General features: G+C 44.3%; 1 protein-coding gene across 1 annotated transcript; it reads left to right on the top strand.

Annotated features, from left to right (window-relative positions):
* Positions 1-67587: 67587 nt before the first annotated feature.
* LOC126355618 (testis-specific serine/threonine-protein kinase 6-like) lies at positions 67588-127095 on the top strand. Its single transcript, XM_050005981.1, has 6 exons — positions 67588-67740; positions 67852-67980; positions 82104-82355; positions 86345-86647; positions 126817-126894; positions 127006-127095. Exons 1-6 carry the CDS (start codon positions 67588-67590, stop codon positions 127093-127095), a joined length of 1005 nt encoding a protein of 334 aa, XP_049861938.1.
* The last annotated feature ends 17084 nt before the right edge of the window (positions 127096-144179 follow it).

Genomic DNA, 144179 nt, shown 5'->3' with positions numbered 1-144179 from the left:
GGACCAGCGTTCGTGTTGGACGTGCAGACCGCGTGAGACGACGCTTCATCCAGTCCCAAACATGCTCAATGGGGGACAGATCGGGACATCTTGCTGGCCAGGGTAGTTGACTTACACCTTCTAGAGCACGTTGGGTGGCACGGAATACATGCGGACGTGCATTGTCCTGTTGGAACAGCAAGTTCCCTTGCCGGTCTAGGACTGGTAGAACGATGGGTTCGATGACGGTTTGGATGTACCGTGCACTATTCAGTGTCCCCTCGACGATCACCAGAAGTGTACGGCCAGTGTAGGAGATCGCTGCCCACACCATGATGCCGGGTCGTATGCAGTCCTGATTGTGGCGCTCACCTGCACGGCGCCAAACACGCATACGACCATCATTGGCACCAAGGCAGAAGCGACTCTCATCGCTGAAGATGACACGTCTCCATTCGTCCCTCCATTCACGCCTGTCGCGACACCACTGAGGCGGGCTGCACGATGTTGGGGCGTGAGTGGAAGACGGCCTAACGGTGTGCGGGACTGTAGCCCAGCTTCATGGAGACGGTTGCGAATGGTCCTCGCCGATACCCCAGGAGCAACAGTGTCCCTAATTTGCTGGGAAGTGGCGGTGCGGTACCCTACGGCACTGTGTAGGATCCTACGGTCTTGGCGTGCATCCGTGCGTCGCTGCGGTCCGGTCCCAGGTCGACGGGCACGTGCACCTTCCGCCGACCACTGGCGAGAACATCGATGTACTGTGGAGACCTCAAGCCCCACGTGTTGAGGAATTCGGCGGTACGTCCACCCGGCCTCCCGCATGCCCACTATACGCCCTCGCTCAAAGTCCGTCAACTGCTCATACGGTTCACGTCCACGCTGTCGCGGCATGCTACCAGTGTTAAAGACTGCGATGGAGCTCCGTATGCCACGGCAAACTGGCTGACACTGACGGTGGCGGTGCACAAATGTTGCGCAGCTAGCGCCATTCGACGGCCAACACCGCGGTTCCTGGTGTGTCCGCTGTGCCGTGCGTGTGATCATTGCTTGTACAGCCCTCTCGCAGTGTCCGGAGCAAGTATGGTGAGTCTGACACACCGGTGTCAATGTGTTCTTTTTTCCATTTCCAGGTGTGTATATTAGGAAAAACCACATTGTCTGTTTTTCATCTATTTAACAATATTGCTTGATGGTGGATATTATCAGGCGCTCTCTCATTCGAGAATAAAGTAAAATTTCGCACAATCACTGTCAGATATTTCTAACTGGGTCGTGTTATAGCGTTCTGCAAGCGCCGTCTGACGACCAGGCAGTAGGAAGTCGAGAGCTACCTAAAGGAAGAGTAAATATTTCATCGCAATAAAAAGGACTGGTTTTTGTTTCTCTTTGAACGATCCATATCAGCGGCACACCTGCAGTAAATTCTGCGACTGAAGTGGACAAGATAATCAGGACAACTCTATTTACCTACTGATAGCATCAGCCAAATATTCCCTGTTTGCTTGTTGTCGCCAGATGGCCTGTTATCTCCAGCAGTGCTAACGAATGTTAACATCAGTCATCATGAGCCCAGCTCAAGATATTTCTCGCAGTTTCTACAGAGCCATATGGTGCAATGACTAAGGCACAGAATTCACATTGCACTATTGGTTGGAGAGGATAGTGGGAGGGGAACGTGGGGAAGGGACTGAATTCAGATTTTCTTTGCAGCGACTTTCTAACAAAGTAGGTGAATGTTGAGAAAGGTCAATGAGCGATATCACATTCTAAGCAGGAGACGACGTCCATTAATTACTTGAGCTCAAAACAGGGGTGGGGGAAGTAATCTAGCAAACTCTCACCAAATGAAAATACACTATGTGATCAAAAGTATCCGGACACCTGGCTGAAAATGACTTACAAGTTCGTGGCTCCCTCCATCGGTAATGCTGGAATTCAGTATGGTGTTGGCCCACCCTTAGCCTTGATGACAGATTCCACTCTCGCAGGCATACGTTCAGTCAAGCGCTGGAAGGTTTCTTGGGGAATGGCAGTCCATTCTCCACGGAGTGTTGCACTCAGGAGAGGTATCGATGTCGGTCAGTGAGGCCTGGCACGAAGTTGGCGATCCAAAACATCCCAAAGATGTTCTATAAGACTCTGTGTAGGTCAGTCCATTACAGGGATGTTACTGTGTGTAACCATTCCACCACAGGCCGTAAATATGAACAAGTGCTCGATCGTGTTGAATGATGCTATCGCCACCTCCGAATTGCTCTTCAACAGTGGTAAGCAAGAAGGTGGTTAAAACATCAATGTAGGACTGTGCTGTGATATTGCCACGCAAAACAACAAGGGGTGCAAGCCCCCTCCACGAAAAAAATGACCACACCCTAACACCATCGCCTCCGAATTTTACTGTTGGCACGACACACGGTAGCAAATGACATTCACCGGGCATTCGCCATACCCACACCCTGCCATCGGATCGCCACATTGTGTATCGTGATTCGTCACTCCACAACAACTTTTTTCCACCGTTTAATCGCCCAGTGTGTACGCCCCTTATATCAAGCGAGGCGTCGTTTGGCATTTACAGGTGTGATGTATGGCTTGTGAGCAGCCACTCGACCATGAAATCCAAGTTTTCTCACCTCCCACCTAACTGTCATAGTGCTTCCACTGGACCCTGGTGCAGTTTGGAATTGCTGTGTGATGGTCTGGATAGATGTCTGCCTATTACACATTACGACCCTCTTCAACTGCCAGGGGTCTCTGTCAGCCTGTACGCTTTTGTGCTGTACGTGTCCCTTCACGTTTCCACTTCACTATCACATCGGAAACAGTAGACGTAGCGATGTTTAGGAGTGTGGAAATCTCGCGTTAGACGTATGACATAAGTGACACCCAATCACCTGACCAAGTTCGAAGTCCGTGAGTTCCACGGAGCGCCCCATTCTGCTCTCTCGTGACATTACTGTGGTCGCTGATGTGGAGTACCTGGCAGTAGGTGGCAGCACAATGCACCTAATTATTTAAGACGTATGTTTTGGGGGGTGTCCGGATACTTTCGATCACATAGTGTATCATGTTAATTTTTCAATTCAGAGAATAAACATTATTAAAGGGCCCACCAGTCTTCATGGCCTCTCTGAACTGAACTGGAAGATTTACACGTGTGCATACCAGGGGTTCCTCGATCTGAAACAATTGCCGCAAAAATACTCTTCGCCAAGCCGCTTGAAATCACTGCAAAGCGTATGGAGACGATGTTATTGTGTTTAACATGAATTTTTATCAAAAGTTTTACAATGTATATGTCAAGCAGCATACGGACAAGTCGAGACACACGTGCGAGAAATAAGTTTACCGTTTGCGGAAGGTAGCTCAGCTAAAGCTCACTGTCAATAATTTTCTTAGTGAACATAGAAAATTACCCAACTACCAGGTTAATAAGTCACAGCTGCAAAATACTAACGCGAATTCTTTACAGACGAATGGAAAAACTGGTAGAAGCCGACCTCGGCGAAGATCAGTTTGGATTCCGCAGAAATATTGTAACACGTGAGGCAATACTGACCCTACGACTTATCTTAGAAAATAGATTAAGGAAAGGCAAACCTACATTTCTAGCATTTGTAGACCTACAGAAAGCTTTCGACAATGTTGACTGGAATACACTCTTTCAAATTCTCAAGGCGTCAGGGTAAAATACAGGGAACGAAAGAGTATTTACAATTTGTACAGAAACCAGATGGCAGTTATAAGAGTCGAGGGACATGAAAGGGAAGCAGTGGTGGGGAAGGGAGTGAGACAGGGCTGTAGCCTGTCCCCGATGTTATTCAATTTGTAAATTGAGCAAGCAGTAAAGGAAACAAAAGAAAAATTCGGAGTAGGTATTAAAGTCCATGGAGAAGAAATAAAAATGTTGAGGTTCGCCGATGACATTGTAATTCTGTCAGAGACAGCAAAGGACTTGGAAGAGCAGTTGAATGGAATTGACAGTGTCTTGAAAGGAGGATATAAGATGAACATCAACAAAAGCAAAACGAGGATAATGGAATGTAGTCGAATTAAATCGGGTGATGCTGAGGGAATTAGATTAGGAAATGAGACACTTAAAGTAGTAAAGGAGTTTTGCTATTTGGGGAGCAAAATAACTGATGATTGTCGAAGTAGACAGGATATAAAATGTAGACTGGCAATGGCAAGGAAAGCGTTTCTGAAGAAAAGAAATTTGTTAACATCGAGTATAGGTTTAAGTGTCAGGAAGTCGTTTCTGAAAGTATTTGTATAGAGTGTAGCCATGTATGGAAGTGAAACATGGACGATAAATAGTTTGGACAAGAAGAGAATAGAAGCTTTAGAAATGTGGTGTTACAGAAGAATGCTGAAGATTAGATGGGTAGATCATATAATTAATGAGGAGGTATTGAACAGAATTGGGGAGAAGAGGAGTTTGTGGCACAACTTGACAAGAAGAAGGGACCGTTTGGTAGGACACGTTCTGAGGCATCAAGGGATCATAAATTTAGCATTGGAGGGCAGCGTGGAGGGTAAAAATCGTAGAGGGAGACCAAGAGATGAATACACTAAGCAGATTCAGAAGGATGTAGGTTGCAGTAAGTACTGAGAGATGAAGAAGCTTGCACAGGATAGAGTAGCATGGAAAGCTGCATCAAACCAGTCTCAGGACTGAAGACACTAACAACAATCATACAGTTAAAAGAAAGGTGCAGACATTGATGTGTTTCGTCTGCAATGTAAGTGAAGGTTCAATGATATTTAATGGATATAATAAACCAGTAAATGATCAATTTTTTTAATGGATACATCACAACTGTTAAGACAACAAGTACTTTAGTGGAGCCTTATTATCTGTCTGTCTATCCTTGTGTATATTATTCAGGTTTTGGCTTTTTAAAAACACAGTAGTTTTAATCACGTGTTAAAAATACTGTTTAATACGATTTATAAATAAAACATTTTATTAAAGTGTTTTAATCCATGTTTCAAAATATTTCAATTTTTTTGCGTATTTTTAACGGAGTATTTCACCAAAGGTAGAGGGAGGTCCTGATTTTTAAGAAAACCCCTCACGTAATTAATGCATGTTCCTGAAGCAGTTGAAATCCGTTTGGCGATGAATTAATAGCGACAGTGGTTTCATCTTGCACAAGTCATGGAATCCGGCGTTTACTTTATTGACGTGCAAAGACGTGGCGACAGTACAACTCACAATGATACACCGATTTCCCACCGTGGATCGGCCTCGTAATCACAGATCCAGTTCATGCATATTACGTGTATTTCTTTGCCGCCAATCAAAGTCCCTGGCGTTTGTGTATCTGTGGGCGCAACGGCGCGATACGCGTGTGAAAGGAGAGAGTGTTGACTCTTAAGATGACCGAACGCTACTTGACCGAAATATTAGAGCAAGAAGAAAAAATGGAATTTATACGACTGCACTCACAAAATGTAATGGAGCAGTCACAGCGCAACAAAAATATGAAGACGGTTATCCAAGACTTTTATAGCACGAGGCGTGCTGCATCTCACGAAGTTAGATGCCTAAGAGACAACACGTTGCAGAGTAACGAGAGGAAAGTTTATTAAAAAAGCAACAGGACGCTAACAGAACAGAAACATTTTCTCACAAAAAATGATACAGAACTCTCTGTCTTATACCAGGCGTGTGCCTGGAAAACAATGAAGAAAATTAAGATGACGGAACGTAGAAACTAATCTAAAGAAGTTTCCCACGGGAAAAGAAGTAGAGCGTACTCGGTGTAAGATACTTATCCGGGACGATGTCGGAGAGGTCCGAAGTCCAGCTGCGATGGCCGCTACGTGGCTCAGATTGAAGCCCTGATAAGCAGGCTGGATATCCTTCGTGGATGGTCAAGGTGAAACTTTGTCTTTATTGCAATCTTGATAAGGGCACTTGGCTTTGTGCCCTTTGGCCGTTATGGCGTGTAGGTGAAAGTCGATGTGGAGGGGTCACTATTGGACTTGGATAATCGCTCAGTCATCCGGACCCTCTGTCAACACTCTGTGACCAAAAGTATCCTTGCACCTGGCTTAAAATGATACAAGTTCGTGGCGCCCTCAATCGGTAATGCTGGAATTCAGTACGCTGTTGGCCCACCCTTATCCTTGATGACAGATTCCACTCTCGCAGGCATAAGTTGAATCAGGTGCTGGAAGGGTTCTTGGGGAATAGCAGCCCATTCTTCACGGAGTGCTGGAGGATAAGTATAGATGTCGGTCAGTGAGGCCTGGCACGAAGTCGGCGGTCCAAAATATCCTAAAAGTGTTCTATAAAACTCTGTGCAGGCCAGTCCATTACAGGGATGTTATTGTCGTGAAACCATTCTACCACAGGCCGTCATTATGAACTGGTGCTCTATCGTGTTGAAAGATGCAATCACCATCCCCGAATTGCTCTTCAACAGTGGGAAGCCAGAAGGTGCGTAAAACATCAATGTAGGCCTGTGATGTGATAGTGCCACGCAAAACAACAAGGGATGCATGCCCCCTCCATGAAAAAAATGAGCACACCACAACACCATCGCCTCCGAATTTTACTGTTGGCACTACACATGCTGGCATTCGACATAACCACAGCCTACCATCGGATCGTTACATTGTGTACCGTGATTCGTCACTCCAGATAAAATTTTTTCACTGTCCAGTCGTCCAATATTTACACTCCTTACACAAAGTGTGGGGGGTGGGGGGGGGCTGGGGGGGGGGGTCGTTTGGTATTTACCGGCGTGATGTGTGGCTTATGAGCAGCCATGAGCAGCCGTGAAACCCAAGTTTTCTCACCTCTCGCCTCACTGTCGTAGTACTTTCAGTGAATACTGATGCAGTTTGGAATTCCTGCGTGATGGTCTGGATAGATGTCTGCCTTTTACACATCAAGACCCTCTTCAACTGTCGTCGGTCTCTGTCAGTCAACAGAAAAAAATCTCACATACTTACGTATGACATAAGTGACACCCAATAACCTGACCACGTTCGAAGTCCGTAAGTTTCACGAAGCGCCCCATTCTGCTCTCTCACGACGGCTAATGACTACTGAGGTCGCTGACGTGGGGTATGTGGCAGTAGATGGCAGCACAATACCCCTAATATGAAAACCGTATGTTTTTGGAGGTGTCCAGATACTTTTGAACACAGAGTAAATAAATGTAAATGTCGTGTGAATAGGGCCTCCCGTCGGGCAGACCGTCCGCCAGGTGCAAGTCTTCCAATTTCACGCTACTTCGGCGACTTGCGCGTCGATGGGGGTGAAATGATGATGGTGAGGACAACGCAACACCCAATCCCTGAGCGGAGAAAATCTCTCACCCAGCAGGGAATCAAACTCGGGCTCTTAGCATTGACATTCTATCACTCTGACCACTCATCTACCGGAGGTGGACGATCACACAGTGTATACTGGGAGACGTGACGTGATTCGTAAGACTTCTATTCTGTCTGGAACTTGCTTTTGTGTTGGATGCCAGTATCCTGGATCGTTGTTGATTAAGCTCTTAGTGCAGGTCGCGGAATCTTTCCCATCTGGGTGTCCCAAGCACAAGTCGAAGATATCGGTTGTTTCAAAGTCAAGATGGTTTACAAACTAGAGAGGCTGGGTGTCCTCCGAGTGTAACTACCATAGAATATAGCTGGGAGGACTGTTGGACTGTAAAGGCGAAGTTTCGCATTGACTTCCATCTGCGAGTTGGCCAGTGGCCAGCAGAGCACATAGTTGGCAGGGGAGGGGGATTATAAAATCTTGATCCTCTTATCCAGGATATCCTGACGATAATAATGTTTGGTTTGTGGGGCGCTCAACTGCGTGGTCAGCAGCGTCCTTTGCAATGTTCCAATTTGTACACAGTCCAATTTTTACGCACTACAATCTAGCCGCGGTCACGAATGACGATGCTGAAATGGATGAGGACAACACAAACACCCAGTCCCCGGGCAGAGAGAATCTTCGGCCAGGCCGGGAACCGAACTTGTGGCCTTCTGATCCAGAGGCAGCAACTCTAGCCGCAGACCCGGACTACAAAATTTTCTATCTATGAAATCGGGGTGGTGACGGATCAACATCACCGCTCTCGTTTGTTTGCGTGGCCATCCACCGCAGCAAGCATGAAATATTTGTTTTGTAAATAAGAAACGTTATCTCCTGCTGCGTTGTCCTTCATTCTCCCAGATGCTTTTCGCCTGTTTTCACTCAAAGGCATCATAACTAAGATCTATAATGATAGAGTTATGATATACTTTTTATATGAATTATTCGTAGTTTATAATACTGTACACTTCTCGTTTTTAATGTAAATATGTGATTACTTACAGTTCTTCGCGTTTTTAGTTGGCATCTGCGTTTTCTCTCATCTGGTCACATGCTGAAGGTCTCACCACAGCTCTGTTTACAAAACATAAGCATGATTTTGTGTTCGGAACATTTTTCTTCCCATTTTTCATTTTGTTTGCCCTTGTTGTTGTGATACACCATTAGTCTTCTGTCGGTGATATAGACATATGATTGAAAACTGTGACTTCAAGACGTAACTACATTGAATTTACGGTGTCTCTCATCCTGTTTGGTTTGTTTCGTTCATGTTGCCAACCTAATGCAGCATATTCTGAAAACTAACGGCTGTTCATTTCTTTTGTGTTTGTATCTGTGTGTGTGTTTTATATGTATGTGTGTGTGCGTGCGTGTGTGTGTGCGCGCGCGCCTGTGTGTGTGTGTGTGTGTGTGTGTGTGTGTGTGTGTGTGTGTGTGAGAGAGAGAGAGAGAGAGAGAGAGAGAGTGAGAGAGAGAGAGACAGAGTATATATGCATGGATTTTTTTTTTTTTTTGTTTACGTGTAGAATGTTGCATGTGAATGGCTGAAACTTGTGTTCAGTTGCTTTGAGTTTTGATTTAAATGTTTTGTAGAACGTTTCATGGACAAGTGATTGGAAAGAGGGCTTGGGCTATATTATTTTTATGATAATAGTCATCTGTTGTAGAGTTACTCTATTATTTTATCTATTAGTGCAAAACAGTGAGTTGTTGGATGCATGTATTTGGTCATTCAACATGGTTTTCTTTTCTGCTTTGGTTTTCTGTATGTTCTCTGATAGCTGTTATATGACGTTAGTTTTCAGCGTATACTTCGTTAAGTTGGCAATACACGAGCAAACAAACCAAACAGGATAAGATACACTGTGAACTCGATGTAGTTACGTTTAGAAGTCACACTTTTCGATCAAATGTCTAAATTAGCGGCAGAAGACTGATTGTGCATCACAACGACAAGGGCAAACAAAGGGTAAAGTGGGGTGAAAAATGTTCGAAATACAAAAAATGCTTATGTTTCGTAAACAGACCTGTAGTTGGACCTCTAGCATGGGTGACCAGATGAGAGGAATCGCAGATGCCAATTAAAATCGCAAAGAACTGTAAGTAATCACTTATCTAAATCTAAAGCGAGAAGTGATTTATAAACTACCAATATTACATATATACTGAAGCGCCAGAGAAACTGGTATAGGCATGCATGTTCAAATACAGGTATGTGCAGACTGGCAGATACGTCGCTGCGGTCGGCAAAGCCTATAAAGACAAGTGTGCGGCGCAGTTGTTAGATCGCTTACTGCTGCTACAATAGCAGGTTATCAACATATAAGTGAATTGAGCGTGGTGTTATAGTTGCCGCACGAGCGATTGGACACAGCTTATCCGAGGTAGCGGTGAAGTGGGGATTTTTCCGTATGACCATTTCACGAGTGTACCATGAATATCATGAATCCGGTAAAATATCGAATCTCCGACGTCGCTGCGGCCGGAAAATCAACCTGCAAGAACGGGACCGAAGAGAATCGTTTAACGTGACAGAAGTACATCCCTTCAGCAAATTGCTGGCGATATGTATGCTGGTCCATCAACACGTATCAGCGTACGAACCATTCAACGAAACATCATCGCTATGGGCATTCGGAGCCGAAGGCCGAGATATGTTCAGAATAGTGCTTAGCACTCTGAAGCAAAATTTTTCATAAGTTGTCAGTAGACATCAGACAGGAAATTGTAAATCTCCATAAATGGGATATTACAACCCCCCGTCTAACGTCCACCGACAACTTAATGAGAAACTACTTGAGAGCGCAAAGCATTATTCTGAGCACACACACACAGATATATATTAAAAGCAAAGACTCCAAGACCCACCGAGCGGGAAACTGCACGACACAAACCTTTACTCCTCGCCTAGGCCCGGCAACACCGACATTGGACTGTTGATGATTGGATACATGTTGCCTGGTCGGATGAGTCTCGTTTCAAATTGTATCGAGCTGATCGACGTGAACAGGTATGGGGACAACTTTATGAATCCATGAACCCTGCACATCAGCACTGGACTGCTCAAGCTGGTGGAGGCTCTGTGATGGTGTGGGGAATATGCAGCTGGAGTGATGTGGGACCCCTGGTACGACGCAAGCATCCTGTCTGATCACTTGCATCCATTCATGTCCATTGTGCCTTCCAGCAGCACAATGCGACACCACACACGTCCAGAATTGCTACAGAGTGTCTCCTGGAACACTCTTCAGATTTTAAACATTTCCGTTGGCCAACAAACCCCCAGACATGAACATTATTGAACATATCTAGGATGCCTTGCAACGTCCTGTTCAGAAGAGATTTCCATCCCATCATAGACTTTTATTTACAAAGCAAATACCACCGGTCGCTTATCTGCGTTGATAGTGATTGTATTTTTCATGGCCCAACGTTCTGCAATGCCGATGAGTGAAACTTTGCCGCTGTAGACTCGTTGTGTGGGGGTACACTTTTGGATCTATTTCGGCGCACAGGACTCGGCAGGGGGAAGTAGATCTCCAGGGAGGAGTATCAATAGCAGCGCTTGCCCAACCGTCTACCGGTTTCGATATGACTGTCGCCGGTGGGATGCGAGGCGACGCCTTGAAGGTATGTATGTGTGCGATATCTCTCTATTCGACGGGTTGCCGATCCTTCAGGCGTACTGCTAGTACTGTATATCACAAAGTGGAATGCCTATGGGGAATCCATCGACAGACATTTCGTCAGCTAGCCACATACCTTTTAATATCCCATTGATATACCTGATACCGGTTCCTTCCTTCAGTAGGCCTTGTTAGACGCCATATCCACCCACATCCCTATAAGACCCATCCATCCTAACCGCCCTACCCTCCGTCCACTAGCTCTACTGAACCTATGTGAGTCCCGCGGCTTATACCACTCGTTTCTACAGATTCAGGACCGGGATACACTCACACGTCATCGGCGGTTGCAGAGACGTACCAGCAACTTACTCAAGAAGAAAAAAAGACCAGCGAGGATGATGCAGTAACAATAAAGGGACAAAAGTGTAGAAGTCTGAGATAAAATTTTTGTTTTATCAAACGGTATTTCGCATTTATTTGTGAGGTTCTGTTGATGTTCCGCGTAGTAGTTGGAAACAGTGCGGACTGAATGACCTATATAGTCGTTCCGGAACTCATAGGGGATATTATAAATCCCAGAAATCAGGCAGATGAGGCGTTCTGCATCACGATGTGATTAACCCACAGCGTACGTTCCTAGAGTGGTCAACCAGTGTATTGCTTTCTCCTACGTACATCTAGTGAGAAGACCATGAAGATAAACTTAAGGGGGTAGGACGTCAAACGGGCCAACTTGGAGCAGGAGAGGCACCACAGGACATTTTAATTTCCACTGTCTATACTTTTACAAGTAAATTCATAAAACTTTGTCAGCATGACCAGGAAGGATTCAGGATTCACAATCGTAGCAACGGAAGTACAAAAACATAACAAAATAATTTTTTTACATGTGTAATTTCATCTTTTTTCACTTCTATTGGCTGCATTTATTGCTATAGGTACACTTTTCTTCATAAGTAAGAGAGACTGTTCCATGAATTTTACACAGCATAGAAACCACACTTACAGGTGTCTGAAACTCTAGAATCTATTTAATTTAGGAAAAAATGAGTGAGCTGTTTTTTTGTAGTTAATTATCTCAATTTTTACCACAGTTTTTAATAGGTTTGGAAAATTCTAGAGTTTCATACACGTGTAAGTATGGTTTGTATGCTGTGCAAAATTCATCAAAGAATCTCTCTTACTTGTGAAGAAAAATGTACCTATAGCAACAAATGCAGCCAACAGTAAGTGAAAAAATGATGAAATCTCATATCTAAAAAAAAATATTTTGTCATGTTTTTGCACTTCCACTGCTATGAGTGTGAATCCTGAATCCTTCCTGGTCATGCTGACAAAGTTTTATGAATTTATTTGTTAAAGTACAGATAGTAGAAAATAAAATGTCCTGTGGTGCCTCTCCTGCTCCAAGTCGGCCCGTTTGATGTCCTACCCTCCTTAAGAGATAAGAGTTCATACGGGGGCTTAACAATTACCGGTCATTCGCGTGACCCATTCATGACTGGAACAGGGGAGAGGGATGTGTCAGTGGTGCATGAAGTATCTTCCGCCACACACGCTAAAGTGACTTGCGGCCTAGAGATGTGCATGGTGACAGTTACTGAACTATATGAAAAAACGTCACTACATATATTCAGATTTAGGTTATGACATGTTCGATATGCCTGCCATCATTGGCGGTGATGTGACGCAGACGAATAGCGAAATTCTGCATGACGCACTCTGAAGTGTCGGAGCATCGATGCTGTCGATGACCTCCTGAATGACTATTTTCACCTCAGCAGTGGTTTTGGGGTTGTTGCTCTACCGTTGTCTTTAATATAGCCCATAAGAAGGAGTCGCATTTGTTCAGATCCGGAGAATATGGCGGCCAACCGAGGCCCATGCCAGTATCCTCTGGGTACCTCGGAGCCAGGATGCAGTCCCAAAAGTGGTTCTCCAGGACATCAGACGCTCTCCTGCTTCCATGGTGTCAAGCTCCGTCTTGCATGAACCACATCTAGTCGGAATCAGAGTATTTTGGATAATGTGGATGAAATCATCTTCCAAAATCCTCACGTACCGTTCGGCAGTCACCGTGCCATTGGACATTGCACACCACACAGTCACCCGTTGAGGGTAAAGAGACTTCTCGATCGCGAAATGCTGCTTCTCAGGCCCTCAAGTGCGCCAATTTTGCTCACTGACAAACCCATCCTAATGAAAGCGGGCTTCGTCGCTATACCAAACCATACTGATTTCCATCACGCCCCACGGCTAGTTTTCTCGATCGCGAAATGCTGCTTCTCAGGCCCTCAAGTGCGCCAATTTTGCTTACAGACAAACCCATTCTAATGAAAGCTGGCTTCGTCGCTATACTAAACCATACTAATTTCCATCACGCCCCGCGCCTAGTTTGAACATCCTATCGCTAACCGTTCAGATGTTACGATTTTTTTTCCATATAGTTCAATAGTTGTCACCCGGTATATGCAGTTGCAGATGCAGTTACCGATTTCGGCCAGCCATTGATCATCTTCAAGCTAAGAATAACTTCAGAATAAAATCATACCTAAAGACGGATGCTGCAAGCCGTTTCCGTTGCCTTTTTAAGAATGCTGGAAATAACAGTAGGTACGAATCGAACTTTTCGTCTAAATTCGCGAATATACGGAAGCAGATAATCGTTCCACGATCATGGAGAAAGATTAAACTTCATTCCGTCTGTCTATTGTTGGATGTAGCGTTGTGGATAACGCAACGGTTACCGCTCGCGCCATGTCCCTTGAGACTTATGCTCTCATTCTTCTTTCACGATTACAGAGATAATTACTTACAGATTTTACAATGATACTTCGTGTCCTCTTTATATCTATTGGCGGCCTGAAGGTGACCACCCGTAACGTTCATTTGAATGTGACGAAAAAATATAAAAATAGATTATGTTAAATCGATCAATTTGTTCTGTAAGACAGTATGCCATTTTCCAAAAGTTTCAAGAGATCTGGGAGCAGGTTGCTGGGGCCAGTAACTTGCCACCAGTAGACGACGGCTGACGGTTTTTACGCTGCAGGGTAGCGACCGCACAACAGTAAATCGCAAAGCAAGTGATCACATACCTTTGACGGAGCAGTCGGCGTACTGAGTGCCAACTGTTCTTACCCTTACGCCTTGCGTGCGAGATAATTCCCTTTAACGTCATTACAATTACTTATAGCTATTCTTCGCTACTGACGAACGTTTTTCTTCTGGAGAATCCTCTCCTTGCGCATCTGGAAGACAGTATATAGCTCCATCGTTTAGGGAAGAAGTAGCAAGAATTTTTTGACCTGTTGCACGAAACTTGGAGGATCTGGTTGTATACAGGGTGGGCCATTGATAGTGGCCGGGCCACATGTCTCACGAAATAAGCGTCAAACGAAAAAGCTACAGAGAACGAAAATTGTCTAGCTATTCTTCGCTACTGACGAACGTTTTTCTTCTGGAGGATCCTCTCCTTGCGCATCTAGAAGACAGTATATAGCTCCATCGTTTAGGGAAGAAGTAGCAAGAATTTTTTGACCTGTTGCACGAAACTTGGAGGATCTGGTTGCATACAGGGTGGGCCATTGATAGTGGCCGGGCCACATATCTCACGAAATAAGCGTCAAACGAAAAAGCTACAGAGAACGAAAATTGTCTAGCTTGAAAGGAGAAACCATATGGCGCTATGGTTGGCCTGCTAGATGGCGCTGCCATAGGTCAAACATATCAGCTGCGTTTTTTAAATAGAAACCCCCATTTTTATTACATATTCGTGTAGTACGTAAAGAAATATGTATGTTTTAGTTGGAGCACTTTTTTCGCTTTTTGATAGATGGCGCTATAATAGTCACAAACATATGGCTCACAATTTTAGACGAACAGTTGGTAACAGGCAGGTTTTTTAAATTAAAATACAGAACGTATGTACGTTTGAACATTTTATTTCGGTTATTGCAATGTGATACATGTACCTTTGTGAACCTATCATTCTTGAAAACGCATGGTGTTACAGCGTGATTACCTGTAAATACCACATTAATGCAATAAATGCTCAAAATGATGTCCGTCAACCTCAATGCATTTGGCAATACGTGTAACGACATTCCTCTCAACAGCGAGTAGTTCGCCTTCCCTAATGTTCGCACATGCATTGACAATGCGCTGACGCGTGTTCTCAGGCGTTGTTGGTGGATCACGATAGCAAATATCCTTCAAATTTCCCCACGGAAAGAAACCCTGGGACGTCAGATCCGGTGATAGTGCGCGGGTGCGTCGGCGAAAAATCCACCTGTCATGAAATATGCTATTCAGTATCGCTTCAACAGCACGCGAGCTATGTGCCGGACATCCATCATGTTGGAAGTACATCGCAATTCTGTCATGCAGTAAAACATCTTGTCGTTACATAGGTAGAAAATTACGTAGGAAATCAGCATACATTGCACCATTTAGATTGCCATCGATAAAATGGGGGCCAATTATCCTTCCTCCCATAATGCCGCACCATACATTAACCCGCCAAGGTCGCTGATGTTCCACTTGTCGCAGCCATCATCCATTTTCCGTTGCCCAATAGTGAATATTATGCCGGTGTACGCCACCGCTGTTGGTGAACGACGCTTCGTCGCTAAATAGAACGCGTGAAAAAAATCTGTAATCGTTCCGTAATTTCTCTTACGCCCAGTGGCAGAACTGTACCGACGTTCAAAGTCGTCGCTATGCAATTCCTGGTGCATAGCAATGTGGTACGGGTACAATCGATGTTGATGTAGCATTCTCAACACCGACGTTTTTGAGATTCCCGATTCTCGCGCAATTTTTCTGCTACTGATGTGCGGATTAGCCGCGACAGCTGCTAAAACACCTACTTGGGCATCATTATTTGTTGAAGGTCGTAGTTGACGTTTCACATGTGGCTGAACACAGCCTGTTTCCTTAAATAACGTAACTATCCAGTGAACAGTCCGGAAACTTGGATGATGTCGTCCAGGATACCGAGCAGCATACATAGCACGCGCCCGTTGGGCATTTTGATCACAATAGCCATACATCAAGACGATATCGACCTTTTCCGCAATTGGTAAACGGTCCATTTTAACACGGGTGATGTATCACGAATCAAATACCGTCCGCACTGGCGGAATCTTACGTTATTCCACGTACTTATACGTTTGTGACTATTACAGCGCCATCTATCACAAAGCGAAAAAAGTGATCCAACTAAAACATTCATATTTCTTTACGTACTACACGAATATGTAATAAAAATGGGGGTTCCTATTTTTTAAAAACACAGTTGATATCCGTTTCACCTATGGCAACGCCATCTAGTGGGCCAACCATAGCGCCATCTGGTTTCCCCCTTCAAGCTAGACGAATTTCGTTGTTTGTAGTTTTTTCGTTTGATTCTTATTTCGTGAGATATTTGATCATGTCTTGACTGACTGACTCACTGACCTCTCATCGCCCAGCCCTGACCACTATGGGCAGAAACTTGACATTTGCAGGAGGTGTGGATCTTATACGGGAGGCGTCGTTTCAGAAGGGCTTTTTCGGAATTGAAACCCTAGCGGGCCGAAACAGAGAATAAAGCCTTTCTTTATGTCTCTCTTAAGGGGATTTTGAAACAAGACACACGAACATTGGTATTTGGTTTCTCGGTCAGAAATAAAGAAATACGTGTTCCAGCATTTTTGGAAATTAAACCTATGGCTGTGAAAAAGTGGGTGAAAGCGGTTTTTGAAACTAGATCATTATTAAAGAGCTATTAAAGTATTTTTAAAGCTACACCTGTGAACATTGGTATTTGACTTCTCGAAATAAGAAAAATACTTGTTTCACTCTTTTAGGAAATTCATCTACAATGGAGATGAAATGGGGGGACGAAAGATTGTATGGATGTATTTCATTGTGGTACCATTTTTGAAGCTAAATCTGTGATAATTTCTATCTGGCTTTTCTGTCAGAAATAGAACACACATATGTCTCCGTTTTTGGAAATCCATCCTCTAAGGGGTGAAATGTTTAATGAAAATATTGCGAAAGCGTTTTTACAACTAAATCTTTAAAAAATTGTGTTTTGGCTTCTCGGCTGGAGATGAAAAAATACGTCTTTCACTGTTTCTGGAAATTTAACCCCTGAAAGGGTGAAATAGGATCAGACTGATTCACTGACTCATAACCGCAGAGCTCAGACCGGTAAGGATACAAACTTGAAGTTGGGAGTGAGTGTTTATCTTATAACGTAGGCATCGTTTAAGATGGGTTTGTCCGAAATTCCACTCTTACGAGAGTGAAATAGGGGATGAAAGGCTTTTAGAAAGTATGTCGCTCTTAAGGGAAGTTTGAAGCTAGAAGTAAGAAAACTGGTGTTTGGCTCCCTAGCATTTTTGGAAATTCAATCACTGAGGGGGTAAAATACCAGGTGAAAGTTTTTTTTAAAACAAGTAATTACTAAAGAACTACTAAAGGATTTTTAAGGCTATAACTATGACAAGTGGTATTTGATTTTTCGGTTAGAAATAAAAAAGAAAATACGTGTGTCTGTTTTTGGAAATTCAACCCCTAAGGGAGTGCAATAGGGGATAAAAATTTAAAAACAATATATTTCGTTAGATTAAAAATAATTTAAAGCGAAATGCGTGAAAATAGGTATTTCGCTTCTCAGTTTAGTATAAAGAAATAATTGTTAGCGGATGAAAGTTACTCTGAAAATATATCCATAAGAACGCAACAGATATAAGATATGATTAACGAAAACTTCGGCCTCCAGCTATCTGATTTCCTTTCTGGCCAGCAGTACATTCGGAAACCATGCTGATATAACCTTAATTAGCGTGAAAAGCTTAGAATATGGTGCAGTTTGTGAACAGCATAAAAATTAGATTAAATAAAACAAAAATATCTCTACTGGCCGCACAGTCCTTGCGAGCGAATCAGCGGCCACTAAGCTAGAGAGAGAGGGAGAGAGAGAGAGAGAGAGAGAGAGAGAGAGAGAGAGAGTAAGTGAGAGAGTAAGAGCCTTTACTTGCGTGTGTATTATCGTATATACAAACCTGGGAATGTGGACTGACAACCTAAATGTACTACCCAGCTCAAAGCAAAGTCACTTACATGAAACTGAAAAGAATCATGTGTGTGTGTGAAAACCGATAAGCAAATAATTAAACAAGCCAATAATTTCACGCTCAGTAGACTTAGTCGTTGCGAAACGTAACAATATAAAAACAAGCCAAACTGTAATGTCGACCTGTATAAGAATGTAATCTGAAACACACGAAAATTTCTGAACTAACATATGGCCCTGGTAAAATAAAGAAGCTGGCACAGCCTCCATTGCGCAAAGGAAACGAAACAATCACGTATTGTGCATCTCACTCGCAAAACGGAGTACTGGCAGAAACAGCAACACAAGACTCCGCAACAGCTAAAAAAGTAAATCTGCTTTACTTTAAGTCTATGGCCACAATCTTTTTGTATCAGACTACTGGTTTCGGTTTAGAATGACCATCTACAGATCTGTTTCATCAAAACATGTCCCGAAACAGATCTGAAGACACAGGTACTGTTGCCTAACAACTGTTTCTATTACCACAATTCTTCAGATATGTCATTTTCCTTTACAAATATTAACACATCCCATAACATCATCAAAGAATAGCTATCATATTAAAAACTTAAAAACAGATAGAAATAATGGTTAACCTACTTAGTTTATGAGTTTTTTATGTGGAGAAGCTGAAAAACTTAAATAACTTGTAACACAAATACACACAACACTATATTCTTCTACGTATAAAATAATTATTTCATTTTTTCTTATGGGCTATAAAATGACTGTCATTAATTTGTAATATTTATAGAATGTAATTGGTATAGTGAAGTTGTTTACATTGAGAAATGTAGTTGTGTGTTTGTTGTTGTCACTAGTACTTTGTCAGGCAAGACAGATCAGACTTGTGTTAGTGTTAGGGAAACGGAGTGGACAGATGGTGTAAGCACGGTCCTCAGGGGTTGACGGCAGGGCGCAGCGAGAAGTCAGGGTAAGACAAGCAAGACGGGTGGCAGCCCCTGAACTGAGTTTACGAGTGTGGCGGTCTCACAGTGCGCCTGAGTTTTATGAAATTAGTGGCATGATTCAGTATTTAAGCTCCACAGATGTGCGATCGTTGGAAGGATGAAGACACTATAAGGTCTCGTTGACGTTACAGTATCTATGTGTGGCTGCTTGGTGTAATAAATGAATTTGATACGTTTAGTCCAAAACCTAAATGTATTAAGTGTTTTTGTCACCTTTTAACATACCTGAAGCAGTTTAAAAAATAATTGAGGCACGTACCCTCTCCTGACTTTCCGTCCGGCTGAATTTAAGCGTCTTTTCCTGTACTTTTGCTATTCGAAATAATTAGCGTTGAATTAATATATTTTAGTGTTTATTTTGTTGTAGTTAATAGAACTCCGGTCACTAATGATACATCCACACAGTGTTTTCTACGCTCCAATTTTAATTACGTTGGTGAATCCTGTGGATGCCGTGGGCAGATGGAGGGAATATTTTGAAGAGTTGCTCAATGTAGGTGAAAATACGATCAGTAATGTTTCAGATTTCGAGGTAGAATGGGATAGGAATGATAATGGAAATAGGATCACATTTGAGGAAGTGGAGAAAATGGTCAATAGATTGCAGTGCAATAAAGCAGGTGGGGTGGATGAAATGAAGTCGGAACTCATCAAATACAGTGGAATGTCAGGTCTTAAATGGCTACACAGGGTAATTGATATGGCCTGGGAGTCGGGACAGGTTCCATCACACTGGACAAAAGCAGTAAACACACCAATCTTTAAACATGGAAACAGAAAAGATTGTAACAACTACAGAGGTATCTCTTTAATCAGGGTTGTGGGTAAAATCTTCTCAGGTATTTTTGAAAGGGAAGTGCGAGTATTAGTTGAGGACCTACTGGATGAAAATCAGTGTGGGTTTAGGCCTCTTAGAGGTTGTCAGGACCAGATCTCTAGCTTACGGCATATAATGAGGAAATATTATGACTGGAACAGGAAACCGTATGTATGCTTTATAGATCTAGAAAAGGCATATGATCGGGCTCCTAGGAGGAAGTTATTGTTTGTTCTACGAGATTATGGAAAAGGAGGCAAACTTTTGCAAGCAATTAAAGGTCTTTGCATGGATAGTCAGACAGCAGTTAGAGTTGACGGTAAATTGAGTTCATGGTTCAGAGTAGTTTAAGGGGTAAGACAAGGCTGCAACCTGTCTCCGCTGTTGTTCATATTATTTATGGATCATATGATGAAAACAATAGACTGGCTGGGTGAGATTAAGATATGTGAACACAAAATAAGTAGTCTTGCATATGCGGATGACTTAGTTGTGATGGCAGATTCGATTGAAAGTTTGCAAAGTAATATTTCAGAGCTAGATCAGAAATGAAAGGACTATGGTATGAAGATTAGCATCTCCATAACGAAAGTAATGTCAGTGGGAAAGAAATATAAACGGATTGAGTGCCAAATAGGAGGAACGAAGTTAGAACAGGTGGACGGTTTCAAGTACTTAGGATGCATATTCTTACAGGATGGCAACATAGTGAAAGAACTGGAAGCGAGGTGTAGCAAAGCTAATGCAGTGAGCGCTCAGCTACGATCTACTCTCTTCTGCAAGAAGGAAGTCAGTACCAAGACTAAGTTATCTGTGCACCGTTCAATCTTTCGACCAACTTTGTTGTATGGGAGCGAAAGCTGGGTGGATTCAGGTTACCTTATCAACAAGGCTGAGGTTACGGATATGAAAGTAACTAGGATGATTGCAGGTACTAGTAGATGGGAACAATGGCAGGAGGGTGTCCACAATGAGGAAATCAAAGAAAAACTGGGAATGAACTCTATAGATGTAGCAGTCATGGCAAACAGGCTTAGATGGTGGGGTCATGTTACACGCACGGGAGAAGCAAGGTTACCCAAGAGACTCATGGGTTCAGCAGTAGAGGGTAGGAGGAGTCGGGGCAGACCAAGGAGAAGGTACCTGGACTCGGTTAAGAATGATTTTGAAGTAATAGGTTTAACATCAGAAGAGGCACCAATGTTAGCACTGAATAGGGGAACATGGAGGAATTTTATAAGGGGGACTATGCTCCAGACTGAACGCCGAAAGGCATAATCAGTCTTAAATGATGATGATGATGATAGTGGGAAACAATTGGTTTGTTGACGTGTCGACTTGCATGCTATCCGAGTGCCATTATGTGCAGATTTGCACTATAAGAAATCGAACTTGCAGTCTAAGTTTCTTGTCATTACGTCAGTACAATGTTACTGTATAATGCAAATCATTCTATCTCATTATACTCCATTATTATCACTGTCCACCGTCATCAAACGTATCTCCTCCCCAGCAACGAATCTTTTCCATGACAGCTACGATATCAGGTAACCGGAGAGATTTGCTAGACCAGTAATAGGAAAATTTTATCAAAATTGAACTGATACTGTTGCATCTTTCCTTGTTCTGCTCCAGCTGTGTTCGCTCTCAAATACCTCACCTCCAAAAAAATTGGCTTCAGGAAGGGTGCAACATTAGCATTTCAGGCAATTACCTGTTTTCTCTTTTTTTACTGTATGAGATACAATGCAGTGGCAAATGCAAAAGACACACCTCAGCGACAGAGAAAACTTACGCCTGCCCGCCACGCCTAATCGCAGCCTAGGGTACTGGGGCTTTATTCGTCCTGTAAAAATAAGGAACAGTGACTCTTAATCTGTGGTAATATACTGATTAACTGAACTCTTGCAAATCAGTTTTAACTGTAATCTATTAACTTTATGAGGTCACTTATCAGGTCCTTAAATGGTCTGAGAATCTCTCTTCTTGGTGTTTCCGATGAAAGATACATGCACTATTGGCCATTAAAATTGCTGCACCAAGAAGAAAGGCAGATGATAAACGGGTATTCATTGGGCAAATATATTATACTAGAACTGACATGTGATTACATTTTCACGCAATTTAGGTGCATAGATCCTCAGAAATCAGTACCCAGAACAACTACCTCTGGTCGTAATAACGGAATTGATACGCCTGGGCGTTGAGTCAAACAGAGCTCGGATGGCGTGTACAGGTACAGCTGCCCATGCAGCTTCAACACGATACCACAGTTCATCAAGAGTAGTGACTGTCGTATTGTGACGAACCAGTTGCTCGGCCACCATTGACCAGATGATTTCAATTGGTGAGAGATCTGGAGAATGTGCTGGCAAGGGTAGCAGTCGAATAATTTCTGTATCCAGAGAGGCCCGTACAGGACCTGCAACATGCGGTCGTGCATTATGCTGATGAAATGTAGGGTTTCGTAGGGATCGAATGAAGGGTAGAGCCACGGGTCGTAACACATCCACTGTTCAAAGTGCCGTCAATGCGAACGAGAGGTGACAGAGACGTGTAACCAGTGGCACCCCATACCATCACGCCAGGTGATATGCCAGTATGGCGATGACGAATACACGCTTCCAATGTGCGTTCACCGCGATGTCGCCAAACACGGATGTGACCATCACGATGCTGTAAACAGAACCTGGATTTATCCGAAAAAATGACATTTGCCATTGGTGCACCCAGGTTCGTCGTTGAGTACACCATCCCAGGCGCTCCTGTCTCTGATGCAGCGTCAAGGGTAACCGCAACCACGGTCTCCGAGCTGATAGTCCATGCTGCTGCAAACGTCTTCGAACTGTTCGTGCAGACGGTTGTTGTCTTGCAAACGTCCCCATCTGTTGAGTCATTAATCGAGACGTGGCTGCAGGATCCGTTACAGCCAAGAGGATAAGATGCCTGTCATCTCGACTGCCAGTGATACGAGGCCGTTGCGATCCAGCACGGCCTACCGTATTACCCTCCTGAACCCACCAATTCCATATTCTGCTAACAGTCATTGGATCTCGACCAACACGAGCAGCAATGTCGCGATACGATAAACCGCAATCGCGGTAGGCTACAATCCGATCTTTATCAAAGTCGGAAACGTGATGGTACGCATTTCTCCTCCTTAAAGGAGGCATCACAACAACGTTTCACCAGGCAACGCCAGTCAGCTGCTGTTTGTGTATGAGTTATCGGTTGGAAACTTTCCTAATGTCAGCACGTTGTAGGTGTCGTTACCGGCGCCAAACTTGTGTGAATGCTCTGAAAAGCTAATCATTTGCATATCTAGCACCTTATTCTTGTCGGTTAAAATTCGCGTCCGTAGTACGTTATCTTCGTGGTGTAGCAATTTTAGTGGCCAGTAGTGTATTTCAGACAATTTCATAACAGTATTAATTGCTATGGTGTAATTCGAAATTCTGATAAATGAAATATAACATTTTCTATACGTAAATTTTAGTTTGTCACATTTTTCTAGTCTGGAGCGAAATGCCATTGCATCAACGTTGTTTAGTCTTGATATTATTCGTACTGAATAAATACAATTGTCGCTCGATGTGATTCGTGCAAATGGGAGTGAAGACTATTTTCAAACAGCGTAGGTTACCATGAGATGTCATTGAACTGATTACATAGTCAGTTTTGTAATAACGTTGAAATTATGAAATTATGTATTTATTCACAATAGGTAAAATAATACTTTGTTTCTCCCACAATTACTTTAATTTGTCAATATTGCAGTTTCAGTTTTTTATGAGAATTTACTAACACCAGAGTTGGCTGTAAAACAATTTTTCCTTACAGTATGGTAAAATAACAATAATTTCATAATCGCTATGAAAATTACTTGTCCGTTAGTTTGGACTGGCTGTCGAATATTCTACATTGTGATTGGTTTAAAAAAATATATTCCCGAGTCTATGTGTTGTTTAAGCTCGACTGCTGCTCTCGATCTTTATACTTGACTATAGCACAGATTTAGCCTTATCTTCAGGTAAAAATCATGATTAAATACCAACGCATTCACGTTGAACGGTAAGAGTGAGAAACATTACAAAATGATTCAAATGGCTCTAATCACTACGGGACTTAACATCTGAGGTCATCAGTCCCCTAGACTTAGAACTACTTAAACATAACTAACCTAAGGACATCACACACATCCATGCCCGAGGCAGGATTCGAACCTGCGACCGTAGCAGCCGCGTGGTTCCGGACTGAAGCGCCTAGATCCGCTCGTCCACAACGGCCGGCGAACATTACAAATTCTCAGCTTATCGAAAGTGATACAAAACTGTTTTCATCACCGTATTTGTACAATAAAATACACATCCAGCAGAAATTTACTTATGATATTTCGTTTTGAGCAGTACGAAAACTACACTCAAGCATGAATAACTCGAAAACTATGCAACACAATTTAGAGAAAAGCTCCTGTGGCACAACCTTTAAATATACTCTGCACCTTGGTATCAAAATGTACATAGATTGTGCCATGCTTCGTTTATTGGTGTGGTTTCGCATCACATCTCGCTGTCTGCTCAAGGTTACAAGTCAGCACATGCACACAAAATACGTGGCATATTCCCTGAGCAGTTCGCGGAAAACTTTAAGCAATCTCCCCTATATCGGGCACAATTTTCTTTCTACGGTGTCGCTTCCTATTACAGGAGATGTCATCACCAACAACATGCGTGTATGTCTGCATTTAATTCCATTAGCTCCAATAGTCTGCAACTAGTTTTGGTGTAAAGCGATATGTGAGTATTCTGTTTACTTGCGTGTGGTTTGCTGTTCCTGTTATAATCACAGACCTATGGACTTTGTGTAAGATTATCACCGTTGATTATCGGAAGATAATAGATCCTAGATAAAGATGTAAGGGCTTGTTTACCAAATGAAGCAGGTGGCGTCTTCGAGATGTTTGTTTCATTGTGTAGTTATCACTAAATAATGTATGACTCATTGATAGAAGTCTGAAATGGATAAACAATTGACAGGAAGGATAACACTGGACATACGGACGTCCACAAGGGCGGGTTGGAGGGGGGAGGGGGGGGGCGTGGTGGGTTGATACCTCTCCCTGGAATCCGCAGTGACCTGATAGTCAAGGGAAGGCAAGATTGGATTACGATTGTGGATGGGGCCGTAATCAGTTACTACTGGTTGCCTTTTACAGTTACACACGATTTATTTTAAACTAGTAATTCCGGACTCAGCAGTAAATAAAATACCACACGTTATTAACGAAGGAATAAACAACTGTGTAATAATAGTGTTTTCAGTGAGCTACAATTCAGCAAATCACCATTAAATACAGATACAACAGATAATGTTTTAAAAGCAAGCCACGGTGATCGGGGCAGAAGGCCTTACACGCCAGGAATGGCAATAAATTAAGAATTGTTTAAAACTCGCTGCAACTTACAAATTATAGGTATTGAAATATTAGGCAATCCGCCACAAACACAGCAGAAGGCATCAGACGTCAGGAATGGCACTAAGTAAGATTTTAAAGACTTGCTGCGTAAATACAAATACTACATTAGAATTTTAAGGCAAGTGACCAAAATCACGGCTGACAGCCTCAAACGCCACTAACGGCGATAATATATTTAAAAAATTAGAAACCTGCTGTAAAACAGCAAATACAATAGCATAGGTTAATTAAAAAAACAAGCAGCTGATCACCAAACGGGTAAAATAAGATGATAGGAAACTTTGTAGCACAAGGGGCCACAGACAGTGCTCCAGGAAACGACCTCTGAGCCAGCGTGGGTGGCCGAGCGGTTCTAGGCGCTACAATCTGGAACCACGCGATCGGTACGGTCGCAGGTTCGAATCCTGCCTCGGGCATGGATGTGTGTGTGTGATGTTCTTAGGTTAGTTAGGTTTAAGTAGTTCTAAGTTCTAGGGGACTGACCACCTAGAAGTTAAGTCCCTTAGTGTTCCGAGCCATTTGAACCATTTTTGACCTCTGAGAAGGTCCGGCAACAAACACTTTCGCGAGCGATGAGATACGCAGCCAAGAGTTGCATTCACCTCTCAAGATGGTAACTCAGACTAGTGGCAGTCTAACGAATGACTAATGATACTCTTGTTGAAGCTACCTGACGCCCGATAAACCACATGCAACGATGGAACAATACGCCAAAGACGGGTCAGCGGTACTACGTACACTTCTAGAAATTAGTGTCGATAATACTGCAAAACCGAAAGTTTAGACAGTACTAGCCTAACGTGAACAACAACAATGAGAAAGACTATGGCTTCAGCGATTACTGCGTAACGTAACAATGAGGTGACAGAAGTCATTGATACATCCTAATATCGTGTTGGACTGTCTTTTCCCCGGTATAGTGCAGCAAGTAGATGTGACACGGACTCAACAAATCATTGGAAGACCTCTATAGAAATACTGAGCCATGCTGCCTCTATAGCTATCCGTAATTGTGGAAGTGTCGCTCGTGCACGATTTTGTGCACTAACTAATCTCTCGATTATATACCACAAACGTTCGACGGGATTCATGTCGGGCGATCTGGGTGGCCAAATCACATGCACGAAATGCGCAGGATGTTCTTCAGACCAATGACAAACAATTGTGGCAGGGTAAGTATTCCGTCGTTTTTTACATCTACATCTACATACATACTCCGCAATCCACCATACGGTGCGTGGCGGAGGGTACCTCGTACCACCACTAGCATCTTCTCTCCCTGTTTCACTTCCAAACAGAACGAGGAAAAATGACTGCCTATATGCCTCTGTACGAGCCCTAATCTCTCTTATCTTATCTTTGTGCTCTTTCCGCGAAATGTAAGTTGGCGGCAGTAAAATTGTATTGCAGTCAGTCAAATGCTGGTTCTCTAAATTTCCTCATTAGCGATTAACGAGGAGAACGCCTCCTTTGTTCTAGAGACTCCCACCCGAGTTCCTGAAGCATTTCCGTAACACTCGCGTGATGATCAAACCTACCAGTACCAAATCTAGCAGCCCGCCTCTGAATTGCTTCTATGTCCTCCCTCAATCCGACCTGATAGGGATCCCAAACGCTCGAGCAGTACTCAAGAATAGGTCGTATTAGTGTTTTATAAGCGGTCTCCTTTACAGATGAACCACATCTTCCCAAAATACTGCCAATGAACCGAAGACGACTATCCGCCTTCCCCACAACTGCCATTACATGCTTGTCCCACTTCATATCGATCTGCAATGTTACGCCAAAATATTTAATCGACGTGACTGTGTCAAGCGCTACAGTACTAATGGAGTATTCAAACGTTACGGGATTCATTTTCCTTTTCATCTGCATTAATTTCTATTTATCTATATTTAGAGTTAGCTGCTATTCTTTACAACAATCACAAATCCTGTCCAAGTCATCTTGTATCCTCCTACAGTCACTCAACGACGACACCTTCCCGTACACCACAGCATCATCAGCAAACAGCCGCACATTGCTATGCACCCTATTCAAAAGATCATTTATGTAGATAGAAAACAACAGCGGACCTACCACACTTCCTTGGGGTACTCCAGATGATACCCTCACCGCCGATGAACACTCACCATCGAGGACAACGTACTGGATTCTATTACTTAAGAAGCCTTCGAGCCACTCACATACTTGGGAACCAATCCCAATATGCTCGTTCCTTAGTTAGGAGTCTGCAGTGCGGCACAGAGTCAAACAGTTTCCGGAAGTCAAGGAATATAGCATCTGTCTGATACCCTTCATCCTTGGTTCGCAAGATATCACGTGAAAAAAGGGCGAGTTGCGTTTCGCAGGAGCGATGCTTTCTAAAACCGTGCTGATGCATGGACAGCAACTTCTCTGTCTCAAGGAAATTCATTATATTCGAACTGAGAATATGTTCGAGAATCCTGCAACAAACCGATGTTAAGGATATTGGACTGTAATTTTGAGGATCCGTCCTACTACCCTTCTTATATACAGGCGTCACCTGCGCTTTTTTCCAGTCGCTCGGGACTTTGCGTTGGGCAAGAGATTCGCGATAAATGCAAGATACGTTTGGGAACATGAGTTCCATGAATGGCTGAAAATCGTCTCCAAGTAGGCGAACACCGAGCAAGGTGGCGCAGTGGTAGCACACTGGACTCGCATTCGCGAGGACGACGGTTCAATCCCGCATCCGGCCATCCTGATTTAGGTTTTCCGTGATTTCCGTAAATCGCTCCAGGCAAATTCTGGGATGGTTCCTTTGAAAGGGCACGGCCGACTTCCTTCCCCATCCTTCCGTAATCCGATGAGACCGATGACCTCGCTGTTTGGTCTCTTCCCCCAAACAGTCCAATCCAATAATATTCCTGAATTAGAGTGGACTAGCAAGATTTCCCCCCCCCCCCCCCCAAGTAGGCGAACATAACCAATGATAGCTTCGGTTGGACCAGAGGACCCAGTCTATTCCATGTAAACGCAGCCCACACCATTGTGGAGTCACGACCAGCTTGCACAGTGCCTTATTGTCAAGCTGGGTGCTCGGTGTGTTCCTCGCACGCCCTACATTGATTTCTGCGTTTATTTCACGCATTGTTACTTGTCTGTTAGCACCGACGACTCTACGCAAACGCCACGGCTCTCGGCCGTCGGCCACTGCGTTGTCCGTGGTGACAGGTAAAGCCCGAAACTTGGTATTGTCGGCACACTCTTGACACTGTGGATCTCGGAATACTGAGTTCCATAACTGTTTCCGAAATGGAAAGCCCTACGCATCTAGCTCCAGCTACCATTCCACGTTCAGAGACTGTTAATTCCTGCCGAGTGGCCATAATCAAGTCGGAAACCATTTAAATGACTCACTTGAGTACAAATGAGAGCCCTGCCAATGCACTGCCCTTTTATACCTAGTGTACACGCTACTGTCGCCATCTGCATGCGCGTATATCACTATCCTATGACTTTTGCCACCTCAATGTTGATTATTTGGTTGTCACACTTTTTAAGGGAAGCTACAACGCGGCCACGATATTATTGCAATTGGCCTGTCGCGATCGTTGTTAAAAAGAGACGGTGACGTTGCATTAGAACAAGTAGAGTGGCGAAGAAAAAAGCCCATCTCACTTAACATGATTTTAAGACAGTTATGCATACAACACGAAGTGGTGCAGCGTGTTCTTGTGAAAGATTACGATAAAAACTGGCGTAAGCCGCCCGAAGCACCCACACTCTGGAGATGCAATAATATTGTGGTCGACTAACGCACCGTTTCCTTCGGGCCCGTTGCGTCTTTGCGCTGAGCTAAACTCAAGACAGATACCAAACTTCGCGTAACACTGCCGAAACAGGGCCCCCAGTTGTTTCTCCTGCCGATTCATCATACCCACGATTAATAGGCTACAGACCCGGCGTGTAAAGGCTACTCACTTGTCAGTTTTACAGGGCAAATCGATGGGCTGGTACCGGAAGACCGCGGCCATGCTGTACAGCATGCTTTTCAAATTTAGGAAATAGTTTGTGCAGAATATTCATTTGTTTGAAAAGTGAGAGATATTTGCTTAAGCAGTAACTGACAACCACTGGCTCATACTGTATAGTATGTGACAGTTTTGCTGTATGTAAAATTCTGTATAATTTCAGAACTACTTACACAGCCTGTGGGCTGTTGAGGCATACTTCGTCGGTCGTGCATCACTACGTGTCTTGAAAAGGAAGAAAGTCTTCTACCATGCTAACATGTGTTATTTGCAAATAAACTGGGTTTCTTTAATGTCTTGACACTTTAACCTGTCTTGAAAGTAGAAAACTATGTTTTTTGCCAGTAGCTTCTGTTTCAAATTGTGTTTAAGTTATAACTGGTTTTTTATAATACTTCTTCTTAATTTGATTTCACCTACTGTTTATTGGTGTGCAATGGAATAATAACGTAACAAGTAGATGATTAAAAGCAATACTGAAAATATTTTTTCCGACTGCAACACTTTGGAATTTCAATTGAATATTGGTCCCTAGGTACATAGCCATGTTGTACCTTCGAACACGTTTTCATACTTGAAAAAAACAACCTTAATTTTCATATGCAATTTCTGTAATTTGAGAAAAAGACTGCAATACATAAAAAGTGAATGCCACAGTTAAAAAAAATATGGAGCTATGAAATATATTAATCTTCTGTTACAGGTCTTTTTAGAGGCGATAGACTGAGGAGTGTACCAAGTTGCAAGACTCTCACCTGTGTTGGTACAAGATTTCGATATATTTAACGTTAACAGGTCAACTTGACTACCAGCGCCAAAAGTATGTATGCACTGAAGCGCCAAATAAACTGGTAAGGGCATGCTCATTCAAATACAGAGATATGTAAACGGGCAGAATGCGGCGCTGAGGTCGGCAACGTCTATATAAGACAACAAGTGTGTGGCGCAGTTGTTAGATCGGTTATGGTTGCTTCAATGGTAGATTATCAACATTTAAGTCAGTTTGAACGTGGTGCTATAGTCGGAGAACGAGCGATGGGACACTGCATCTCCGAGGAAGAAATGAAGTGGAGATTTTCCCGTATGACCATTTCACGAGTGTACCGTGAATATTAGGAATTCGGTAAAACATCAAATCTCCGACATCGCTGCTGCAGTAAACAGATCCTGAAGAGAATCGTTCAACGAGACAGCTGTGCAACCCTTCCACAAACTGCTGCAGATTTCAGTGCTGGGCCATCAAAAAGTGTCAGCGTGCGAACCATTCGGAGCCGAAGGCCCACTCGTGTACCCTTAATGACAATTCGACGCAAAGCATTACGCCTCGTCTGAGTCCGTCAACACCGATATTGGACTGTTGCTGGCTGGAAACGTGTTGCCTGGTCGGACGAGTCTCGTTTCAAATTGTATAGAGCGGATGGACGTGTACGGGTATGGAGACATCGTCATCAATCCATGGACCCTGCATGTCAGCAGGGGACTATTCAAACTGGTGGAGGCTCTGTAATGGTGTGGGGCGTGTGCAGCTGGAGTAATATGGGACTCCTGATACATCTGACGGCTGACACGTATGTAAGTTCCTGTCTGCTCACCTGCACCCATTCATGTCCACTGCGCGTTCTGACGGACATGGGCAATTCCAGCAGGAAAGCGCGACACCCCACACGGCCAGAATTGCTGCAAAGTGGCCCTAGGAACACACTTCTATGTTTAAACTCATCCACTGGCCACCAAACTCCCCAGTCATGAACGTTATTGATAATATCTGGGATGCCTTGCAACGTGTTGCTCAGACGTGATCTCCACTTCTTCGTACTCTTACGGATTTATGGACAGCCCTACAGGAGTCATGGTTTCAGTTCCTTCCAGCACTACTTCAGCTATTAGTCGACTCCATTACACGTCGTGTCGTGGTTCCTCTGCGTGCTTGCGCGGTCCTACATGTTATTAGGCAGGTGTACCAGTTACTCTAGCTCTTCATTGTATTACTCTTCGACGAACGTGTCCCAGTCAACCGATGACGTGCTTCTCTCCTAATCTCTTTGGCTACAACAGTGGGTAGTTTTGAAAACACTTCATTCGACAGAGTTACAAAATCAGTGGCTGGTAAACCCTTGGGCGTCGTATTACAGCTAATTTGCTCATGGAACGTTTCGATGAATGTGGTTTGGAGCCGACGAAGTTGAAAGTACTTTGTTTTTCAGATATGTAGACGATATATTTGTTGTTTATCCTCATGAAGGTGAGAGTTTAAACGGCTATTTACGACGTTTGAGTTCAGTCTACAGAATATTCGCTTCACGATGGGTATGGGAAAGGATAGCTGTCGTCCGTTCCTTGATGTGCTGATCGTGAGAAAAACTGAGGGTACATTCTAACATGTCGTTTATAGGAAATCAACTCACACTGATTCATATCTACAGTCTAATAGTTGTCGTCATCCGGCTGAGACTGATGCAGTACTTCCTATTTTCGTTCTCAGGGCCCACGTCATCTCGGAACACGGCGGTTGCTTAGCAACGTATATTTGAACCTGAAAATGCCATAAAATTTTAGTAAAGAAGTTAAATCACTCGCATCTACGAGTGCTCAACGGAATGTCTTCTCGACGGAAAATACGGTTTCGCCCCGACACACGCCGTGGCGGACTTGTATCCTCGAGGTATGGTTTATGCAAGTAATATTATTTCCGTTATACTGGTACCGCACGTGCTTGCCACATTCTGCAGCTTTCATAATTGTATCTGTCGCCTGAAAGCAATAGCAAAGATGTAATTACAGTCTAACATTCGCATGACACGCCTTGATATTGCGATCATTGTCTTCTTGCTAGAGGTTTATTTGTGCGAGGGCCATTCAGAATTAGGTATCGTTTGGTCATATATGAATAAGTTTATTTAGTTGCTGACTATTCTTCCTTCTCTGTGTTCAGTGAGGTGTGGCGTCTTTCACAATAAATTTCATATCGCCGATGTATTAACGTTGTAAGACGCGATTCGTATTACCGATGTAGGAAATGTTACTCACAGTAAAGGCCGTCACAGGTGTAGTGTAGTGTGATGAAGTGGTTATGATTGTGGTTCTTGTCAAAGAGAGTACCTTGGTTTCCGAGAGTTTTTGCCCCGTTTTCGCCTCAGTAGCATCTTTCGTAAAGTGTGCTTTTGCCACCGTTTCTTGTGGAAATGAATTTTATATACAGAGCTGCACCAGAGACATTTATTCTTTCCAAGTTTTTATTCCTAAATGTATCTTCATGGATCTGAAATTACATAACAATTGTGGACAGATTTGTTATTATTTATTATAAGCTATTGGATACAGTTGTTAACATATTAGGGTCGAAACAGTTTATTTTGTTCGATAATTTGTGAAGATTGATACTTTCGATTTACGTCTACCAATTATTGCTCTTTCGTAAACAACTTGACTGTTCTTTTATATCGGAAATGATTTCAGTTACACCCCGCGCTTACATTTTCCGTGGTTTATATCGATATACGTGTACAACACGCATCAAAATACTCGTCGGAGCCTTGTGGGTTAGCTAACATACATTTCCTGAATTTACTTACAACTTTAGTTTTTATGAGGGAAAGTCTGTTAAGTGTGTTGAAATATGACATAAAGGTAAACGTTAGACTACGCTATAGTTCAAACTCTTAACACAACTTTTATTTGGCAATTACATTCGTTGGCTTCACAAATTTTCAACCAAATTATCATCTTTTAACGTATCCTAGACCTTGGGCTGCGCTTCAGAACTAAGATTTCGGGAAGGGAAACAAGTTTGCGCCCGCGTGTGTGTGGTGAGGGAGGGTGTCCAGTATCACACTCTAGCTTCGAAAACAGCAGTATTTTACTTATATCCATGCGCATGGTTCATATAGTGCAGCACAAATTTACCACACATTAATAGTAATGGTTTTGGTTTGCTTTATAAGGTGAGAGTCTCCACAGCACAGAGTACATCACATTTTACAATGTTATTCTTATGAAATTCATTACAGGATAATAAAATACGTTTCTGTGATTAATATATTTAGTGAATTTACACTTAGCGCTTTGTACTCCTTTTACTCTTGGTGATAAAAACTTATGAGACACATTTAGTTAAATAAATATGAACTAACAAAGCTTTTCGTCTACTGGACTCTTTGTTTCAACTCATATTCATAAAGATTTTGTACTTTTCTACATTGGTAATTTTCTAATCACGTGCACAGATCGCGACTTCCAGCAACTACGAGTATTGGAGCTCTGGAGCACTATTTAATCGAAGGGATGATATGAAATGACGATGACTCGAAGATAAAATCAGAAACACTCTTCACTATGCAACACAAAACCCGAAACTGATTAGAAGAACTAAAATTGCTGGCAAGCCATACTTAGAATCTACAGTCTTCTACCAATACGGTTACATATAAATTCCACATTCGTCCCATTTTAGTTTATAACAAGGTTGTCTTGCTCTTCGGCTTTCTTGGGTTATAGAATTCTTTGAATTTGCAGAAAGATAACGAGTTCGCCTCGCTTCCACAACTTCCTGCCTTCCCCGGTTCGCCTCTTATACTTATTAACCCATTACACACATTTTATTCTCTTCCTAGTGTGTTCTCGAGCCCATTAAACTAACCAGAATGCCCAGAACCTGCATTAAAATTCATATCTCCTATTCACCAACCTAGGTACCCTACTGAGCCACATTTTAACTTCCATATACCGTGATGTCTATGTCTAAAAACACACACACATTTTCAATCTCGAAATCCATCCTTATTTATACCCTTCCTATCATGTTTTATCGCACTATCCTGGCTGACAATTATAGCCACAAACCTTTTCCAAATGATGCATTTATCCATAATAAACTAATGTTGGAAAAAAACTTCACAAATGAACGGTTAAATTGCAAAACGACTGAAGTCCACATTTTTATGATTTTGAGTTATGGTTATAGCAACGTTCAGTTGTTCAATTCGTATCGTTTGGTACCAAAATTAATGTATTCCGCACCTTCTATATATTATTTCCAGTAACAGAATATTAGCGTTTTATGGCAAAACAGTCTTAGTCCAGAACTTAATTTGTTTTTCTTAAAAAATCCATACACGGCTTTAAGTTGGTAAAATGCCTATATTACTTTTTTGGTGAGGTAGACGGGCGCTATGAAAAGTTCAGAATGAATGGGGTCTAATTACACTGCTCTATGTACTGTAGTTGTTGAAAAAAGTATAACTGCAGCAAAGTTACTAGTTCACAAAGGCCACGGCAAAAAGTTCTACAAAACACTGGAAGATGCAGCTAAGTTATGCACTGAGAGAGGGGATTTTCTTACTGTAACGTTTGAATATATGCCAAATGTGTGCGTAAGATACCAGTACAAGGTACCTATTATTATCTGTGCATAATATCAAAACTGCTTCAGTGTTCATTTCTGACTACCCATAGATAATATTAAAAAAGTGCAAATGAGGTATGCAGTTTTCTCCCCCTTCCTGTGTTTCATCTAGGGTTAAATAACTCTGGTTGTTTTGTGATGCCAGTCCGGGCCAGAACAAGAACCACACTCTCATCAGGTTCATAACGGCTATAAATGCTCAGAGGCGTTTTTTGAACGTCAGACTTTTTTCCCATATCAGAGGACACTCCTTTCTACCTTCATATGAGTGCTCTACAGTAGTGAAAAGAAGACTGTGGCATATGGACAGATTCTGTATAATGGGGTACGTGAGTGAACACACAATCATTTAGCTGTAGTACCTAAGGAAATTTTACTGTTACTATAGCCAGGTGGCCAAATTATTACAAAAGAAATGACGGTTCCATGAGACTTCTGTTAAGGACGTTCCTAGACATAAAAATATCATCATCATCATCATCATTTAAGACTGATTATGCCTTTCTGCGTTAAGTCTGGAGCATAGCCCCCTTATAAAATTCCTCCATGATCCCCTATTGGTGCCTCTTCTGATGTTACACCTATAACTTCAAACCTATTACACGCTGATTTTCATCCAGTAGGTCCTCAACTAATACTCGCAATTTCCTTTCAACAATACCTGATTTTACCCACAACGCTGATTAAAGATCTACCTCTGTAGTTGTTACAATCTTTTCTGTTTCCATGTTTAAAGATTGATGTGATTACTGCTTTTGTCCAGTCTGATGGAACCTGTCCCGACTTCCAGGCCATTTCAATTATCCTGTGTAGCCACTTAAGACCTGACCTTCCACTGAATTTGATGAGTTTCGACTTAATTTCATCCACCCCAGCTGCTTTATTGCACTGCAATCTATTGACCATTTTCTCCACTTCCTCAAACGTGATCCTATTTCCATCGTCATTCCTATCCCATTCTACCTCAAAATCTGAAACATTACTGATCGTATTTTCACCTACATTGAGCAACTCTTCCAAATATTCCCTCCATCTGCCCAAGTCATCCACAGGATCCACCAGCAGTTTTCCTGACCTGTCCAAAGTACTTGTCATTTCCTTCTTACCTCCCTTTCGAAGACTGCTAGTTACACTCCAGAATGGTTTTCCAGCAGCTTGACCCAATTTCTCCAACCTGTTTTCAAAGTCTTCCCAAGTTTTCTTCTTGGATGCTGCAATTATCTGTTTGGCTTTGTTTCTTTCTTCAGCATAACTTTCTCTGTCTACCTGAGTTCTAGTATGTAGCCATTTTTGATACGCCTTCTTTTTCCTTTTACAGGCTGCCTTGACTGTGTCATTCCACCAAGCTGTTTGCTTCATCCTACTTTTACACACTACTGTTCCAAGACATTCTTTAGCCACTTCTAGCATTGTGTCCCTGTACCTTGTCCATTCCTTTTCCAATGACTGCAATTGACTACATTCAACTAACTGGTACCTTTCTGAGATCGCTGTTATGTACTTGTGCCTGATTTCCTTATCCTGAAGTTTCTCCGCTCTTATTCTCCTACATATGGACCTGACCTCCTGCACTTTCGGTCTCACAATCCCAGTTTCACTGCAGATTAAATAATGATCAGTGTCATCAAAGAATCCCCTGAATACACGTGTGTCCCTCACAGCCTTCCTGAATTCCTGATCTGTTATTATATAGTCAATGACAGATCTGGTTCCCCTGCCTTCCCAACTATACCGGTGAATGTTCATATGCTTAAAAAAGGAGTTTGTGATTACTAAGCCCATACTGGCACAGAAATCCAAGAGTTGTTTCCCGTTCCTGTTGGCCTCCATATCCTCTCCAAATTTACCCATTACCTTTTCATTCCCTTCTGTTCGATTTCCAATCCTGGCATTAAAAATCACTCATGATCAGAACACTATCCTTGTCCTTTACTCTAACAACTACATCACTGAGTGCCTCATAAAAACTATCCACCTTATTTTGATCTGTCCCTTCACAATGCGAATATACTGACACAATCCTAATTTTCTTGCTAGACACTGTCAAATCTGTCCACATCAGTCGTTAGTTTACATATCTTACTGCAACTACGCTGGGTTCCATTTCTTTCCTGATGTAAAGCCCTACACCCCATTGCGCTATTCCTGCTTTGACATAAAAATATATCGTTAAAAATTCCAATTTTTATAGAACGTCGCTTTTCTGAGGAACACACAGGAATAGTTATGGAAAACCGTACATAAGCGGAATAATTCAACGTTCTTTCATCCATGGAGCAACATATCCAGATATCATAGTACTTCGAATCGTGCTTATCCAAACGGTGTGCGTCTAACCATCGGAAACAAAATTAAAAGATATACACAAAATGATCAAGTCCGTTCCCGACTAAGATGAATCCAAAGCATGTTAACTAAAAAATTTCTGCTTGGGAAACAGTGATAAATAGGTAAAATTGCAATTTCATTTCGGAAAGTGTGTTTACTTCTCCCGATGATTTGCTTGTGTTGATTCAGAATGTGTTTTTTTAATAAACAAATATGTATTATGTATTTATTAGATAAAAAACTTAACTGAGGTCAATTTCAAAAACAGGATAAGTGCTGAGTTTTTGGAACAAAATTTAAACGTGATGAGGGTAAAAGGTGATTTTTTAATGACAGTTTTACGTAATTTACTTCATGTCATACAATAATGTAGTGCAATACTCGCTTCCGTAAGATAATAAACAGTTTTTTGTTGCTTCTGAAAATGTATCTGTAGGAACCTAGGTCATTTTGCAAATTTACGATTCAAATATTCAATCAGATCTTAAGAAATTTCAAAGTAATGGAACGACGTCCTATTACTCGTACTGTTACCACTGTTTGCTTGCTTGCTTTAAATGTTTCTAAAAATTAAATTGTGTGCTTTTCTAAACGGTAAGTGAATACAATATCAGTGAGTTATTGGTGGACTCACTCAACCCATACAAATAACTTAGTGTAACTGGTTTTAGGTATGTGAAATGAAATAACTACGTAGGCCGTAAGAAAGGCTGAGTCTGGCTCTGTTGGTAGGCTAGTCGGAAAATGCAAAGCACATTGCTCGCAAGACATCAACATCTACATTTGTACACATGCATGCAACCGGTCCTACAATAATGTTCAAGTGTTAGAGACACATAGCAAGTAGGACTAACATGAGATACTGAACGTATACAAAGAAGAACAGCACGAATGGCCAACGGATTGTTCGACACACGCGAGAATGACTTAGAGGGTGATAAACTCAAACTGCTGACGTCAGCAGTCCCACAGAAGCCTACTTACAAAGCTTCCAGAAACTGTCTTAAAAGAAGAATCTAGGAACACACTGCAACCACATGCGTATGGCTCCTTTGGGGACTGTAAAGGCAAGATTATTTTAACTACAACGGACACAGATGCATTCAAACAGCAATTCTTCTGGCGGCTCACACGTTATTGTAACACGAACCTTAATACAAGCTAAAACAGAAGTACTCTCTGCCATGCATTTCACAGTGGTTTCCAGAGTAAGAATGCAGATGTAGACTCCTAGGATCTTACGCGTCTATGCAGACAGTTTACGTGCGTAAATTCGACTCTGCAGCAGGACACGTCCAGAGGGGAAGCAGTTGCGTGGCAACGCACCAGTCATCCATTGTCGACGTTTACGGAAGTTTCGCTTACAGTTCGAACTGCTTGAGAGAACATTCCTTTCCACGAAAGAATCGTGAAACTGAAGCTCGTTGACGTCTTGACGGATCTCGCCCTGTCTTCATCTGCTCGGTAAAGACATACTCTTACAGCAACCGTAGTTTGTTTTGTTTTGGTAGCTAGCAGCACGTATCAGACATACTGACGAATTGAGCGGCTCCCACAAGGATTCTGTTTTTGGCACTCAGACGTGACACGAACTTCGCGAATGCCGGAGCCGTTTCTGGCAAGACGTACACGACAAATGAAAGGGTGTCTGTTTCTTTCCCAGTGTCGTAGATGTTTGGGAATTACTGAAGAATGGGATACAACCCGTCACCTTTGATCAATGACGTAGAAGTTACCACAGATTACGTATTGCACAGATTTAACAGTTAAGACGAATGTTGACAAACAAAAGACTGCAGAACAGCCAAAACAGATGTTAGACATATCACGTGCATTCATATTTCGAACATAATTTTAAGTATATCGCTTCTTTGAGTCCTAGTGCCATATTATTCAGTTGACGTATATAGCTCAGCTGAAGAATGGGTACTAGTGCAAAAAAGAAAGAAAGAAAAAAAGGGATTGTAGTAACGTTAGCATGGGGTACCTCAGTTGACATATATGAGTTGTATCCCGAACTTCAGCTGATCTTTATAGGGTAGCTGCAGTACGGGATACAAATTTAACTATGTTGTTAAATTCTTCAGTTGACCTTTGTAGGTTTTACAGCCGTTGCTTTTTTCACCTCCGCTACTACTAGCATCCTATTCTTCAGTTGATACTAGTACTAGCGAAAGCGAAAATACGGACATACGTAAAATTTGTGTGGTATACTTCAGTTGACCTATATATGTCAACTGAAGAATAGGGTACAAATGGCAGCGAAGACGAAAAATAGCGACGTACGTAAGAGTTTTGTCCTTTACTTCAGTTCACCTATACAACTCAACTGAAGAACAGAAGACTATCTTCGTAGTTCAACTGAGGTACAGAATACCATTGTTACGAATGTCACTATCTTCGTCTCTGCTAGTACAAGTATCTTATTTTTCAGTTGATCTATAAAGAAAATAAACAATTTTTTCAGCCTTCAGTTGCAAGGTAATTTTTACTCGTTTACCTAGGTTTCGATTCCAGTAATGGAATCTTCTTCAGAACCTATAAATTAAACCACATACGGACATATATTACTCAGTGAAATGCATCATCCGTCTAATGATTGAATAATAAATAAATCGTGATGCTTACAAAAAATTAAATTATTTTGAGAGCCAAACACTGGCCAAGTCACAGATTAAAAATTAAAACAATAAAGACGCATAATCATAAGCGAATACATCCGTAAAACGGAAATGTTTTTTGAGGAAAATGGCATCGTGGCAATCGAGGTGGACCCCACACCCGTGATCCAAAAAGAGATAAGGTCGGCTTTTAGCAGTACAAAAAAAGTTAATCGGCGAGCTTTATAAAAAATGCCTTATAAACATGAATCCGAAACCACCTATATTGAGAAGCAAGTTTAAGGTTCACAAAATTTCCCATCGTATCCGTCCGAACGTTGACAGTACCAAAAGTGCATACCACAAACTAGTTAAGTTCCTACACCGTAAATTGAAAGAGGATTTTGTGTTTGAAAAAAATTTCTCCGTCAAAAATTCGGTAGACGTGGCCAACAAACTTAAAACTGTAACCTGTTCTGACATCACAAAACTCGTATCATTTGATATTAAAATTTATATATTAATGTACCTGTTGAGCAGACGATGGACAGTATAGAAACCAATTTGCGATACCATAAAAAATTATCTACCCCTGAAATCTGGTACGCACCACCCTCAAATACAATTATTTCTCTTGCAATAACAAAATATATTCGCAACCATGTGGTCTAGCTATGGGCAGCCCGTTAGTTGGTATCATGTCAGATATTTTTATAAACTCAATGGAGCAGATGTATTTCGGAATTATCCAGATTTGGCAAATAATATAATATTCTTTGCGAGATATGTAGATGCCTTGCTGTTTGTGTTTGAAGGTTCCCATGAAGAGCTAGAACTGTTATTTACCACTTTCAATAACCTCCATGAAAAAATCAGTTTCACGCAAGAAAATCAGACAGCTGATAGGACCTTAGACTATCTCGATCTGACTCTATCCATTATTGGCAACAAAATAGATTTCAAAATTTTTCGGAAAGCAACCTATTCCGACATCATCATCCCAGGCCCATAAAATGGCCCTTTTTTCACTCGTGTATCCATCGAGCCCTTTCTATTCCGCTTTCGCCAGTCAACTTACAGAACGAATTAAAAGTCCTCGAAAACATCGCTCAGAATAATGGATATAATCCCAGTATAGTGAGACAGTTGTTCAACAAAAAAACAAGAAACAAGTCTACCACCCTTTCCAGTTCAGGTACCCACAATCAACACCAGGCAACGAAATACATATCATTTCCTTTTATAGATAACATATCCTATAAGGTAGGTCGTTTATTAAAAAACCTAGGGTGTAAAGTTTCATACTCTACCACCAACAACCTCAAAAAGAATTTAGTTCATTCTCTGGATAAAGGAAATGATAAACCATCGCTGTCAGGTGTGTATAAGATCACGTGTGCTGAATGTCCTTCTTATTACATTGGCCAGACAGGAAGGGCCCTGTCTGTTAGGTTTAAAGAGCATCTTCCGACAAAAAGCGGTGATGGAACACGAGGATCTGCATTTGCTGAACATCTGGTCCAAAAGGCGCATGCTCCCAAGCCTCTAACAGGCGCAGAGGTTTTGCATAATGAAGTCAAGGGATGTAGGCTAGGCACCCTCGAAGAAATGCAAATTTTTCAACATCTTATTATTGATAAAGACAACTTACTTAATGATCAGCTGCAACTAAAACGTAGAAGTTATTTCGAAGGATTTCAACCTTTACTCCAGTGGAGTTGACCCACGGTCCGCTTCGAATGGCCGATGCTGTTTCCCTATCTGCTTTGTCCCTTTATTATAGTGCGATTGTACATGTGAGTCTCTGTATTTCGTAATATGCTTGGTAATGACACATAGTTGCTAAGGCGTTTTTATGTTAAAAACATTTTATGCTTAGCACGCATGGTTTAGACACTAATTTTTTAGTTACTGTAGATGGGCTTCGCCCTCTTACTATAATATTTAAATGTAAAAAAAAATTCTTTTTATATCTTGACTTTGTAGTTTTTTCTCAGGTAAATTGTTTAATGTTGCTATACCAATGGATAGGTTTGTCCATTTGTAGGAAAGATTTCAGTCACATTTTGTTTATATTTATATTTGCTCTAAGTAATTTTGAGACAGTTTGTCTCTCGAGCCTGCGCTTGCGCTCGCACTCGCGCATGTGTTTGGCCGGGGCCGAGTCTCGCCGCGGAACTGCTCGCGACGCCTAGTTTCCGTGCCGCTCACGTGTCCTTATTTCTGGCCGACGTAGCTCCGTCTACGTTCGCCTTAATGGTTTTAATTTTGACAGACATAATCTTATGATTATGCGTCTTTATTGTTTTAATTTTTAATCTGTGACATGGCCAGTCTTTGGCTCTCAAAATAATTTAATTTTTTGTAAGTATCAAGATTTCGTTATTATTCAATCATTAGACGAATTATGCATTTCAGTGAGTAATTTATGTCCGTATGTGGTTTAATTTATAGGTTCTGAAGAACATTCCATTACTGGAATCGAAACCTAGGTAAACGAGGGAAAATTACCTTGCAACTGAAGGCTGAAAAAATTGTTTATTTTCTGTACATTTCACGGTTGCTGTACGCGCTGCATTATGTTAAAGTTTTGATCTATGAAGGTCGACTGAAGTACGGAATGCAAACTTTTCGTATGTCTGTCCTTTCGCCTTCGGTAGTACTAGTGTCGACTGAAAAATATCGTAGTGACAGTAGCGTTAGTGAAGGCGAAAAAGATCGACAACTGTAACATTTGCATTCTATGCTGCACTTGCTTCAAGACTTCCATACTCATAGGAACATATAAATCCATACCTGTAAACAAAAAACAAAAATAAAAATTGTCCATAATGAAAAACTATTCTTCCAAAATACACTCCTGGAAATGGAAAAAAGAACACATTGACACCGGTGTGTCAGACCCACCATAGTTGCTCCGGACACTGCGAGAGGGCTGTACAAGCAATGATCACACGCAAGGCACAGCGGACACACCAGGAACCGCGGTTTTGGCCGTCGAATGGCGCTAGCTGCGCAGCATTTGTGCACCGCCGCCGTCAGTGTCAGCCAGTTTGCCGTGGCATACGGAGCTCCATCGCAGTCTTTAACACTGGTAGCACGCCGCGACAGCGTGGACGTGAACCGTATGTGCAGTTGACGGACTTTGAGCGAGGGCGTATAGTGGGCATGCGGGAGGCCGGGTGGACGTACCGCCGAATTGCTCAACACGTGGGGCGTGAGGTCTTCACAGTACATCGATGTTGTCGCCAGTGGTCGGCGGAAGGTGCACGTGCCCGTCGACCTGGGACCGGACCGCAGCGACGCACGTATACACGCCAAGACCGTGGGATCCTACGCAGTGCCGCAGGGGACCACACCGCCACTTCCCAGCAAATTAGGGACACTGTTGCTCCTGGGGTATCGGCGAGGACCATTCGCAACCGTCTCCATGAAGCTGGGCTATGGTCCCGTACACCGTTAGGCCGTCTTCCGCTCACGCCCCAACATCGTGCAGCCCGCCTCCAGTGGTGTCGCGACAGGCGTGAATGGAGGGACGAATGGAGACGTGTCGTCTTCAGAGATGAGAGTCGCTTCTGCCTTGGTGCCAATGATAGTCGTATGCGTGTTTGGAGCCGTGCAGGTGAGCGCCACAATCAGGACTGCATACGACCGAGGCACACAGGGCCAACACCCGGCATCATGGTGTGGGGAGCGATCTCCTACACTGGCCGTACACCTCTGGTGATCGTCGAGGGGACACTGAATAGTGCACGGTACATCCAAACCGTCATCGAACCCATCGTTCTGCCATTCCTAGACCGACAATGCACGTCCGCATGTATCCCGTGCCACCCAACGTGCTCTATAAGGTGTAAGTCAACTACCCTGGCCAGCAAGATCTCCGGATCTGTCCCCCATTGAGCATGTTTGGGACTGGATGAAGCGTCGTCTCACGCGGTCTGCACGTCCAGCACGAACGCTGGTGCAACTGAGGCGCCAGGTTTAAATGGCATGGCAAGCCGTTCCACAGGGCTACATCCAGCGTCTCTACGATCGTCTCCATGGGAGAATAGCAGCGTGAATTGCTGCGAAAGGTGGATATACATTGTACTAGTGCCGACATTGTGCATGCTCTGTTGCCTGTGTCTATGTGCCTGTGGTTCTGTCAGTGTGATCATGTGATGTATCTGACCCCAGGAATGTGTCAATAAAGTTTCCCCTTCCTGGGACAATGAATTCACGGTGTTCTTATTTCAATTTCCAGGAGTGTATCTCAATCTCACTAAGACTGAAAACAAGGACCGAATGTACTGGAATGATTAAATGATTTAATACAACACACAAATAAAAATCGTACACAGTGTCTAGCCCTGCCTTTTAAAAAGACGTTCATTTACTTCAATTTACAATTATGACGCCACGCCACAGAAGATAACAGATTTATTCTCTATGGCACAGAAATAAAGACATTAATATCTATGGGTGACGTCATTGGTCAAAGCCGGCGGGTTGTATCCCATTCTCCAGTTGACCCAGTATTTGTTATGTCAACCAATTTTTCGTCTTTAATACGGTTTTCAACTTCCTTTATTTTGTAAGCGATTTCGTCAGTAACTTACTTAGCCACTAACGAATTCGTTAATATATTCCAAACAAAAGGTCTCCCCTTGTTCCTGTTCTATAGTGCCAACACAGTTGTACTGGTTATCAAGCGCAATTTGTGACTGGAATTTGGATTTTTGTTAGTTTTGGATGGAGAGCCGTCGGATGCTGCAGAAGCAACTTCAGATATTCCCCAGTGAAGTGTGTTGGGTCCCTTGCTGTTCATGTTTTATATTTATGACCTTGCGTACAATATTAATAGTGACTCCAGAGTTTTCTCAGACGATGCAGTTATCTATAATTGAGTACTATTTGAAAGAAGCTGAGCAAATATTCAATTAGATCTTGATCAGAATTCAACATAGTGCTTTAAATGATCAGAAATGTAAAACTGTGGACTTCACAAAATCGTAGTATCCTACGGCTGTAATGTGAGTAGGTCATATTTTGCTCGGTCAACTCGTGTGGGTGCAACGTGATGTAGCAGCATGAAGTGGAACGATCACACACTGTCAGGTGTAGGTAAAGCACTCGGGAGACCTCCATTCATTGATAGAATACCGTGGCAATTCAATCTGTGTACAAAGGAGACTGCATACGAAACCCATCCTCGAATATTGCTGAAGTGCGTGGGTTCGACACCAAGTAGTACGAACAGGGGATACAGAACATGCAGAAACGCCTTAACGAATCTGTATTTGCAATTCCAGTGTTAGCTGACATAGGTGACATAAAAATGAAAAAGCTTGCAAACTTTGCCTACCTTGATTCCATAGTGTCATATGGCATAATATTTTGGAATAACTCTTCAATTCAAACAAAAGTTTGCAGAGTACAAAAGCGTGTAATACGTATTATTTGTGGAGTAAATTCACGGACATCCTGTAGAAACCTCTTCAAAGAACTAGGTATATTAACTACTGCCTATCAGTATATTTACTCCTTAATGAAATTTGTCCTAAATAATATATCTCTTTTTCCAACAAACAGCTCAGTTCATACATACAATACCAGGAACAAAAATGATCTGCACAAGGACTTAAAAGCACTTACTTTAGTTTAAAAAGGAACACTCATCTTCAATAAATTGCCAGCAAACATAAAAAATTTAGTTACAAATAGAGATCAGTTTAAAAGGAGCCTGAAAGACTTACTAGTGGCCAACTGCTACTCCATTGACGAATTTTTTAAAAGAAACAAATGATGTATTTTATATATTCATGCTATTAGTATTGTTATTTCAGCTTAAAAAAATATTGACATGTTACACATCCACGAGGATCTCCTCAGCACGGATCTATGGAACGAAAAACTAATCTGATCATCTAATCTAATATAACGAATGCAGTGCGAATGGTCACAGGTTTGTTCGACCTGTGAGAGAGTGCCACGAAGATTCTGAACGCGTAAAGACAGACGCAAACTATCCTATGAAAACCTATTTAGGAAGTTTGTAGACCCAATTTCACGTGATAAATCTAGGAATACGCTAAAACCCCGTGCTATCGCTCCCACAGGGATCACGAAGATAAGATTAGAGTAATTATAACTCGCACCGAATAATTTAAGCATAAATTCTTCTCGCGATTCGATCGTGAATGGAAAGGGAGAAATCTGTTTTATTGGTACAGTGAGACTTACCCTCTGCCACGCAATTCACAGTTTTTTTTCAGAGCATAGATGTATATGGAGATGCAGAAGCTCTACAAGCTTTCCTTGTGAGCCAGAGATGCGTTCCATTACTATTTTTGGGGAAGGATAATATTGCGTTCACTGTGTAGGAGTTATTGGTCTATCTTTCGACTTGTTACAAACAATAGATTTCCTATGATTTTTTAAGTGAATTACCACCGACCCATTCGATAGAATGTCCCAAATTATTCTACTCATGAATTTGTCGTGAATATCACGGTACAGTGTAATGTATGTCTCCTGCAACATAACGATCCTTTCGTTTCGTAATAATTACATCCTCCAGCTTCACGAACTTAACGCCCAGCTGCACTTGATCCAAGCTATAATGTTGCTGTATGACCTACATCTGATAATGAGCCTGCAGTGCTCTGAAAACTACACTACTGGCCATTAAAATTGCTACATCAAGAAGAAATGCAGATGATTAACGGGTATTCACTGGACTAATATATTATACTGGAACTGACATGTGATTATATTTTCACGCAATTTGGGTGCATAGATCCTGAGAACAACCACCTCTGGCCGCAATTACGGCCTTGATTCGCCTGGGCATTGAGTCAAACAGAGCTTGGATGGCGTGTACAGGTACAGCTGCCCATGTAGCTTCGACACGATACCACAGTTCATCAAGAGTAGTTCAAAAAATGGCTCTGAGCACTATGGGACTTAACATCTATGGTCATCAGTCCCCTAGAACTTAGAACTACTTAAACCTATCTAACCTAAGGACAACACACAACACCCAGCCATCACGAGGCGGAGAAAATCCCTGACCCGGCCGGGAATCGAACCCGGGAACCCGGGCGTGGGAAGCGAGAACGCTACCGCACGACCACGAGATGCGGGCATCAAGAGTAGTGACTGGCGTATTGTGACGAGCCAGTTGCTCGGACACCATTCACCAGACTTTTTCATTTGGTGAGAGATCTGGAGAATGTGATGAACAGGGCAGCAGTGAAACATTTTCTGTATCCAGAAAGGCCCGTACAAGACCTGCAACATGCGGTCGTGAATTATCCTGCTGAAACGTAGGGTTTCGCACTGATCGAATGAAGGGTAGAGACACGAGTCGTAACACATCTGGTATGTAACGTCCACTGTTCAAAGTGCCGTCGTTGCGAACAAGAGGTGACAGAGACGTGTAACCAATGGCACCCCATACCATCACGCCTGGTGATACGCCAGTATGGATATGGCGAATACACGCTACCAATGTGCGTTCGCCGCGATGTGACAATCATGATGGTGTAAACAGAACCTGGATTCATCCGAAAAAATGACGTTTTGCCGTTCGTGCACCCAGGTTCCTCTTTGAGTACACCATCGCAGGCGCCCCTATCTGTGATGCACCGTCAAGGGTAACCGCAGCCATGGTCTCCAAGCTGATAGTCCATGCTGCTGCAAACGTCTTCGAACTTCTCGTGCAGATGGTTGTTGTCTTGCAAACGTCCCCATCTATTGACTCAGGGATCAAGACGTGGCTGCTCGATCCGTTACAGCCATGCGGATAAGATGCCTGTCATCTCGACTGCTAGTGATACGAGGCCGTTGGGATCCAGCACGGCGTTCCGTATTACCCTCCTGAACCCACCGATTCCATATTCTGCTAACAGTCATTGGATCTCGACCAACGCGAGCAGAAATGTCGGGATATGATGAGCCGCAAGCGCGATAGGCTACAATCCGACCTTTATCAAAGTCGGAAACGCGATGGTACGCATTTCTCCTCCTTACACGAGGCATCACAACAACGTTTCACCAGGCAACGCCGATCAATTGTTTTTTGTGTTATTGAAATCGATTGGAAACTTTCCTCATGTCAGCACGGTGCAGGTGTCGCCACCTTGTGTGAATGCTCTGAAAAGCTAATCATCTGCAGTTCACAGCATCTTCTTCCTGTCGGTTAAATTTCGCGTCTGTAGAACGTCATCTCTGTGTTGTAGCAATTATAGTAGCCAGTAGTGTAGTTAACGGTACAAGTTACACATCATATCTACAAAACTGGCAATTTAAATCGTAGTTTCAGTTTGTCATGTACAACAGATACAATGAATTATATGAATTGTAATTTCTTATTCTTAAGTTGTCCATTGTGACCCACAGATGAATAAAACTACTTACTACTGCTACTGCCGCGTGGGATTAGCCGAGCGGTCTAGGGCGCTACAGTCATTGACTGTGCGGCTGGTTCCGGCTGAGGCTCGAGTCCTCCCTCGGGCATGGATGTGTGTGTTTGTCCTTAGGATAATTTAGGTTAAGTAGTGAGTAAGCTTAGGGACTGATGACCTTTGCAATTAAGACCCATAAGATTTGATACGCATTTGAACATTTTGAACTACTGCTACTAATACAGCTGCTACTACATGCTACTTCTAACTACTACACAGTGCACAACTGTCTGAGTGCAGACTGGTTTCTTAGTTAGTTTCATGCTCCCGCTATCTTTGAAACAAATCTTTTATCGAAAAGATGTGGAACGAGTCAGCTCACAGAATATGTATACATGATTAGTGTTAACATTAATGAATATATTATTTTTAGTTCTCCTGATACAACTACAGTTAATAACTAGTTTGTTTCACAAACTACCAGTTTTTAAATAAAGTTTCGCTCACGGAATAAAAGGAGTTAAGTGTAAAAATATTTGTTCTTGCCAATGGATCTCCTTTTGAGCCACTGACAGCTTTAACAAAGACTAATAAAGGTCATATTTTCGTCTAGAATTGTGGGTATGGACGTGATTGTGATGGATTGTTTATTACCACTTAAATTAACGAATATATGTGTATTGTGATGGTGCAGTTAAAATGCCTAACTCCTTGAAGCGGTACCTACGTAACGACAGCGGGTGAATTTTTACCGCTCTCTTTTTTGCAATCAATATTTTCTTTCCTACTGATAATTTACCCAAGAAAATTATTCGATAAGACGTTATTGAGTAGAAATATGCTAATTATGTGAGTAGGTTGATTCATTTGTGTGCAAAGCAACCAATTATACGAAGAGCAATTGTATTGTATTGTGTGTTAAACGGGGACCTAGAAACGACGGAGAGGCTCCGTCCCCGCCGCAGCCGCAGTGGTCCACAACCCCACGACGACTACCGCAGTCCACTTCACACCTCCGCCGCCCCACACCGAACCCAGGGTTATTGCGCGGTTCGGCCCCCGGTGGACCCTGCAGGGAACGTCTCACACCAGACGAATGTAACACCTATGTCTGCGTGATAGAGTAATGGTGGTGTACGCGTACGTGGAGAACTTGTTTGCGCAGCAATCGCCGACATTGTGTAGCTGAGGCGGGATAATGGGAACCAGCTAGCATTCACCGAAGCAGATGGAAAGCCGCCTAAAAACCATCCACAGACTGGTCGGCTCACCGGACCTCGACACAAGTCCGCGAGGCGGATTCGTGCCGGGAACCAGGCGCTCCTTCCCAATCCGGAAAGCCGTGTGTTAGACCGCACCGCTAACCGGACGGATAAAACTAGGTCAAATTAAATGTTTGATCCCCTTAGTAATATTTTTCTACCGGTTCAAGTTTTCATCAATAAGGTCACCAAAATTTTGGAGGATTCTATCCTGTTTACTGACTCCTGTTCATGTGCTTCATTAATTATTGGTATGACTCTGTCTGTTGTCCAGAACTAAATATAATGTGTTTTCTCAAAATTAAGGGAGTGTTCATTTTGAGAGAATCACGTAACAGTTCTTTGAAAAACACCATTAATAAGCTCTTCTGTTTCTCTCTAATGGGATGTACTATGACACCATAGTGGTCGCCATGAAACAAGATAGATGACGATTATCTCATCTTCTTACAGCATTGTCAGTTAGTGATAATATCAAAACGTTAATAAAAATTCCTAAAAAAATATTATCAGTCTGCATTTGTAGCCTAGGATATGATGGATAATTTTACAATAGAAAATTCTTGCCAGTCGTTGTGAGAAAAAAAAGAAATTTCTAGAGAAAATAATTTTTGAGTTCAGAATGTGGAAACAAAAGGAGCATTAACATATTTAGAGTGAAAAAAGTCAACTTTGTAGAAGTTTCAAGATGGATGTGGCACGTATTTTGTAGTGAAAATATAAAATAATTTCGAGATAAAATTTAAAACACCATAAGAGGTGTGACTCTGTTTCGCCTTGTAATGAAAAACGTCGTCACCGATTAATTTTGCGTTGTGTTGGACCTTGTAGAAACTTTCAGAAAGAAACCTATAAAATTAATTTTGGTAACATCTGAGACATGATTACCGTATCTCGTCAGCTATGGACGCAATTTATTTACGAGAGACTCCTTGTGTGGCACGTTCGAGTACTTATGTGTCATCGGCAAGATTTCTGTTAGACGGCTCGCCATCGTAACACCGAGAATACTCCCCACCTCGCGAATTTTTTTTTCATTTTCAGCTGCTAAAGACCCTTAATCACTGCATTCATCATACGAGACGCTGATATGCGGTCAGGAAAGTAATTGTAGGTAGTTTCCGACCACTATTTCCGTTGATGTCAAGTAAAATACATCTGTTTCTGTGCTTTTGTGAAACCTAAGTTCTGTGTAAGTCTATAAAAGCCTACTGTCCTCAGCACACAAGAAGAGCATTGCACTCAAAGATGGCGTTCTTGTCGTTGTAATGTCTCTGCAGTCCGTTAAAATTAATTGTCCGTTATTACATTTTCTGAATCGAAAAACAAGTGTATGCAGAAGACGAAGAGCAGAGGTCTGTGAGCCAGCACAATTAAATCTTTTTTTCACGGAGATCACCCTCCCTAGATTTATGTTCTCGTTTACATCGCTTTCTTGGAGAACCAAAACACGTGCTCACATCCGAAGATTCTGCCAGTGTTACTACACAGCTAATACGGCATACAATCGAGCTCCCCCTCCCTGATGAAGTCCTCCTCCCCTCCATCTACCCCTCCTATCAACTTTGATCCTACCCGCCCCCACTTCCTGTGGCCTCTCCACTTGGCACCCTCCCTCCCTTCTCTTTCCTTTTCGCCCGTCCCCTTCCTCCACCCCTCTTCCCCCGGCCCCCCCTTTTTTTCCTCCCCTCCCCCTGTCTCCCTTGCCCCTGGCATCTGCCCTCCCCTCTCCCTGTCCCACTCCCCTTCCTCCTCCCCCTCCCTTGGCAGGTCCCCGGACTCGCACAAGCTCAGTGAACATTCGCGCGCCGGAAACCATCGCCATCAGTGTCTCGTGTGTGAGCCTTCGTTTTGTGTTCAGTGTCCTTTCGCCGTCACGCCACCACTGTTCACGTGTGCCGTCGCAGTCATCCGTGTTATGTGCGCTGTGTCAACAAGTGTTAGTGTTTTTTCTCATCCAGCGTGAACGGCTTCATGTTTACTGTTTTTTGTATCTACATTTTTTTGCCCGCCGTTTTTATTGTATTGCCTGTGCCACCTATATGTCATGTTATTGTACCACTCAAGGCTGAAGAGCAGGGTAATATGCTGCTGCCAGTCCGCCTTGTATGAGGTGATTAAAATTACAATAAAGGAAAAAAAATACAATCGATTCGAAACTATCACTGTGGGCCGAGTGGTTCTAGGCGCTTCAGTCCGGAACTGCGCTGCTGCTACGGTCGCAGATTCCAATCCATGTGTGTGATGTCTGTAGGTTAGTTAGGTTTAAATAGTTGTAAGTCTAGGGAACTAATTACCTCAGGTGTTAAGTCCCACAGTGCTTAGAGCCATTTGAAACTATCACTAGATTTTGCTATCAGTTTATGAATTTGTGCAATTCTTGGCGTCTTCACTGTTAGCCAGATCAGTTGGTAAAATTTCACGATCTTGTATACGACAACTTTGGTTTTTTGTCGGATGTCTTGTCGCACTTTACGCACACTGACCGCTGTAGTAGCCTACTATTTGTATGCCCTTGCTCCTGGATTACGCTCACTGCAAAACACAAGACAATGCATTTTCCAGGGGAAGACTGGAAGCACAAGTGAACGTGTTAAACTAGTGTAAATGATTGCGAAAACATACTTGACCTCTCAGCAATAAAACTAAATTCCATCCAAACAGGTCTTGAAGGCCCAATGGTACCTACCGACCGCCGTGTCATCCTCAGCTACAGGCGTCACTGGATGCGGATATGGAGGGGCATGTGGTCAGCACACCGCTCTCCCGGTCGTTATCAGTTTTCGTGATCGGAGCCGCTACTTTTCAGTGAAGCAGCGCCTCAGTTTTGCCTCACAAGGGCTGAGTGCACCTCGCTTGCCAATAGCAATCCGGGCGGTCACCCAGAACGCAAAATTAGTCTGTGATGACATTTTTCATTTCACAGGCGAAACAGTTTCACTCCCCTTACGGTATTTCAATTTTTCCCCCGAAATTATTTAATATTTTAGCTATAAAATACGTATCACCTGCATCTATAAACTTTCAGAATTTTGATGTACAGGGTTTAGAATAATACCCGCACTCTGACTTCACAACGCGATTCCTCACATAACAGCAATACAAAAATGTCTCTCAAAAAATTTCACCCTGCGAATATTTCCGACAGTAAACGGACGTTAAAGATTGACAACCTGACAACACTGTAATCAAATGTATGGTAACTACCTCTGACAGGATATCGCTGTGGTGCTGTGTAGTTCGTGCATTGGATGGCGGTTTTGGGTTAGTATGCAGGAGGTCGAGGGTTCGATTCTGGGTCGAGGCACATTTGTTTTTATTTGCCACCTTCTATCTGCCATATAATACTGTAGTATACACCGTTTCTTATGCCACAGGTGTCCTACATTTACATGGTACTTGCTTGGAAATTGTTTGTAAATCACATTGCTAGCCCTACTGCTGAGGCAAGGCCATAACGAAATTTAATGGACGTCAGCGTGGCAAAATAATAGTTGGTATTAATCGAAGGGACCACTCTGGTAGGGTACAAAGAAAACCGGTTTGCAGTGGTGTGATACAATTCGCGTCCACGACGTGCAAAAGACTTCTCGAAAAGTTGACTAGTGAAAAAATTGTACTTCAATTTCTGTATTGCTAGCCAACCCAGACAGGGCTTAACTTCGGTGCTCTAATGAGAACCAATGTTACTACTGCTGCAATGCCGTTGGTCTTAGCAACAAATAATCCTGAGCAAATAGCAGGCATCATGATGGATACAAGTATTAGTGTGCACAAGGTCTTTGTGGCAAGACCGAATACTGTGGCGATCAAAACCACCGAATACAAGCGCAAAATATACCTATTTAGAAAAGAAGATAAAAATACTCTTCACGCCTTCCTAACAGAATGTCCCCATTCCTTCGAATCTAAAAAATGGTTCAAATGGCTCTGAGCACTATGGGACTTAACTTCTGAGGACATCAGTCCCCTAGACTTAGAGCTACTTAAACCTAATTAACGGAAGGACATCACACACATCCATGCCCGATGCAGGATTCGAACCTGCGACCGTAGGAGCAGCGCGGTTCCGGACTGAAGCGCCTAGAACCGCTCGCCCACAGCGGCCGGCCCTTCGAATGTGGCTGCGTGTGCGTAGACCAGATGTCTGAATTAAGAAGAAATGGTATCGATGGCAATTGAGAGACATTTACCAAAAAAAATTATAAGATATGGTACTGATCCCCCATGGTACACAAAACAGGTCAGAACACAGTTGAAGAAGCAACGAAAAAAAAACATGTGAAATTTGAAAAAAACACAAAATCTCCCAAATTGGCGAAGTTTTACAGAAGCTTGAAATTTAGCACGAATTTCAATGTCAGATGTTTTAATAGCTTTCACAACGAAACACTGTCTCGAAATCTGGCAGAATGCCCAAAGAGATTCTAGTTCTATGGAAAGTGTACCGGCAGCAAGACCCAATCAATATGTTCGCAGCACGATCGCAAACCTGATGTTACCGATGGCAGTGACAATAAAGCAGACTTACGAAACAGGGTTCCCCGAAATTCCTTCACCAAAGAAAATGAAGTAAATATTCCAGAATTCGAATCAAGAACAATTGCCCACATCGGTATCTTAGACATATACACTATGTGATCAAAAGGATCCGGACACCTGGCTGAAAATGACTTAGAAGCTCCATCGGTAATGCTGGAATTCAGTATGGTGTTGCCCCACCTTTAGCCTTGATGACGGCTTCCACTCTCGCAGGCACACGTTCAAGCAGGTGATGGAGGGTTTCTTGGGGAATTCCAGCCCATTTTCCACGGAGTTCTACACTGAGGAGAGGTGTGGATGTCGGTCGGTGAGGCCTGGCACGAAGTCGGCGTTCCAAGACATCCCAAAAGTGTACTATAGGATTCAGTTGAGGACACTGTGCGGGCCAGCCCATTAGAAGGATGTTATTGTCGTGTAACCACTCCGCCACAGGCCATGCATTATGAACAGGTACTCGATCGTGTTGAAAGATACAATGGCCATCCCCGAATTGCTTTTCAACGTGAGAAGCAAGAACGTGCTTAAAACATCAATGTAGCGCTGTACTGTGAAAGTGCCATGCAAAACAACAAGGGGTGCATGCCACCTCCATGAAAAACACGACCACACCATAACACCACCGCCTCCGAATTTTACTGGCACATGACGTTCACCGGGCATTCGCCATACCCACAGCCTGCCATCCGATCGCTACATTGTGTACCGCGATTCGTCACTCCACACAAAGTTTTGCCACTGTTCAGTCGTCCAATGTTTACGCTCCTTACACCAAGAGAGGCGTCGTTTGGCATTTACCGGCGTAAAGTGTAGCGCATGAAAGCCGCTTGACCATGAAATCCAAGTTTTTTCACCTTCCGCCTAACTGTCATAGCACTTGCAGTGGATCCTGATGCTGTTTGGTTTTCCTGTCAGATGGCGTGGATAGATGTCTGCCTCTTACACTTTACAACCCTCTTCAACTGTCGGCGGTCTCTGTCGGTCAACAGACGAGGTTGGCCTGTACGCTTTTGTGCTTTACGTGTCCCTTCACGTTTCCACTTCACTATCACATCGAAAACAATGGATCTAGGGATGTTTAGGTGTATGGAAATCTCGCGTACAGACATATGACACAAGTGACAGACAATCAACTGACCACGTTCCATGTACGTGAGTTCCGCGGAGCGCCTCATTCTGCTCTCTCATGACGTCTAATGACTACTGTGGTCGCTGATGTGGAGCTCCTGGCAGTAGGTAGCAGCACAATGCACCTAATATGATAAACGTATGTTTTTGAGGGTGTCCGAATACTTTTGATCACATAGTGTATATCCTGGACATAGTGAAGTATTTAAATCATTTAATAAAGGAAAGGCGTACGATCGAGATTGTATTCCAATGAGATTCCCTTCAGAGTACGGTGGTACAATAGTTCCATACTTCGCAGTCATATATAGCCGCTCGCTCGTCGAAATATCTGTACCAAAAGACTGGAAAGTTGCACAGGTCATACCAGTACTCAAGAAATGGAATAGGAATAACCTGCTGAATTACAGACCCATAACACTAAGGTCAATTTGCAGTGGGATTGTGGAACATGTTCGTATATTATGAATTACCTAGAAGAAAACGATTTATTGACAAACAGCCAGCAACGACACAGAAACTACCTTCTTAAGATACGCAGCTAACTGTTTATTCACAGGAAGTAATGAGCGCTATAGACAGGGTATGTCAAGATGATTCAATATTATTGGATTTCCAGAAGGTTTTTGACATCATTACTCACAAGCGACTTCTAAGCAAATTACGTGCCCACGGAGTACCGTTTCAGTTGCGCGAATGGATTCGTGACTTCCTGTCAGAAAGGTCACCGTTCGTTAGTAACTGACGAAAAGTCATCGAGTAAAAGAGAATTGATATCTGGCGTGCCCCGAAGTGTTTAAGTCCTTCTGCTGTTCATGAGCTACACAAACGACTTAGAAGACAATGCAGGCAGCCCTCTGAGATTTTTTTGCAGATGATGCTGCCATTTACCGTCTTTTAAAGTCACGTGATGAACAAATCCAATTGTGATTTACACAAGATATCTGCGTGGTGCGAATGTGATAATTGATTCTAAATAATAAAAGGTGTGAAGCCATACACTTATATACTAAGAGGAATGTGCTAAATTTAGTTAGACGATAAATCACAAAAACCCAAATACTTTGAATTCACGTAAAAACTTATGGACTACAATTAAGAATAACATAAATTAGAACGATCACTTCGACAATGATATGAGCAAAGCTAACCAAAGAACGCGATTTATTGGGAGAACGCTTAGAAAATGCAACAAGTCTACCACAGAACCTGCTTACACTACGCTTCTCTGCCCCCTTTTGCAGCATTACTTCTTGGCGTGGACTCAGAATCAGATAAGATTGACGGAGTATATTGAAGAAGGGCAGCTCGTTTTATATTATCGCGAAATATGAGAGAGTGTCATGGATATGATACACGAGTGGGGTGGCAGTCATTATAACAAAGTATAGCAAAGTTTCTCATTGCAGCGAGACCTTCTCGTGAAGTTTCAACCCCCAAATTTCCCCTCCAAAAGCGAAAATATTTTGTTAGTGTCCAGGTGTGTAGGGAGAAATGATCATCATAATAAAATAAAAGAAATCGGATCTCGCACAGAAATACGTAAGTGTTCGTTTTCTCCTGCGTGGTGTTCGAGGGTGGAACAGTAGAGCACAACTTGATAATGGTTCGATGAACCCTCTGTCAGGCACTTGAGTAATCATGTAGATGTAGATCACATGATATCGCACGGGATCGCTGAAACTACACACCGCGGCGACCTTCACTGCTACAGTATGTGTGTGGAACAAAACTGCGAAGCAGACAAATCACAGCGCTTCGTGCCTGAAGACGTCACGATACAGGTCTGACATTGAACCACCTGTTTTGGTGATAGCCACTATAGCACCGTCAGCAAAAAGTATCAGTTTTTTCTTAATGAATGTCAAGTGTAAGATCTGACTCTTCAGGCTCTCCCAGCGGATATGTTGTAAATAGTCTTCACTAGTCTTCACGGGTGTGCCGCCGGATGACTTTGTGCAAATCCCACAATATTTCCTCGGAGCAACTGTCCGACATCATCAGGTGGTTGAACATCGCTGGTGGCTAGGTACGACTGACAAGATCCGCATGTCGACGCCGCTGTTAGAGCACGCGCGTGAAGATTGCGCAGGCGCGGGAACCACGCATGCGCAAAAATTTGCAGATAGATGGCGCCAAACTCATCAGGAAGAGCTCGATCCCAGCGGAAGTCGGTAAGGGTTTACGTCAACAATCTGCAGTTCCTCCTAGACTCTATGGCCTACCCAAGATCCATAAGAATGGGGGGCCTCTGCGCCCTATCGTGAGCAACATCAGAGCACCCACTTATTTTGTTGCCAAATATCTGAAGTCGCTATTGGGACCTCTCGTAGGCAAGTGCAACCATCATATTCGCAACTCTGAGGATCTCATAGGTCGCTTGAAAACTCTTAGACTGCAATCATCGGATCTCTTAGTAAGTTTCGATGTTGTGTCTTTATTTACAAAGGTGCCCTTGAAGGACTCTTTAGAGCTCATTAGTAACAAGTTTGAGGAGGGCATAGCGGCACTATTTAAACATGTGCTTACTTCAACATACTTCTTATTTCAAGACCAATATTTTGAACAAGTGGACGGTGTCGGCATGGGGAGCCCTTTTTCTCCTGTGGTGGCCAGTTATTTTATGGAATACCTTGAGGATAAAGCACTACAGTCAGCCACTCTCAAACCCTCTTGTTTTCTGCGGTATGTTGACGAAACGTTTGTGGTGTGGCCACATGGACTGGATACTGTACCTACGTATCTTCAACATCTAAATTCGCTCCATCCAAATATTAACTTCACTATGGAAGTGGAAAAAGATGACACTCTACCTTTTCTTGATGTTTTGGTACGAAGGAAAGCAGATGGCACCTTGGGACACAGCGTATACCGAAAGCCAACGCATACAGATCTACACTCCTGGAAATTGAAATAAGAACACCGTGAATTCATTGTCCCAGGAAGGGGAAACTTTATTGACACATTCCTGGGGTCAGATACATCACATGATCACACTGACAGAACCACAGGCACATAGACACAGGCAACAGAGATGCACAATGTCGGCACTAGTACAGTGTATATCCACCTTTCGCAGCAATGCAGGCTGCTATTCTCCCATGGAGACGATCGTAGAGATGCTGGATGTAGTCCTGTGGAACGGCTTGCCATGCCATTTCCACCTGGCGCCTCAGTTGGACCAGCGTTCGTGCTGGACGTGCAGACCGCGTGAGACGACGCTTCATCCAGTCCCAAACATGCTCAATAGGGGACAGATCCGGAGATCTTGCTGGCCAGGGTAGTTGACTTACACCTTCTAGAGCACGTTGGGTGGCACGGGATACATGCGGACGTACATTGTCCTGTTGGAACAGCAAGTTCCCTTGCCGGTCTAGGAATGGTAGAACGATGGGTTCGATGACGGTTTGGATGTACCGTGCACTATTCAGTGTCCCCTCGACGATCACCAGAGGTGTTCGGCCAGTGTAGGAGATCGCACCCCACACCATGATGCCGGGTGTTGGCCCTGTGTGCCTCGGTCGTATGCAGTCCTGATTGTGGCGCTCACCTGCACGGCGCCAAACATGCATACGACCATCATTGGCACCTAGGCAGAAGCAACTCTCATCGCTGAAGACGACACGTCTCCATTCGTCCCTCCATTCACGCCTGTCGCGACGCCACTGGAGGCGGGCTGCACGATGTTGGGGCCTGAGCGGAAGACGGCCTAACGGTGTGCGGGACCGTAGCCCAGCTTCATGGAGACGGTTGCGAATGGTCCTCGTCGATACCCCAGGAGCAACAGTGTCCCTAATTTGCTGGGAAGTGGCGGTACGGTCCCCTACGGCACTGCGTAGGATCCTACGGTCTTGGCGTGCATCCGTGCGTCGCTGCGGTCCGGTCCCAGGTCGACGGGCACGTGCACCTTCCGCCGACCACTGGCGACAACATCGATGTACTGTGGAGACCTCACGCCCCACGTGTTGAGCAATTCGGCGGTACGTCCACCCGGCCTCCCGCATGCCCACTATACGCCCTCGCTCAAAGTCCGTCAACTGCACATACGGTTCACGTCCACGCTGTCGCGGCATGCTACCAGTGTTAAAGACTGCGATGGAGCTCCGTATGCCACGGCAAACTGGCTGACAGTGACGGCGGATGTGCACAAATGCTGCGCAGCTAGCGCCATTCGACGGCCAACACCGCGGTTCCTGGTGTGTCCGCTGCGCCGTGCGTGTGATCATTGCTTGTACAGCCCTCTCGCAGTGTCCGGAGCAAGTATGGTGGGTCTGACACACCGGTGTCAATGTGTTCTTTTTTCCATTTCCAGGAGTGTATATTTGCAGGCCACAAGCTGCCATCACCCAGCACAATGCGGTAGTGCATTACGTACGCTAGTTCATAGAGCGCGTGTGGTGTCTGACTCTGAAAGTCTGTCGAGTGAGATGCAACATTTTAAGACAGTCTTCCGTCAAAACGGTTATTCTGAGAGACAGATACGTAATGCATTCCGGCCCAAGCGAGTTCAATCTATGGAGCAGAATGAAGATACGAAGACACCCACCACCTTGGACTTCTTGCCGTAGTTTGGTGCCATGTCGTCAAGAATCGGAAGAGTCCTCGGAAGTTATGACATCACGTGTGTTTTCCGACCATCTGCAAAACTGAGGAACCTGTTAGGTTCGGTGAAGGATGATCTCGGTGTGAGGAAACGTGGTGTGTACAAGATTCCTTGTCAGTGTGGGGCGGCATGTATAGTTCAGACATGTCGCACAGTACAAGAACGCTGCAATGAACATCAGCGTCATACACGCCTACGCCAACCGGAGAAGTCGGCAATTGCAGAACACTTTCTGAACACAGGACATCACATGATTTATGAAATGACGGATGTTTTATCCCCAGCGCCCTCTTTCTGGGATTGCGTCATTAAGGAAGCAATACATATTCGTACAGCTGATAACCTTATCAACAGGGGTGCGGGATTTCAATTGATTACAGCCTGGAACCCTGCATTGGCTACTGTTAAATCACGACGAGAAAGCAAAGAACTTTCGATCATAGACCCGTCATAACTTTGGCAGCATGTTAGTAAACACGGCGTCAGCGCACGCGCGGAACGGCCGCTCAGCGTTTCCCGGCAGAGGGCGTTTGAGTTTGCAGCCATCTATCTGCAATGCGCAATCTTCACGCGCGTGCTCTATATACAGCGGCGTCGATATGCGGATCTTGTCAGTCGTACCTAGTCACCAGCGAGGTTCAACCACCTGATGATGTCGGACAGTTGCTCCGAGGAAATAGTGTGGGATTTGCACACCCGTGAAGACTATTTACAAGTGGAAGATCATTCACATATGGACTGCCAGAAAATAATGCAACACCCTCAATGACTGTGTTCAGTGCCACCGGGGTATAATAGGTGCATACTGAGAGGTTGTAGTGTTAGTGTTTCATTTGTCATGGTCATCGGCGATCTGTTGGCGTTCAAGATACTTCTCTATTGACCGTCTGTTTTGACTTTGCAGGCAGCAACTCTGGTGGGTTTAGAGGTAAACAGTGTTTACAACATTCGTTCTAGAGTACAAACATGCCACACTGATGAGTACAAACTCCTGTTTATTAGCTTCAGACATTTGAACGTGGTCGTATTGCGGGCCTGTAAAAAGCTGGATAGATCCATCGACAGGTTGCTACACATGTTGGACACATTGTCCTGCTGGTGTTCAGTGCTCTGTAGTACTTTCTCACACTTGTAGACCAAGTTCTGGACGTCTGCATAATACAGGCGCACGTCAAGGTCGATTCATTGTGTGAGCAGTACTGACCAACCGAACATCATCCAGGTTCCATCCCCCTTCGCTGAGTGCTCTGCACATCTGACTGCCATGCAGCAGTCTCAGGTTTGATTCCCGGTCAAGGAGCTGGATGTTGTGTTGCCTTCATCATCATTTCATCATCTTCGACACGCAAGTCGCCAGGTGTGGTGTAAACTGGAAAGACTTGCAACTCACTTACCGACCGTCCCCAGTCGTCGATGATGTGCGATCCTGCCCACTTGTCTCTTATAGGGTGCCTAAAGAATGCTGCTTTCTCATATAGTTATACAACAACTCCAGCAAATCACATTAATGGTTTTTTATGAAAATAAAGTCAATTGACAATACTTAACTTTGGTTTACAACGGTGTCGCAAGCGATGGGTGACATGCAAATGTTCTTCACTATATACAATGTCCATACAAGCAATTAATATAAGGAACAAGTCTTAGTATGACAATTAGGATGATGCTCTTCTATGGCCTCTTCTAATGCCGGTTCTACTATCAGGCCGAGGCTGGCTGAAGCGGCGCTTATATGCTCTTCGGCTAGAGCCCGCTCCTGTCATGGTGTGGTCCTTGTCAGCGGGCTATTGGCTGACGTCGCCTGACAGCCCTCTCTGCTCTTACATTCTTCATCTACATCTACATGATTACTCTCCAATTCAAAATTAAGTGTGTGACAGAGGGTTCATCAAACCATCATCAAGTTGTGCTCTACTGTTCCACCCTCGAACACCACGCAGGAGAAAACGAACACTTAAGTATTTCTGTGCGAGATTACGATTTCTCTTATTTTATTATGATGATCATTTCTCCCTGCACACCTGGACACTAACAAAATATTTCCACATTTAAGTGCTTGGCAGAGTGTTCATAGAACCACAATCATACTATCTCCCTACCATTCCTCTCCCGAACAGCGCGAGGGAAAAACGAACACCTAAACCTTTCTGTTCGAGCTCTGATTTCTATTATTTAATTTTGATGATCATTCCTACCTATGTAGGTTGGGCTCAACAAAATATTTTCGCATTCGGAAGAGAAAGTTGGTGACGGAAATTTCGTAAATGGATCTCGCCGCAACGAGAAACGTCTTTGCTTTAATGACTTCCTTCCCAACTCGCGTATCATATCTGCCACATTCTCTCCCCTATTAAGTGATGATAGGAAACGAGCTGCCCTTTTTTGCACCCTTTCGATGTCCTCCGTCAATCCCACCTGATAAGGATCCCACGAACGAGTGTAGTGTAAGCTGTCTCTTTAGTGGACTAGTTGCATCTTCTAAGTGTCCTGCCGATGAAACGCAACCTTTGACTCGCATTCCCAACAATATTATGTATGTGGTCTTTACAACTGAAGTTGTTTGTAATTTTAACACCTAGGTACTTAGTTGAATTGACAGCCTTGAGAATTGTACTATTTGTCGATTAATCGAATTCCAACGGATTTCTTTGGAACTCATGCGGATCACCTCACACTTTTCGTTATTTAGCGTCAACTGCCACCTTCCACACCATACAGCAATCTTTTCTAAATCGCTTTGCAACTGATACTGGTCTTCGGATGACCTTGCTAGACGGTAAATTACAGCATCATCTGCGAACAACCTAAGAGAACTGCTCAGATTGTCACCCAGGTCATTTATATGGATCAGGAACAGCAGAGGTCCCAAGACGCTTCCCTGGGGAACACCTGATATCACTTCAGTTTTACTCCATGATTTGCCGTCTATTACTACGAACTGCGACCTTCCTGGCAGGAAATCACGAATCCAGTCGCACAACTGAGACGATACCCCATAGGCCCGCAGCTCGATTAGAAGTCGTTCGTGAGGAACGGTGTGAAAAACTTTCCGGAAATCTAGAAATACGGAATCAACTTGAGATCCCCTGTCGATAGCGGCCATTACTTGCACGATGTTTTCCGAAACCATGCTGATGATTACGTATCAACAGATCGTTCCCTTCGAGGTGATTCATCTTCGTGCCGGCGCTTGTCGGTAAGGCGGAACAGATGCCAAGTGATCATCAGTATTATCCATGGACGAAATCATGCTCACATGACGCAACTGTATTGTCACTGGGTAGAACTGGGAACCGTTTGCTCCCAGTAGGACTTTTTAACACAAGTGAATGTGGCTAGGATACGCCTAATACCACTATCATTCCAATATCGGCGACTCTGGCGTCGTGAAAGAGTCGACTGGAGAGAGAGGAATGTTACTATGTTGTTATCAGTGATGAGAATAGGTTCTGTCTGTGATAGACGTAAACGTGTATGTCGTAGATGTGATGAGCTGCCTGTTCCAGAGTGCATTTGGCCAAGACACACAAGTCCCATCCCAGATTTCATTGTGGGGGGAGGGGGCGGGAGGGGGAGGGGAGGGGGGCATAAGTTACAACTCGTGATCACACTTGTTGTTCCTGTAGGATAAAGTAACCAGTGCACGCTGCATTGCACAGGCTGTCATCTCCATGATACTTACATTTTTGCGACAGGAGAGTCATGTCCGTTTTCAGCAGGACAATGCACATCCACATATGGCTGCTACGAAACATCTTGCTCTTCTTGGTGTACAACTTCCCTGGCCAGCAAGATCACCATTTCCCTCACTAATTCAACACATATGGTGCATGTGAGGGGGAAACGTACTTGTTCTCCAGGGCCTGCAAGAACCATTGCCGAAATTCACCAAAAAGCCAAAGATACTTGGGACAATCCCTCGCAGAAAGCCAGAAGGAGGTACTCTTTCTAATGATACAACTGTGACATGCGAGTTAAATTTGTTATCATTCAGTACACTCTCTGAAAAGACATTGCATTCCCCGAAAGTCGATAATTTTTTCTTTCTTTTGTGCATTACCTTGTCATAGTACATATGTATTATTTATTTTAACTATTCTTAATTTGTTCATACGTCACATTGTTTCTTAATTCATTTTGTTACTGTTTTATATTTTATATTGTACGAATATGAATACTGTGGTGTTATATGCTTTGTAAATCTTTGGCCAGGCTAAGAGAAGTACTGTGTCAGAGAGAGAGCGAACGACTATCGGGAGATAATGTGCCAGTTTGTGTGGTATCGTGGTCGATTCGCGGGTGAAAAACGTTGCAAAGTTCGGCGTGAAAGATGGTGGTACGCGGAGGAACAATTAATTACAGTACGTCCGCTGTGTTAACAAGAGATCGTGCATTATTGAGTGAACAGTAAACCCTGAGAAGTATATCGAGTGTTTGCGGTGACGATTTTACATACTGTGTGAACTTGTGACAATTAGCCGTGAACCAGGCACCATTGTCGTGTGGAGACACCAACTGCTAGAATTGCGTGAAAGTGGAACTAACCAACATGTCAAGTAAAAGAACAGTGCCGTGATTTGATCAAGAAACATTTATTATATCATCCAAACTGTCTTAAAGACGACGACGTAAATTGAATTGATGATTAACGGACTGTTATAGTGATAAACACATGTGACTGTTTTTCTGTGGCAACACGGTGAAAGAACTGTGCGAAATATTGGCATTAACCGGCTATATATCGTAAATACTAAAGACATTGCATAGTTCCGACCTATCCGCACAGCGTGATTAATAAACTTTTAATAATAAAACGTCGCGTGCGTAACGACAACGCACACGCTGGAACTATTATTATAGCACCAGTGCTGCCAGCTGATACGACTACAACGGAGACGTGGACCACCGCCGTAACTGGAATATTAATGAAACAGGGGGATCCATCATTATCTTCACGCCACGAACTAGGATTCACTTCACACATCGTCCGCGCGGACAACCGCTGACGTCATCGCACTGCCTACAGCAACAGTTAAGACATTAAAAGAAAATTATTACGCTCTCTCTCATTTCAAAATGAAAGACGATTGCAGTTAAATTATCTATTTTAAAAATACTGTCACAATATCTCAATTTTTTTTTACTTCCAATAAATATTCTTTCCATTATTTCGTCTTGTTGACAGTGTTGAAAACCCGCCAAATTAAAGTTCAATTAATAATTTTCTTTCAAAATTCTTCTCAGACATTTTGCTGCTCATTATAATTTTCTTTTTAATGCTTGTTTGTAACTTCTTTTCGAGGGAATACATAATTTATTTTTTGTATAGCAAAATTAGCTACTATAAAATTACGTATATTACCAGCTGATGCTGTCCGCCATTACTGCTAGAAAACTGCACCTATTTTCTCATTGGCTGTCAGCTTCAAAACAAAATTACGTATTTCGTGAGCATCTAGCAGATGCGCGATGTCTATGTAGGCTCCTATAATCAATTGTTTTTACTTTTGCAGGTTTACTCGAATTATATTGACCTTAACTGTTCATTTGGCCCCCGTTAAAGTGATTTATCGCATCTATATAACAATTGTACTGAATTACTTAATTTATTTTTTTATTATGTAGATATTGGCATACCACATTTAGATGAAAACTGACGTCTTATTGGCCTCACATAAGATTCTGCACGTTCTGACAAAGAGTATGCCAATTTTTTTTTCTTTTCGTCCATGATTAACAGGGGTAATCAGATTCCTTGTATAGGTCATGTTTTATTATTTAAAAGGTTTTTTCAGAAGTAGAGAACCAGTTTCTTTACATTTTTCAGTGATGAAAAACCTGTCATACAATTTGTAAACAGAATGCCCTTGTCCTTGAGTATGCTGCATTTTTTCCGGAAATGTGCGCTGCCGAAAAGAAAATCGCATCTCATAAAAAAATAATTAATGTAGTGTAATGAAATTCCGGGAATATATTTCTCTAGGTACCATATGTAAGTGATTAATTTGGTCACATAACATGTTAATGTAAGAGAGAGAAAAGCCATTGTAAATATGAAATGCTAGTACATTAATATACGGTGTAACCGCCAGAATGTTGAATGCAGGCATAGAAACATGAATGCATTGTGTTTTACTGATGCCGGATGTCACTTTGTGAGATGGAGTACCATACTTGTTGCACTAGGTGGGTCAATACCGGGACGGTTAAGGCTGCTTATGTATTGCTCTAGAATTATCGTCCATACGTACTCGATTGGAGACAGATCACATGAGCTTGATTGGAGAGTGATCTGGTGGTCGAGCAAGCCAAAGCAATGTGTCGAAACTCTGTAGATTAATTGGGGGTGAGCGTAATCTTTTTGAAAAACACCCCCTAGAATTCCTTCTAATTAATGGCAGCGCGATTGGTCGGATCACCAGACTGACATACAAATTGTCAGTCACGGTGCATGCGATAACCACGACAGTGCTGCTGCTGTCATATGAAATCGTATCCAAGACCATGACTCTTAGTGTAGGTCCAGTGTGTCTACCATGCAGACAGGTTGGTTGCAGATCCTCCTAACCAATAGACAGTCATTACTGGCACTCAGGCAGAATCAGCTGTCATCAGAAAACACAACTGATCTCCACCCTATCCTCCTATGACCTCTCGCTTGACACCACCGACGTTGCAAATGGCGGTGGTTTGTGGTCAGTGGAATGCACGCTACAAGGGGTTTGGCACTGATCTGCGTTACTGTTGTTCCAACTGCTGCTCAAATTTGCTGCAGCAGATGCAGTACGACGTGCTAGAGCCATACACCAAACATAATGGTCTTCCCTCTCGGTAGTGCCACGTGGCTGTCCAGAACCCGATCTTCTTGCGACTGTTCATTCTCGAGACCACCGCTGTCACCAGTCATGTACAGTGAGAACGTTCCTACTAAGTCTTTTTGCAGTATTGTAGAAGGAACATCCGGCTTCTCTTAGTCCTTTTACACAACCACTTTCAAACTCAGTGAGGTTTCCATAATGGCCTCTTTGTCACCTTAGAGGCATTCTTGACCAAGATCAATTCACCAAATGCAATCTCAAAGATATCTAACGATCATCACCGTTACAGCGTGTATTTTAAAGCACACCTTATTTGCAACCTTGTAGTGCTGTCACTAGTGTCACTCTAATGCTACTGACGCGAAATTCGAACGGACATCATCTTTCAGAGAAGAAAGTCGACTACCAACTTTCGTTTATGTCGCACAATTTCTTTTGGTGTTGCAATTTCTGTTCTGTCAGTGTTTAAGAAATAGGAGTGGACCCAAAATTGAACCTTGTGGGACTTCCTTCGTAATTTCTCCCTAGTGTCTAAAATTTCTCTCCTTTCGACATTTTATGAACTATTCATGTGGTGTCACCGCCAGACACCACACTTGCTAGGTGGTAGCCTTTAAATCGGCCGCAGTCCGGTAGTATACGTCGGACTCGCGTGTCGCCACTATCAGTGATTGCAGACCGAGCGCCGCCACACGGCTGGTCTAGTCTAGAGAGACTCCCTAGCACTCGCTCCAGTTGTACAGACGACTTTGCTAGCGATGGTTCACTGACTACATACGCTCTCATTTGCAGAGACGATAGTTTAGCATAACCTTCAGCTGCGTCATTTGCTACGACCTAGCAAGGCGCCATATTCAGTAATTAGAATGAATTCTGAACAGACAATATTGTGAATCATGCGCCATCAAGAGCGACGTTCATCATTAATGGATTAAAGTTAAGTATCAAGCTAATTACGTCCGCTCTCTGAATTCTAATTCCTTGCCATGTTCCAGACCTCACGTCAGTATAGTCCTTCCCTCCTCCACGCCAGCCTGCGTGACCTAAAACGCGTGCATTTCGGCCACCACTAGTAACACTGTGTTGGTTCGTCTGCCAACACAACACTGCATAACATATTTTTTTTTATTCTGGTCGTTAGATATGAATCAAAGCAGTTGTGTGCTCTAATGTAGTGGCGTCACTCCTGCAGGTGGCCTGAGTGATGAGTGAGCAGTTGAAAGGCGATGATGAGGACGAGGTGCTGGCCGAGCTGGGCTACCGCGTCAGGCGGCTGCTGGGCAGGGGGACGTACGCCAAGGTGCTGCTGGCGGAGCTGGCGAGGCTGTCGGAGGAGCCGGAGCGCCTGCGCGCGGCGGTGAGCACCGCCAGCGGCGGCAGCGCCACCGCGGCTGGCGCCAGTGTCAGCAGTGGCGGCGGCGGAGTGTCGCGGCGGTCGCGGTCGCCCGCGGCGCGGCCCTACCCCCAGCTGGCGTGCAAGGTCATCGACACGACGCACGCTCCCCGCGACTACGTGCGCAACTTCCTGCCGCGCGAACTCGAGATCCTGGGCCACGTGCACCACCCACACATCGTGCACATACACAGCATCTGGCAGGTCGGTGCCCTGGCTCTGCGCTCGCAATACAGTGCTGGGAATCAGTCTAAAGGCATGGACAGTTGTAGGAAAATTAACCCTAGGACGCCTAAGGGGGGGGGGGGGCGGGTTCGTTGAACCCACAATTTTTTTATGTCCCCTGCTTTTGCGCAAGTAACTTTGATACTACATATTCCCTTTGAGTTATTGTTTGTTGGCTTCGATGCTATAGAAAATTTCCCTTAGTAGGATTTGGTATTTCTCATCTCTACAACAATGCACGTTAGTTTCTTGTTGGTTGGTATTCTTGATATTCACAACAATCGGTTTACTTTCAGAGGAAGTGATTGTTGACGTCAGTCAGCTGTTATTTATCTTGTAAACTTGCAGTGAGTTAGTGCAGTTCCCAACACGTAGGCCTCCAGTAACATTGGTGTCCTACACAGCAAAAACGAAACCAGGTAAAAACTTACTTATGTTGTCAACAATGAACCAAGATAAAGTCACTGTTGGAGGAGAGAAGAATAAAACCGAGATAAATGCATATTATAATTCCACTAAATGTGGAATTGATACCATTGATCAAATGGCGCGTACGTACACCTGCAAGAGGGGAACAAAGAGATGGCCTCTATCTGTATTTTACTCTCTCATCGACATTTGTGCTGTCATTGCAACCACCATATTCATCCAGCAACATCCAAGATGGAATGAAAAGAAACACAACAAACAGAAACTCTATCTTCTGCAAGCTGGGATGGAACTAGTGAAACTGCAGGTAGAAGAAAGTAGTGCCAATGGAAGAGGGTTATCTAACCAAATTGTGCAATCAATGGAGACTATTCTACAAAAGAAAATCAAAGAAGTGACAAGAGAAGCACGTCAGTCTCCTGCAGGGAAAGGTCGGTGCCATATTTGTGTAAGAAAAGCTAAAACATAGAAGCAGAAGTACAACAATCTAAGTGAACCAAAACAGTATTGTGGAGAGTGTCATAAACATGTGTGTAACACACATTCAGAAAAAAATTATGAAGTGCATCTCTTGCCTTGAATTTAAGAACTCTGAGCAGTCTATTGTATATGAACACATCTGTATTTTGTTATGTATTATGTCAATTTTTTATTCACTCAATACCCTATTTATAACAATTAACAACATTTATAAACCGATGCCTTAGTTAAAATACATAAACCATTTTGAAAGTTGCAATTTTTCGTCAGTAAACTTATGTAATACCTGTGGGCTCGCCGAACCCCCCTTTAGGCATCCGAGTTAGAAAAAAAAGGCTTGGGCGTCCTAGGGTTAACATTGTCAGTTGCAGTAATTGTGCATAGTGTATATGCAATAGTATGATATCAAGTATACTGACCAACGCAATCAAATGATAATGCATTTGATATCAGTAGTACAGTGCACAGGGTGAACATTAATACAACCGACAAACTGCAGCGACAAATTCCTGACTGGAAATGTGTCTAGAAATGATTCTTTGCCATTGTAGAGGGTGCTGACGTATGAAAGTTCCTGTGACCACGTGCCATGTGATGCAGACTGTGTTATGGACCCAGCGTACCGTAAGCAGCACAATGGTCCGATAATCATGGCGGCAACAAGCCGAGATCGTGTTTGTGTACTACCAAGCAGGTGTAAACGATCGAGAGGCAGCACGGCTATACCAAAACAGGGATCCTCACACACAACAACCACATTACACAACGCTTCAAGCCCTTTTTGGGCGTTTGTGTGATCACGGGTTCTTTCATATACACTCCTGGAAATGGAAATAAGAACACATTGACACCGGTGTGTCAGACCCACCATACTTGCTCCGGACACTGCGAGAGGGCGGTACAAGCAATGATCACACGCACGGCACAGCGGACACACCAGGAACCGCGGTGTTGGCCGTCGAATGGCGCTAGCTGCGCAGCATTTGTGCACCGCCGCCGTCAGTGTCAGCCAGTTTGCCGTGGCATACGGGGCTCCATCGCAGTTTTTAACACTGGTAGCATGCCGCGACAGCGTGGACGTGAACCGTATGTGCAGTTGACGGACTTTGAGCGAGGGCGTATAGTGGGCATGCTGGAGGCCGGGTGGACATACCGCCGAATTGCTCAACACGTGGGGCGTGAGGTCTCCACAGTACATCGATGTTGTCGCCAGTGGTCGGCGGAAGGTGCACGTGCCCGTCGACCTGGGACCGGACCGAAGCGACGTACAGATGCACGCCAAGACCGTAGGATCCTACGCAGTGCCATAGGGGACCGCACCGCCACTTCCCAGCAAATTAGGGACACTGTTGCTCCTGGGGTATCAGCGAGGACCATTCGCAACCATCTCCATGAACCTGGGCTACGGTCCCGCACACCGTTAGGCCGTCTTCCGCTCACGCCCCAACATCGTGCAGCCCGCCTCCAGTGGTGTCGCGACAGGCGTGAATGGAGGGACGAATGGAGACGTGTCATCTTCAGCGATGAGAGTCGCTTCTGCCTTGGTGCCAATGATGGTCGTATGCATGTTTGGCGCCGTGCAGGTGAGCGCCACAATCAGGACTGCATACGACCGAGGCACACAGGGCCAACACCCGGCATCATGGTGTGGAGAGCGATCTCCTACACTGGCCGTACACCTCTGGTGATCGTCGAGGGGACACTGAATAGTGCACGGTACATCCAAACCGTCATCGAACCCATCGTTCTACCATTCCTAGACCGGCAAGGGAACTTGCTGTTCCAACAGGACAATGCACGTCCGTATGTATCTCGTGCCACCCAACGTGCTCTAGAAGGTGTAAGTCAACTACCCTGGCCAGCAAGATCTCCGGATCTGTCACCCATTGAGCCTGTTTGGGACTGGATGAAGCGTCGTCTCACGCGGTCTGCACGTCCAGCACGAACGCTGGTCCAACTGAGGCGCCAGGTGGAAATGGCATGGCAAGCCGTTCGACAGGACTACATCCAGCATCTCTACGATCGTCTCCATGGGAGAATAGCAGCCTGCATTGCTGCGAAAGGTGGATATACACTGTACTAGTGCCGACATTGTGCATGCTGTGTTGCCTGTGTCTATGTGCCTGTGGTTCTCTCAGTGTGATCATGTGATGTATCTGACCCCAGGAATGTGTCAATAAAGTTTCCCCTTCCTGGGACAATGAATTCACGGTGTTCTTATTTCAATTTCCAGGAGTGTAGAAGAACATGCAGGGAGGTGTCTGACTGTGCACACACCAGGTTTGAAGAACCGGGTTCTACAGAATATTGAGATGAACCCCAGTATAAGAGTCAGGCAACTGACCAGCCAACATGGTGTAAGCCAAAATACGGTTATGTGGTACCCTGCATGTCAACCGATATTACCCCTATCACCTGCTATGAGTGCAAGGATTATCAGCAGAGGATTTCTCTCTAGGGGAGGATTCTGTCAATGGGGTTTGCACCAGAGCATCACAACTATAGGATTTCTGTTATCAGACCTCTTTAACGGCGACACAATTTTTACCTGAACTGGCATCATAAATTTGCATAATCGTCATCTGTCGGCTACAGACAGTCCTCAGGGAAGGGCTGAGGCGTCTCATCGGCATCAGCTCAAATGGTTCAAATGGCTCTAAACACTTTGGGACTTAACATCTGAGGTCATCAGTCCCCTAGAACTTAGAACTACTTAAACCTAAGTAAACTAAGGAAATCACACACATCCATGCCCAAGGCAGGCGTTAGCTCAGCGTCATTATATGGGCAGGGGTTCTTGGCGACCACACACTTGGATCAGTTATTGTTCCACAATGACTCAGTGGAGAAACGAACCTGGACTTCCTGCAGAATACTCTTCCTGGTCTGCTTCAGATTGTGCCTTTATCGATACGACAGGTGATGTGGTTTCTGCATGATGGATCACCAGCCCACTTCCGCATTACAGTGTGCTGACACGGCATCTTCCCCAGACGTTGGAGAGGACACGGACGCCCTGTGGCATGGCCTGCTAGATCATTCGAACTAAGCCCTCTGGATTTTTACCTTTGCCGCATATGAAAAGAGTTGAGTATGCTGAACCAGTTCCTGATGTGCAGAGTGTTCAACAGGGTGCTCACAACGCCTGTGACGCTATTCAGAAAGAGGCCGGAACGTGTAAAAGAGCGCGGCAATCCATGACGCGACCTGTGAACGCATTATTTGCATCCCACGGAGGCCACTTTGAACGTCTGTTGTGATGTGGATGCGATGCAGATCTGTACTGTGATATGGGACGATTTGTTGTCGTTGCATGCACGTTTTCCATTTCTGGACACATGTTCATAGGGCCTATTGTCCTCTATTTTCAGTCAAGAATAGGTCACCATGTATAACAGCACATTAATTTCTCTGGTGATACAGGGTGGAAATCGGTATAAAGGTAGTCGGCTCTGTGCATTATTTGTGTGTGTGTGTGTGTGTGTGTGTGTGTGTGGCTTTCCTGCAGTCAGGTCACCGACAACACGAGTGACAATATTTATGGGGTGTGTAAACCACGGTTGTGATAATGCAACATAGAAAACAGTTACCACGTGGTGAAAAAGAAAAAAATCGGTTTGTAGAAGGAAATGATTTCTCTAATTGTTAAAGCGCCAAGATATCGAACCGTTCAAGGACAGTGGTTTATAATTTCGTTACTGTGGGTGCACGATATGGCCAAAACGGAAAATTTCGAATATTATCTGAGGCATCGAAGCGGTTTCTTTTACGTAAAGCAAGGGCCACAAACTGTTGATCTTCTCAACCTGATCCTGAGTTACAGTAAGCTGTACCTGCTAGACGTGTACGCCAAATTTTGTCACGTGACAAACACCTCGCATTCAAGAAACAATTGTAGAGAACTGTCCTAACAGCCAAACATCAATAGGCTGGATTGGCGTTTCCTGAAAAACATATGTGATGGACCGAGAGTGATGAGAGGAAGTTTAATTTACATGGTGCAGATGGATTTCAGTATGACTGGCATGATCTGAGAACAGAGCAGCAGCTAAGAATGAGCAGAAATGGAAGCGGCCAGCCTTCTGGGCTAAACGTAACTCACGCTTTGCTTGGGTGAACGCTACAATGAACCCTGATATATACACTGAGATGCTAGAGACAGAATGGATTGGAATGTATGAGGACCTAGGAAACGAAAGGCTTATGTTTCCACAAGATAATGCATTTGTCCATCTTTCTGCTTCAACCAAAAATTGGCCTACACGTATCCCAGATTTGTACCCCTTGGAAAACCTTTTGGGAGACACTAGCAAGGCGTGTTTATCGCAATGTATGACAATTTGAGGCCTTATGTGAGCTGAAAAGAGCGATACGAGAAGAGTGGGAGACAATTTCACTGCGAGAACTACAAACCCTAAGAAAATTAATGCCGAAGAAACTTTTCACGTAATTAGGAAGAACGAGGATTGGACAAAGTACTAACAACGAATACAACAGTACAGTGAGTGCCTTTCTACCAGTTTCCATCCTGAAATTGCGAACGCCTTATTTTGTGGCTTGTTTTATGAAAGAAACTATGTAATTCCACCATGAATGTTTATACCTTATATGTATCTACTACTTTCATAATAAACTCGATAATGTATGCTTCAGATGTTGTGTATTAGTTTCTCAGCAGCCCTGCCTTTATATTAATTTCGACTTCTGTAACAATGAAACACTGCCTCACAAAAACTCTGAAGCACCCAGGAGGGAAGGAGCAATCAAAATAAAACTTTACAGTTGAGAGGGATCCAGTGTTACTGCAGTGATTACAAAACCGAGTAAAATTTGCAAAGAACTTGGTAGTATTAGTCCACTTATCAGCATGACGTTGCACCCCTGTTGTCATGAAGTATGTACTGATTCAGTTGGGAAGGGTGTCATAAAGCCATTACATCCTGTTCCGAGGCAAGCCAGATCACGACTACGGTACCTGGTCCTTGATAAGTTGGATACCTCTACTTGGACAGAATTGACTTTCAAGCAGGTCTTGCACACCTTTTATTGGGAACAGATCAGAGGAACTTGCTGGTCATGGCAGTACCTGGAATCATGTAGATTGTTCATTTTTGAATGAGCATTATAGTATTGAAAAATGGCATCATGATACTGTCGGTTGAGAGGTAACACGTAATGATGGAGGATGCCTGTGATACATAATTCTGCCAACAGATTTCCCTGAATCACTACCAGCCGTAATCTTATGTCATATTCAATGGCTCTCCACATCCTGGCACCAGGAGTAGCGCTGCTGCGCCTTCCCAAAAGAATAGGATTTACCCCAGGTCGATTACATTATCACCGACAGTATCATCTGGAGTAATGCAGGACTGTGATTCATCAACAGCCCACGCTTCCTGGCCATGGCATTACTCCAAAAGCAGCTGCATGTGATGTCGTGTTAATGGCAGCCTACACTTTATACGGTAATTTTCTTCTACAGCTGCTGCTGACATCCAATCCATGATGCGGGATTATACGGCACATTACAGGTATTCCATTACTGGCAGCTTCAGGCGTGCTTGCTGCACGATACAACGATCATTCCTTGAGATGGTAAGACGTGGTCGACTGGTAGCTTAATGGCGAGTATTTGTCCCTTTAACTTTGTTTGCATGTAGACTAACACTGGGTCATTATCACGTCTGAATGTCTCACAAATCTGGATGTTGGACGATTCAACCAACTGGCCAAATGGAGCCCCCAACGAGGCCCCTTTCAAAGTCTATTAGGTGGTAACAATGCTGCCTCACAAGCATGTGGCATCTCCTTGTCACTCAGCATCTCATGATGTTCAGCCTCATTATATACTCTACTAGGCCCAGTAACAAAACTAAATTCGAATAACACCAATTTCTGACTAGCTCTCTAAAATTTTAGGGGGAAGTTATGTATTATTAGGGTGACTCGGTCATCCATGTTCCTTGTACACGGTCAGCCAGCCAAATTCAATTGTGCAATTATTTTAGTTGTTCTCTTATATGTTTTAATTGTATTTCTAGTACATTCAATCGATTATACCTTGTCTTAAGTCATGTAACGTAGTTTGATTTTGTGGCTGTCTGTGATTGGTACTGGGAGTGAGTGAGTGTTTAGTCCTTTTTGTCCGACATTTTTAGCCATTTTAACCACATTACTTTGTACTGATTTAAGTAAAAGCCTTGCCCGTTAGGCTCTCTCCAAACATTGGGTGTGAGTTGGAATTGATTTAATCAATAGGAAAGGTTGAAAATTTGTGCCATACTGTGATTCTAAACCAGCTCTCCTGCATACTAGGGAGATACACTGACTACTCCACCATCCATACACAGTGGTGACCGCAACTGCATCGGGTGCCCTAGCACACCTCCCGTCAGACCCAAATTCTCAACTTGCGAGCGCGCACACACACACACACACACACACACACACACGCACGCACACACACACACACACACACACACACACACACACACACACACACACACACACATACACATACACACACACACACACACACACACACACACACACACACACACGCACACACACACACACGCACACACACACACACACGCACACACACACACACACACACACACACACACACACTACTGATGTAGTGCCCCTCCCCCATTACCCTCATTACCCACAGCATTTTGCCGATTCCCGTGTGAGTTCGAGCCTGATGTGCGTCTGCACTGACGAAATTGTTGGCTGTCTTCACGTGTGTGTGTTTGGTGTCTTTTCTTTTGGACATGTTCCAGAGAACAGTCACCACATATGTATAATTAAGACAAAGATGGCTATATATATGCCTGATGCGCATCCACACTATTACACAACCTATTAATGGTAATATATACAGGGTGTCACAAAAAGGTACGGCCAAACTTTCACGAACATTCCTCACACACAAAGAAAGAAAATATTTTATGTGGACATGTGTCCGGAAACGCTTACCTTCCATGTTAGAGCTCATTTTATTACTTCTCTTCAAAACACATTAATCATGGAATGGAAACACACAGCAACAGAACGTACCAGCGTGACTTCAAACACTTTGTTACAGGAAATGTTCAAAATGTCCTCCGTTAGCGAGGATACATGCATCCACCCTCCGTCGCATGGAATCCCTGATGCGCTGATGCAGCCCTGGAGAATGTCGTATTGTATCACAGCCGTCCACAATACGAGCACGAAGAGTCTCTACATTTGGTATCGCGGTTGTGTAGACAAGAGCTTTCAAATGCCCCCATAAATGAAAGTCAAGAGGGTTGAGGTCAGGAGAGCGTGGAGGCCATGGAATTGGTCCGCCTCTACCAATCCATCGGTCACCGAATCTGTTGCTGAGAAGCGTACGAACACTTCGACTGAAATGTGCAGGAGCTCCATCATGCATGAACCACATGTTGTGTCTTACTTGTAAAGGCACATGTACTAGCAGCACAGGTAGAGTATCCCGTATGAAATCATGATAACGTGCTCCATTGAGCGTAGGTGAAAGAACATGGGGCCCAATCAAGACGTCACCAACAATGCTTGCCCAAACGTTCACAGAAAATCTGTGTTGATGACGTGATTGTACAATTGCGTGCGGATTCTCGTCAGCCCACACATATTGATTGTAAAAATTTACAATTTGATCACGTTGGAATGAAGCCTCATCCGTACAGAGAACATTTCCACTGCAATGAGGATTTCACATTGTTGGATGAACCTTTCGCAGAAGTGTGCTCGTGGAGGACAATCAGCTGCTGATAGTACCTGCACACGCTGTAAATGGCACGGAAACAACTGGTTCTCCCGTAGCTCTCTCCATACAGTGACGTGGTCAACGTTACCTTGTATAGCAGCAACTTCTCTGACGCTGACATTAGGGTTATCGTCAAGTGCATGAAGAATTGCCTCGTCCATTGCAGGTGTCCTCGTCGTTCTAGGTCTTCCCCAGTCGCGAGTCATAGGCTGGAATGTTCCGTTTGCTTCGAATATCTTTCTGTCGGGACACCTTCGTTCTGGAAATCTGTCTCGATACAAACGTACCGCGCCACGGCTATTGCCCCGTGCTAATCCATACATCAAATGGGCATCTGCCAACTCCGCATTTGTAAACATTGCACTGACTGCAAAACCACGTTCATGATGAACACTAACCTGTTGATGCCACGTACTGATGTGCTCGATGCTAGTACTGTAGAGCAATGAGTCGCATGTCAACACAAGCACCGAAGTCAACATTTGGAGAAAAGAGAGCCACGTGTATGAATATCAAGAGCGTTGATGGAAACCCAGTCCTAAGCAAAGAAGGGAAAGCGGAAATGTGGAAGGAGTATATAGAGGGTCTATACAAAGCGATGAACTTGAGGACAATATTATGGAAATGGAACAGGATGTAGATGAAGATGAAATGGGAGATACGATACTGCGTGAAGAGTTTGACAGAGCACTGAAAGACCTGAGTTGAAACAAGGCCCCGGCAGTAGACGACATTCTGTTAGAACTACTGACAGCCTTGGGAGAGCCAGTCCTGACAAAACTCTACCATCTGGTGAGCAAGATGTATGAGACAGACGAAATACCCTCAGACTTCAAGAAGAATATAATAATTCCTTCAATTGGGCCAACTGGCGGTGAATCGAGGAAGTACAGTACATACTGACGAAACTAAAATGAGCTCTAACATGGAAATTAAGCGTTTCCGGACACATGTCCACATAACATCTTTTATTTATTTGTGTGTGAGGAATGTTTCCTGGAAGTTTGGCCTTACCTTTTTGTAACACCCTGTATATACAGTGTGGTCAGAAAATGTCTGAAACGCTTGTAGGGATGTTGCAGGGCAGGTTGTACTGAGATAAGAATGTTACAAAAAAAAAAAAAAAAATTCGATACGTTGCGCCGTTTCCGAGTTATTTAGCATTGAAGTTAGTCAATCAGATCGTCGCGCGCGTAAATTCAAGTTCCAGCTAACGAGACAAAGCACTGGTTGGGAAACACCGCCACTGGCAGGCCGCTCGAATGGGAGCGCGCGACGCATATATAAAATTGCCTGATGCGCATCTGCACTATTACACTACCTATCAATGGTAAAAAAATTATCATGTGGCGTCAGTGGCCAGGAGTTGCCAGGTGGGAAGTTCGGCTGCCAAGTGCAGGTCTTATTGACTGCGACGCGACATTGGGTGACTTGCGCGTCGATAATGGGGATGAAATGATGGCGATGAGGTCAGCACAACACCCTGTCCCTGAAGGGAGAAAATCTCCCACCCCAGCTGTGAACTAAACCCTGGCCCCTGTTCATGGCATTCCAACAGGCCGACCGTTTAGCCAATGGGGCAGACACCTATTTATGGTGAGTAAGTGTATTTAGTTCCATTAGCATCCGAGCACGTCATCTGGCTCTTTTACTTATTTATCAGCAACTGTATTTTTTTTCATCCCTTCACCATTTTGTGCACGTCTCTCCAAATACACACAGAGGCATCTTAAAGTCAACCCCTCGCAACTCTGCCACCCACTGTGGTATCCGTCATAGTATCTTCGCTGTAGATCAACTCCTTCACTCAATTCAACTCCTATACTAACAACACTTGTCCCATATATGTTTATATTAATTTTTGGACCACCCTTTTTTCAACTGATTTGATGTGACTCGTCACGAATTCCTCTCCTTTGTCAACCTCTTCATCAGTGAGTAGCGCTTACTCCCAAAATCCCACATTATTTCCGCTTTCCGCTACAGATGACCCTCTACATCTCCTTCAAGATCTACAGTACTTACTCCTTGATGTCTTAACACATATTCTTTCAGCCTTTCCCTTTTTGTTGTTATTGTTTTCCACAAATTTGTCTCCTCACTGGTTCTGTAGAGAACCTCCACACTTATTATCCTATCAGTTCACCTAACATCCACAATCCTCCTATAACATCGTCACATCTAAAAAGTTTCAGTTCTCTTCTTTTCCACGTTTCCCACAGTCTATCATTCACTTCCATATAATCTTGTACTCGGAATGCATATTCTCAGAAATGTTTTCCTCATTTTAAGGCGAATGTTTGATACTAGAGGTGTTCCTTTGACCAGGGAAGCTTTCTTTGTTGTGGTGATCTATTTTTTATGTCCTCCTTGATTACCTCGTCATGTGTTATTTTGCTCTCCAGAGTGCGGAATTCCTTCACTCCATCCCCTTCATGGTACCCAATTTTAATGTTAGTTTATCGCAAACCTCATTTCTGCCATCCCTCATTACTTCCATCTTTCTTTGATTTATTCCTAGTCCATATTCCGTCGTCGTTAGACCATTGAATCCTTTCAGCAAGCCGTGGAGTTCGTTCACACTCTCCTTGACAGCACTAATGTTATCAGCGGATCTTATCACTGGTGATAACCTTCCGTCATGAATTTTAATCCAATTCCTTAGACTTTCTTTTACTCGTATTTCTGCCAATGCTACAGTTGGGGCGAATGTCCGCTGTTCATTCTTATGTCATTTTTAATCCAAGCACTTCATTCTTTGGCTTCCATATTCATTGTTCCCTCTTGGTTCTCGTACATGTTGTATATTAACCGTCTTTCCCTACAGCTTGCAGCAACAGTCCTAAGATTTTCGAACCAATTGCAGCACTTTAAATCGTCGAGCGCTTGCTATAAGTTAACAAATTTTTGTACTTTGAGCATTACAGCACAGTCAGCAATCGTGATAATCTAATATATAAGAAACTATCAGCCTCGATTGCGGTAATGAAACAAAGCTTTACCTAGGTTTCAGACCAAATAATTGAGCCTTCTTCAGAAGATATACCTAAATCTATAATGTGTCTAAGAAGGCATGGTCTAGAAATAAAACTAAAACGGCCTAAATAGGCGTAGTCACATTTATAAATGCGGTACATACGTAATAAGTGCTATCTAGTCCTACTTAGTTTCACGTGTGCTCCCGAGGCCCACCGCACGGCGTCCATGGAGACGAGGTGTACGCCAGAGCTTAAGTCTTGATGTTGACGTAATACGTAAGTACCTCATTTTTAAAATATGACTTCACCTATTTAGGCTGTTTTAGTTTTATTTATAGACCATGCCCTCTTACACAAATTATAGATTCAGTTGTATCTTCTGAAGAAGGCTCAATTATTTGGGCTGAAACCTATGTAAAGTTTGGTTTCATTACCCCAATCGATGCTGATAGTTTCTTATATATATAAGCTGATAAATCCTGTTAGAGTATCTTGGTTTTTCTGCTCCTTTCTCCAGGCATCTAAAAAGCCTACGATCTTGCCTAGCATTCTGGTTCACAGTTCATACTGCACGCTTTCGCGCTCCCAGTCAATTACATCGATATACTCGTGTCCTTTCTTAGTAGCCATCAATCCTACATAACAACCAAAACCCCTGGAATAATCTTCCAAATACAGGTGTGTCTCAAGGATACGTCCTACCATTGCTGATAGAACTGACGTTTCTAAAGACGTCCTCCTATGTAACTATTTCAACGTACTGGAAACACCGTCTTCCTTATAGTTCATCCTATCCTCCATTCATGCTAACAATCTCCTCTAACTCTGTCTCGGCAACTTCACCTCCTGCATTACCTCCCCATCAGTCATGCAACAATCTAGGCAATATTTATAGGAACAGTCACCTGAGCATAGAGACCACTTAATTGAAACACTAAAATATCATGGACGAATACTCGATCAAAAAATAGCCAAAAACACTCATCCCCCTCTCCATCCAAAAATGTCCATGACTGACTAATACTATCAACCCTATGAACATATAGTTGAAGCCCTGTTACCATTATCATACACAAAGAAATCCTCATCCATCCTATCCTTACTAAGTATGTAGTAAGTACATCTAAAACTAAACTCTGGCCGAACAGGCCATGAAGGCCCTATGGTACCCACCATCCGCCGTGTCATCCTCAGCCCTAGGAGTTCCTGTATACGCATATGGAGGGGCATGTGGTCAGCACACCGCTCTCCCAGCCGTATGTCAGTTTACAAGACCGGAATTATGTACCTCTACTCTATTAAATTCTATCAGTCTCTCCAAATCCTGGAGCGACATGAACTCCTTCCTGAATCCGACTGCCTTCTCCTACTCCTACCCTGTATCAGCTCAAAAATATCCCACACCTCATCAGATATGCAGAACACTTTTACAACTTCTTTATCTCCCATAAACCCTATAGTCTCTTCCTTTCTTGAGAAATGTGGGCTGATGCCCTGCTTCTATCATCGTGTTCCACCTTCCTCTCATTGCCAAACATTATATGTCCTTCCCAGCGTAATATATGTCGCCTTCCGCTTCCACACCATGAACTTATCCCTGAAATGTATCCTTCCTTCCAACCAAAACCTAACCCATACATTCCAAATGAAATACCCAACCTCTTTACCTACTCCAGCTGATATCTCAATCACCTCGTATTATACATATTCCACCTGCACCAATGAGCCAAAGCATTATGACCGCTGCCCACTATGGGACTGAATACCACCTGATCTGGATGTACTCCAAAGGCCAACAAGATCCCCAGGTCTGTCTATGGTACAAAATGGGTGGGACCAGTTTGGGTGACAACTCCATCACAGGGCAGTATCAGGGACCTTAATGACTAATTACTGGCCTCAGGAGAGGATAAAACGCCTCTATGACACCCACCCCAATCTATCGTTGCATGCATCAACGTAGGAGTGGTTGTAACGTCATACTGTCAAGTGGGCTCATACTGTACACTTCTTTGTAAAGATGTTCGATTTTGTAAGCACTGTATGGGGGCCGAATGGAGACACCTCTACGTTGTCAGGGTGGTGTCGTGGAACATGCAGAATGTCTTTTGGCGCCAATAAAACATAGTTAGGAAGTTAATACTTATTCATTCAGATTTACAGTTCTGTGACTTCTTGTCACCCTCTGCCGATGCTTCTTGCCAGTAACATGGTGAAATTATGTTGTCCTGTTGTTGGCTTGGCTGTCCCCTTTCAACCCTGTGGCATAGCATCACTGAAATAACATCACATACTCTCTCAATCAATGAAGTTTCGTTTTATTTACCTCCCCGATTCTGAGAGACGATGCAAATTAAAATAAATGCAACAATGCAAACTATTCGCTGATTTCAGTGTACGTCATGCCTACATTTGATTTGCTCATACTGGTGTTTCAGCGTCGTGCCAAATACTACATCTTTATGAGGTTTGTGGAGCGTGGCGACTTGTTGGACTACGTGCTGAAGAATGGTGCCGTGTCTGAGGAGCAGGCTCGCATCTGGATCCGGCAGGTGTCGCTCGCCCTGCAGTACCTGCACGAGATGGACGTGGCGCACCGTGACCTCAAGTGCGAGAACATCCTCATCAGCTCCAACTACAATGCCAAGCTGGCGGACTTTGGATTCGCGCGCAGAGTCGTGAACGCAAACGTAAGCGTGAAGTCGAGATAGCTACCTGTTGTTTTCAAATGTTTTGTGAGGGTTGAGGGAGTCTAGCAACGGTGCTGATCTCACACTAGAATACCCCACCAGTACCTCACCACTTATAGGATTTGAATGTCAGTGCCTTGACATCATCCAAAAAACTGAAGAGGCCGGCGTTGTGACATCTACTGTTGCAGGGTGCCGTGGGGCAATGTGGAATGGGCGGATGCCCGTCTGGCGCGCGAGACGCCTTAGTAAAACAGTAGTACAGAACGAAATATTCATTGTTGAACAGTACACAAAACGATGCATCAACCGATGTGGTGCAGTGGTTAGCACACTGGATTCCCATTCGGGAGGACGTCAGTTCAAACCCGTTTCTGGCCATCCCGATTCAGGTCTTCTGTGGTTTTCCTAAATCGCTTCAGCCGGCCGCCGTGACTGAGCACTCCTAGGCGCTTCAGTTCGTAACTGCGCGCTGCTGCTACGATCGCAGGTTCAAATCCTGCCTCGGGCATGGATGTGTGTGATGTCCCTAGGTTAGTTAGGTTTAAGTAGTTCTAATTCTAGGGGACTGAAGACCTCAGATGTTAAGTCCTATAGTTCTTGGAGCCATTTGAACCTAAATCGCTTCAGGCAAATGCCAGGATGGTTCCTTTGAAAGGGCATGACCGATTTACTTCCCCAATCCGATGGGATCAATGACCTCTCTGATTGGCCTCCTCCCCTAAATCAACCAACAAAATGATACGGTGGCGTTCAAAGCAATGGGCACTGGCGGGGCACCAGCAGGTGCCCACTAACCATTGCTGACTGGTTCATGGCTCACAGCCACAGGTAATGAGAGAGCCAGTCGTGTCTGTCTGAGTGACATCATCAAGCTGCTAGCCATCCACAACTAACATGCAGAGTCGACCGCACTATCCAGGGTCGCTAATAGCTTCGGAAACAAGTGAACAGGACATGCACTACCACGCTGTACACTGCACACATGAAAGGCAGCCATCGGTAGCACAGTTTCTATACGAGAGTGGGAGGTGGGAAAGCTAAGACTGTGCACCCCCATGACGACAGAGGTACAGCTGAACCTCCTCGGATGGGAACCAGACTCCCTCAGGGTCGAAGGCAGTAGAAATTGTTGTAGGGCTTTCAAGTGACCTCCTGATAGAAGGTGCCTAAGTCCTTCCCACGACACGGATGGGGAGTGCTGTGGCTAACACCATCAAAGTTCTCAAAACGGGGCTTGCTGTTCATAGTAACTGCTAGACAGATGGATGAGCAGGTGTTACATAGACGTCGCTCCTCCACAAGGATGGTTTAACGCAGATTGGGATACTTCCATTGGGAATTAGTAACATTTGCCAGCTGAAAAACGCTCCTGTCGGAGCACAAATGGGGCGAAAATGTTCCTCGTTAAAAGACTCTGACAGATAATTTGGGAACCATCTCGTGCAGTCCTCATTCCGCCTTCCTTACCAAAAATTTTGGCGTGCGAAGATATTCTGAATCATTTTCCCCAATCTCATTTTGTGGTGAAGCTCATGAGGCCAGCAGAGGCGCTTTAAACAATTTCTTGCTGTTAGCAAAGGCACTCACGTTAGTCGGCTCCTGGCATAGCCCATTAACGCTAAAATTTCGTCGCACTGTCCTAATGGATACGTTTGTGCTCCGTCCCACACTGATTTCTGTGGTAACATCAAGTAGTGTTCTAGTCTGTAAACACTGACAAATCTATGCAAACGTCGCTGCTCTCGGTCACTGCACTGTCCGTGGTGATAGGTAATGCCTGAAGTTTTGTGTTTTCGGTACACTCTTGACACTGTGGATCTTGGAATACTGAATTCGCTGACGATATGTGAAACAGAATGTCACATGCGTCTAGCTCCAACTAGCACTCCGCGTTCAAAAATCTTGTAACTCCCGTCGTGCTGCCATAATTACGTCGGAAACTTCTTCACATGAGTCACCTGAGTACAAATGACAGCTTCACCAATGCAGCTCGCTTTTACACCTTGTGTACGCGATACTACCGCCATTGTAGATGTGAATATCGCCATCCCATGACTTATATCATCTCAGTGTAAGCTTCCACTATGACGACAAGCTGTTCCATCGCGAAGCGCTCCATTACTAACCACAGAGAAGACTGACGAAAATTGTGCAGCGTTAAGTGTTTAGCGTCTGAAGACGAAACCGTAACGCGTGTATGTACCAGAGCACCATGAATTTAGGAAGACTGTATTATATTCTGTATCTATTCAGGTAGCAGTGAATGACGACAGTTGAGATAATTACACTACTGGCCATTAAAATTGCTACACCTCGAAGATGACGTGCTACAGACGCGAAATTTAACCGACTGGAAGAAGATGCTGTGATATGCAAATGATTAGCTTTTCAGAGCATTCACACGAGGTTGGCGCCGCTCGCGACACCTACAGCGTGCTGACATGAGGAAAGTTTCCAACCTATTCTTCATAACAAACAGCAGTTGACCGGCGCTACCTGGTGAAACTTCATTGTGATGCCTCGTGGAAGGAGGAGAAATGCGTGCCATCGCGTTTCCGACTTCGATAAAGGTCGGAACGCCGTGCTGGATCGCAACGGCCTCGTATCACTAGCAGTCGAGATGACAAGCATCTTATCAGCATGTCTGTAACGGATCGTGCAGCCACGTCTCGATACCTCAGTCAACAGATGGGGACGTTTGCAAGACAACAACCATCTGCACGAACAGTTCGACGACGTTTACAGCAGCATGGACTTTCAGCTCGGAGACCATGGCTGCGGTTACCCTTGACGCTGCATCACAGACAGGAACGCCTGCGATGGTGTACTCGACAAAGAACCTGGGTGCATGGATGGCAAAACGTCATTTTTTCAGATGAACCCAGGTTCTGTTTACAGCATCATGATGGTCGCATCCGTGTTTGGCGACATCGCGGTGAACGCACACTGGAAGCGTCTATTAGTCATCGCCATACTGGCGTATCACCCTGCGTGATGGAATGGGGTGCCATTGGTTACACGTCTCGATCACCTCTTGTTCGCATTGACGACACATTGAATAGTGGACGTTACATTTCAGATCTGTTACGACCCGTAGCTCTACCCTTCATCCGATACCTGCGAAACCCTACATTTCAGCAGGATAATGCACGACCGCATGTTGCAGGTCCTGTACGGGCCTTTCTGGATACAGAAAATGTTCGACTGCTGTCCTCTCCAGCACATTCCCCAGATCTCTCACCAATTGAAAACGTCTGGTCAATGGTGGCCGAGCAACTGGCTCGTCACAATACGCCAGTCACTACTCTTGATGATGTGTGGTATCGTGTTGAAACTGCACGGGCAGCTGTACCTGTACACGCTATCCAAACTCTGTTTGACTCAGTGTCCAGGCGTACCAAGGCCGTTACTACAGCCAGAGGTGATTGTTCTGCGTACTGATTTCTAAGATATATGTAGCCAAAATGTAATCACATGTCAGTTCTAGTATAATATATTTGTCCAATACCCGTTTGTCATTTGCATTTCTTTTTGGTGTAGCAATTTCAAAGGCGAGTAGTGTATATATTTTCACAATCAGATTAATATTTACAGGTCAAGATACACATATTTGCGCTTTGAAGTGGACGCGGCCACAAGCTAAGGACTGCAAAGACTGTGAGTCGTTTCACACACTGTTCTGTCTCCCGCCGCTTCGAATCTACTGTTGAGTGATCTTGGGGGAGGGCGGGCCATTCTCGTTCAGGTGCAGATACTTCCAGACAGAGTTCCACTTGGTCGAATGTAGCGACCGAACATTTAGTGCAGCCGTTTCACTGGAACTGAAATGGCAGGCATTTTAGAAGTAGCGTTCTTTATGCGAGATCCTTTGTTACCCACAGACTGTGGCCACGGGCCCCCCACCCTCCCCTCCAGCCAGGGAGTCTCAGCCCTCACGAATTCTGGGCTACTGCAGACTGTGACGGGAGCGCACCTCTGCTGCACAGGGCATTCTGATGCCGAGCACCACGTACTGCGGCTCGCTGGCGTACGCGCCACCGGAGATCATCGAGGGCAAGCCGTACAACCCCAAGGCGGCGGACGTGTGGTCGCTGGGCGTGGTGCTGTTCGTAATCCTCAACAAGGCGCTGCCCTTCGACACGACCAGCGCCAAAAAGCAGCACCTGCAGCAGGTGACGCGCGACTGGCGCTTCCGCTCCAAGGTGGTGCCGCTGCTCAGCGACCACGTCAAGCTGCTCGCCGCACAGATGCTCGAGCCCGTCACCACGAGCCGGCCCACCATCGACCAGGTGTGTCTACTGTACCAGCCGGCACCGCTGTGGATTTTGGGCCGTGGCTTCACCCTTTCCTTCTGACAATGTCTAAAAAAGTGACCTGTGCCTTTTGTGGGCAACGCAAGCCCACCATCGACCAGGTGTGTCTACTGTACCAGCCGGCACCGCTGTGGAATTTGGGCCGTGGCTTCACCCTTTCCTTCTGACAATGTCTAAAAAAGTGACCTGTGCCTTTTGTGGGCAACGCCAGCCCACCATCGACCAGGTGTGTCTACTGTACCAGCCGGCACCACTGTGGATTTTGGGCCGTGGCTTCACCCTTTTCTCCTGACAATGTTTAAAAAAGTGACCTGTGCCTTTTGTGGGCAACGCCAGCCAACCATCGACCAGGTGTGTCTACTGTACCAGCCGGCACCGCTGTGGATTTTGGGCCGTGGCTTCACCCTTTCCTTCTGACAATGTCTAAAAAAGTGACCTGTGCCTTTTGTGGGCAACGCAAGCCCACCATCGACCAGGTGTGTCTACTGTACCAGCCGGCACCGCTGTGGAATTTGGGCCGTGGCTTCACCCTTTCCTTCTGACAATGTCTAAAAAAGTGACCTGTGCCTTTTGTGGGCAACGCCAGCCCACCATCGACCAGGTGTGTCTACTGTACCAGCCGGCACCACTGTGGATTTTGGGCCGTGGCTTCACCCTTTCCTCCTGACAATGTTTAAAAAAGTGACCTGTGCCTTTTGTGGGCAACGCCAGCCAACCATCGACCAGGTGTGTCTACTGTACCAGCCGGCACCGCTGTGGATTTTGGGCCGTGGCTTCACCCTTTCCTCTTGATAATGTCTAAAAAAAAGTGACCTGTGCCTTTTGTGGGCAATGGCTCTACCAACTGATCTATCCGAGCAACCGAGCGAGATGGTGCAGTGGTTTCCACACTGGAATCGCATTCGGGCTGACGATGGTTCAAACCCGTGTCCGGCCACCCTGATTTGGGTTTTCCATGATTTCACTAAATCGCTTCAGGAAAATATCTGGGTGGATCCTTTGATAGGGCAAGGCCGACTTCCTCCCCCATCCTTTCCCCATTCGTTGGGACCGATGACGCCGTTGTTTGGTCCCCTCCCCAGAATTAAAGAATAAACCTGCCCAAACACGAATCAAGACCTGTCCTCATAGCTGTACTTCCGCCAGTGCCTCGCCTCCTACCTTCCAAACTTCACAGAAGTTATCCTACATAGCATGGCGAACTAGCAGTCCAGGAGAAAGGATATAGTGGAGACACGGCTTAGCCGCAGGCTGGGGGATCTTTCCAGAATGAATTTTCGCTCTGCACCACAGTCTCCGCTAGTACTATGTGTATGATAAAAGTAAAGAGACTGAAACCTCCTGGTAGATTAAAACTGTGTGCTGGACCGAGTCTCGAACTCAGGACCTTTTCTTTCGTTGGCAAGTGCTCTACCGACCTTTTTTTTGCATTTTGCTCGTTTTTTGTTGTACTTGGTTGTAGGGAACGTCACAAATAATGGTTCAAATGGTTCTGAGCACTATGGAACTTAACATCTGAGGTCATCAGTACCCTAGACCTTAGAACTACTTAAACCTAACTGACCTAAGGACATCACACACATCCACGCCAGAGGCAGGATTCGAACCTGCGACCGTAGCAGTCTCGCGGTTCCAGAACTGAAGCGCCTAGAACGGCACGGCCACCGCGGCCGGCGAACGTCAGATGACCTCCACTGAAGTTCGTTGTTGATTCTTTCACTCATTTTTTTTATTACAGAGACCAGCCAGGTCTCTGACTGAACAAGCTCAGACACCGTGCCGGCAGCTCGGCTGAGCTATCCAAGCACGACTGACAGCTTCTGTGAAATTTGGAAGGTGTGAGACGAGATACTGGCAGAACTAGAGCTGTGAGGAGTGGTCGTGAATCGTGTTTCTGCAGCTCAAATGGTATTTATGTGGTCGTTGTACGTCTCCAGATATGATACGACATCGCTTTACTTGTGGAGGTCATATGGCAAACTGGTCTTGGATCAGGACACAATTAACCTTCCTTACTCGATCTTCTGAGGCTGCGTACACTACATACATTATATTGCGCCCAAATTCTTCTTTCTTTCCAAGGTGGGAAACCCATACCGTTATGTGGTTGCTGGGACACGTCGTTCATTACGTTGTAGAAGGCCAGAGGGAAGACCACATGAACTTTATACAGTACGTGATCACTACCTATTGGACATGGTTGCGAATGCCTCTACGTCGAGACCTCTTCGATAACGTGTCGAATCTTATTTTCCGTAGGCAAGGTTTTGGTTAATTTAATTTTTCTGGTGAGTGTTTTTCTTTGTTATGTATGTTCCCATCTGATTTGCTTCGCCTTGTCCTTTCCCGATTTCCCTGTTACTTTTGTTTTGTGTATTGACTCAGCATAGCTCCAGTTCTATTGTAAAATGTGTATAGATGAGCCGGTCGCGGTGGCCGAGCGGTTCTAGGCGCTTTAGTCCGGAACCGCGCGACAGCTACGGTCGCAGGTTCGAATCCTGCCTCGGGCGTGGATGTGTGTGTTGTCCTTAGGGTAGTTAAGTTTAAGTAGTTCTAAGTTCTAGGGGACTGGTGACCTCAGATATTAAGTCCCATTGAGCTCAGACCCAATTGAACCATTTTTTGTATAGATGAAGTATAGATACACATGAGCGTCTACAATCCTTGTAGTCAAATTGGGATTTTTCTTTTAGTTTGCTATTTCGAATGTAATCTGGTTTCATTTTCCTTCTACTTTTAGATTCCATTACAAACTATAAAAATTAATAGAAACACAAAAAATTAAAAATTATTAAAAAACCATACAAAAATAATTGTTGATACATACCATGTGAGCTTGATGGTGGTTTGTCAACTATGTTCTCGTTTTTTCTTTTATGATAATTAATTTTTTCTCCCATTTGCAGCTTTTATTACGTGATGATTTGACAATGGTCTACTGAAGTGTCATGATAGTACCAAGTCACTCTGATAATTAAAAAAAAAACGGTAGATCACTTGCCGGTGAAAGGCAAAGGTTCCGAGTTCGAATGTCGGTCCAGCACACAGTTTTAATCTACAATGAAGTTTCATATCAGCGCACACTCCGCTGCAGAGTTAAAATATCATTCTAGAAACATCCCACAGGTTGTGCTAAGCCATGTATCCACAGTATCCTTTCTTCCAGCAGTGCTAGCACTTCAAAGGTTCGCCGAAGAGCTTGTGTGAAGTTTGGAAGGTAGGAGACCAGATACTGAAAGGATCAAAGCTGTGAGGATGGGTCCTGATTCGTGCTGCGGTAACTCAGTTGTCAGAGCACTTGCCTCCGGAAGGCAAATGTCCCGAGTTTGAGGATCGGTCCGGCAGAGAGAGTCAATCTGCCAGGAAGTTTCATACCAGCGAAAACTCCACTGCAGAGTAAATATTTTATTCATGTAAAGAGGCTGATTATTTATCCAACAACTTTTTTTCAAATAACAGTATTGCGTCCTTCAAGGCATTTACATTCAGCAACTATACACTAGCCGAGACAATGTTCCCATTCCTGGTAGCAGCAGTAAAAGGCTTCAGCTGGTACTGGCTTGAACATGTCAGTCACATTCTCTTGAACGTTCTTCACAGTCTATACGTAGTTCTTTTAAAACATTTTCCAATTTCTGGAAAAGAAAAATGTCACAAGGCTCCAGATCATGTGAATAGGGTGGGAGGGGGCTATGAAACTAAAGGAATGCCTTTTGAGGTCAAAAATTCCGTGATGGAAGTGGCCATCTCACGTGGGGCGTTGTCATGATGCGGCACTCACTTGTCTGCAGTCTCCGGTCTCATTCCACTCACCCCTTTTCCTGCGCCTTTCAAGGACGTCTTTGTAAAACGGTTGGTTGACAGTTCATCCTAGTCAAACCAATTGTTTATGTCCCATACCACAACTGTAAAAATGCAGAACTGCGTTGTCCTGATCTTTGATTTTCTTGTTCGAGGTTTTTTCGGTCGACCAAATGTCTTTGTGTGCCACCCGCCACTTTGCCGCTTTCTCTCAAGATCATTCTCAAAAGTTCACTTGACAGAACCGTTCGTAGTCATTGGCAATCCTCTCAAGAAAGTCAACATGCGCGTTTCTTCGATTGTCCTTCTGCTCATTTGTGAGTTTTTTCGCCACCATTTTTGCATAAACCTTTTTCATGTGCAAAACTTCGGTCAAAATCTGATGTATGGTGAAGGTGTTTAAGTTTGGCAGGTCACTCATCATCGTTGCTGATCTCACAAGAACACGCACCCGTTCGACGTTTCTGTCTGTTTTTGAAGTTAAAGGTCCCCCTAAACGAGGTTCATCTTCGACGTGTTCTCGTCCTTCCAAAAACGACCTGTGCCAACTAAAAACTTGTACTCTTGATAAGAAATGTTTCCCATAGGCCTGCTTCAACTTTTCAAAGGTCACACTCCACTTGCGGAATGCCCAATTGTAACATAAAATGCGATGGTATAACTTTACTCTAAACGCTGCTGTTCCATTTTCGTAACACACAGCAAAAACACAACTTCACCTATGCCCTCTCGAAAATCACGTGATGACTGTACACGAAGCTGGAACTCGGACTGAGCCTCTGGAAGGGATGAACACACCGGTCTACTCAAGCAGAACAGCACAGCGTTGCCAGATCGCTCACGCTGTTGTCAGTCTCAGTACTTTTCTCACACATCTTCTATGCAACTTTGTGACAGATTGAAACTCTAAACTGGACCGAGACTCGAACCTGGGTCTCTCAAGTTTCGCAGGAGAACGTCTGTGAAGTTTGAAAGGCGGAAGACGAGGTACTGGAGGAATTAAATCTGTGAGAACAGGTTGTCGCTCGTGCTTGAGTAGCTCAGTTGGTAGAGCACTTGCCCGCCTAAGGCAATTGTCTCAAGTTCAAGTTTCGGTCCGACATGCATTTTCAGTCAGCTAGGAAGTTTCATATCAGCGTACATTCCACTGCAGAGTGAAAATCTCTTTCTGGAATGTCTAAAAGCAGCGGCAGTAATGGTCAGATGCGGTAAATCTTTACTGATATTTTATCTCCTTTATGGGGAAGTAGCTTGACAAAATCGATCTGCAGAAATACCATTGTAAAAAGATTCATTTCTTTAACTACTTAACTACAAATTTCATCACTTGAGTATTGCTGCAAGGGCAGTCTCACCCCAGTTTCCATTGTTGACAGATGTATCCAAGATGGCGGCGATGACGTCAACCAAGATGGCAGCATGTAGGCTTGCCAACAGCGCATTATGTAATCCAAGATGGCGGCTTTTGGCCAGAAAGTGTCACACCCCCTCCCTCAGAAATATGGTGGGAAATTCAAATTCCAACAGGATAATGCATTACACCACAGTTATCTATACTAACCTAAGAAAATCACGCAAATATACGTCACTTTGGCTACCTCCACTAACCTAAGTCATCCGACTGACACATATTCCAATGAACTGCCCCAAGTTTGAATTTTAGTTGTAAACAAAGGTCAATTCAGGTATCACTACTAAGCTAAGAAAATGGTGAGAAAGAAAGAATACTTGGACTAACCTCAGCCACCCGACCACCACCTCTTCCTAGGAACTGGCACCAAGTTTGAATTTTGACAGTAAAGAAAGGTCACTTTGGTTTTCGCTACCAACCTAAGAAAATTATGGGAAACAAAGCCACCACCTCTTCCTAGTCACCCAGCCACCACCTCTTCCTAGGGGTTGGTGGGGAAAAGACTCAGCCTGCACTACCCTGATGGAGAGAGGAAGGAGTGTTCGTTATTTATTTTGGAATAATTTATTTTAGGATGGAGTATATTTATCACAGTGATACAGAACACATAACTCATGTATAATGCTCTACACACACACTTGCTAATTGTAAACTGTCAAAAATAATGCATTGCACAGCCTACAGACTGCAAACCACTCATAAATAATGCAATACATTTACATCCAGAGAGCCAAACAACTCGTAAATTGTCAAAATAATAATCCATCTAAAAGACTCTCCAAACATGCTTGCTAATCGTCAACTGTCGAAATCATGCACCAGTCTTTATTAAACAATTAGAGGCAGCACCACCATCCAGTGTGTTCGCCATAAGCTCTACACTCCAATTGGCCTAGTACACAGCGCCACCACCAGATGGCACTGTCGTCCAGGATGGCGACCATGATGTCAGGTGATGACGCAAGTACAGTTACCCAAGATGGTGTCAAACAGTGTGTTCACCACAACGTCTCGACCTAGTACTAAGTACCACCACCAGAGAGCGCTATCGTCCATTCCGTGATATAATCCAAGACGGTGGGAGGAAATGGCGGGAAAATGACTCTGCCTATGATGGATATAATTTTTCTGTTTTGTGACGTAATCCAAGATGGTGGGGGGAATGGCATGTAAACGACTCTGCCTGTGATGGGCATAAGTTTTTATTTTGCAGGCAGTGTCTCCACCACAAGATCTGGACTCCAACTGACCTACTACACACAATACTGCCATCAGAGTGTACCGTCATCCCTCCTGTGATGTAATAGAAGATTTTGGTCTGGAGGGGGAAAATGTCGCGAATATGACTCAGCCTGATCTGGACTGCTGGGGAGAGTAAGGGAAGAGTGTACTCTATTTAGTTTTGAACATTTTATTTAGGGAGGGAGTATATTTATCACTGACGCAAAACACTCACCCTGATGTGCTTTGGGTCACAATACACAGTCTGTAGACCTGAAAACTACTTCTAAATAACGCTCTCCAGAAACGCAAACAACTCCTAATTTTCCGAAATAATTTCAGTACAAACCCGCAAACTGCTCCTAAATAAAGCAGTACACAGATGTGCAGACACGAAATCAACTTCTAAACTGTCCAAATAGAGCATGGCACAGCCTACAGGCCCAATCGCAAAATAATGCAATAAATGCACACAGACACTGTCCACAATTCCCTGTCCAGTAGAGTGCACAGGAGGTTAGCAGCAACCCTCGAGAAGTGACGCGGCCGTCAGCTGTCAAACTACACACAGGTGCCCTCAGGCATTTAGTGGCGACATCCCTTTCATACTTGACACCAGAGAAATTCCTATCCAAATACGTTTTCACCTAGACAGGTGCCGACGTGATCGGGCAGGAACGCAACCGCCAGCCGCTGCCACACGCAGGTGAAAGTTGCCTCTATTTCTGAGTATACAGTCTCTGTTACACTGACCTCACAGAACTCCAAGGTGCAGTCCCAATATGCGAGACACCACCAGACAGCACTTGTCTTTACCGTTGGTGACAGAATAGCGCAGGCTCCTTTCCCCCTAACACAACATACAAGCTGCATTCTGCTGTGGATACCCGGCCCAGCGTGACTGACACCTCGGTGTGAAACGTCCACATGGCGACTCGCCATTTAAAAGGTTCTCAATGTTATTCTTATGTCACATGGCTTTGTAAAAATTAACAGCCAAGTGATCTCTCGGGAATTTATAGTGTCCCAGAAATATTTAATGCTCGATTTCTTGATATTTCAGCTTGTATGCACGGAATTTCCTGCCATAACAGTAACTACTTACGAAAATAACATCTAATGCACTCTTCCCAGCGCTGCTAACACGATAGCCTTCCTGCTCTCAACATACGCAAAGGTTCTCACCACTATGTAGAGGCTTCTATATCTCAACAGAAAGAATGTGAATGATAAGAGCATTATGATTAGCTCTTATCGAATTTACCCGCCGAATTACTGATGCTGCCGGTATCGAAACATTGTCTGCCTTCTTTTTCCTTCTGCAGACGAAACTTTCAGTGATTATTTTACAATGATCACCATACTGCACCGATAACTAAACCTGTCAAAGTGCCATACATATCATCAAATACGCAATGACTCTTACTCAACTACACTGCTCTCCCACTGAGGACAGCAGCTTGAATATTGAGCTACAATGGTATATTTCAATGGGTGAGTGTCACATACATTAACGTGTACTAACGTGCACTAACGTGTACTAACATGCACTCGTTTCCCCTCGGCACAAACAAGTTACTGTTTCTGCTCAGAACCTGCTTCCTTGCTTGCTCCCTTTTCTGAGCACAATTCCAGACTTGGGTATTATAAGAAGACACGTATTTTCCCATGGTTCACCATAATATAGTACCATTTTTGCTGTACTTCTCAATATCAAGCAATCGCTAATGCAACATAATTCCCAAGATATAGACTGAAATTATTTGTTTGTTTAGCCAGGTGCACCGTGCTCTAAACCACTGAGTAACTAGAAACAAATAGAGGAAACTGTTATTTTCACTCTCGAATACCGAAGTCGGCGATGTAACAGATTCCAAATCAATCCTATAATTTACTAGCCAACTAAGGTCTTTTCTGTGTCTAGAGAAGAGGCAAACGTGTCTTCCACATGCCTGATGCACACACCACAATCGATCTTCTCTCCACTAATTAAAGGCGCGAAATGTGCAGAAGCAGTGAACCAAATAATCTACTTGGGTGGCAATAACGGTCCAGTGCAAACGCACCTCCGTGCATAAATCTTCTGAAATCTCCACTTGATCACGAAAGCCGTCCAGCACATACTAAGCATTAGTTCGCTATACGGCCATCTAGAGAACGGTAAAGTCAACTCAGATACAGTCCTACACTCCAACAGGCCTCTGCATTCAGACAGCTGCTGCCGTTAACAGGAAACATGAATCATTCCCACTACAGGTCATTCACACACAGAATCATCACAGAAATGCGGTCACATATATTTTTGTCATTATACTCACAATTAAATCTTACGATTGTGGTCTCAACTGAACGGCATTCGACAACAAGCGAAGTATTGGAAATACACCCTGCTGTTGCCAGTGGCTCTCGATATAGAAATATCACTACCTTTCTTATGACTTGACATACTCTTCCTCTTTGCTATCACAGTACTCCGAGTCAAATGCACACCCTCCTTAGGACTGGACATCGTCATTTCCTTTCCACAAACACATACTTCATAAATCTGATGCTCAAATGCGAACATATTGCGTATCCCCTACTACTAAGTATAATGCTTCGTCAATAACTGATTGCCTACAATACGAAATAATACTGACCGAAAATCAAGGATGGGTGAACATGTCTCTTATGTTTTTCTTGCTACTGCCACCACTGTGTCTTACAAAGAGAGACGTAATTAGCCAGATGTTAAAAAATACCCCTTCCCAACGACTACTGCATGTTACTGTCACAAGCGATATTGGTTCTACAGGTTCACACAAGTATCCATGTTAAAAGCAATACCCACTCTACGAATCGGGGTACACCATTACCTCTGAATGAGGTTGTTTTTTTTTTTCTGGACGACTACCGTGACGGTGATCATAGTAATGTGTAATATCAACCCACGATGCAACCTCGTGATAAAGTAACCACAACTGAAAGTGATTCACTAAGGAACGCGTTATGTAAGCGATATATGCGACTCCCTCACATGGCCCCATGTAGATAATTCTATAGTATTTGTAGCACATTCTGTCTAGAGACCATACAATACCAGAGATTAACCGATATACCCCCTGAGTTATAGGTGGTGACTGATTCAGAATGAACACAAACAGCAGTAGTAGATAATGTGCCGATTGAGGTCGTATGTAATGTACACTAGCTTCCCAGATCTCTAGTGTTACGCTATCAGCTAGAAATGATGTCCATGACTTCGAATTGTGTCTTTCCACTCAAGCACATAACTGCATTGGATCCTATAGACAATTCGTTCTATGAAACTTCCTGGCAGATTAAAACTGTGTGCCCGACCGAGACTCGAATTAGGGACCTTTGCCTTTCGAGGGCAAGTGCTCTAACAACTGAGCTACCGAAGCACGACTCACGCCCGGTACTCACAGCTTTACTTCTGCCAGTATCCGTCTCCTACCTTCCAAACTTTACAGAAGCTCTTCTGCGAAACATGCAGAACTAGCACTCTCATTCTGGAAACATCCCCCAGGCTGTGGCTAAGCCATGTCTCCACAGTATCCTTTCTTTCAGGAGTGCTAGTTCTGCATGTTTCGCAGAAGAGCTTCTGTAAAGTTTGGAAGGTAGGAGACGGATACTGGCAGAAGTAAAGCTGTGAGTACCGGGCGTGAGTCGTGCTTCGGTAGCTCAGTTGGTAGAGCACTTGCCCGCGAAAGGCAAAGGTCCCGAGTTCGAGTCTCGGTCGGGCACACAGTTTTAATCTGCCAGGAAGTTTCATATCAGTGCACACTCCGCTGCAGAGTAAAAAAAAATATCTCATTCTGGAATTCGTTCTATGATTATGACCACTACTCAATCATATTTCTGGCACTGTCATATCTCGAAATGAGTTGCCTTTCCTCAACCTAGCTGCTACAGTAAAATTCCAATGTGGTTTTAGTCACCTCCTACGCATCTTGCATCTGCTCCCATTTCTTCAGCTTTCCGCATGTGGTCGTTCCATTTTAGGTCGGAACTGAGCAGAAGGCGGAGAAATACATATCTACCACCTTCTGTAACCCATGTGGAAACAGAATGACCTGAGTTACTGCGACAGGACCGTGTTTTGACATTTCGGTGGAAATGCGTGCAATGTGATACGTCTCCGAACTAGATTCAGATACTACAGCATGAAGCAGATGCTTGTCCATTCAAATCTATCACCCCCAACATTCTATCATCGTTATTCTCTACCCTCTACAGAGGAAAATTACAAACCATAAAAGCTCATCCGATTTAAAAGTTAACATGGCACTGATGCTAGCACAATGACGCATAGCTGTGGTGCGGTCCAGCGCAGAGAAAGAGATTTCACAATGCTCCCCAGAATAGCGTAGCTTGCAGCCATCCAAGCACTGCTAACGGTATGCCCAGTCCCTCACCGAATTTACACCTCAAACTGCTGCTGCTGCTGCTGCTGCTGCTGCTGCTGCCTGAGTGGCATGATCCTGTTAAATATACAGGCACCACAAAGGCCACTTAAAAGTTTCATCATATCCCACAGACTATACTAAATCGCATGAGACGCTGCCTCGGGTTCAAACAATGTTTTCTAACACGTTTTTGTACAATGCCAAACATTTCCCTTTTCTGCTATGACTTCGAGAACAGTGCCATGTTCTATCCTGACATTAAGAACTTCCGATCCATGGCCTCTTGCAGGAAAGTAGACGTTGCACAGTGTAAATCATATTCTTACGGCAGATACCATAACACGCCATACATCGGCTAATTTTAAATTAAAGACAGTTACAACACAAGCAAACTGGAGGAGTTTTACGGCGTTGGCATAGGTTTCCAAACTACTGTCCAAAGGTGAATCACGAGCTCTACATTTAGACTCGTCTCTCACACTGACGGAATAGCTGATGGCTCTGCCTTCCCTTCGACTGATTCCTCATATTGCACTCATGTACGCGATCGGTGTTTCAGCGCTATCCACCCCAGATGGTGCTGTCCAGCCACCAAAACATTTTCCCCAACTCAAACAAGCGATATCAGTCAATCATTATGTGGTAACCAACAACGTACCAGTGCACAGATGGGATGGCAAAGACACCGTTGAAAGCTCTATTCATTCACGAAACGTGGGGTGTAGCTGTCTTGTTCTGGTCGGTTGCATATTAATTCGCTAAAGGTGCTGCAGGGCGGGTAGGTCAATGGCAGTGTGAGGAGGGTCTTTCACTCTCCAAGTTCACATTAAGACACCGAGAATGCTCTGTGATTCCCATACGCAGAGAGGTAGATCGTAAATTAAACACTGTGCTCGAGGTGATAGAGATATGTGGAGCCCTGTCTGGTATACTTCGATGATATATGTGTTTGAGAATTAACACTGCATGGACGTGCTCCACAGTCATCTGTTCATGTTCGCAATGATACTTGCAAAGTGTAGAGGGGTTGGTTTAGCTATGATTCTGAAATTGGCGAAACATGCTGTCACATCACTGGCCGATGTTGAAGTTACTGTAAAATTGCTAAAATTGTTCGCATTATCAACTGTGATGCTCATTATTAGAGTACATCTATGGTGTCTTTTCCATCCCATCTGTGCACTGGCATGCTGTTGGTTACCACATACTGATTGACTGATATCGCTTGTTTGAGTTGGGGAAAAAAGTTTTGATGGCTAGACAGCACTTTCTGGGGTGGATAGCGCCGAAACACTGATCGCGTACATGAGTGCAATGTGAGGAATCAGTCGAAGGGAACGCAGAGCCATCAGCTATTCCGTCACTGTGAGAGACATCTAAATGTAGAGCTTGTGAATCACCTTTGGACTGTAGTTTGGAAACTCATGCCAACGCCGTAAAACTCTTCCAGTTTCCTTATGTTGTAACTGTCTTTTATTTAAAATCAGCCGATGTGTGGCGTTTTGTGCTATCCGCCATAAGAATATGATTTACACCATGCAATATCTAGTATCCTGCGAAATTCTGTGGATCCGAACTTCTTGTGTTAGTTGAGAACCTGGCACTGTTCTCCAAGTCAAAGCAGAAAAAAGGAAATGTTTGACATTGTACAAAATCGTGTTAGAAAACACTCTTTGAAACAACTAAACACGACAAGGGGAGTGTCTCATGCGATTTAGTATAGTTTGAGGGTATGATCTTTCGCCAGGAGTATAGGTGATCAAACTTAAAGTGGCCTCTGTGGTGCCTGTATATTTAACAGGATCGTGCCATACAGGCAGCAGCAGTTTGAGGAGTAAATTCGGTGAGGTACTGGGCATAGCGTTAGCAATGCTTGGATGGCTGCAAGCTGCGCTATTCTGGGGAGCATTGTGAAATATCTTTGTCCGCGCTGGACCGCACCACATTGTGCTAGCATCGGTGCCTTGCTGACTTTTAAATCGGATGAGCTTTTGTGGTTCATAATTTTCCTCTATTTGGCGTAGGGAATAACGATGATAGGATGTTGGGGATGATAGATTTGAATGAACACGCACCTGCTTCATGCTGTAGTATCTGTATCTAATTTGGAAACGTACCACATTGCACGCATTTCCACCGAATGGTGGAAACACGGTCCTGTTGCAGTAACTCAGGTCATTCTGTTTCAACATGGGTTGCAGAAGATGGTGGATATGTCTTTCTCCGCCTTCTGCTCAGTTCCGACTTAAATTGGAACGGTCACATGCGGAAAGCTGAAGAAATGGGAGCAGATGCAAGATGCGTAGGTGGTAACTAAAAGCACGTTGGAATTTTACTGTAGGAGCCGGGGGAAAGGTGACTCGTTTCGAGATATGACAGTGCCAGAAATATGATTGAGTAGTGATTGTAATCATTAAAGGAATTGTCAATAGGATCCGACGCAGTTATGTACTTGGATGGTAAGGCCCAATTCGAAATCATGGACATCATTTCTAGCAGATAGCCTAACACTAGAGATCTCGGAAGGTAGTGAATGTTTTCTTACGACCTCAATCGGCACATCATCTACTACTACTGTTTGTGTTCCTTCTCAATCAGTCATTGCCTATAACTCAGGGGGTATATCATGGAACCTCTGATATGGGCTCGAGGCAGAATGCGCTACAAATATTATAGAATTATCTAGATGGGGCCATGTGAGGGAGTCGCAAATAGCGCTTTTATACCACATTCCTTAGCTGACTCACTTTCAAAATGCGGTAATTTTATCACGAGGTTGCATTGTGGGCTGATAATACACACTACTACCATCACCGCCATGGAATTTGTCTGGAAGAAACCACCTCATTCAGAGGTAATGTAGTACCTCGATTTGTAAAGCTGGTATAGCTTGTAAGTGGATACATGTGCGCACCTGTAGATCCAAGAACGCTTGTGACAGTAACATACAGTAGTTGTTGCGATAAAGTATTTTTAATATCTGGTGGACTACGTCTCTCTTTCTAGGACATGGTGGTAGGACTCCCAAGAAAAAAAACTCATGAGACATGACCACCTATGGTTCATTGTGTCTCAGTATTATTTCGTATGGTAGGCAATCAACTGCTGACGAAGTATTACAATTAGTAGTAGAGGATGCATGATAGGTCCGCATTTGAACATCAGGCTTATAAAGATGTGCTTGTTGAAAGGAAATGACTATGTTCAGTCGTAAGGAGGGTATGGATTTGACTTGCAGTACTGTGATAACAAAAGGAAGAGTATGTTGAGTCATAAGAAAGGTAGTGATATTTACATTTCGAGAGCAACTACAGACAGCAGGATATACTTTCATACTTCGCTCATTGTCGAATGCCGCTAAATTGAGACCACGATCATAAGATTTAATTGTGAGTATAATGGTAAAAAAATATATGTGACCGGTTTTCTAGACTCCGTGTATGGATGACCTGTGGTGGGAATGATTCACGTTTCCTGTTAACAGCAGCAGCTGTCTGAAAACAGAGGCCTGTTGGAGTGTAGGACAGTATCTGAGGTAACTTTACAGTTATCTGGACGACCGAATAGCGGCCTAATACTTAGTATGTGTTGGGCGGCTTTCGTGATCAAGTGGAAATTTGAGAACATTGAGTATGGAGGTGCGTTTGTCCAGGACCGTTATTCCTACCCATGTAAATTGTTCGGTTGATTGCCTCTGAACAGTTCGAGACTTTATTTAACTGAGAGAAGATCGATTATGCTGTGTGTATCAGGCATATGGAAGACACGTTTGACTGTTCTCTAGTCATGGGAAAGACCTTAGCTGGCTAGTAAATCGTGACCGCTACGGTCGCAGGTTCGAATCCTGCCTCGGGCATGGATGTGTGTGATGTCCTTAGGTTAGTTAGGTTTAAGTAGTTCTAAGTTCTAGGGGACTGATGACCTCAGAAGTTAAGTCCCACAGTGCTCAGAGCCATTTTAACCATTTGGCTAGTAAATTATAGGGATGATTTGGAATCTGTTACATCGCCGACTTCGGTATTCAAGAGTGGAAATATCAGTTTCCTCTATTTGTTTCTAGTTACTCAATGGTTTGGAGCACGCTGCACTTGGCCAAACTGTGGGGTTCGAGGACAAATAATGTCCAGTCTATATCTTGGGAATTACGTTGCGCTAGCGATCGGTAGGATGCTGTCTAGTGCTTGATATTGAGAAGTACAGCGAAAGTGGTATAATATTCTGGTGAACCATTCGAAAATACGTGTCTTCTTATAATACCCAAGTCTGGAGATGTGCTCAGAAAAGCGAGCAAGCAGGGAAGCAGGATCTGAGCAGAAAGAGTAACTTGTTTGTGCCAAGGGAAACGAGTGCATGTTAGTACACGTTAATGTGACACTCATCTATTGAAATATACCATTGTAGCTGAATATTCAGGCTGCTGTCCTCAGTGGGAGAGCAGTGTAATTGAGTAAAAGCCATTCAGTATTTGACGATAAGTATGCCACTTTTCCAGGTCTAGTTGTCGGTGCGACATGGTGATCTGTGTAAAATAATCACTGAAAGTCTCGTCTGCAGAAGAAAGCGAAAGGCAGACAATTTTTCGAAACCAGCGGCATCAGTAATTCGGCGGGTAAATTCGATAAGAGCTAATCATAATGGTCGTATCATTCACATTCTTTGTGCTGGGATCTAGGAGCCTCTACATAGTGGTGAGAAGATTTGCGTATGTTGAGAGCAGGAAGGCTATCGTGTTAGCAGCGCTGGTAAGAGTGCATTAGATGTTATTTTCGTAAGCAGTTATTGTTAGGGCAGGAATTTTCGTGCATACAAGCTGAAATATCAAGAAATCGAGCATTAAATATTTCTGGGACACTATAAATTCCCGGGAGATCGACTTGGCTGTTATTTTTTACAAAGCCATGTGACATAAGAATAACATTGAGAACCTTTTAGATGGCGAGTCGCCATGTGGACGTTTCACAGCCAGGTGTCAGTCACGCTGGGTCGGGTATGCACAGTTGAACGCAGCTCGTATTTTGTGTTAGGGGAAAAGGAGCCTGTGCTATTCTGTCATCAATGGCAAAGTCAAATGCTGTCCGGCATATTGGAGCTGCACCTTGGAATTCAGTGAGGGCAGTGCAACAGAGACTGTATACTCAGAATTAGAGGCAACTTTCACCTGCGTGTGGCAGTGGCTGGCGGTTGCGTTCCTGCCCGATCACGTCGGCACCTGTGTGTAGGTGAAAAAGTATTTGGATAGGAATTTCTCTGGTGACAAGTATGAAAGGGATGTCGCACTCAATGCCTGAGGACACATGTGTGTAGTTTGACTGCTGTCGGCCTTTGCAGGGGTTGCTGCTAACCTCCTGTGCACTCTACTGGACAGGGAATGGTGGACAGTGTCTGTGTGCAATTATTGCATTGTTTTGCGGTTGGTCCTGTAGGGTGTGCCATGCTCTATTTGGACAGTCTAGAAGTTGATTTCGTGTCTGCACGTCTGTGTATTGCGTTATTTAGGAGCAGTTTGCGGGTTTGCACTGAAATTATGTCGAAAAAATTAGGAGTTGTTTACCTGTCTGGAGACCGTCATTTAGAAGTTGTTTTCAGGTCTGCAGACTGTGTATTGTGACCCAAAGCACATCAGGGTGAGTGTTTTGCGTCAGTTATAAATATACTCCACCCCTAAATAAAATGTTCAAAAATAAATAGAGTACACTCTTCCCTTACTCTCCCCAGCAGTCCAGCACAGGCTGAGTCATTTTCGCGCCATTTTCCCCCTCCAGATCACCATCTTCTATTACATCACATGAGGGATGGCAGCACACTCTAGTAGCAGTATTGTGTGTACTAGTTCTGTTGGAGTCTAGACCTCATGGTGGAGACACTGCCTGCAAAATAAAAACTTACGACTATCATAGGCAGAGTGTTTTTTCGCCTTTTCCCCTCCACCATCTTGGATTATGTCACAGAACAGAACAGATGACAGCTCTATCTGGTGGTGGCAGTGTGTACAAGGTCAGTTGGAGTGCAGACCTCCTGATGAGCAGACTTGATGGTGGTGCTGTCTCTAATTGTTTAAATACAGACTGGTGCATGATTTCGACAGTTCACAATTAGCAAGCACGTTGGAAATGGTTTTGGATGGATTATTATTTTGACAATTTACTAGTTATTTGGGTCTTTGGACGTAAATGTAATTCAGTATTTAGGAGTGGTTTGCATGTCTGTAGGGTTTGCAATGCGTTATTTTGACAGTGTATGGTGTAGACCATTATACACTAGTTATTTAGGAGTAGTTTGGAGGTCTGTATGCTGTGAGGCATGTCAGAGTGCATGTTTTGTATCATTGTGATAAATATACTCAATCCCTAAAAAATTGTTCCAAAATAAATAAAGTGCACTCCTTCCTCTCTCCAGCAGCTCAGTGCAGGTTGAGTCCATTTCCCGCCAATGCCTAGGAAGATGTGGCGGTCAGGTGACTTAGGTAAGTCCTAGTGTCCTTTCTTTCCCACAATATTCTTAGCTTATTAGAGACACACGAATTGACCTTTGTTTACCACCAAAATTCAAACTTTGCGCCAGTCCATAGAAAGAAGCGGAGGTCAGGTGACTTAGGTTAGTGGAGGTAGCCCAAGTGACCTATCTTCCTGTGGTATTCTCAGATTAGTGCAGATAACTGTGGTGTGATGCATTATCCTGTTGGAATTTGAACTTCCTGCTATTTTTCTGGGGGAGGGGGGCGTGGCATTTTCCTGCCAAAATTCAAACTTGCTGTCAAAATCCGTCATATTGAATGACGTCATGGCCGCCATCTTGGATGACGTCATGCGCTGTGCCAAGTCGACATGCCGTGATCTTGGATGACGTCATCGCCGCCATATTGGATACATCATCTGGCAACAATGAAAAGTTGCCCCAATACTCACGTGCACTTGTACAATTACTTTAACAGAATTTATTAAATGATTTGATATTCGCCAGCGACTGTGACCTACTATTTACTGCAATATCCGCTATTGCAAATTCAACGTTAGGTCATTTTTAAGTGGGTACAGCTGAAGTCAGTGTACACCCTATCACAAAAAAAAGACGCACCAAAAAGAAATTATCCGAATTGACGGAAACCGGTGGATGTGACGTCGTATGTACAGGCAAACAAATATTACGGTTCCAGATAAATTGGATGATCTATTCAAGAGAAAGATCTTCACAAACTGTGCAAGTCAGTAACGCATTGCTCCACCTCTGGCTCTTACTCAAGCAGTTGTTTGGCTTGCCTCTTATTGACAGTCCTGCTGGATGTCCCCTGGACGGATGTTTTGCCAGATTCTGTCCATTGGGCGCGTCAGATCGTGAAAATTCCTAGGTGACTGAAGGGCTCTGCTCATAATGCTCCAAAATTCTGAATTGTTGAGAGATCTGGCGACCACGCTGCCCAAGGTATGGTTCATAGCACCAAGACAAGCAGTAGAAACTCTCGCCGTCTGTGGGTTGGTATTATCATCCTGAAATGTAAGTCCAGGATGGCTGGACATGAAAGGGAACAAAACGGAGCATAGAATGTCTTCGATGTACAGCAGTGCTGTAAGGGTGCCTCTGATCACAACCAAAGGGGTCTCTCTACGAAAAGAAATGGCATCCCCAGATCATCACTCCTGGTTGTCAAACTGTATGGTGGGCGACAGACAGGTTATTATCTCACTGCTGTTAAGGGCGTTTCCAGACATCTTCGCTGGTCACCATGCCTCAGTGCTACGACAGACTAATCACTGCAGACATTTCTACTACACTGAATAGCATTCCAGGTCCCAATAGCTAGCGTAGAAGCGTCTGGCGACGCCCAAGAAAGCAGTGGGATACCAATCTGACTGTCGCTCACCATATGGCCCAGGAACCAGGAGTGATGGTCTGGGGTGCCATTTCATTTCATAGCAGGGCCTTTTTGGTGGTCATCCACGGCACTCTTACAGCACAGAGGTATGTCGACGATTTGGCACGTCCTGTTCTTTTGCCCCTGATGGCAGACCATCCTGGGCTTACATTTCATCAAGAAAATGACTCCCCGCACACGGCAAGGATTTCTGCTGCTTGTCTTTGTGCTTACCAAACACCGCCTCGTCCAGCATGGTCGCCGGATCTCTCTCCAATTGAGGCTGTTTGGAGAATTATGGGCAGAGCCCCTCCAACGAGCCCGCGATTTTGACAATCTCACGCGTCGGTTGGACAGAATTTGGCACGATATCGCTCAGGAGAACATTCTAAAACTCTGTCAATGAATGCCAAGTCAAAAAGCTGCTTGCATAAAGTCCAGAGGTTGATCAACGCGTTATTGACTTGCTCAATTTGTGAAGCTCTTTCTGGTGAGTAAATGATTCAATTTTTCTAAAATTTTAATCGTATGTTTGTGATATATTCCGATTTTCGTCCCATTTGGATAATTCCTTCGAGTGCGTATTTTTTGCTTTAGAGAGTGAAACGTTGCCTTAGAAAAATTATATATAACTGTGCTTAAACTGACACATATTATTTTTATAGCGCAACGCAATCTGACTTTCAATAATCCCTACAAAAGAATGGCCCTGACTAACATTAAGCTATACCTTTCACAAATCACTTACCTCACAAAAATCTTCGTTACTCAAACTACTGCAATACAGCGAGCGCCACTACTGCCAGCTAAATAAAAGGTTCAAACTACGGAAAGCACTAACTACTGATAGGCATAGTTAGCGAATGAAAGATTTTAATAGAGAACAAGCAATGTATTTACCTTACTATCATCAAAAGTCATAATATATATAGCAGTTCATGACATCCATTCTTACAAATTTCAAAACTTCGCCATCTCTCTCCCCACATCCAACACTGCTGGCGGCTCACCTCCAACTGCGCAACGCTACGCGCTGTTCACATCCATCTGCCCAACACTACAATAGCGAATAATACAACAATGCAAACTAGCCACAGACTGCACACAGCACAGCCAGTGATTTTTCATACAGAGGGCTACGTGGCGTTACCAATATAAAAACCTAAGCAGCCCACTTGCAAGTGTTTGTTACTTAGTTCAGCTAAAGAAAGTTTCCTCAGATTTCATCATACTCATTTGAACAATTATTTTAAGGAATTTCTTAAATCACTTCATATTCGCTACAGACTGCATGTGTTCACAGTTGTATGCCGGCCGGTGTGGCCGAGCGGTTCTAGGCGCTACAGTCTGGAACCGCGCGACAGCTACGGTCGCAGGTTCGAATCCTGCCTCGGGAATGGATGTGTGTGATGTCCTTAGGTTAGTTAGGTTTAAGTAGTTCTAAGTTCTAGGGGACTGATGACCTCAGATGTTAAGTCCCATAGTGCTCCGAGCCATTTTGAACCACAGTTGTAGTCAGTATACACGTCGTCTTCAGTTCCAGTTCCAATTTCAAAATTCTTTAGAAAGAGAACCTCTGCTCAGTATGAAGCCAAATGTGAATGACATATTATTGGCGCAGGGGAAACGCCATGGGGAAAAAAATGACAATTTGACCAATAGATAGCGCTGTAAGCGTGATAACGCGAGACCAATAGACGTGATGCACATGGCTAACAGTGTGTTTGCGTCCGAGACACGCAACCTGTCTCCACGAAGGATTGTGCGCACCTTGTGAAGCCGTATTACAAGAGCAGTGACTGTGCGCCATTACCCCTGCAGAAATTCCAGACACTCATGGGCATGAAAAATTACATTGGTCTGATAAGGTTCTGGAGAAACTGGTTATAAAATGGGAAAAGACACGTTCTTCTGAAGAGCAGTGTGGCAGAGCGAGGGATTCAGTTAATGCGACGTCTGTCGAAGACGCGGCCACAGAATTGCAGAACTGGTATAGTGGTGGTGGGCAAGCCGGCCGCGGTGGTCTCGCGGCTCAGGCGCTCAGTCCGGAACCGCGGGACTGCTACGGTCGCAGGTTCGAATCCTTCCTCGGGCATGGATGTGTGTGATGTTCTTAGGTTAGTTAGGTTTACGTAGTTCTATGTTCTAGGCGACTGATGACCACAGATGTTAAGTCGCATAGTGCTCAGAGCCCGGTGGTGGGCAAACACGCAGTGCACGGGGACTTACCCGAACGTTGTGTAACACCACAATAGGAGTCGTTACATGACTAAAAATGAATGCAAAAACAAATCTCCATACTACCTGACAGACAATATTGTAGAATTAAATCAATCTTTATGCAAGTAATTAATCTCTACTCCGACAAGTGCATGGCTGTAAAAACAATACGGGTCGACACATTTCTTTTCAGTCTTATGAGTACGGCCTGTGTCCTGATTTCCATTTCTCACCCTTTGTGAGAGTGTGTGGTCAAGTGTGAATGGATTAAATGAAGCCGCAGACGGACCAGGTATGTGGTGGGTTTCCAAATCTTCTACCAACTTAAACGGTGTCGGTGGAAGGCAGAGAGCAGGAACAGGAGGGCTTGACCGAAGATGAGTAAAGCTAAAACGTTCTTCGTAGCAGATGTTGGTCGTGGACCTACTCCACCATCTCGGGTGGTTCGGATAGGGCTCCGCGCGACGGTTGCAGGAAGTTGTTCTGAAGACAGGCAATCGAACAGACGTTCCTTCGGAACGTCTGCGTCGATTGAAGGACGAAAAGGTATTTGAATGTGTTAATAATTTTTTAATCTCAACAATTGCTTGTCCTAGCTATTTGAAATTACAATTTAGGTACTGGTTACAATTTTGGTTCAGTTAATCTGTGGCGTAATAGGATGATTTCCGTTAGTCGCGACGAAACGGTCCCTAGATTCAAATCGTAGCCCAAGCCTTAACAATTTTGGCATGCCATATTATTATATTTGTGGTGGACTTTTAAATTATCAGTAAAATTGTATCGTGCGTACATTTGGCAAAGAATGGATCGTTTTGGTTCGAAACGCTTCACGCAAAGGTATGAAGCCACTCAAAATCCTGCTCGATGCCAACCAAGAGGTACGTACAACACTTCTTACAAAAATGCTGTCAACATTTTGTTCGGCGTGTGGATTTAGTGCACCTCAGTGTTTGTGTTTCGAAACTGAGCAGTGACCACGTGCTCTCCAGAACTCCCCCACTCCACAGGACTTGCCAGATTAAGGCTAACGTGAGGCCATAGGTTCGTTTGTATAAATGCATCAAGAATGTTTTGTCTATCTATTAAATACAAAAGACTACTGTTATCACGCGAAATCTTAGGCAAAATAAATATTTCATCACTTGAAGCTATTTTCGTGCTCATTTAATTTATCCCTTTTCAATACGTCTGGAAAGAGTGTCACATTTGTTTCATTGATGATTATGCTACTAAAATACGTAGTTCTTGGCACAAGTGTAGTTAACGGGACGTAGTTTTCTCTGACTGTCCCATAATAATTCATTCTGTTATCCGTTGCGACCTTTATTAACTTAATCTGTGAAGGGATTGTTCCCTAAAATTTAGATGAGCCTAAACCTCTTTTCAAACAACGGGTAAAGTTATTCAGAGAACCTTACGTTACGTTACAGTTGGACGTGCCAGCGAGTACACTGCATATAATCCAACGAAACATCCTGCACTCCTATCCGTACGAAATAATCCATTTTCAGCAAGACAAACACTGGTATGTTCACTCCAAAGACGTATACAGGGTGATTCAGTAATGATGTTACAGATTTTCAGGCATGATGTAGGAGCGTAAATGTGTCAGTTTGCGGTGAAGGACCCTCGTCCGGATAAATAAGCAAATCGAATGGTATAAGCGACACTCGACGTAAGTGCCGCCGTAGCCCCATGCAATAGCCAAACTGAAGGCCCCAACTTCCGAGACCTGATCATGACGTACAGTAATCCCGCTGAATCCTCTCCAATACGGCAGATAATTTCCCGTGTTGATGGAGTAGTACGGCGTGCATAACGTGATGTCAGAGAGACCGGAAATCCTAAGTCTGTGGTGAAACGTTAGTGATGCTTCAGGGTGAGGAAATAACTAAACGGAAATGGGAAAGTCCCAGCCCATTTATCAAGAGTCATTTATTACTTCACAAAACAAGCATCTTTTAGTACACAGGCATCAAAATCACTAATACACTACTGGCCATTAAAATTTCTACACCGAAAAGAAAAGCAGGTGATAAACGGGTATTCATTGGATAAATATATTATCCTAGAACTGACATGTGATTACATGTTCACGCAATTGCGGTGCATAGATCCTGAGAAATCAGTACCCAGAACAACCACCTCTGGCCGTAATAACGGCCTTGATATGCCTCGGCATTGTGTAAAACAAAGCTTGGATGGCGTGTACAGATACAGCTGCCCATGCAGCTTCAACGCGATACCACAGTTCGTCAATAGCAGTGACTGGCGTACTGTGACCAGCCAGTTGCTCGGCCATCATTGACAAGACGTTTTCAGTTGGTAAGAGATCTGGAGAATGTGCTGGACAGGCAGCAGTCGAACATTTTCTGTGTCCAGAAAGGCCCGTACACGACCTGCAACATGCGGTCGTGCATTATCCTGCTGAAATGTAGGGTTTCGCAGGGATCGAATGAAGGGTAGAGCCACGGGTCTTAACACATCTGAAATGTAACGTCCACTGTTCAAAGTGCCGTCAATGCGAACAAGAGGTGACAGAGACGTGTAACCAATGGCACCCCATACCATCACGCCGGGTGATATGCCAGTACGGCGATGACGAATACATGCTTCCAATGTGCATTCACCCCGATGTCGTCAAACACGGATGCGACCATAATGATGCTGTAAACAGAACCTGTATTCATCCGAAAAAATGACGTTTTGCCATTCGTGCACCCAGGTTCGTCATTGAGTACACCATCGCAGGCGCTCCTGTCTGTGATGCAGCGTCAAGGGTAACAGCAGCCACGGTCTCCGAGCTGATAGTCCATGCTGCTGCAAACGTCGTCTAACTGTTCATGGAGGTGGGAGGTGGTTGTTGTCTTGCAAACGTCCCCATCTGTTGACTCAGGGATCGAGACGTGGCTGCACGATCCGTTACAGCCATGCGGATAAGAAGCCTGTCATCTCGACTGCTAGTGATACGAGTCCGTTGGGATCCAGCACGGCGTTCCGTATTACACTCCTGAATCCACCGATTCCATATTGTGCTGACAGTCATTGGAACTCGACGAACGCGAGCAGCAATGTCACGATGGGATGAACCGCAACCGCGATAGGCTACAATCCGGCATTTATCAAAGTCGGAAACGTGATGGTACGGATTTCTCCTCCTTATCACAGACATCAGCGCCTGCGATGGTGTACTCAACGACTAACATGGGTGCACGAATGGGAAAATGTCATTTTTTCGGATGAATCCAGGTTCTGTTTACAGCATCATGATGGGCGCATCCGTGTTTGCCGACATCGCGCTTAACGCTAATTGGAAGCGTGTATTCGTCATCGCCATGCTGGCGTATCACCCGGCGTGATGGTATGGGGTGCCATTGGTTACACGTCTCGGTCACCTCTTGTTCGCATAGGCGGCCTTTGAACAGTGGACGTTACATTTCAGATGTGTTATGACCCGTGGCTCTACCCTTCATTCGATCCCAGCGAGGCCGGCCGTGTAGCCGAGCGGTTCTAGGCGCTTCAGTCTGGAACCGCGCGACCGCTCCAAGCTCTGTTTGACTCAATGCCCAGGCGTATCAAGGTCGTTATTACGGCCAGAGGTGGTTGTTTTGGGTACTGATTTCTCAGGATTTATGCACCCAAATTGCGTGAATATGTAATCACATGTCAGTTCTGGTGTAATATATTCGTCCAATGAATACCCGTTTATCATCTGCATTTCTTCTAGGTGTAGTAATTTTAATGGCCAGTAGTGTATTACATCAAGAATTTTACGATAAGAATTATTAAAAGGATTAACCTGTTAATCTTACAAGAAAATGTAACAAGTCAATGTAGTAACCAGGAAACCACACGGAACTCACACACATTAACTGAAGTAGCTTAAAAGGTGACAGGCAAGTCTTGAGGGCTAACGCTCAAGCAAGTCATATTTTAAACAATAAGTATAAATTTTCTTGAAAAGGGCAAAATCTCATCAGGGGTATTGAACGTAATTACCCAAATGAGCCAAAATTCACTGGACCTCTATCGCTTGCTTACCACAGCCCCGCCGTGGGCAATTATACAGTCGCTACATTGTTCTAGGAAGCAACAACTTCCATCACAAATAAGAGTCAATTTCGACCTCAGCGGTCACTAATACACATGCCAGCGTAGAGCATGTGACAATTAAATGCAGACGCAACTGACAAAATAAGCTCACATTGAACAAGCTATAATTAAAAGAAATTTTAAAACACACAAATACAGCTCTCTGATAATTTCAAATAGAGACAACAAAGAGTGCATTTAATACTAGAGACAGAGTGATGGAGAACCACAGGCAACCTAGCGTAGCGGGAGCAACTTCAGCCCCGGCGCACATGGGTCAGACAAGTAATGAGTGCCTTACCTCCAAAGGGCAGAGCGGACTGCAACGGAAAACGAACACCTCTCCAACACCCACATCAGCAACTGCGCCTGATTAATCCAGGGCAAACCGGCTGCGTCGATATTGGGCCCGCCGGCCGCGGTGGTCTCGCGGTTCTAGGCGCGCAGTCCGGAACCGTGCGACTGCTACGGTCGCAGGTTCGAATCCTGCCTCGGGCATGGATGTGTGTGATGTCCTTAGGTTAGTTAGGTTTAAGTAGTTCTAAGTTCTAGGGGACTAATGACCACAGGAGTTGAGTCCCGTAGTGCTCAGAGCCATTTGAACCATTTTTGATATTGGGCCCAAGCTTGCCGACCAACACCCCTCAATCTACCACCGGCCGCTTAGGCAGTCGTGCGCCCGTAAGCTACGTGAACAGCTCACCGCACGTCACAGGTGCCTCTTTTCTCTCTGTAGCTGACTGCGACCGACTGACTGCCGACGTGGGCAACAAGAAACTACAACCACAGAGTCAACTGACAGGCGAACGAAGCGCCACCCGGCGACTAGACAGAGGCGGGTAGCGCCAGTAAGCAGAGATGTAAAAACACAGAACGAGCCAACACAGCTCATATGGTACAGTAGTAAAGAATTCAATTTACCTGCCCAACTTTCACAAGCTGCTAGATTCACGATAGCTGTTAAAAATGGCGTCTCCGACGGCAGTGTAGACATGGCATCGTCACATAATTTTCTGTCACACCAGTCCTAACATCCCCGGCGTCGTTTGAACAGTGTATCAGGCAGTGAGAATTCTTGCCAGAGAAATCCACTTCACTCCCACAAAAAGAAATGAAGTGGAGCGAGATCAGGAGTACGTGCTGACCACGGAACACAACTCCTCTGCCTATCCAAGTCTCAGGGAAAATATGATGCAGGTGTTCACGAATTGTATGAAGGGGACATCAACAACTGGTGAAGAAAGAGCAGTTGCATTATGTTAGCCCTGGCAATCGATACCACGCGAAAATTTGGGCCACATGTTTGATAGTAGTTCTGAACGTACAGCTTTTAAGATGCGTTCACAGACTGTTTGTCTCTCCAGCGCTCCACTGCAGACACCTAAATGCCCGAACCTGAGGCACTATACAGCTGTCTAACAATCACAGCCCTCGTATTCGCGAGATGTTCAAGCCGAGGAAGGAGGAGGGAGAGGTGGATACTCCTGGCCAAAGTATTCTGAACTCTTGTTTGAGAACAGTCATGTTATTCGACGCAGCAAACAATAACATGAGCATTTAATATGTCAACGTCATGCACGCATACGTTCACTATTACTTTTGCAGTATTCTTGTCGGTTGGTTGATCTGGGGGAGGGGACCAAAAAGCGAGTTCATCGGTCCCACCGGGTTAGAGAAGGATGGGGAAGGAAGTCGGCCGTGCCCTTTCGGAAGGACCATCCCGGTATTTACCTGAAGCTATTTAGGGAAATCACGGAAAACCTAAATCAGGATGACCGGACGCGGGTTTCGACCCTTGTCCTCCCGAATGCGAGTCCAATGTGCTAACCACTGCGCCACCTCATTTGGTAGTACTCTTGAACCGATGTTATCACCTCAAAATCAGAATTAATATACCTAATTAACTGAATAATAATTACGAAATGAATTTAATGATTTAATTTATTGAATCATCTACATCTACAGGAATACTCAGCCGCTCACAGTTCAGTGCATACCAGAGAGTCCATCGAATCACCTTCAAGCTATTTCTCTACCGCTCCACTCTCGAACAGCGCTCTGGAAAAGCGAACACTTAAGTCTTTCCGTGCGAGCTCTGATTTCTCTTATTTTATTGTTATGATGCAGGTGGATGACAACAAATATTATAACCTCCCCACTATATTTGCACCAGTCTGGAATGTAGCCCATCTTTACCTCCCATTCTATAAAAGTCTACGTATTACCAAAACTATGTGCCCACAAACTATTATGCAAATTAAACTCGTATGCTAACCTTTGACTAATCAGGAACTAATTTGAACTGTAACTGATGTGAATGCAACTTTCTTTGATATTAAACTCGTAACTGAAATGAAACTGTCATCTGGCTCTAATCAAAATTTCCATTTACCTCACGTCCTGACAACATTGTTGCAGATTTCTTGAAAGCTCGACAGCAAACAACCAGACAGGCGGCGGCTAAGTTAGATTTCTGTTTATAAATAAATATTCAAACTGTTATATGATAAATATTGGGGTGGGTAGCGTAACTATTCCAAGACAATGATTTTAGAATGAAGTAAGTATCCAAAAAAGACAGAGTAAAACTTCGCGTAATCTTCACACGTAACATTTGTCTGAACAATACTATACTTAACAATGCGAACAGTGATTTAAAATGGGTACAGTGTTAACAGAGAATGTGTACAAAAATCAAACAGCTTAATCAGTTAATATGTTAATGCATGACTCAGGGAAGTGCGATGGTCTATCTTTCAGCTCTGAACAGGTTAACTAGCTGACAATAATCGCACACTTCTTCCCTTCAAAAAGTAATAACATTATTCAAAATTTATGTTCCTTTCATCTTTCATTGTATACGTCATATTAATCCTTGCCGTCCTTTACAATCAATCTTTCTTCACCTGACATATACAGTCACAAGACAAAACAGCACTACAGAATACGTCGATCACCTACCACAAGTAACGAAGAATGTATCAGACTGCGCAGACACAAAGACTGTTCAAAATTTATATTCCCCTCACCTTTCACTTTTCAGTGTATACATCATTTTCATCCTTGCTGTCCTTTACAATCAATCTTTCTTCATCTTCCGTATAAATCACAAGTCAACAGTGTTACTGAATACGTACAACACCTACCACACTTCAGCTAAGCATGTCTCAGACTGCAAAGAGGCGAAGACTGCCACATCAAGACCAAAGATTGTTTAACAGTAACGTAACTTCCTTTCTGTCTCTCTGACGCGCATATCGATAACATACAAAAATCAAAATGACATGACCACCTTAGAATATCCTGACACTCTGAGGTGAAAGTTGGTGATTGAAATTTCATGAGAAGGTCTTGCCACACAGATAAACTCCCTTATCTTAATGACTGACTCTCCATTTCGTCTACCACATCAGTGCCACTCCCTCCCATACCTCACGACACTACAAAACGAGCTTCCCTTCTCTGAACTTTTTAGATGTCTTTCGTCAATCCTATCTGACGCGAATCCCACACCGCACTGCATTATTGCAGAAGAGGGTGGACAAGTGCACTGTAAGCAGTCTTTTTAGTAAACCTACTACATTTTCTAAGTGCTCGCAGTCTTTGGGCTGCTTTCCCCACAACATAATCTATGTAACCGTTCCAATTTAAGTTATTTGTAACTGTAATCCTTCTTTCGAATTCTGAAAGTGGCAAGGGTTAAATACAGGGAGCGAAAGGCTATTTACAATTTGCACTGAAACTAGATGGCAGTTATAAAAGTAGAGGGACGTGAAAGGAAAGCAGTGGTTGCGAAGGGAGTGAAACAGGGCTGCAGCCTATCCCAAATATTATTCAATCTATACTCTGAGCAAGCAATAAAGGAAACAAAGGAAATATTTGGAGTAGGAATTAAAATGCATGGAGAAGAAATAAAAACTTTGAGGTTTGCCGATGACATTGTAATCCTGTCAGAAACAGCAAAGGATCTGGAACAACAGTTGAACGGAATGTACAGTGTCTCGACAGGAGGATATAAGATGAACTTCAACAAAAGCAAAACGAGGCTAATGGAATGTAGTGTAATTAAATCAGGTGATGCCGAGGGAATTAGGTTAGAAAATGAGTCACATAAAGTAGCAGATGAATTTTGCTATTTGAGGAGTAAAAAAACTGATGATGGTCGAAGCAGGGAGGATATAAAATGAGGACTGGCAATGACAAGAAAAGAATTTCTGAAGAATAGAAATTTGTTAACATCGAGTATAGATTTGAGTGTCAGGAAGTCTTTTTTCACAGCATTTTTATCTTGTGTAGCCCTGTATGGACGTGAAAAGTGGATGATAATAGTTTAGAGAAGACGAGGATAGAAGCTTTCGAAATGTGGTCCTACAGATGAATTCTGAAGGTTCTATGAGTAGATCATGTAACTAATGAAGAGGTTGTGAATAGATTTGGGGAGAAGAGGGATTTATGGCACGACTTGTCTAGAAGAAGGGATTGGTTGGTAGGACATGTTCTGAGACATCAAGGGATCACCAATTTAGTATTGGAGGGCACCATGAAGGGTAAAAATCGTAGAGGGAGACCAAGAGATGAATACACTAAGCAGATTCAGAAGGCTTTAGCCTGCAGTAGTTACTTGTAAATGAAGAAGCTTGCACAGGATAGAGTAGCATGGAGAGCTGTATAAAATAAGTCTCTGGACTGAAGATCACAACAACAACGACAATCTCTAAGTGTTTAGTTGAGTTTACAGCCTTTAGATTCGTGTGATTTTTCGTGTAGCTGAAAGTCAACGTATTATTTTTAGTACTGACGTGGATGGCAATCGCGTTTAAGCATAGTACATCATCTGCAAATATGCTCCACTTTAACAATGACAGCTTTAAAATTCCAAGTTACGAAAGTCGATAGGCAGCTCTTCAATAGAGCGTGTGTCGCCCGAGGCCCAAGAGAAAGACAGGCCATGTGTTTACGTCACAGCACATGAGACTGCAAGTCTTACACGAGTGCCAGCAGTTACCTCCGGCGTGGGGAGATTAACTATTTCAGCAGAATTCGATATTTTTTTACTGCGTATTTAAATGCAGGAAAGTCCTCGTCAGCACACGACAAAATTAAGACTTCTTCAATTGAATATTGATTTCCCATGGTCCCTGATGGAGCTGGGAGTTCACGAATTGTGACGGACAAGCTGAGTAATGTGACGTCACAAGTTCGTTATAGCGCCCGTATATCGCGTTGACACAGGTGCCATCCGTGGCCAACGATAAATACAGGCGTGAAGGCACGTCTGCGAGACGTCAGCAACGTAGTGTTCGTGGCCAGCGATACATATTTTCCAAAGCTCTGTAGTCATATCTTTGACAGTGTAGTAGGTAAGCTTTCAGCAAAGATATTTGATCAAAGCTACAGCGACGGCCGTTGTTTACATGTCGATTCGCTTGATGTAGTGTATTTAAGCTATAAAATGACGAAGTATATTTGGTGGCGTGGCTGCTACCACGTGACCATTGCAAGGCGTCAAGAATACGAAATTGTTCATTACGCAAAGCACTCTGACTACAAAAATCGTAATAAGCTTTTGGAATCTTACAAACAAATAGCAGCAGCAATAAGCTGCATTCGAAGTTGCTGCAGTGTTGATGATGTTAAGCTTACATTTAAAAAGATAGGACGTGGAAGAAGATGAAGATGAAAAGTCAAATGTGCTCAAAATGTACAAAAGTGAAATGAATGTATTTATTTGTTCTCTAAATAACCTTACTTATGACTACCAATCGAGGCCCATGCCACTGGCCTCTGGGTATCCCAGAGCCAGACTGCTGTCCTCAAAGTGCTCCTCCAGGACATCAAAAACCCTTCTGCTTTGATGGCGTCGAGCTCCGTCTTGCATCTTGCCGAAATCGGGATTACTTTGGATAATGGGAATGAAATCATCTTCCAAAACCTTCACGTACCGTTCGGAGTCACCGTGCCATAAAGGAATATCGCACCGATTATTCCGTGACTGGACATTGCACACCAGGGTGAAGAGACTTCTCTATAGCGAAATGCAGATTCTCAGTCGCCCAAATGCGCCAATTTTGCTTATTTACGAACCCATCCGAATGAAGCCCACTTTGATTCAAATGAAAGTGGGCTTCATCGCTAAACCGAACCATACTAATTCCCATCATGCACCGCGGCCAACCGAGCAATTTAAACGTCCTAACGCAAGCCGTTCAGGAGTTATGACGATTTTATTCCATATAGTTCAGTAATTGCCACGCTGTATACATTCATATCTTTCTGGACTAATACGTAAAATACAGTCCTGGAAATTGAAATAAGAACACCGTGAATTCATTGTCCCAGGAAGGGGAAACTTTATTGACACATTCCTGGGGTCAGATACATCACATGATCACACTGACAGAACCACAGGCACATAGACACAGGCAACAGAGCATGCACAATGTCGGCACTAGTACAGTGTATATCCACCTTTCGCAGCAATGCAGGCTGCTATTCTCCCATGGAGACGATCGTAGAGATGCTGGATGTAGTCCTGTGGAACGGCTTGCCATGCCATTTCCACCTGGCGCCTCACTTGGACCAGCGTTCGTGCTGGACGTGCAGACCGCGTGAGACGACTCTTCATCCAGTCCCAAACATGCTCAATGGGGGACAGATCCGGAGATCTTGCTGGCCAGGGTAGTTGACTTACACCATCTAGAGCACGTTGGGTGCACATACGGTTCACGTCCACGCTGTCGCGGCATGCTACCAGTGTTAAAGACTGCGATGGAGCTCCGTATGCCACGGCAAACTGGCTGACACTGACGGCGGCGGTGCACAAATGCTGCGCAGCTAGCGCCATTCGATGGCCAACACCGCGGTTCCTGGTGTGTCCGCTGTGCCGTGCGTGTGATCATTGCTTGTACAGCCCTCTCGCAGTGTCCGGAGCAAGTATGGTGGGTCTGACACACCTGTGTCAATGTGTTCTTTTTTCCATTTCCAGGAGTGTAGTATACAAGGATTCGATTACTATGTTGCAATCCTGAATAGCTTTCATCTGTTGCTAAAATCTCACTTAGCAGCCATTAGACGGTGTTTAGCAGAGATAGCGTTCATGATTTAAACGATGAAACAGTATACTAGTTACGTATTTTTCCACGACGCTTTGCGAGAATTTATTCGCATGATCAAGTACGAATATTTACATAGGTATTTTATGTGATGTTTCGGGAAATCGGACCATAGAAATCTATCCGATTGCAGTAAACCATAAATCGCGACTGCAAGGCAGAGCAACACACATACAGATACACCATAAAATATCTGTGTGAATATTTCATTTTGACAAAGGGAATAGCGTCATTAACCATGAAAAAATTAGTAAATAGTGCAATGTTTCATCACTTAAATCATGCACGACACAGCTGAAGGCTCTCCAAATATAGGGTGACAATTACTGAACTGCCGGCCGGTGTGGCCGAGCGGTTCTACGCGCTTCAGTTCGGAACCGCGTGACCGCTACGTCGCAGGTTCGAATCCTGCCTCGGGCATGGATGTGTGTGATGTCCTTAGCTTAGTTAGGTTTAAGTAGTTCTAAGTTCTAGGGGACTGATGACCTCAGATGTTAAGTCCCATAGTACTCAGAGACAATTATTGAACTAGATGAAATAAAATCGCCGCAACCTCTGAGTGGTTAGCGTTAGGACGTTCAAACTGCACGGTTGGCGACGGGGCATGATGACAATTAATGTACGCAGTTGGTTTGGTTTAGTCACGATGCACACTTTCATTTGGATGGGCTCGTAAGTGAGCGAAGTTGATGCATTTGTGGGACTGAGAATCAGCATTTCGCGATCGAGGAGTCTCTTCACCCGGAACGGGTGACTGTGTGGCGTGCAATGTCCAGTCACAGAAAAATCGGTGGGACATTCCCTGAGGGCACGGTGACTACAGAATGGTACGTGAAGCTTTTGGAAGGTGATTTCATCCACATTACACAAAGTGACCCTGATTTCGACATGATGTGGTTCATGCAAAATGGAGCTCGAACCCATCGCAATAAGAGAGTGATTGATGTAATGGAGGGGCACTTCAGGAAACACATTCTGGCTCTGGGGTATCCAAAGGTCACTGGCATGTGCCTCGATTGGTCGCCACATACTCCAGATTTGAACATGTGCGACTCTTTTTTGTGGGGCTATATTACAGACAAGGTGTATAGCAATAAGGCTAGAACCATTGCTAGCCAAAAACAGCAATTTAGGAGGTTATTGACAGCATCGATGTTCCGAAATTTCATCGCCGATGATGGCAGTCATATCGAACATGTCATCTAAATCCTAATATCTGTAGTGACGTTTACATGTAGAATAAAGTCTATGCAGACCGTAGTTTGTAACTAATTTACTTTTTGTTCATATACATACATCAAAAAAAGTTTTGCATCACCCCAGTTTCCAAAACTCTTGAAGATAGACGTTGACTGTAGATTTTGTATCACAGACACAGTTCGAACTTCCTGGAAGATTAAAACTGTGTGCCGGACCGAGACTCGAACTCGGGACATTTTCCTTTTGCGGGTAAGTGCGAAAGGCAAAGGTCCCGAGTTGGAGACTCGGTCCGGAACACAGTTTTAATCTGCCAGGAAGTTTCATATCAGCACACAATCCGCTGCAGAGTGACAATCTCATTGTGACAGACACAGTTCCTTTGACTATTTATTCGATGGAGAGGTTCGGACAGCAGATCTATTGCAGTCATTCCATCAGGAAGAAAGTACACGGCTCGTGTTGTTTGTAGTTCAACCATGCCTAGACGGTCAGTACCGTGGTTCGATCGCGTCCGCATTGTTACTTTGTGCCAGGAAGGGCTCTCAACAAGGGAAGTGTCCAGGCGTCTTGGACTGAACCAAAGTGATGTTGTTCAGACATGGAGGAGATCCAAAGAGACAGGAACTGCCAATGACATGCTTCGCTCAGGCGCCCAAGGGCTACTACTGCAGCGGATGACCGCTACCTACGGATTGTGGCTCGGAGGAATCCTGACAGCAACGCCACCATGTTGAATAATGCTTTTCGAGCAGCCACAAGACGTCGTGTTAAGACTCAAACTCTGCGCAATAGGCTGCATGATGCCCAACTTCACTCCCAACGTCCACAGCTAGGTGCATCTTCGCAACCGCGACACCATGCAGCGCGTTACAGATGGGCCCAACAACCGATCGGCATTTGCATCACCTTCTCTTCACCGATGAGTGTCACACATGCCTTCAACCAGAGAATCGCCGGAGACAATTTTGGAGGCAACTAGGTCAGACTGAACGCCTTCGACACATCGTCCAGCTAGTGCAGCAACGTCGAGGTTCCCTGATGTTTTGGGGTGGCATTATGTAGAGCCGACGTACGCCCCTGGTGGTCATGGAAGGCGCCGTAACGGCTGTACGATATGTGAATGCCATCCTCTGAGCGACAGCACAACCATATTGGGCACATTGGCGACGCCTATCGTGCACATCGTGTGAGTGATTTCCTTCAGGATAACGACATCGCTGGACTAGAGAGGCCAGCATGTTCTCCAGGCATGAACCCTACCGAACATGAAAAGGGCTGTTTATGGACGACGTGACCCACCAACCACTCTGGGGGTTCTACGCCGAATCGCCATTGAGGAGTGGGACAATCTGGACCAATAGTGCCTTGATGAACTTGTAGATAGTATGCCACGACGTATACAGGCATACATCAATGCAAGAGGACGTGCTACTGGGTATTAGAGGTACCGGTGTGTACAGCAATGTGGACCACCACCTTTGAAGGTCTCGCTGTATGGTGGTACAACATGGAATGTGTGGTTTTCATGAGCAATGAAAAGGGCGGAAATGATGTTTATGTAGATCTCTATTCAAGTGGCTCTGAGCACTACGGGACTTAACATCTATGGTCATCAGACCACTAGAACTTAGAACTACTTAAACCTAAGGACATCAAACAACACCCAGTCATCACGAGGCAGAGAAAATCCCTGATCCCGCCGGGAATCGAACCCGGGAACCCGGGCGCGGGAAGCGAGAACGCTACCGCACGACCACGAGCTACGGACTAGATCTTTATTCCAGTTTTCTGTACAGGTTCCGGAACTCTCGGAACCGAGGTGATGCAAAACTTTTTTTGATGTGCGGAGTTTTGTAACTGTCAGCCTGTACAGCGATTATGATGGATGAAATTAAGCTATGGCATTTCATAAATGAGTATCGCGTATGTTGATATGAGGGGCCATTTTCATGTGGGCAAATGGAAATGTTTTGTCGCTCAATCTCAAATAATTTTCGTTGTTCTTTATGTCCTCGCACTGCGTTTCACGCAGCTGGTTCTGTTGCACACTTCGAACTCCTCCTCCGTCTATCGGCAGTCCACCCACTACTTCTTCCATATATCTTTCTTTTCAAGCCGTGAAGTCTGCCACCGTCATATGCTGCCGTCAACTGTTCGGCATCCATTTCCGAACAAGTGTGACGAAGTGTCTGCCTGGTTAGCTAAGTACGGTAGCGCAGCGAGTTCCGTCAGAGAGCTGCCTGCTCTCTGCAATAAAAAAAAAAATGACTGAAGGGCTCAACAGCGAACTTCAAAATGCAAAAAAAAAAGTAGTAACGTGCTTGCCTGCCATGCAGCAGGCCCCGGTTCGATTCCCGGCTGGGTTGGAGATTTTCTTCGCTCGTGGACTGGGTGTTGTGTTGTCCCAAAACTCATTTTATTCTCATGCTGTGCTGAACTTGGTCAGCCCGGATCTCTAATTGGGGATGACCAGATTTATAATGTTATTATTACAGCTCACGCATTCGTAATAATTTTCTTTATAGTAATACCTATTATAATTGGTGGATTTGGTAATTGACTTGTTCCACTAATAATCGGTGCACCAGATATAGCATTTCCACGAATAAATAATATAAGTTTTTGATTACTACCACCCTCACTAACCCTTCTTCTTACATCTTCTATAGTAGATAATGGTGCTGGTACAGGATGAACAGTTTACCCTCCTCTAGCAGGAGCTATTGCACAAGGGGGTGCATCTGTAGATTTAGCTATTTTTTCACTACACTTAGCAGGTGTATCATCTATTCTTGGTGCAGTAAATTTCATTACAACAGCAATTAATATACGATCAGAAAGTATAACTTTAGATCAAACACCTTTATTTGTATGATCTGTAGCTATTACAGCCCTACTTCTCCTTCTTTCACTTCCAGTTTTAGCAGGAGCTATTACTATATTATTAACAGACCGAAATTTAAATACATCATTCTTTGACCCTGCAGGAGGGGGTGACCCAATTCTATATCAACATCTATTTTGATTCTTTGGACACCCAGAAGTTTATATTTTAATTCTACCAGGGTTCGGAATTATTTCACACATTGTATGTCAAGAAAGAGGAAAAATTGAATCATTTGGAACATTAGGTATAATGTATGCAATATTATCAATTGGACTAATAGGATTTATTGTATGAGCACATCATATATTTACAGTAGGAATGGATGTTGACACACGAGCATATTTTACGTCAGCAACAATAATTATTGCTGTACCTACAGGAATTAAGGTATTTAGATGATTAGCTACATTATATGGAACTAAATTCAAGTTCAATCCACCATTATTATGAGCTCTAGGATTTATTTTCCTATTTACAATTGATGGATTAACAGGATTAGTATTAGCAAATTCATCACTTGATATTGTATTACATGATACATAGTATGTACTAGCCCACTTCCATTATGTATTATCTATAGGAGCAGTATTTGCAATTATAGGGGGTGTTATTCAATGATATCCACTATTCACAGGATTAACTATAAATAATACATGATTAAAAATCCAATTTACAATTATATTCATTGGAGTAAACTTAACATTCTTTCCTCAACACTTCTTAGGATTAGCAGGAATACCTCGACGATACTCAGACTACCCAGAAGCATATACATCATGAAATGTAGTATCAAGAATTGGATCTACAATTTCTATTGCAGGAATTATTATATTCATTGTAATTATATGAGAAAGAATGGTTACAAACCGAGCAATTATATTTAGAGCTAACATAAGAAGATCAACAGAATGACTACAAAATAACCCTCCTGCAGAACATAGTTACTCAGAATTACCATTAATCTCTAGATTCTAATATGGCAGATTAGTGCAGTAGATTTAAGCTCTACAAATAAAGGTTTGACCTTTTATTAGAAAATATTCAAATGGCAACATGATCAAATATATCTCTTCAAGATGGAGCTTCACCATTAATGGAGCAACTATCATTCTTTCATGATCATACTATGGTCGTATTATTATTAATTACAGTAATTGTAATTCAAGTCGCCCAATGTGGCGTCGACTGAAATAAGACGTGCACTCGGCGCCGGAACTTATCCGGATGGGGTCCCCCGGCCAACAATGCCAGACGCAGATTTGTTTTTTTTTTTTTTTTTTTGCGATGAAGTATTTTGCGATCACGTGATGGTTCCAGTAAAGTGATTAAGCTTGAAAGTTTCCTGTCTAACTTCCTTCTCTAGGGACGCCAGATAAAAGTAGATGTCGTCGAGCCCTGAAGGAAAATTGCGTAACGGATAACTGGGGGGGGGGGGGAGGGGGAGGGGGGGGGGGGGAAAGTTTGAGAGCGCTACCTAGAGAGCGTGCCCTTTCTGTATGATAATAGGCAAGGGGCTGGAGGGTTCACACGCTGATGTGTGGGTCCCTGCATTCTATATTTTTTATTTTAAATGAATTCCTTTAACTTGACTTCTTTGTGTTTTTTAAGGTATGTTGAAGCATGATGACAATTGATTACCTATTTATTTTAAGCATTATCACTCGATTTACAGCGATTGCAGCAATTGCTCCAGTTTACAGACATTACAATTTTACAACTTATAGCTCGGGTATATTACATACTAATCTGCACGCACATTTCTATGGGCAAGACGGAATTGCGTTGGCCAAATGTATACCACCAAAGTGTCCCAATATTTTACATAGGACATCCACTATGTGAGGAGGATAACGGGCAAACTGGGGACCAGATACATTAACACAGGGGTCAAATTTCCGAAATTAAACGAGAACATCATTTCCTTACACAATCCAAAGCTGGAAATAAAATAATTAGTACAACTATTCAAATAACTCTCTTCCATGGGTGAACATTGAGACAGACGCACTGAGGGCACGTCTGCTCACTTACCCGTCTTCTGTAACACTCCCAGAATATGGCGGGCACCCGGCGGTCTTCCTGGGCCCGGGGGTTGGGATGGTCGAACCACTTGGCCGTGACCAACCTCTCCACCCCAAATCCTGTGACACTGAAACGTCTTTGACTTTTACCTGCCTGTGCTGTCTCTCTGATCCCCTACCCAGGAGTGAGGTTGGCTCTACTATACTACAGAACTACTTCCCAACTATGATTTGGCCACGCCTTACGGAAATGTGTGAGGAGGATTAGGAAAGTTCATGTGCAGATCCACATTCATGTACAAGAAATACATAATACACGTCACATATAAATACGTATTATGAAGCCTGACACATTTCTTTCCACCCTTCCACATGGGATCTGTTGCAACCGCGGCCGGCCGCGTCGTGTTTGTATTTCTCGGTGCGAGCGTGCAGCGAAAGCTACTGCTTATAGAGCGGAAACTACTGTACCGTTTCAAGCTCCACGCTAGTCCTCATCTCGTGGTCTAGTGGCTAGCACTACTGCCACTGGAACACAGGGTCCCACATTCGATTCTACATCTACATCTACATCTATATGATTACTCTGTAATTCACATTTAAGTGCTTGGCAGAGGGTTCATCGAACCACAATCACACTCTCTCTCTACCATTCCACTCCCGACCAGCGCGCGGGCAAAACGAACACCTAAACCTTTCTGTTCGAGATCTGATTTCTCTTATTTTATTTTGATGAACATTCCTACCTATGTAGGTTGGGCTCAACAAAATATTTTCGCATTCGGAAGGAAAAGTTGGTGACTGAAATTTCGTAAATAGATCTCGCCGCGACGAAAAATGTCTGTGCTTTAATGTCTTCCATCCCAACTCGCTTATCATATCTGCCACACTCTCTCCCCTACTACGTGATAATACAAAACGAACTGCCCTTTTTTGCACCCTTTCGATGTCCTCCGACAATCCCACCTGGTAAGGATCCCACACCGCGCAGAAATATTCTAACAGACGACGAACGAGTGTAGTGTAAACTGTCTCTTTAGTGGACTTGTTGTATCTTCTAAGTGTCCTGCCAATGAAACGCAACCTTTGGCTCGCCTTCCCCACAGTATTATCTACGTGGTCTTTCCAACTGTAGTTGTTCGTAATTTTAACACGAGGTACTTAGTTGAATTGACAGCCTTGAGAATTGTACTATTTATCGAGTAATCGAATTCCAACGGATTTCTTTTGGAACTCATGTGGATCACCTCACACTTTTCGTCATTTAGCGTCAACCGCCACCTGCCACACCATACAGCAATCTTTTCTAAATCGCTTTGCAACTGATACTGGTCTTCGGATGACCTTACTAGACGGTAAATTACACCATCATCTGCGAACAACCTAAGAGAACTGCTCACATTGTCACCTAGGTCATTTATATAGATCAGGAACAGCAGAGGTCCCAGGACGCTTCCCTGGGGAACACCTGATATCTCTTCAGTTTTACTCGATGATTTGCCGTCTGCTACTACGAACTGCGACCTTCCTGGACAGGTCGGAGATTTTGCTCCCTTAAGGACTGGGTGTTTGTGTTGTCCTTCTCATTTCATCATGATTCGGGAATGTGGCACGACTGGAGAGTGTAGAGATTGGGAATTTGTATGGGCGCTGATAAACCGCGCAGTTAAGCGCCCCACGAACCAGATATCACCGTGGTCGTCAACACAGCTCAACGAATTCTTCGATAAAGCATGTGTTTGTGCCGGCCGACAGTTGAACATAACAGTGATGATGTCACACCGAGGTCTGAATTAATCGTTGGCCGCGGGTGCCGTCGAAATGACGTGGTGTTACCCTGGTTTACGTACGTCGTCGGTTCCCACCTCCCTGTTTCACGTGCGACGTGCCGTCGTCACGCGATCGGGCCCGCTGCGCAGGTGCTGGAGTCGCCGTTCTTCGCCATGGAGCCGCGCATGCGCTCCCTGACGGCGGACGAGGCGAGCGCGCTGCAGACGGCGCGCGAGTCGCGCTCGCACCGCGCGCCAGCGGCCGGGCCGCAGTCGTCGTCGCGGCTGCTGGCGCCGCCGGCGGGAACCGACCGGCCGCCCGACCTGCGGCCGCTGCAGCCGCCGCCCACGTACGACGTCTCCGTGCACTCAGAGGTCGACCCCGAGCGCTCGAGCCACTTCCGGGCCAGCAGCGGGTCCGACTCGTAGCGTCCCCTCTGCGACACTTTGCCGGCAGCCCGCCGCTTCCGCACACACCGTCGTCAGCTGAGGGGCTCTCCCGCCCGGCAGACCTCTCGCTGCTTCTCGTGCGCCGCCACGTATTCTCCCGCCGCCTCACCGAGTCCCATAACGCGCACCGGAAACACTGCGGAGAAGTTCCTCTTCAGCCTATCCAGCCACAGAGTCGGCTTTCTTCTACTCCTGCAGTCACTTCTTTGTCGTGACGTACTCCTCCATTCAAATTACTCAACAGTCTGCCCACACGTTTGACTCTACATGTACACTCATTTATGATCGATCAATGGTCGAAAACGCAGTGTGATTGGTCTCGTACGACATGCAACTTCTAAATAAAGCGTCCAGTCTATTAACCAAAGTAACTGTTCTTTTCTTCTACAAACACATGGCTTCATTGCGATATCCAAACCTAGCAATGGCGTTTAATAAGTAACGCAACAAATTCATTTGTCTCTGCCAAGTTCGATTGATAAAATGCAAAACTGGTTCTGGGACATCATGGAATATCAGCCCGTATAATTTCATGAAGCTGCGATAGGTGGCGGTGCGACACGTAGCCTCCAAAGTGGCGCCTGTAACAGAGCTGCTTTCCAAACAAACAGCTGCCACTGAGTTTCTTTTGGCGGTAAGCCAGAGCACCGCAGTTATTCATATGAGCCTGCAAAATCTCTACGGAGACCTGGCGGTAAATAAAAGCGCAGTGAGCCGTTGGGGGAACCGTCTGTAGCCACCGCAACAAAGTCCGATGTCCCACTTGCCGGCCGGCCACACAAAGCTGCGAGTCCTGCAATGTTGGAACGTGCGGACATTCTCATTAGAAGGAAATGAAACGCCCGCAGGTTTCCTTATGATCTTATGTATTGTGTAGCTACCAGTTTCAGCGCTTCAATGCGTCATCTTCAGGCCCTAGTTCATGCCGAAGGGGTTATCACGATCCATATATACGCCGCATCATTGTGAGTTGGCAGCTGACGGAATTCTGACATCACAGTTACAGATAATCTGCGTAAACCAGTTACGTTGGCCACAGATGCGGCATATATACAGCGTGGTCCATTGATCGTGACCGGGCCAAATATCTTACGATATAAGCGTCAAACGAAAGAAACTACATAGAATGAAACTTCTCTACCTTGAAGGGGGAAACCAGATGGCTCTATGGTTGGCCCGCTAGATGGCACTGCCATAGGTCAAACGGGTATCAACTGCGTTTTTTTAGAATAGGGGCCGCCAATGTTTATTACATATTCGTTTAGTACGTAAAGAAATATGAATGTTTCAGTTGGACCACTTTTTTCGCTTTGTGATAAATGGCGCTGTAATAGTCACAAAGATATTGCTCACAATTTTTGACGAATAGTTGGTAACAGGTAGGTTTTTTAAATTAAAATACAGAACGTAGGTACGTCTGAACATTTTATTTCGGTTGTTCTGATGTGATACATGTACCTTTGTGAACTTATCATTTCTGAGAACGCATGCAGTTACAGCATGATTACCTGTAAATACAACATTACTGCAATGAATGTTCAAAATAATGTCCGTCAACCTCAGTGCTTTTGGTAATACGTGTAACGACATTCGTCTCGACAGCGAGTAGTTCGCCTTCCGTAATGTTCGCACATGAATTGACAATGCGCTGACGCATGTTGTCAGGCGTTGTAGGTGGATCACGATAGCAAATATTCTTCAACTGTACCCACAGAAAGAAATCGGGGAACGTTATATCCGATGAACGTGCGGGCCATGGTGTTGTGCTTCGACGACCAACCCACCTGTCATGAAATATGCTACTCAATACCGCTTTAACCACACGCTAGCTATGTGCCGGACATCCATCATGTTGGAAGTACATCGCTATTCTGTCATGCAGTGAAACATCTTGTAGTAACAACCGTAGAACATTACCCAGGAAATCAGCATGCATTGCACCATTTAGATTGCCATCGATAACATGGGGGCCAATTATTCTTACTCCCATAATGCCGCACCATACATTAACCCGCCAAGGTCGCTGATGTTCCATTTATCGCAGTCATCGTGGATTTTGCGTTGCCCAATAGTGCATATTTTGCCGGTTTACGTTACCGCTGTTGGTGAATAACGCTTCGTCGCTAAATGGAACGCGTGCAAAAAAAGTCATCATCCCGTAATTTCTCTTATGCCCAGTGACAGAACTATACACGACGTTCAAAGTCGTCATCATGGAATTCCTGGTGCGTAGAAATATGGTTCGGGTGCAATCGATGTTGATGTAGCAATCTCAACAGCGACGTTTTTGAGATCCCCGATTCTCGCGCAATTTGTCTGCTACTGCTGTGCAAAGTAACCGCGACAGGAGCTAAAACACCTACTTGGGCATCATCATTTGTTGCAGGTCGTGGTTGACGTTTCACATGTAGCTGAACACTTGCTGTTTCCTTAAATAACGTAACTATCCGGTTCGGACACTTGGATGATGTCGTCCAGGATACCGAGCGGCATACATAGCACACGTCCGTTGGGCATTTTGATCACAATAGCCACACGATATCGACCTTTTCCGCAATTGGTAAACGGCCCCCTTTAACACGGGTAATGTATCACGAAGCAAATACCGTCCGCACTGGCGGAATGTTACGTGATACCACGTACTTATACGTTTGTGACTATTACAGCGCCATCTATCAGAAAGCGAAAAAAGTGGTTCAACTACAACATTCATATTTCTTTACGTACTACACGAATATCTAATAAAGTATGGGGGTTCCTATTTAAAAAAAAAAAACGCAGTAGAAATCCGTTTGACCTACGGCAGCGCCATCTAGCCGGCCAACCATGGTGCCATCTGGTTTCCCCCTTCAAGCTAGACGAGTTCCGTTCTTTGTAGCTTTTTAGTTTGAAGCTTATTTCGTGAGATATTTGCCCCGGTCACTGTCAATGGACCACCCTGCATGGTTCGTGATAACCCTTCAGCACCTACTAAGAGCCTAAGACAGTGCACTGCAGCGCCGAAACTCGTAGCTGCACAATAAATATGATCACGAGGACGGCTGTAGGCGTATCATTTTCTTACAATATTGAATGGGTGTGGTCTCCAAGACCTCCACTCAAAAGGATGGACATAACAAAACTCTCATTCGTGGTGAAAACGGATCACAATCAAAACACCTCACTACTCAACTGGACGTCTCTGTTGGTAGCTGTAACACACTCGTACCCCAGTTGCGGTACTCAAAAGTTTGTGTGAATCCTCTGACTGCCTCACCGCCTAACTGCAGACCATAAAGAGCAAGGAAGGACCATCTGTGCGGAACTGCTTGCTCGTTACGAGGCTGAGTTAGGCAATATTCTGTCTAACGTCGTCACAGGTGACGAAACATGAGTTAATCAGTTATGCTCTTACTCTTGGGGATCATTCTGAACAACGCTCATTGCCGGCTGGCTGCAGTGTTTTCACTGCCGAGCTGGTCACCATCTCTCGCGCCCCAGAGTATATCCGCTCCTGCTCAAATGGTTCCTGGCGGAGGTTCGAATCCTCTCACGGGCATGGGTGTGTGTTTTTGTCCTTAGGATAATTTAAGTTAAGTAGTGTGTAAGCTTAGGGACTGATGACCTTAGCAGTTAAGTTCCATAAGATTTCACACACATGTGAACATATATTCAAATGGTTCAAATGTCTCTGAGCACTATCGGTCTTAACTTCTGAGGTCGTCAGTCCCAAGAACGTAGAACTATTTAAACCTAACTAACATAAGGATATCACACACATCCATGCCCGAGGCAGGATTCGAACCTGCGACCGTAGCGGTCGCGCGGCACCAGACTGATACGCTCCCTGCACTTTTAACGGATGACGCTGCCATGGCAGGCTTAGTTTTGAGTTTTATTCGTGCAGGGGGCTTTTATCGCTCGATCTGAGTGTTTGTCTGTTTCATTTGTGTTGAGTCTGGCCTTCAGCCTACGGTTTTAGATTGGGCATTTTAGTGTGTCTCTCGGTGGTTAGCTTTGCGTTTTTTTTTTTTTTTTTTTTTTTTTTTTTTTGTTTCCTTGGTAGACCAACCACTGTAACATTCTGTTTTTAACTCCTCTTTTCTGGTCGTTGTCTATGTCTTTCTTGTTCTGTGCCATCCTTTGTCATCTCCGTTGCTCGTTCTTGTTCCTTGTGGGTGATCCTCATAATCGTGGAAAAAGGGACCGATGGCCTTTGTAGTCTGGTCCCTTCAACCCCCACAAACCAACCAACCAGCTAATCAGCTTGAACCAGAAACACAACGGCAGTCCGTGGAGTGGTGCCACACCACCTGTCCTCCGAAGGAAAAGTTCAAAGCCGCAGCCTCAGCAGGTAACGTCATGCCGACGGTCTTCTGGAACTCTGAAGGGGTTATTCTGTTTGATTTGCTCCCTCGTGGTGGAACGATCAACTACAAAGTGAATTGTGCTACCCTCATAAAATGAGAAATGACTTGAATGTGTTCGTCGCCACAAAAATGCAAAGGAACCTCTCCTTCCAGAATGAAATTTTCACTCTGCAGCGGAGTGTGCGCTGATATGAAACTTCGTGTCAGATTAAAACTGTGCGCCCGACCGAGAATCGAACTCGGACCTTTGCCTTTCGCAGGAGAGCTTCTGTAAAGTTTGGAAGGTAGGAGACGAGGTACTGGCAGAAGTAAAGCTGTGAGGACAGGGCGTGATTGTGCTTGGGTAGCTCAATGGTAGAGCACTTGCCCGCGAAAGGCAAAGGTCCCGACTTCGAGTCTCGGTCCGGCACACAGTTTTAATCTGCCAGGAAGTTTCGAACCTCTCCTTCTTCATGACAACCCACGGCCTCACTCAAGTCCGTGTACCCGGGAGGAGCTCACAAACCGTCATTGGACAGTTCCATCTCATCCACCCTGCAACCCGGATCTCGCACTTCCCGATTTCCATTTATCTGGCCCAATGGAGGTTTAACTCAGCGTGATGCAGTGCATGGATGATGGGGAGGTTACCGATTCACCAAGGCGTTGTTTCGGATGTCGACAAGTAAAATGATACTATGCAGGCATACAGGCCCTCCCGATAAGGTGGTGTAAGGCCGTCACATTGAACGGAGATTATAATGAAAAATAGTCCCTTGTAGCCGAAACAGACGGGAATAATATGTTGGGCTTAAATCCTGGATGAAATCAGCCTCCTTTCAGAAAATAAAAGTGCAGCATTACTTATCGAACGCCCCTAGTACTATGAAAGTTTATACATGTGTGTATAAATGTATGAATATTGTTTCATACCTCGTCCTAAACCACTTGATCCATTTAAACCGTAGTTCACACACATTATTTACTGTCGCTAAAGAACCACTGTGGATGTAAAACCTTCTCTCTCTCAAAAGGGTTTGCAGTGGGGGTGAAAACGAGCATAGCTCGCTGTTCACAAATAGCCGGAAGATACTCATCCAGTATTTGAGAATGACAGCATCCAGTGACAAGCAAAGATCTTGATACATAATTTCAAACCGTAGCAAGACTTTTGCTCGCTGACGACCTCCACAAAATGATGGAAGGAAAATGTTTACCTCTTTACATTTTCGCTGTTCATGCAGCGAAAATGCATCAGGCATCACGTTTTAATTTATTACTCCTCTACTATTAACTCTGTTTGCACATTTTCTTGACTGTATTCACATATTACTCTCAATATAACTGTAAAAATATTTCAATATATACTACTGGCCATTAAAATTGTTACACCACGAAGATGCCCGCATCTCGTGGTCGTGCGGTAGCGTTCTCGCTTCCCACGCCCGGGTTCCCGGGTTCGATTCCCAGCGGGGTCAGGGATTTTCTCTGCACCGTGATGGCTGGGTGTTGTGTGATGTCCTTAGGTTAGTTAGGTTTAAGTAGTTCTAAGTTCTAGGGGACTGATGACCATAGATGTTAAGTCCCATAGTGCTCAGAGCCATTTGAACCACGAAGATGACGTGCTACAGAGGCGAAATTTAACCGACAGAAGAAGATGCTGTGGTATGCAAATGATTAGCTTTTCAAACATTCACACAAGGTTCGCGCCGGTGGCGGCAACTACAACGTGCTGACATGAGGAAACTTTCCAACCGATTTCTCATACACAAACAGCAGTTGACCGGCGTTGCCTGGTGAAACGTTGTTGTGATGCCTCGTGTAAGGACGACAAATGCGTACCATCACGTTTCCGACAAAGGTCGTATTGTAGCCTATCGCGATTGCGGTTTATCGTATCGCGACATTGCTGCTCGCGTTGGTCGAGATCCAGTGATTGTTAGTAGAATATGGAATCGGTGGGTCCAGGGGGGGGGGGGGGGTAATACGGAACGCCGTGCTGGATACCAACGGTCCCGTATCACTAGCAGTCGAGATGACTGGCATCTTATCGGCATGGCTGTAACGGATTGCGCAATCTCGTCTCGATCCCTGAGTCAACAGCTGGGGACATTTGCAAGACAACAACCATCTGCACGAACAGTTCGACGACGTTTGCAGCAGCACGGACTATCAGCTCGGAGACCACGTTTGCGGTTACCCTTGGCGCTGCATCACAGACAGGAGCGCCTGCGATAGTGTACTCAACGACGAACCGGACTGCACGAATGGCAAAACGTCGTTTTTTTCTAATGAATCCAGGTTCTGTTTACAGCATCATGATAGACGCAACTGTGTTTGGCGACACCGCCGAGAACGCACATTGGAAGCGTGTATTCGTCATAGCCATACTGGCGAGTCACCCGGCGTGATGGAATTGGGTGCCATTGGTTACACGTCTCGGTCACCTCTTGTTCGCATTGACGGCACTTTGAACAGTGGACGTTGCATTTCAGATGTGTTACGACCCGTGGCTCTACCCTTCATTCGATCCCTCCGAAACCCTACATTTCAGCAGGATAATGGACGACCGCATGTTGCAGGTCCTATACTGGCCTTTCTGGATACAGAAAATGTTCGACTGTTGCCCTGGCCAGCACATTCTCACCAACTGAAAACGTGTGGTCAATGGTGGCCTAGCAACTCGTCACAATACTCCAGTCACTAGTCTTGATGAGCCGGCTGGAGTGGCCGTGCGGTTCTAGGCGCTACAGTCTGGAGCCGAGCGACCGGTCCGGTCGCAGGTTCAAATCCTGCCTCGGGCATGGATGTGTGTGATGCCCATAGGTTGGTTAGGTTTAATTAGTTCTAAGTTGTAGGCGACTGATGACCTCAGAAGTTAAGTCGCACAGTGCTGAGAGCCATTTGAACTAGTCTTGATGAACTGTGGTATGGTGTTGGAGCTGCATGGGCAGCTGTACCTGTACACGCCATCCAAGCTCTGTGTGACTCAATGCCTAGGCATATCAAGGCCCTTATTACGGCCAGAATTGATTGTTCTGGGTACTGATTTCTCAGGATCTATGCACCCAAATTGCGTGAAAATGTAATCACATGTCAGTTTTGGTATAATATATTTGTCCAATGAATACCCGTTTATCATCTGCATTTCTTCTTGGTGTAGCAATTTTAATGGTCGGTAGTGTACAAGACATAGTCCACAAGATACCATATCATAAACACTGAGGTGCATGAAGAAGAAACTTTAAGCCGAAACTCTGTAGAGGTACAGTTGCAATATGTGCGCAAATAAGTGTGAAATACGTTAAATATATCTGAAATGTGCGTGACATGTGAGTATGCGGGCGAAGCAATGAGTAAAAATCTTCTCCTAAACTCCTGAATCGATGTCAACCAGGCTTGGCACACATTTAGTCTGTCACTGATAAATACGTGTGAAGCGCCCCAACTTGCACTAAAAATATAATGGAATTTACTGCCAAGAACAGTTACTTGAAACTTAGAGGAAGCTTACACTATTTCAACATAGACTTAATTCTTTAAGAAGTCGATTTCCCACAAGTATTGGCTTGTTTAGTTGTAGGTCATTCCATTTCAAATCAACTATGCCTCCCTACTTGACTATCACGGATTGCGATGAAACTTTATGTGAACATTCGCCCAAGGCACAATGAACATTGGTAAGGTTTGCTTTTCTCGAAAAAGGCATTTGTAAAATAAGTGTCGAGTATACCGTATTTGCCGCGTTGGGTGGTCGCGCGGTTTAAGGGCGCATTATCACGGTTTCGCCCCGTCGAATGTTCGATTCCTCCCTCGGGCATAGGTGTGTGTGTTGTTCTTAGCGTAAGTTAGTTTAAGTTAGATCAAGTAGTGTCTAAACCTAGGGACCGATGACCTCAGCAGTTTGGTCCAATAGGAAATTATCACCACTGGTACTCTATTATTACCTCTTTACGAAAATCTTCATTTTTTTGACGAATTTGTAGATGAAATTTTGTATTCCACATCCTTATGCAACCAACCTATTGCTTATTAAGTTTCATATTCAGCAAGCGTTTACTCTACAAGCTATAAGAATACAAAGTTTACATTATTTTCGTACCACTACATTCGCTGCCAATTTTGATTCAAATTATCTAGATTGTTAGCTCGCGTGGGATAATGAAGTAAATCTTTTTGGCGCTTAAAACAATGGTCCTTCTAATTATTCCTGTTGGGAAAGTTTTACGGAGCACAGTTATATAAAAAACCATGTTGAGAATACCGCATTTTATATCTTTTTACAAAATGTTCAGTTTTGCACATCATTTATTCAGTACTGGAAAGTGGTACATAAGTGCAACTTTTCGTATGAGAGCTTCGTGTCCTTAAGGCACTACATGCGAACTTTCACGTTGGTCAGGCATTTGGTCCCCAGGATGTAAGAAGCCAAACTCAGAAATTTTTTGGACGATTTTGTCTAAAATTTTCTGGCTGAATGTGGTTCGTAAAATTCTTTTCCTTGTTTCTAAGAAAATGTATAAAGTTGTACGAGATCGCCAAATTTTAGGGGACTGATGACCTCAGATGTTAAGTCCCATAGTGCTTAGGGCCAATTGAACAATATTTGAACCAAATTTCATTTCTTTTTACCAAACATTGCCCAAGATACAACAACTCAAAAGTCTCCAGAAATTCACATTCGCTCTGCGCGAAGTCTCTCATGGAGTCAAACTAGTGACTATATCTCGGCTATTATTGCTTCGACGAACGTTAAACATTACCAGTGTTCGCATATACTGTCTTAAAAACCTTGATGGTCGACCAAAAAATAAAAAATGTTCCGAAAGTAGGCGATTTGACATGGAATGACCCTTATGTCCCTGTTATTGCTCAGTTGCGATGTTACTTACTATATGGAAAGAAATGCTGTGAGAGTAGGAACCAGCAACCTACCATTTGGGTAGAGTGATAACGTGGAGAGGGAAGGGAGAAGAAGAGATGGGCAGGGAGGGGGACAGGAGGAGAGCCACACAGTTAATTAGGAGAAGGAGATGGACAGAGAGGGAGGAAGAGGGAAATGAACTGAAAGCGAAGAGGAGGGAACGGACAGAAAAAAGAAAGAGGAAGAGATGAACAGAGCGAGGGGGAGGAGAAGCTGGATCTAGAGAGGAAGAGGAGAAGTTGGGGAGACAGAAGTGGAGAAGGAAATGGACTTAGAGAGGGAGTGGAGCAGATGAGGGGTGGGGTGATAGAAGGGGAGAGGAGACGATGGTCAGAAAGATGGAAACGGAGCTGATGAATACAGAGAAGAGGAAGGAACGAATGAATTGAGAGAGGGCCAGGATGAGATAGACAGAGAGTAAAGGGTGGAGGAGGTTGAAAGAGAGAGAGAGAGAAAGACGAAATGGACTATTTGGAGATTTGAATAAATAGTTACCCAGGGAACGCCGGATACTGTGCTAGTTTATTGATCAAATTCCTCTCGAACTTCCAGCCGTTAAAGTGATTAAATGTCCACAAGCTTTCGGCCGAGTGCACTTTGACCATTGCGAAGTGGTGACCGTTGTGTGACTGCTGCTGCCGGGCTTACATAGCCGTACTACCTATCGCTTGCGACCTCTCTGGTGACCAGTCCAGCGCCAAATGAGCTAATGTTTTGGTTGCAAGGCCACTGTGTCCGTTTCAGCCTTCCGCTGGCCATGCCATGCTGTACTTACACGCAAACCTGTAGATGTCAGTCATCAGATTCATACCAAACACTGTGCATCGATAGAATATCAACCAAAATATCAATGTGCACTGGTGTCTAAAATTAAAGCAATAAAATGAAATTTTGCAAGGTTGCAAATAGTAAAAATATAAAGACTACAGAACGTAAACGACTGCAACATAAAAAACGGTATACAAAAAGGTTCTTCGTTTTTTCCAACTTAACGGATTTGCACACACATTCTGAAAACTGGTTAATGTGCTCAGTATGGGGTGTGACCACCTCTGGCAGCAATAGAGGTGTGACAACGACGAGGAACGCTGTGACTGAAGTCATCAATCGCATGTTGAGGCAATAACGCTCATCCTTCCTGCAGAGCTGCTCGCAGGTCTTGCAGAGTGACTGGTGGATGCTGACGTGGCGCAACCCATCTCCTCAGTACATCCCAGACATGCTCTGTGGGATTCAAATCGAGAGAGGGAGCAGGCCACACCGTGTGTGTAATCAATAGCTTCCGTTTCCAGGAAAAAATCAACCACCCGTGCTCTATGACGTCGAGCATTATCGTCCGTCAGTACGAAGTCTGGGTCCACAGCACCTCGCAACAACCACATTTGAGCTCTCAATATCTCGTCACGATACCTGAAAGCAGTTAATCCCTTTCGATTCACCGGTACAATTTCATTAAGAGATGTTCGAGGATAAACATAATCCCTGCCCGCACCACTCGCGATCCTCCTCGATGTCGATCTCTTACCACAATGTTCGGGTCTCGCATTCGTCTTCCACATTCCCTTCAGATGCGAATCCATCGAGAACCACTCTCCAGACCAAATCGGGACTCATCTGTCAAAAGAACGTTGGCCCAATGTTCGTCCATTCAGGTGGCATTGTTATGACTCCACTCTTGACGTTCCCTCTTGTGAAGACGCGTCAGAGGTAGACATGCAGCAGGACTCCGACAATAAAGGCCACTCTGCCGAAGCTTCTGCTCACCGTTTGTCTCGATACATCACGTCCAGTGGACCAGTGGATGCTGCGAGCTCACATGCCAGTTCCCGTGCAGTACTGAGGCGATACTGTCCTGCCCTTACAGACAAATGACGGTCCTCTCTTAACACACACAGGGTCGGCCCTGCTCTGCTCTTCGGGAAGCAGTTTCGGTCTCTGTAAGTTGTCGCCACATCCGAGAAACAAAAAAGCGATTCACGTTAAGCCATCGGGCCACATCAGTTCTCTGCTGTCCTGCTTCCTTTCTTCCTTTGGCCTTCTCTGTGCCATACTGCCCGTCTCTGACTGTGTACACAGCGACTGTGTATGTGGGACTAGCCGGCAAACATTACCTCGTTTCCGCGTTTGACAGGCGACCTGACGTCGGCGTTAGCGTGGTTTTCCGTGGACTAGAATGACATCTTCCGTGCAGAACATGATCGTACAGACAGCAGTTGACAGTTTGTGTGATTATATCGTGAATAAGACACAGGATGGGGAAATAGCAGTTTATTGCTTTAATTTTGGACACCAGTGTAGTTTGTGCTACGCGGTGTCAGCCGGGAGGATGTGCGTGAACGATATCAGTACTAACAAACGACCGACGGAGCACAGGAAGAACAGGCACCACATAAACAGGGTGGTCCATTGATCGTGACCGGGCCAAATATCTCACGAAATAGGCATCAAACGAAAAAACTACAAAGAATGAAATTCGTCTATCTTGAAGGGGGAAGCCAGATGGCAGGTCAAACGGATAGCAAGAACTTTTTTTTAAAATGGGAACCTCAATTTTTTATTACACATTGGTTTAATACGTAAAGAAATATGAGTGTTTTAGTTGGACCACTTTTTTCGCTTTGTGATAGATGGCGCTGTAATAGTCACAAACATAGAAGTACGTGGTATCACGTAACATTCCGCCAGTGCGGACGGTATTTGCTTCGTGATACATTACCCGTGGTAAAATGGACCGTTTACCAATTGCGGAAAGGTAGATATCGTGTTGATGTATGGCTATTGTGATCAAAATGCCCAACGGGCGTGTGCTATGTATGCTTCTCGGTATCCTGGATGACATCATCCAAGTGTCCGGACCGTTCGCCGGATAGTTACGTTATTTAAGGAAACAGGAAGTGTTCAGCTACATGTGAAACGTCAACCACGACATGCAACAAATTATGATTCCAAAGTAGATGTTTTACCTGCTGTCGCGGCTAATCCGCACATCAGTAGCAGACAAATTGCGCGAGAATCGGGGATCTCAAAAACGTCGGTGTTGAGAATGCTACATCAACATCGATTGCACCCGTACCATATTTCTGTGCACCAGGAATTGTATGGCGACGACTTTGAACGTCGTGTACAGCTCTGCCACTGGGCACAAGAGAAATTACGGGACGATGACAGATTTTTTGCACGCGTTCTATTTAACGACGAACCGTCATTCACCAACAGCGGTAACGTAAACCGGCATAATATGCAGTATTGGGCAACGGAAAATCCACGATGGCTACGACAAGTGTAACATCAGTGACCTTGGTGGGTTAATGTATGGTGCGGCATTATTGGAGGAAGAATAACTGGCCTCCATTTTATCGATAGCAATCTAAATGGTCCAATGTATGCTGATTTCCTTCGTAATGTTCTTCCGATGTTACTACAAGATGTGTTTCACTGCATGATACAATGGCGATGTACTTCCAACATGATGGATATCCGGCAAATAGCTCCCGTGCGGTTGAAGCGGTGCTGAATAGCATATTTCATGACAGGTGGATTGGTCGTCGAGGCACCATACCATGCCCCGCACGTTCACCGGATCTGACGTCCCAGGATTTCTTTCTGTGGGGATGTGTGCTCCCTGCCGCCGTTGGATAAGCAGTTGCAGCAGCAAGTCGTATAACCCTAGCTTACTTATTTGTTAGATAGTTTAATTAATTTCTTTGCGTGTTTCTGGGTACTTGCATTGTTTAATTCATATATTTCGGGCGTATTACAGTATTTGACAGTTGTAGCATCGCGCTTTAGTGTTTAATTCGTAGATTCTTATTTAAATTGCGTGTGAGTTTCGTATAGGAGGTGCAATTTCGAGTTTTAGTTACTGTAATCGTAAATTCGGCAGATTGTAGCGCAGTCGTTAGGCATTTGTACAGGTTAGTTGATACATTCTTTGCGTGTTCCGCTTGCGTTATCTAGGCACGGACTCGTGTTTCGGTAACTGTTGTTAAACATCGATTAGAATGGACAGGGACTGCGATTGCTGTGTTCGGATGAGGGCTGACTTGGCATCCCTTCGCTCACAGCTGCAATCGGCGCTGACTTCGGTCGCGCAGCTTGAGGCTGTTGCCAATGGGCACCACTGTGGGGAGCCGGACTCGGGTATTACGGGGATGTCAACCTCATCCCGTCTGTCCCCAGATCGGTCTGCCGCTGTGGTTGCCCCGGTTGCTGCCCGCAGTGGGGCTGAGCCCTCGCCTGTGGTTGATTGGGAGGTCGTTCCAAGGCGTGGCAGGCAGCGAAAGGCGTCCCCGGAGGCTGATCAGAAAGCCTCCCCGGTGCGTCTGACAAACCGGTTTCAGGCACTGTCTCTGGCTGAGCCAGATGCAGCTGCCTGCCCTGTTTCAGAGGATGATTCTCAGCCTTCAAGGTCCGGACAATCGCAGAGGGTGGGCTTACTGGTAGTTGGGAGCTCCAATGTTAGGCGCGTAATGGGGCCCCTTAGGGATACGGCGGCTAAGGAGGGGAAGAAATCCAGTGTGCACTCCGTGTGCATTCCGGGAGGAGTCATTCCTGATGTGGAAAGGGTCCTTCCGGATGCTATGAAGAGCACAGGGTGCAGCCAGCTGCAGGTGGTGGCACATGTCGGCACTAATGACGTGTGTCGCTTTGGATCTAAGGAAATTCTCTCTGGATTCCAGCGGCTATCTGATTTGGTGAAGGCTGCCGGTCTTGCTTAGGAGATGAAGGCAGAGCTCACCATCTGCAGCATCGTTGACAGAACCGACTGCGGACCTTTGGTGCAGAGCCGGGTGGAGGGTCTGAATCAGAGGCTCAGACGGTTTTGCGACCGTATTCGCTGCAGATTCCTAGACTTGCGCCATAGGGTGGTAGGGTTTCGGGTTCCGCTGAATAGGTCAGGAGTTCACTACACTCAGCTGGCGGCTACACGGGTAGCGGAGGCTGTGTGGCGTGGACTGGGCGGTTTTTTAGGTTAGAAGGCCTCGGGAAAGTGCGGGATGGGCTGCAATGTCAAAGGGTGCTTGGCAATTACAGGACGTGCTTGGATCAAGGAACAGTCGGAATTTTAGTTGTAAATTGTTGTAGTTGCGCTGGAAAAGTCCCTGAGCTTCAAGCGCTGATAGAAAGCACAGAAGCTGATATTGTTATAGGTACAGAAAGCTGGCTAAAGCCTGAAATAAGTTCTGCAGAAATTTTTACGAAGTCTCAGACGGTGTTCAGGAAAGATAGATTAGGCAGAATTGGTGGTGGAGTGTTTGTGTCTGTCAGTAGTGGTTTATCTTGTAGTGAAGTCGAAGTAGATACTCCGTGCGAATTGGTGTGGGTGGAGGTTATACTTAACAGCCGAATTAAGTTAATAATTGGCTCCTTCTACCGACCCCCAGACTCCGATGATACAGTTGCGGAACAGTTCAGAGAAAGTTTGAGTCTCGTAACAAATAAATACCCCACTCATACGGTTATAGTTGGTGGGGACTTCAACCTACCCTCGGTATGTTGGCAAAAATACTTGTTCAAAACCGGTGGTAGGCATAAAACGTCTTCCGAGATTGTCCTAAATGCTTTCTCCGAAAATTATTTCGAGCAGTTAGTCCACGAACCCACGCGAATTGTAAATGGTTGCGAAAACACACTTGACCTCTTGGCCACAAACAATCCAGAGCTGATAGAGAGCATCATGACTGATACAGGGATTAGTGATCACAAGGTCATTGTAGCTATGCTCAATACCATTTCTTCCAAATCCATCAGAAACAAACGCAAAATAATTTTATTTAAAAAAGCGGATAAAGTGCCACTAGAAGCCTTCCTAAAAGACAATTTCCATTCCTTCCGAACTGACTATGCAAATGTAGACGAGATGTGGCTCAAATATAGTAGCAACAGCAATTGAGATATTCGTACCTCATAAATTGGTAAGAGATGGAATGGATCCCCCGTGGTACACAAAAAAGGTCCGAACGCTGTTGCAGAGGCAACGGATAAAGCATGCGAAGTTCAGAAGAACGCGAAATCCTGAAGATGGGCAAAAATTTACAGACGCGCGAAATTTGGCACGTACTTCTATGCGAGATGCCTTTAATAGGTTCCACAACGAAACATTGTCTCGAAATTTGGTAGAAAATCCGAAGAAATTCTGGTCGTATGTAAAGTACACAAGCGGCAAGACGCAGTCAATACCTTCGCTGCGCAGTGCCGATGGTACTGTTATCGACGACTGTGCCGCTAAAGCGGAGTTATTGAACGCAGTTTTCCGAAATTCCTTCACCAGGGAAGACGAATGGAATATTCCAGAATTTGAAACACGAACATCTGCTAGCATGAGTTTCTTAGAAGTAGATACCTTAGGGGTTGCGAAGCAACTCAAATCGCTTGATACGGGCAACTCTTCAGGTCCAGATTGTATACCGATTAGGTTCCTTTCAGATTACGCTGATACTATAGCTCCCTACTTAGCACTCATATACAACCGCTCGCTCACCGATAGATCTGTACCTACAGATTGGAAAATTGCGCAGGTCGCACCAGTGTTCAAGAAGGGTAGTAGGAGTAATCCATTTAACTACAGACCTATATCATTGACGTCGGTTTGCAGTAGGGTTTTGGAGCATATACTGTATTCAAACATTATGAATCATCTCGAAGGGAACGATCTATTGACACGTAATCAGCATGGCTTCAGAAAACATCGCTCTTGTGCAACGCAGCTAGCTCTTTATTCGCACGAAGTTATGGCCGCTATCGACAGGGGATCTCAAGTTGATTCCGTATTTCTAGATTTCCGGAAAGCTTTTGACATCGTTTCTCACAAGCGACTTCTAATCAAGCTGCGGGCCTATGGGGTATCGTCTCAGTTGTGCGACTGGATTCGTGATTTCCTGTCAGGAAGGTCGCGGTTCGTAGTAATAGACGGCAAATCATCGAGTAAAACTGAAGTGATATCAGGTGTTCCCCAGGGAAGCGTCCTGGGACCTCTACTGTTCCTGATCTATATAAATGACCTGGGTGACAATCTGAACAGTTCTCTTAGACTGTTCGCAGATGATGCTGTAATTTACCGTCTAGTAAGGTCATCCGAAGACCAGTATCAGCTGCAAAGCGATTTAGAAACGATTGCTGTTTGGTGTGTCAGGTGGCAGTTGACGCTAAATAACGAAAAGTGTGAGATGATCCACATGAGTTCCAAAAGAAATCCGTTGGAATTCGATTACTCGATAAATAGTACAATTCTCAAGGCTGTCAATTCAACTAAGTACCTGGGTGTTAAAATTACGAACAACTTCAGTTGGAAGGACCACATAGATAATATTGTCGGGAAGGCGAGCCAAAGGTTGCGTTTCATTGGCAGGACACTTAGAAGATGCAACAAGTCCACTAAAGAGACAGCTTACACTACACTCGTTCGTCCTCTGTTAGAATATTGCTGCGCGGTGTGGGATCCTTACCAGGTGGGATTGACGGAGGACATCGAAAGGGTGCAAAGAAGGGCAGCTCGTTTTGTATTATCGCGTTATAGGGGAGAGAGTGTGGCAGATATGATACACGAGTTGGGATGGAAGTCATTACAGCATAGACGTTTTTCGTCGCGGCGAGACCTTTTTACGAAATTTCAGTCACCAACTTTCTCTTCCGAATGCGAAAATATTTTGTTGAGCCCAACCTACATAGGTAGGAATGATCATCAAAATAAAATAAGAGAAATCAGAGCTCGAAGAGAAAGGTTTAGGTGTTCGTTTTTCCCGCTCGCTGTTCGGGATTGGAATAGTAGAGAGATAGTATGATTGTGGTTCGATGAACCCTCTGCCAAGCAC

The sequence above is a fragment of the Schistocerca gregaria genome, chromosome 3, assembly GCF_023897955.1.
Source record: "Schistocerca gregaria isolate iqSchGreg1 chromosome 3, iqSchGreg1.2, whole genome shotgun sequence".
Taxonomy (NCBI): domain Eukaryota; kingdom Metazoa; phylum Arthropoda; class Insecta; order Orthoptera; family Acrididae; genus Schistocerca; species Schistocerca gregaria.
Note: the sequence above shows the minus strand (reverse complement) of the source record. Positions and strands in the feature narration are given on the sequence as shown.

Bases quoted from the DNA above. Each gene is read 5' to 3' on its own strand.
- LOC126355618 (XM_050005981.1), top strand. From the start codon at position 67,588: ATGAGTGAGCAGTTGAAAGGCGATGATGAGGACGAGGTGCTGGCCGAG. The intron at 82,356-86,344 runs GTAAGCGTGAAG...TCTGCTGCACAG, and splicing joins GCAGAGTCGTGAACGCAAAC to GGCATTCTGATGCCGAGCAC. The intron at 126,895-127,005 runs GCGCGCGAGTCG...CGGCCGCTGCAG, and splicing joins AGGCGAGCGCGCTGCAGACG to CCGCCGCCCACGTACGACGT.